Here is a 104,841-nt window from a genome sequence, read left to right as displayed (position 1 = left end):
ATGTTTTCACAACCTTTCTCACAGCGTCCAAGTAAAATCAAACTATCTAACAGTAATATTGCCTCAGTGAGCTGCATGTCAGACGCACATGTAGAGTCAACAGTGCTGTGGAAAGAGAGCAGCAGGCCATCTGATTAGTGAACAGGACAGATGAATGGCTCCCAAAGAAACGCTGAAGTTACCTTAACCTGTAACCTTTGCATCGCTCCGGCCTCCTGCAAGGTGAGTCCTCTCATTATACATGAGAACACACAGACCTAGTACTATCTGACCCATTACACAGACCACACTCCCAGCTGTAGTGCTTTTTCAGAGACAAAAATCAGGAGCCGAAGTGGGTCACATGCTTGTTCCCTGTTTGACAAGAGCAGCTCCTCAGTCCTCTTCGGCATGTCTCTGATGCTGGTCCTGGACTGGAAAGGGTTAAAGGTTTAAGAGTCCTTCCTGTAGACAAGTATCTCTGAAAAGTAAGTGGCTTTCTGTAAGAACTTTTGATTTCCAGACTATATAAATGATGATGTGTTTTAGCCACATCAGCCTAAGTTTGTGTTGCGGTAGCATGTCACTATATTGATTTAAACATGCAGTAAGTTTAGCTCAGAACTGAGGCGGCTTCTGTTATAAAATGTTTGTCCATAGCTACTGTAGAAACATCAATTTTTATGTTTCTCTGGTTTTATTCGCCATCCATCCATCCATTATCCATACCGCTTATCCCGTTCAGGGTCCCAGGGGAGCCAATCCCAGCGGTCATTGGGCGAGAGGCGGGGTACACCCTGGACTGATCGGCAGTCAATCACAGGGCTGACACTCAGAGACAGACAACCTGTCACGCTCACCCCTACGGGCAATTTAGAGTCACCAATGAACCTAACAAGCATGTCTTTGGACTGTGAGAGGAGGCCCAAGTACCCGGAGGAACCACGCATGCAAAGGGAACCAGGAGCCTTGTAGCTGTGAGGCGACAGCACTAACCACTGCACCACCGTACAGCCCTGATTTCATGCTACAGTCAAATTTATTCAGATTCCTTGAACATCTTAGTTCTTTCCAACAATCTTCCCCAAATTGATGGCCTTCGTTTCATGTCTCATATCTATGTTGCATGAAGTAATGAAAGTATCATCTTGCACTAGATGTATGGGTATTCAGTTGATGATGCTTGGACTTGGAGAGGTCAAACTTCTTGTGGCCAGCATCTTCCGAGAGCTTCAGTGGGGATCCACTGTTGCACCCAGGCACAGCGAACACCCTCAGGGCCCTACGCATATATGGAGGACAGAAATACCCCTATCCCACCGAAATTTAACATGTTGACGCGGGTTGTTAAGACCCGGGAGGACCTGCTTATAGATGCCGATTGTCTCTTTTCCCATTGCCAATGGAGTATCCTCCTGTCGGTCTCTTTTCTGCTGCGTCACCATCTGACATCACAAACACGCCCAAAACAGGGTTTGTAAACAGTGAAGATGATACGGTGGTTAGGTCTTTATTGTATCTATTACTCATTCAGTCTGTTTATTAAACTCGGCGCCGACAAATTTGGAACGATATTTGAGCGCTGCTCGGATGGAGACGGGCAGAATTTGTAGCTGAGATGACAACGAGTCACAGAAGTTACAGATGGAGCCGAGGCGATAATTACCCGGGTCTACTGCAGTCATTTGACCCGGGTCTGAACGCCGATTGTAACCTTTCCCACTAAGCAAAAAAGCCGGATGTTAGTGGGTGTTAGTGGGTTTTTTGACCAGTGGGAAAGCGGCTCAAGAAACAGAAAGAGCAGGGGTGGTAGGAAGGGTTGTAGAATGCAACAACACAGGAGGAGAGGGGTAGGTTTGAATTTATGGGAATGCTGGAAGAGGCGTGGTTGAGGTGTGGTCCTGCTCCTGAAACTTTGCTTTCAAGCATCAACAGTGTAGACAGCGAGTCTTATAATACATGCTCTTTAATTATGTATCTCTCCTAAAACAAAACATGCAGCTGTAGTAATTTCTCACAGGCCACAAAGAAAGAAATAAGTATTTTAAACGTAAATGAAGAACAAATTCTACTGTTCTCTTTCTGTGTAAGATACATTGTGAAGTAAGGATGAAAGTAATGTGCGATCAAGCGAGTATCTTGCAAATGTAATGTTTTTAGTATGAAAATTGTGCTGTAAAAGAGTGAATTTGGTACTAAAATCACTCCAACTTTCAAAATATATTCTTGATTAGTTAAACTCCAGTTGCTAAAGTGTCCTATTAACTTACACTGAATTTGGGAATATATTTTTTTATATTCTACACTGTGGATTTTTTGACCACTATTACATTGGACCCACATTACGTAAGGGTCTCTTCATGGCCAAAATGCAGGGCAATAATTACACCAACCCAAATCTCTTTCGATAAACAGTATTTTTATATATATATATATAAAATATTACGGCTCGGGAATCCCCAGTAGGTACTTTATATATATATATATATATATATATATCACAGTTACGGCTCGGGAATCCCCAGTAGGTACTTTTATTTTGAAAAACTCCCCTCATAGCTTACATGGATTTGTAGCAGATATTTGTGGTCTACTGTTCCATATACATAAATAACTATAACAATGGTTAGTAGGAAAAAGACCTCTCTAATCATTTCCATGTATTTGAATATAAACAAAGAAATGTTCCGTGGTCACATGGTCAGAGGAAACAGGAAAAAAAGAGACAGGCGTACTGTGGAGTACTCAAACTATAGCACAGAGTTTATTGGGACTTGAAGGACACAGTGGGTCTGGCTTTCACATGCACTCAGCACTTTTCTGTACATCACATTAAGGAGGTGAATTCCCCTCATCAGCTCCCTCCTCTCCGTCATTTATCCTCCTTCCCTTCATTTCACTTCCAACAAACTGTGTGAGTCAGTGTGTGTTTTGTGTGTTGACGCGTTCCCCAGCGAAACAAACAGAGCATGACAGTCAGAGAAACAAAGTGCTGATGTCTGTGAGGGCATTGTCTCGGAGATCGTACTAACGAGGAGGCACTTCAGTCTGATTCAGATTTTTTTTTTCTTTTTCATATCAGGTAGGCAGAGAAAAGAAAAAAAAAACAGGCTTGCGTGAGATTGTTGAGGACCTTAAAATTACTGCATGGACCAGCTTTCACTACCTTAAAAAGGGAAAATATGACATTCTTAAAAACAAGCGGAGGAGATTAAGCTCTTCCTCCTTTATTGTTGGCTGTGCTGCTGCGAGAAGGCCACTTCTTTGTGTGGTGATCCTCTGCCGTCTTCCTCTCCTCCCCTGCTCACACAATCTGGAGCGATTAAATAAGATCCACCTTTGATACCCTGTGTCTTTGATTATGGTTGAGGAAGACCCTTTAAGTTTGTGAGGCATTTTGAAGAGCATCTTAAGAGTAAAGGGGCAACATAGAAAAACCTGTACATGACACAACAATGGCTATGCAGCAACATCTTCTAAATGGAAAAGGCATATAGGGATCACAAGACCACTTTAGTTTGGGATGTAGAAAACAAGAGGCGTTTGACAATATCATTACAGTAATGTGCCTTAATGATCAGAGGTAAAAACATTTTTCATTTGGTGAAGAAACAGCATGACAGCATTTGAAATTGTGCAACTTGTCGGTCAGGCTGAGTGCATGTGTTCCTCTCCACTCCATTCACAAAATTCACATGGTGGTCTTTCTCTCCTGATATCACTCTCGCTGTTTGAAGCTAAGAGGATGTCTTAATGTTGTACTGCTGTATTCTAGCTAAAATAGCAGTAAACAAATTCCTAGCTAATTCTACTGTTTGCTAGCTAACATTACAGTTAGCTAGGAATTATCGTGTTTACTTTCATACCGTATAACTCTATCAAATGGTTTTGATAGCTCGGAAGTTATCATAAGAATTCTTCTTGATTAATCATCAACTAAAAAGACAATGGACAGAAAATATCCAGGGACATCGAGCCATACTAATAACGCATAAGGTTAGCAACAGCTAAAGGTCAATCAATTCCTAGCTAACTTCACTGCTAGCTAGCTTATATTTGACGTTAGGTAGGAGTTATCGCCTTTACTATCATGTGTAACACTATCAAATAGTTACGTTAGCTAGGAAATGGTTGAATGTTAATATTAGCCATTGTCTAATGGTAACAAAACGGTTATCAAATACGCTGTTTTAACAAGAAATATGGCCCAATGTTATGCTAGCTAGGAAGTTTTTGAATGCTAACTTTAGCTGTTAACCGCTAACGGGCTATCGAATATGCAGTTTTAACTTGAAATGTGACCCTGTGATCCTCTGGATTTTCACTATCCATTATCTCTTTCAGTTGGGAAGCAGTAAAGGGATAGCTTAACCTGTTTAGATAACCCACATTTACTCAAACCTGGCCACAGCAGTACAGTGTTTCAGTTTTAACCCAGAACGTGACATAAGAGGAACAAATGGCCGCCATGTGAAAAAAGTAAATGGGGGCTAAGGGATAAAATTGATGAAGAAATAACAAAAGAAGAGATTTCTGGTTCTGTACAGCATATAAATTTGTTTTTTCAAACTCCACATAATGTCCAATATAAAGTGACACTGTAAACGGAGGGAGACTGGGAGTCTGTGTGTTGTATACAATGGTAATGATGGTGGTATGAGGTATGCAGAAGCGAATAGGGATACAGCTGTCCATACTTACTTACACTTGTCCATGCAATAAACACAACACGTTTCTAACAAGTCTGTCTGCGTATGTCTAACTGAGTGTGTGTATGTACTGTATGTGTGCTTTAAGCAGTATGATATGTCTGCAGGCTCATATTTAGAGAAAGGATCACGCACTCGGATCCTCCTGTGGTTCTAAACGATGGCGGAAAACCTTCAAAAACCAAGAAATTAACACAACAACAGTATCACAAAACTAAACTGTAATCTTTGGCCTGAGTGTTCGCAAGGCAATGTACATCATGTGTTGAGGTTGTCGAGGTGATGTGTTCTGAATGTTTAGGAGTGATCTGAGGTATGGGAGGTGGAAATAAAGAGAAAGAATAAGTCAGAGGAAGAGTTGTACAGATGTGGACACTCAGAAGGGGTGTAGATTTACAGATGAAGAGATTCTGGTACAAGATACAGACCAGAAAGTAAAAAGGACTGGAAATGAGTGGAAAAGGAATTCCTTGTCTGGAAAAACAAAAATTCACCAAGACCCCATCTTCTATTCCCTGTGGTGGTCTTTATTTTACAGTGGATCCCCTGAATATTAGCTTGTTTTATCCTTTTCTTCAACGTCAGTGGCTCTGTTCTGTAGTCCAACGATCCTGAGGGTAAGTAAAGTTTGTCCGAATATTTCCAAACGTCTCTGCAACATTGATCATCCCACTACAAATGCCCAGGGTCTCAGAGCCTGGTCACCCACTCCCCCCCCATGGGCTGACCATTTAGACTCTTAGACAGGCTGTCTCCGGCTGCTGCTCAGGCCCCGGCTATGGACCAATCAGCAGCGGGGAAGCCCCTCGGAGTTCCTTCCCTTTGTGTGTGTGTGGCTCCCACACTGTCACTGTGCCACTAGGGGGCAGAGTTGGACATGGAGTCCACAGAGTTTACACTGGAAGACTGCACGCGGCTGTGGGAAATAGGCACCTCTGGGTGCTGCAGCAGGGAAACAAGAGGGATAGAATTGAGTTAGTCAGTTTGTATGTATTTATCAGCGTGTGTGTAATTGTGTGTGTGTGTGTGTGTGTTCACTTACATGCCTCCTGAAGATCCTGTCCAGCAGGCTGCGTCTGGGCGGCTCTGGCGGCTGATTCCAGTCCAGATCTGGAGGTCTCGTCCCTTGAGGCCCAAACACATTCAAATCTCTGAAGCACTCAGTTTCTATCATCTGGAGGAGAGGAGAGGAGAGGAAATAAGAAGAGACAAGGAAACAAAATGAGAGGAAGAATACGAGCAGAAGAGAAGAGAGAGGGAGATACAATGAGAGATAAGATGAGGAAGGGAGAGGAATAGAGAAAAGGACAGTAAAGGATGTGAAAGAAAACAAGGGAAAGGGAATGATAGGCGAGAAGATGAAAGGAAAGGAGATTCAATTTAAGGAAAGAAAGGGAAGAGGAGAAGGAAAGAAAAAGGAGAGGAAATAACAAAGGAAAAGAGAGAAGGAAGATTAAATTAGAGGAGTGAAAAGAAGGAAAGGAGGAAAGGAAAGAAAAGGAAAAAGAAAAGAGATTAAATAAGAGGAAAGCAAAGGAGAGGAAAGTAAGGAGAGCAGATTTGGTGAACTTTGGTGAGCGAGTTCTTCCAGCAGTTAAACAAACTGCACCGGGCGTTTAAAAATGTCATATTAATTGCACACACTTACCTCATTCTGCCATGGGATGGAAACACTGCCTGTAGCAAATTTGGAGTAGAAGTCATTGTCAGTTTGGTCCAAATTGACTCCCTTGACAGTGGAGAACTGCTCGATGTCCAAAACATCCTTACAGTACACTGCCCGAGGCTGCGAGAGGGCAATGACCACGACAAAAAAAGACAGGAAAAAGGCGGACAACTTTATCTTAACAGCTAATATAAACTCAACTCTTTCTATTCTTCGAAAGAGACGTTTTTCCTAAAGGGACTGTTTGGATGTATTGTAAATAAAAAACAGAAGAGCTTCAGAACATATTTTTGCAGTGGGATAGATTTACTGGAGTATAAATTACTCACATCAGGCACAAAGGGAGGCTCCACTATTCCAGCCTCCAGCCTCTTGAAGTTGATGTTTTTGAAGAACGAGTGGGCCTTGACGCCCGCTGCTCCGTCCGCCAGGCACCCCAGCCTCTGCTTAGGGTCTTTGGTCAGCAGCTGGGTGAGCAGCAGCAGAGATGAATCATCACATTATTCATCATCCATCCCTCTCTCTCTCTCTCTCTCTACACAAACTTTTATTTCCCTTTCAAATGCTCACCATTCTACAGATGGCCTTTGTGTCCTCTGTAAACTTGTCATTGTACTCCTCCTCTTCCTCCTGCACCCTCCTCTCCACCTCCTCCCGCTTCACTCGCTCTTTGCGGGCGCGGAATGGCGATCGTCCGGCGGTCATCTCGTACACGAGACAGCCGAGCCCCCACCAGTCAGGACTCATGGCGTACTTTTCGTTGTTTATCACCTCCGGAGCTAGAGAGGAAGAGAAACAGGTTGTGGTGTTTAAAATTTGGTGATTTTTCAGGTGAATTTACTGCTGGAAATGTTGATTAAAGTGTTCATACCCATATAGCCCACAGTCCCCACCCTGCCCCTGATGAGTTCTCCATCAGGCACTTTGATGGCCAGCCCCAGGTCAGAAATACGGATGTGTCCTGCAGCACAACAGCGAAGAGCGTGAGCATGGTACATTTCTCTTCTTCAAAGCTCAGTGTAGTGTGTCATCAGAAAAATGAAAGTGCTGAGCGAGGCAAGAACCAGAAATCTGAGATGATGCAGTTTCAAGACTCACCGTTGTCATCTAATAGGATATTCTCTGGTTTCAGATCCCTACAAATAACACAGAATTTAAAAAAAAGCAACATTCAACAATGTGTTAAGAACAAAATAATTGATTTTAAGTTTTAAACCTCGGAAAAAAAGCAGTAAAACATAAAATAGTACTCTGTTCTCCAGGTATGTTAATGTTACCTGTAGACGATGGATTCCCTGTTCAAATGCTCGAGCCCACAGCAGATCTGAGCAGCGTAAAACTGGACCCTGTCCTTCTCAAAGCCTGGCGTTCCCATGTTGTAGATGTGAAACTTCAGGTCTCCACCGTTCATGATGGTCAGCACCAGACACAGAGCGTCTTTGGTCTCGTATGCGTACGCTAAGCTCACCTGGGAGAGGAAAACATGATGGATGGTTTTAGAGGAGGAACAGACATGCATGTAAAATAAACCATGTTTCTGTCCATTTTACTCACCACAAATCTACTGTTGACTTTCTCCAAAATCTGCTTCTCATTGAGAGCCATGGACTCTCCTTTCCTCTTCTTTATCCTCTTCTTCTCCAGCTTCTTGCAGGCATACATCTTCCCTGTAGCTCGCACCTGGCAGGCACACACCTGAGAGGAAAAACAAAACAGTATTTTCACGTATTACCATAGTTCTAATTACAATACTTCAAGCATCATCATAAACTGTACAAACTGTGTCTCTTACCTCGCCGAACCCGCCCTTCCCCAGCACTCGGTACTGTCTGAACGTGTCTTTCGTGATGGGTTGCCTGACAAAACACAGACACAGCAGAACCCATTAATAGAAGCTCATATAGTATTGATTAGGACGGAGATATTATCTGCAGAACTCAATACCATCCTGCGTCTGTTTCCTGTACAGAGGGTGGGGCCTCTTGTGCGCAATTTCACTTTCCAGACACGGATACAATCAGTGCTGCTCTGAAAGCGGCTCTGAAAGCCTGCTGTTTACTTCCAGCTGACTCTGATATGCACTCTGCATAAAATATGTTCCTATCTGCAGACATCAGGCTCCTCTCAAGTGTCTCTGAAGTGAAGTATGATCAATCAAAGTCACGATTTCCCACCTGCCAATGGTGTTCTTCAAACTTTTTACTCTACTATATTTATCATTACTTTGTACTTTGCTGATCAAGATTTTACACACAAAACATGCACAACAACAAAATAAATCTTCACCGTTAATGCATTAGTTACTATTATCCAATAAAATTATATGTAATAATGCATCAATCACAGGGTTCATTCATCATACTGTATACTTTAGGCATTGTCTTTATTAATATTGAACCTCTGCATGATTTTGACTGTCACTGTTAAAATTGTATCAGATTTATAAAACAGGTCGCAACCATAGACTATATAAAAAGATGGACGACAAGACAGCTCCCGAAAAGTGAAGCCAAATCATCTCTATCGCCCCCTGCTGACTGGCTGCCGTATGGGTCATAAAGCCCGCCTCCTCCATGTTAACAGATGGGACATGAGTCAAACTATAAAATCAAAATACACGCCAAATAAAATTTTGGTTTCTGTCATTATAGTTAGTTCTTATCATGCTGATTTACGTCCAAGTGTTCATTTTTCTGAGAGTTTACTTTTAATTAGTAATTTGATGCTGTAAAAAGGATGATTGACAGCTCTGTTGACAAATACGGCTCCTGCAGCCGATCAGTTCTGGATTAGCAGAGTAGAGGAGGAACTGCGAGAGGAGATGTAACTAAAACAATCACTGCAGTCATTGAAGTTTACATATCTGTGAACGTCTGCTTCAGACCAACACAAGAAGCTGTTCTGCTGTTAAATATGTCAACGTGCGTTTTTTTCTTTTGGTAAGTTAAACGTGTGTTTTGGTTAGCGGAAGGAGCAGCGCATTGTTACCGCGGCTTCACCAGCCGACTGCACAGACTCGTTCCATGTTTTTATACAGTCTATGGTTGCAACATGCTGTGTAATCTGTGTCTTCAGGGCCATTAAATGCTGAAATAAAGTCAATCAAACTCAGAAAGTTTGAAATTATCAGAATAAGTGTTGGAGACAGGAACACTCAGTGGCCACTTTTTTCTTCATTTTATTTGTAAGGAACCATGAACAATATTAAACATCAATGTTACCATATCATGCATTTTACCAGAGTAAACTTAAAGCTAATTCAATAAGGGGTCTTTTTTAGAACACATGACATGATTTCTATCACACTGGGGAAAAAAACACTTAAAATACAACATATTTTCGTACCTCTCCAGCACCTTCCACTGCAGGAACCGGTCGTAGTACATGCTGTTCTGGTAGTCAGAGAACGGAGCTCCACTCAGGTAGTCATGGACAGCCCTGCACCCACACACACACACACACACACACACACACACAAGCACAACACAAAACACACAGCAGGATTAGTCAGCACACGCATAACACACAGTATGATACAGATTAAATTTCACATATGGAAAAGAAATAAAGATAAGACAGAGAGAGAACAGGTGAGTGTTCAGCACACAGGTGAGAGGGAATAAGAAGATAAAACTCACTTGCGGCAGTTGCTGAAGATCTCCTTACATGGACTGAGCTCCAGGTTTTCTCTGCACTGGTCTGCAAAAACCTCCACTATGTCTACACGCTGAGGTGACTACATCAACACACGTAAACACACACCGTGACATATGTGCACACATACGGAAATACATTACTTATATTATACACACTGTCAGACTAAAGAGAAACGTACATGACTTAAGTACCATAAACTATTTCATCCAGCTGTAACTCAACATTATCGTCTGCTTTTTAACATATATTAAACACCAATCACTGTAAAATGCTACTAAATTAAAATATACAGTAACATGTGAAATAAAATTATATATTATATTAATATAATATTTATATCAGATAATGAGACGTACTTGTTTTGAGAGAAAATTCTTGATGATCTGGTCCCCTCTGCTTTTTCTTTTTTCGTCAGGTGTCACCTCATAGTCTTCCTGAACAACAGAATAAATCACATCATTAACAATATCCTGTGCAATATTATCAATATTAAGAACCGATATGAAAGCACTGAGTTTACTTAATCTCAGGCTCTTCTTAAACCTGCATTCTTTCTAATGGCCAGCAGGGGGCGACTCCAAGAGGTCTGATTTTATGAAACCAGATGGGAAAATGACCCTACTTCTCATTTGTTTTAATACCTCAGTAAACAATTACTAATGAGTTTATCGATTAAATCACAATTTACAAGTCTTTTTTTTAATACAGCATCATGTTAATTCTGTAAATTATGGTCCAATCCAGAGTAAAATTGGCAATAAAGCAGGGTATACAGTCCAAATTCAAGACGCATATTTATAAAAGTAGTAGATAACTGTTTATTCATTGGTGCTACTTTCTAATAAGTCACCTCTTATAAGGTTTAATAAGCTGTAACTAATGACACTTTGCTCCACCATGACCATTTATCTTTCAGGTCATTAAGGACCTTTTGACTGGTGAATTTAGAGAGGAGCTACAGAGCATCCAGACCTAAATTAATGTATTAACAATGTACCAACATTTTAACCCTAGATTTGTTTCTCATTAATAGCACATCAATTAGTAATCATATATTGATAACGTCATTAAAATTTGTTCGTGCTGAACTGACGAATTATTAAAAAGTTCAATTTCAGAGCACTTTTCATCGGAGCCAACGGTTGCTAGGTTACGAGAGTTGTCTGGCGGCACTTCTGCTCTGTAGCTTAATATTTGCTTCTATTCAAGGAAATGTTACAAAGAAAACGTAAAAACGATGTAAAGGAATCGTGTCCTGGCGTTAGCAGCAGCTCTAGACAAGGAAATTGTACCCTAAAAAAAACAAAAGGATTAGCTTCTCCTCCGCCATTGTTGTTGACAAAGTTGATATTGTAAGTCCTGCCCCTTCTTGACTTTGATTGGTCAGTGAGGGCTAAGTGACTAATTGATTGAGTGCGGCGGTGTTACAAAAGTTGAACTATTTTCACCTGAGAGCGCTGTGAGCGCAGCGACAAAAAACAGCTGACACTGAGGGCGTTTTTCCGCTGAAAATGCTGAACTGCATTGGTATTGAATAGAAAGAAGGCGCTGCCAGTGGACACACACAATACATGTATTTTCAAACTTTAATGCCCATAGTTTTATTCTATTAAAAGAGGAAATTTGTACATATTTTGGAATTTGTACGAGCATCAAGCCTAAATGAAAGGTCACCAAATATTCTTTTGCACTGGTATGAAAAAAGGAGGCTCTTTTTCTCATAAAACTTGAAATAGCTGTACTATACTGGGATGTATCTCCACTTCGTTCTACAAATGAAATATGGCATGAAAAGGCTCCTTCCTGGTTCTGTTAAGTCGGATATATTTCATCTGTGGAGCCCAGAATCACAAACCATAAATTTGCCTCAAAGGCTTTAAAATCTGAACAGCTACATCCTCTCCCTCTCTCCCCTTAAAAATGCTCAACACAACTCATGTGTTTAATAATCTTCCAACCAGAAGATGTGAGCTGAGATGTTACTGAAAGCTCATCTTAAATTACACTGATTTACACTGTTTGACCAGAGGGCCTCAAACCTTTCCTTTTCATGTGTGAATTCTCTGCCATCAAGAGGGAAAAATCTTAAATTTGTATCATATTTTTATGATGCAGTAACTGCTGTTCAGTGGTGACACACATACACCTCTCACTCTCTGAATCTGTGTGTTGCTGTCTCACATACACATATGCCGCTCCGTGTGTGAACATTCGTCGACACAAACAGGTTTGGCCGTTACACGCTGGACATATTGGATGCCTAGCAGAGGCAGCAGCATAAAAAACGCTCTGACGCATTTCATATCCAGCACTTTTAACTTCTCAAAAAAAGAGGGAGGGGGGAGCAACATGGCGGCCGGGCTGCACGCTGGCTCGGCTCTTTCTATCAGTGGCCTTTTTCCAGCATGGTCCTGTGCTGCCAGGCAACCGCACAGTAAACACAGCGGGATTCCTTGAGGTCCTGGAGTGTCACAGTGTGTCACACCAGCGTCACCAGCTTTCCACTACAAAACACACACACACATTCACATATATATACAGTACACACACACATAAGCCTGGAGATTATGGAAACATAGGCTCCAAAAAGCAGCAGCAGAACAAAGCCTAGAAAAGTCCAGAAATAAACATACACATACTGTGTGTATGGATGTAAATATGTATATTCATATGACTGAAAGACACAGAGAGAGAGGGGAAGAGTGAATTGTGATTGCTGCCAAGTGTTGATTAACTGAGGCTTTGTTATGAGAGGCTCCAGAGAAATTAAACACACATACACACACACACAAACACACCCACACACACACGAACAGTAAATGAGCTGTCTGAATCCCACCCTTTGCCGGTGGGGGGTCAGCCAAAGGGGAAAAGAAGACGCCCTTTTAGCCTTTTGGAAGCAGTGGGGATCCAACACATACACAAATTGTACGCGCGCACACACACACACACACACACACACACACACACACACACACACACACACACACACACACTTTCTCATGATGTAAGAGGAACCACTTGAACCCCCAAGCACATTCCTTCCTCTGTTGTACACACTAAAAACACACTGAAACACACACACTCTCTCCCTCTTCTTCCAAAATGGTCGTTCATGCTTTCTAAAGGCTTACACACAAATTTTACCTTCTCACTACTTTGAAACTACAACACTTTGTTTTTTAGGAGGTATGCTGACACAATAAGACACAATAATAATAATAATAATAATAATAATAAGACACAATAAGAGAGTTAATATAAACCTACAGAGGACTCGCATGTCATTTAATCACTTAAAACACAAGCACCTGCCCGCCTGTAATCACCCTCAGGCCTGCTTTATTGTCAGTGAAGTGCTGACTATAAAGCTCAACGCCGAGTGTGGCCCCGCCGTCCGTCACATGGATCGCAGAATTAGCGGCAACATGTGTTTGGGATGAACGCCTGTGGGTGATTTTCGGTCACTTTTGGGGCTGGGTGGCTGAAGGCGGGGGGTGAGGAAGGGGAGGAAAAGGGGGTTGTCGGGATTGGAAGGGGTGTTGTGGGAAACAATGCTGTCCTTTCTGCTCCGTCACATGCCCTGCAAAGATATTCTGGGCATAGATAAAGACTTAAATGTGTCATGTGGGAGGTATTCGTCTAGACGCAGAGAGAAAGATTGGAAAGGGGGGGACAACAAGCCGGGTGGAGGGTGGCGGAGGGGGTGGGGGGTCCGGCTGGTTGAATAATCACTACTCAGTTTAATTGTCTCCTCCGGCTGTATGACCCAGCAGCACCCGGGCACTTTTAGGCTTCACCGTAATGAAAGTGAGTGCTGCGAAAAATCGGGTGGGTGTGTGTTTTCTAGGAAAGAGTGGTGCTTATCCAACAGCTCTAAATCAGAGGTGTGAAGTAACAAAGAGCAAACACTTTATTACTTTACTTAAATTAAGTTTTCAGGTATCTCTACCTTACTTGAGTACTTAATTTTCTGATGACTTCTTACTTTTACCTCATACGTTTTCACCTATACTTTATTCTTCTGACATTTTTAACTCAGGCATGTTGCATTAGCTTTAGTGCGTTTAAGGGAATTATCGATCATTACAATAATGTATCAATGTGCACCACTTTCTCAACATTTCACTCCAAACTGAAGTAACAAAAACAAAAAATAAGTTTCCTCATCTGACTGATTTGTACATTGGAGAAAATATATTGTACATTATTTTCTGAGGCATATATTTTATTTATTTATTTGTTTAAGGTTAGAGTGATTCAAGTTTATATTCTCCCAAATATAATCTAAGATTTTCACAGACAGCCAGTAGAAATCACTTTCTTACTCTTATACTGTGATTTCAGAGCCTGTACTTTTTCACTCTTACTTCAGCACAGATGTTATACTTTTTAGTCTGTTTGTAACACAGCTATCTTTACTTCTATTAGTGAATGTATTTAATTTTTGCCAGCTATGCTCTTAAAATAGTCCCACATACTAACACTGGAGGAATGACTGCTAGCTATGAGCGGTTTTGCTGTAAGCTAGCGCACGTGTAGCTACAACTGTCATGTTCTCTGTTGCGGGTGGCTGAAATGCAGTTCACAAATATAGGGACAGTTTTAATAATCCAAATTACTGTGACTATGGATTTTCAGTGTCACCAAGAAGTAAACAAAAGCAGGTTTCTCATTTCCAGCAAATTACTGTTGATTTTGATTGCTGAAATGGCAACTGTTGCCACTGTCACCTCTAGCTAGCAAGCATAAGCTAATGCTAACACTACAACTCTGTGAGTTGGTTAAAAACTCCATCTCAAATTAGCTTTTTAAAGACTCCAAATAATTTATACTGTGAAAGAGGTATTAATATCGACATGTCACTAATGTATGTGTACATTGAAGCCAATTGTTAAAAAAACTGTGACTAAAGCTAGCTACATGTCCCAGGCAGAGTCAACATCACAAGCTGAAGAGCCACAAGCTTTAGATTAAAGCTTCATGTTTCTATATTCAAACAATATCCGTCAGTTTAAGGCAAAATACATTAAAGATGAGGAAAACTGATGAGCTTTGTCAAATGTAACATTATAAAATGCTATTACATTACTATTTAGCCACCCACAGGGTTTATGTTCCTTGGTTAGGGTTGATGTTACTTTACAAATGTAACCTGTAGTTAGCTAATGACAAAGCAATTACCTTTGGTTATAACACTAGATTCTCCTACTATGCAGTAAGAAAGTGGGGAAATCCAAAGCTTTAAACAGGCCTATCATTCCTAAACGTCAGTGAATGGTTCATAAGGGTTAAATGCTTTGTTCATAAAAAATATGTTATGGCAATTATTAAAGCTAAAAAAGTATATTGATCAATTTAATGGGCATATTCCTGGAAACCTCATTGCAAACTTCTGGTAAAAGACGCACTATTGTGTGTGTGTGTGTGTGTGTGTGTGTGTGTGTGTGTGTGTGTGTGTTTGTGTGTGTGTGTGTGTGTGTGTGTACCATTGCGTCCAGTAGCTGGATGCATCGTTGCAGTTTACATCTGGTCTCACAGTAAAGACGGAAGAGAAGCCGTCCGATGGGCTGTTTCTCACAGAAGCTGACATAGTCCCTCTCTGCAGAAAGAAAACTGTTTAAAACACTTTTTCTTTTTTTTTAAACACCAGCAGACAAACAGGTGAGCACACACACACTTACCTATGCTGTTTCCCAGCTCTGTGCACTGGCTTATATGGGGGAAGCGAAGGATCTCCTTCCATTTCTTGCTCCTCCCTTTACGCTTTCCTCCTCCACCTGTGCCATCAGAGAAAAACAAGAGGGTGAAAATGTTGTAATGAAAGAACTTCATAAAGTTGTCAAAGTTTATTTTCATCACAGAGGAGCAAATGGAGGCCTAATGGCTAAAAGGAGTGGGAGAAAGAGGGGGGTTGTGTGTGGGCTCCCCCCTGAATGAAATCATAGTCTCAGTGTGTATATATAATTCATAGATTACGTCTCACTTCCTCTGTAAAAATCTCTCCTCTCTCTTCTCACTTTCCTCCTCACTCAGTAGCTTTTCAGAAAGTGGACCTGTGTATGTGTGTGTGTGTGTGTGTGTGTGTGTGTGTTTGTGTCCACACACACAGAAAGCCTATTCTGACCAGCTTGGTTCCCATCAGAACCCGGGAATTTGCCAGACTAGATTCCTTGGCTCTGAATAATTGTGAATCAGCTTCCTGCAGCAACATGAACAAAAATCGCTTCACATGATCTTTTTTTAGATGTTAAAGAAAAAAATCTTCATATTATCTTTTTAATAACTTTTCTTTACCATTAAACAACTTCCCATCCAAATTCTTTCAAAATCCTCTCCTCAGATAGGATTGAATGCAACTGTGAGAACTTATGTCACTGTTTTCCATCCTTTCCCGTGTTGCTGCGCTCTACGTCATGTTTGCCTCGGTTTTATTTTTTTTTAATGTGCGAGGACTGCTCTAATGAACTGACAGGGATTTCCTTTAACCGCTCTCTGCGGTGGAAATATGCTGCAAGCGGCTCGCCCGGTGTGAGAGGCAACATTGAGAGGCTGAGAGCAGGAGAAGCAGTGACAAGCAGACATCTTTAAGTAATAACCCAGGAATGTGAGAGGAGCTACGTCATGCTGGAGCCTCTGAGTGAAAGCTTTAACAGTTTTCCCATCAATCCTCCTGCATCACTCCCTCCTCCTTCACTCCTCTGCTGTTTAAAATGTATTCTCAAATACACAGTCTTGCCTTTGTTATGTTTTATTACACTTAACCATCTAAAGATCAAATCAATTTGGCATTCGGTGGTGTGATATCATCATACAGACCTCATTTATTACTCATTATGATATCATGACAAACAGTTATGGTGAAGCAGCTGCAGCTCAGTGGTTTTTCATGAATGATGAATGTAATGCTGAATTTTCATGTTCAAAGATCTTTGGTCTGGACATGAGCCAACTCTTTCTTGTGGCTAAACTGTGGACATTAATCTTGCTGAATGTGGAGGCTGTGCCACGGTCTCATGAGGCTTTATAGATGTTTTGTTCTTCTTTCCTTTGAGCACATTATCCACTAAAGTATTCAGTTTAGTAAATGTACTTTCAATGCTTTTTGTTTGGTTAAAACACGTTATAAGGCATTGTCTCATTCTCTACAGCACTTTTTAAAAATCACTTTATTTTATTTTATTTACATGAACATATGCACATAAAGGTGCACAAAATGTGTTTTACAAACCATTAGGCTACGTAATACTTTTTGGTCTTAGACCACGGCATCAAATTCAACGCAGCAATATCTTCATACAGGAGCCACTGGGTGCAACAACCATCTTCAGCAACAACAAAAGGGGCCAAAAAGGCAACAAATTTCAACAAAACACCTGACAACTATAATCGCGCAGACAAGTCAGGCTTCAGACTTCTACTTGACTGCCTTAAATTGGCAGCTGTCGCGGGCAGATTTAATTAGCTAGTAAACTGATGCTAACTCTGTAAGCTATGTAAAAACTTCTTCACCAGCTGCATATTTTTATGTTTCAAGCTGATTTAAAACACATACAGTACAAGGGAATTAAATATGCACTAAATGGCTACATGTTGTACATGACATCGCGGTAAAATACTGAAGCTAAAGCTTCATGTCTCAGAATGTCTTAAAAGTCTGCTTCCTAGCCAATGATCCATAAAGGCCTTTTATGTCCTCTTCAAAGAGTCGTGTTCTTTTACAGCAGGGTTTATTACAGAATTATAATAAAATGTAAATTGACGTCATTCTTTTAAAACCTAACCCTGTTTGACCGTGTACCCAGTAACGAGTGTGACTGAAGTTCTTGGAGTGTAAAGTTCCCAAAAACCAATTAAGAAAGGGCAGAGCTGCTAACGTTAGCATAAACTTGGAGATCGCATCATTCAGGATCCGCTCTGCTCCCACAGAGCGATTGTGCTTGGCCTAAATATAACCAAAGTAAACATACATAACATTGTAGTTAACACAGCTTGTGCTCTGTGGGTTTGGAAGTCAAGCTAGGTTACTTCAGTAGGCAGTAAGCTAGTTAGCCAGGCATGCTAACAACTGCAGCTTACTTAAAAGCAGAACACTGCTCCATTTCTTACATTTTTGATCAACAACCACTGACATAATAGGGGTTCCGGCAAACCATAAAGGTATTTTTCTAAGTTCAAGTTGGGTTTGTTGAAGATAAAGGACTCTGCGTCACTCACACTGACTGGTAGCCACATCACCCTAGACAAACACAAAGCATGAATGTATTAATAACTCAAGTCAAAATATATACCCTAAGAGAATCATTAACTCAAGCACCTGCTCCTCATTAACATTACTGTAGACCAAACAAGCTATAAAGAGGCACACTTCCTTATTTAAGCAAAAGTTGTTCTCTGAAACAAATATGTAAAGATATATGCTCCATAACAAAACGTCAGTGTGCAGCTGTGTGGTCCAATAATTTAATCTCTTTTAATACAAACATGACGTCTGCCAAAAAGCACAGTGAGTGCAGAAGGTCATTCCTCAGGGGGGCCACCATGCTAAAAATGAATGCTACTGTAAGGCGTCAGGGGATGAAAGCGCCACCAAATGGCACAGATTTCCTGTGTGGGGTCAGCATCATGTTAAATAATTGTACCAAACTTTGTGGCTCCACCCGGGCATTCAACTTCTACACAATGCTGAGACAACCACAAATAATGTAGTTCCTCCGTTTTCTCTCTGTGTCCTGTTTTCTTTCCTTCTCACTGCTCTCTCAATGTATTTATTTTCTCGCCGTCCTCATCTCCCCTTCCCGCTTCTCGTAACTCGTCTCTCCTGCCATCACCTTCCCTTCTGACTCTGTTTCCTGTAATCAAGCGTTTTTTCTTTTTACTCTGTTGAGGATTTTCTGTCATCGTCACCTACATCATTGCAACTAAACTGCTGCCAGCCATTGACTGACCTCATTGGCTGCTTCAGGCATGTCAACCCTCTTTGTTTAAGGGTTACATAAGGTTGCAATTTTACAGCCTTAGAGAACATTTCTATAGATCATTAGGTTCCTTCTTTTTTGGCCTTTTGACATCTAAAACAAAGTGATGTGGACTTTTGTTCTCTTGTCACATTTTGTATAAGAGGGGGGAAGATAATTAAATAATTCACTGATAAATATGATCATTTTGTTCTCGTTGTCTTACCAGTTATTCATCTCATGACCCCTCAGATATGACTTGCAACCAGTCATTGAAGATGGTGTTTAATTAAGGGGCTAATTTGGCCAAATATTCCATATTTATCATGGGAGCAATTTCCCCTGGAAAAACCCACTGTCATTCAAAGCTGGTGTTCTCTGTAATTGACAGAAGCAATAATATTTGAAATTGGCGCCATAGCTGTGGAGAAAGTTGTACAATTGTTGTACATTCCTACAACACCCAGCGTGCATTGCGCCCTTCCCTCTGAAAGGCCCAGTGAGAAACGCTGCAGTGAAATACTACCGTTTCGCTGCAGACAATGGCTCAGAGCGGTACAGAATCCGAAAGACGACGAGAATATAACAGTGGATCGTCTAAAAAACCTGACGATTTTGAACGAGACATGACATCGGAGGAAGTGTAGTTTAGCAAGTTCCCTGGCCTCCGCCAGATGACGCGTTAAACGTAGTCTGGTGGAGGTTTTCCAGGCCCCATTGGAGAAGCGGATAGCATCTTCCAAAGGCACAGAGCAAGATTGCATTATTTTTTTCTACCATAATGGCATTAGCCTTCAATAATAGCATGATAGGACTGAGGTTGAAAATCGGCAAACTGGCCCTTTTTCCATCTGCTGTGTGAGTAAAAACAGAGATTGCAGGTGTGGGAAAGTGAGTGGAGATTAAAACATCTAAACTGCTTTAGGATCTCTCACCAGTAGCCCTGTCGGTATGTTTAATTTGTCCAGATGTTACAAACTACTTTAGGCCTGACTCCAGGCAGGAATATGAGTAACAGCAGGGGCCTGTTGGCTGCAAAGATCTGAACATCCATACTCGTACACACCCAGCCGCTCTGACAAACATGCAAATATGCGTAAATTATTCATCGCCATACAAAAGAATCGTCCATCTGGATGTATCGAGACATTTCCTGTCTGGTTCAGTGTCTTTTGACATCTCTGTTGTCTGTGACCTCGAAAAGTAAATTCCGTGTTGCATTGTTGGTGGCCGTCGGCTGTTGTATATCTGCTCGCTGAAGGGGAAATATTCTGGCGGGATGTAACAAGTAGGCTGACGGGAAGTTTATAAAAGGATTGTAAATATCAACATAAAAGGAAGCAGGGGGATTTTTCACTCATGGCATGAAGCTGCAGTTTTGTTTTGTCAGATCACTAACTGAGTTCCTGTTTAACAAAACTGGGCTGCTAAAAGTATTCATATCCTCGTAAATGTATAAACCATAAACCTTCCCGTCCTCCCTCTCCCATTTATTCCTCTGTTAGCGGTTCTCACTCTCTCATGGTCTGTCACTTACACATGAGTAGAAGTATGCACGGCGCTGTGGAGCGCGTTGCACACAGGAACTTGTCAGTCTAATTTGTTCCATGAGGGTGGTGTGATCGCCGCCCTTTATTTATGTTTCTGCTTAGCAGCTCTGACATCATCAAGGCATGTCAAGTGAAGCAAAAATAAGGTCAAGGGGGAACGACATCCGTCTGGCGCGGCACCAGGGAGTTACCGGCATCCCAAACCTCCATGAGAGTGTACGTGTGTGTGTGTGTGTGTGTGTGAGCAAACAGAGTTCTGCTGTGACCTCTCTCTAGTAATGTCCTCATGCTCAATTTAACCGACTTGGGGCCGTTCTGCAGGGCCCGTCCATCCACACATTCAAAAACGTCTCTGCTTAGTTGTGAGGTTATATTCACAAAGTGTTGACACGGAGGAATCCAAGCCTTTAACCAGTTTGTAGCACACACAGACACACACACATGCACAAACATGGTCTCTGCGGTTTGAAACACCTCCACTTACACTGTCACTCCAGACGAGCTCTTAGATGTGCTGTGGACAACCAGCCCGAAACCACATCCTGAATCTCATGCTGTGCATCTGGCGTATATGTAACAACATCTGCGGCAGAATGTGATGTGAGCGCTGGCACAGCAGAGAGCTGTGAATACGTGCTATTGTCTACACCTACACGCTGCAAGAAGTGAGATTTCGGTCGATCTCTGTGACTCTTCGCACTCATCCCCTCCCTGCGCCAACATAAAATTCATTCCTGCTCACAAACGACTGATTATGCCTCCATTATTATCCAACCCTCGCTCGTTCTCACATCACCTCCTTTTGTCTGATGTGTTAAATGTCGGCCATGCGGTTTAGTCACACCGCGGTGGTCAGTGAGGTACCAACATAAACAAGCCAGACAATGATACAAACGCCTTTGTTCTCTAAAAGTCTTCATCCTCTCCCACTAAAGTCCATCTGTTCAATGCTCTGGGTTTATTTGCATCAGAGCTGCAGGTAAAGGCTGGTGTTCCTGTGCATGCAAAACCTGACCTGTATATACACAACAATAAGATGATAATGTAACAGAGGAGAAGTTTGCATTGGCGCTCTCTGTAACATCCTCTTCCTGCTTTTCTGCAGAGTCATTCTTGATTTATCGCAGACGAAACATCTAGACGACACAGAACTAGCGATCGGTCTCTTCCTAAAAACAAAAGATGGAGATGTTTGGAAAGAAATAATTTAAACATTGTGCTTTTTAGAGATCGCCTCGCAAGTCAAGCCAAATTTCTGCATGCTACTTTGAATACTTAGATGCCCAAGGATGTAAGGTAGATCAAGTTGGAAGATAATTAAGTAAACATCAGTATATATTTTAATTTCCAAAAATGCAAAGAAATGAGCACTTTTAAAGGTCCACCTGAACATGCCCTGACAATAAAGGCCTTTTAATTATTATAACCAACCATTTAGTTAGATTTGAGGCTGATTTAAAGGAGGCATTATCCTTCACTGACATGTAAACTTGTTATTGTAAGGAGGATATAAAGCGTTAGCCCTGAGGTTTATCCCGACTGTATTGAGTGTGTGTTTGTGTGTGTGGTCCGTGTGCCACAGGAAGTCACGGGAAACGCTGCCCAGACCTGAAATGAAGGGGAGGACTATAGCAGGAAGACGCTCTTTGTTGCCCTGTTCCACCATGATGTCATGCCGCTCCCTCCGTCCCGCCGCCTTATTACCATCCTGAATGAGCCTCTCCGTCCACGTATTCCTCATTGCGGCAATAATAACGGGCTGATCCGGCTGCAACATCTGCTAACATACTCAAAGCAAACATCTGTGACGTGCGCCTCTTACCTGGCAACACTCGACTATTCTTTTGGCTGCTGGGGGGAGTCACATGTGAAAGCACTTAATGAGGGGTCATAAACTCAAAATCAGTCATAGACAATAAAAGAGAGATGTTATCAGCAGATTTGAAGGTATTGTACAGCTGTGAGAGCGTTTTTTGACAATAACACCTGAAACCTTAACAATAAAGCTTTAGCATTAAAGCTACATGTGTTTAGGATTGATTTAGACATAAAATCAGTGTGTGGCAGCGACACGTGCACAAAGATTTAAAGAAGAATACACAAGTGTGCTTATTTTCCTGTCTTTATGTCCTTGTAAACATTAGTGCTATAAATAGCAACCAGCCCAAGGGCAGGAGCAATGTGTTGATACAAAGTGAGGTGGTCGAACCGGTCCATGACCTCAGAGCTGGGGAGCTGAGACAGTTGTCGCTAGAGTAACTGTGTCTCTTCATAAATGAACAACCATGTGCAGGAAGACTGTCACAAGCGAGGGCTGAAATCTCACACCAGCAGCAGAAGGCAGGGTACGTTTCCTGTCTGGGAAGAGCCATGTGCCACCAGCTTCCTGTTCTATAAATATATAAAATATGGAATGTAAGGGGGGGCGGGAAACATTCAATAGAGTGAAATTATATAACCCGCCAGGCTGATCAAAGCTCCACACACACACACGCACAGAGTACAGGGCATGCTGGGTAATACATGCTGTTTGCTCATCCATAAACATCCAGGAGGACAGAGCATAGTCCACATGAAGCTCGCCTTAATAGGACGCTCTTACGCTCTGACGCTGTGTTAGTGTGTTTGTTCTGCTCCATAAATGTTTTCATAGGGCGAACATTATCACAACGTAATCCTAAATCTAAATGTGAGGGATGATTGTGTTTCGGTGAAACTCTGCAGCTACGTCACAAGAGAGCAAACATGGAGGGAAGTGACTCCAATGAAAATGAGAGACACAACTTATCAGGCTGATTGAACACACGCTGCACTGTACTGAGTATCGAACATAATGGCCTGTGTGCGCATACACACACACACACACACAGCACAAAAACCCATTGTGTAAAAAGGGTTAAAGTGATTACATTGCCCTTCTCGAGCTGTATGCTCTCTGGCTGGGCTCCATTTCCTTTCTGTCCTCAAACACACACAAACACGCACTCTCTTCATGAAGATGTTTGTTCCACGTCTTGCTCCTATGTTGACATTCCTTGTCCTTTTGTCCCTGTTATGGCAACATCCCTCGAAAGAAAAAAAATGTACTGGAGAGTGCTTTAAGAGCTGAAGTGCTGAAAGAAAGCTGCTGTTTCAGCTTTGACCCCATTTGTCTTTTTTTCAGGGACAATTTTGGCCTAACTGTGAGAAACATTTTGTTTTACTTTTATCCTTATCTTTGAAATCTCTCAGCAGACCTCATGGACAGTAGTCACTTTATCAGATTTATTTATTTAGCTATCAAAATATTAAATGTCATAGACAGATTAAAGTACCCTCAGTTCAAGCATTTCCATTAATAACCTACAGTAACCCATGTATAAGTTAATTATACAACAGTTTATTATCAATAATCAACAATCTCAGAACCCATCAGCTATCATCTGACGACGATGTAACCTGTGGTAACGAGGTTAAACTTTTCAGGCCTTCTGGTGTAGCCAGCGGTTAGCGATAAAGGACTTCCAGCCAAGACTTCCTTTTCTATGTGTTGCATTGCTTACAGTCCAACTAGCAACTTGAGAAGCGAGAATAGAGTTTGAGATGAGAAATAACAGATTGTTAGAGGCCCTCGCATGCAGATATCTGTTTATAGTCAAATAACTGCAATGGGAGCTGGGATGGCATTTTGGTGGATTGCATTCCTCTGTTTTTCATGCATACGCTAAAGCCTGCAGACACGTGACTGGCAGGGCTGGGTTTAAAAAATAGATTTTCCCATTTGAATCAATTCTCATTTGAATTACCCAATATCGATTAATAATCAAAACCATGAGCCAGATGTACAGACTAAAAATCTGAAGCTGGAAAAAAAGTTTGTAATCTGTCAAATTCATAAAATTGTTAATATTGTGTAGACTGCTGTGTGTTTGTCACGTTAAATAAAAAGTACATAATGTAACTTTTTTAGCGTCAATTTTTATTGTAAACATTAACATTTTTTGATAATGCACCAGGTTAGAGGTGCATTGATATTTTAACTGACATAGCCCTAAACAAATCATTGTCAATATCGAATTGAATCGAATCGGGACCTTGTAAATCGGAATTGAATTGAATTGAGAAATCCTTATCGATACCCAGCCCTAGTGATTGGTCAATACTACTTGGACTACAAGCGTACTACAAAAGGAAATAGTTCCCGTACTAAAATCTAGTCCTGTGCCAATAGATGTGAATTTATATGCAGAATTTGTAAATAGAGATTAGCTCCGACCAAGTAATCTCATTGGACAAAAGGCTTTCCATGAGGCCTGATATAGAGTATAACAGCACTGGGACTTTTACTGACGTGTATCCGCGTCAACCAGGTGTTTTGCTGTACAGAATATCAGCACGGCTGTGATTCGATAATCACAGCCGTGCTGATATTCAGTACAACAGCCTGACACTGAGTGTAATATCACTTAAGTAAGGTGAAGGTTGCCCGTAAATTATTAAATTGCCATTTTATGATCTTAAATTAGCCCTATAATGTCTGAACATGGTGTGTATGTATATGAGTTTGAATGGACCTATTAAAAAGTGCATAGTCTAGCCGTTACCTCTTAATACAGCTGGAGACATGGAGGAAGCATTATAAAAGGTACAGTATTGATCATTCCCGGATGAATGCACATAAAATATTTAGTTCCATTAAAGAGATATTGCACAGAGGCATAAAGCAGGAAGCCCATCTTTATAGTGCATGGAGTCACAATAAAATGCTGAATAAGTAATCACCTGTATGTCTGACATGGAGGTGAAAGAGAGATCATCAGTTTGCTGCTCGGTGCATTCCTGGAGTACTTTAGTGACAGGCGTTTAAAATTCACATTTTTCTGCTTCCACTTTCCCTCAGCCCACCTTGTCTACTTCTACTTTAGATAATTATCTCCTATATATCCCAGAATTCCACTCGACAACCTCCAGAGAACAGGCGTGAACTTGTTGCATCCAGCTGAGTTATGTATACTGTATGTGTGGGCAGAGGCAGCAATAACAATAGAGATAGTAAGAGCCAGAGAGCTGAATTTTTCCACTCAAGAAAAAATGAGTCACACTCCCACTCAAAACACAGCGAGCCTTGTGGCGCGTTGTCGATGGAGATATTGGTATCTCTGCTTCTTCTTTGGTTTATTTCTCCATGTATAACTGCTGATAGGAGATATGGAATCAACTAAACAGACCCTTAATTATGAAGGACACTTTTAAATAAAAACTTTTCTTGACATTTCATCTTAAACTGTTCTTAAAAAGAAATAGATATGTTGTACTGTTACTTTGCATGATTAAGTACCAAAAAGAATTGGTCCAGAAAACATCTGATAGCCGACTTAAAACATTTTACACTCTTGATGTTTAAAAAGGGGGATTCTGTCCTTTGCCATAGTTTAATTTGGTGGGATATTTGCATATAAAGCATCTGAAAGGTAAACCACAAAAGAAGTAGCAAACAATCTATTACCTCCTAAAAACTTTGCTTGTAATATATTTATAATTATGCAATAAATATCAGTCCCAAATGTGTCTTAAAGCTCCTGTGAGGACTTTTTTCGCTGGTTATCAAACAGACTGAAATTAGCTCTGATTACTCTATATGACCTACAAAGCAAACCAGACCATCAGCAACAAGATTGATTATTTCTTCAGTTATTTTTAATGCCTGAAACTGCTGGTGGTGGGTAGGTGTCAGACGAAGCGATTAACTGCACGCTGCCTTTGTTTACATTTTTCAGGGCAAAAATAGAAAGTGAGTGATACACATGACTGTTAAAGAAAGCAGGATGAGATTTTTTGTTAAAAACCACCACTTTGAAAAAGCCAATAAGAGGTACGGCTTTGTCCACAGGAGGCGCCAAAATCAACACAAGTGGATGTTACTCACAGGAGCTTTAAGAAGAGAGACTACAGCCATTCCTGCAGCTCTGGGAAGCTGTACTTGCTAACATTAGCATGTTGTTATGCTAACATGTCCACAATGCTAACATGCTGGGGTGGTGTTTAAAATCTTAGTATAGCTTTTTAGCATGCCAACATTTTCAAGTTTGTATCAGAACATTTCAATGAACTGAAAAATTATTGAAATAAGCAAAAATTGTTTACAAAAAACTGTGGAAATATGGATTTTGTTCAGAAAGGCGGCCGCCGTTGATTTGAAACATTCTGAATCCATTACAGTGTCAGAATAAACAGGATGGACAGTGGTTGACATTAGGTACACAGGTTAATTGTTTGCTACTTGATCAGGTCATGCTCACAACAACATATACGAAGTAGAAGCCATTTGATTGTAAGTTAGAACGAGTTGAAAACGTTCCTTGGAAATTGAAGTGGAGTAAGAGGCTCCAGACTAATAGGCATTTGTGATTTGCTCTGGTAATGCCAGACTAAATAAACTCCTAAACTAACGAGACTTAGAGTCAACAGCCATGCTAGCAATTGTCTGGGACTGTAATAGGGCATGATTGCTGTATGCATGAATGCTAATGTTAGCATGCCAACATGCTTAGCAGTTGTAAAGCTTATCATTTCAGTTTAGCAAACAAACAGGTTCACAGTAGCACTAAGTACAGTTGAGGATTTTGGTCAAAACCAAAGTACTGGACAAATTCAATGTTACAAAAGTCACAAGGAAATCTCACCAGAGTTATGAGAGATTATCCCATGTAAAAAAAACAACTGTTTGAGCCAAGATACATGGAAATTACTCTAATAGTCGTTAAGACATTTCACTCAGAGACACGACTGTCAACCTGCTGTTGGTGCTACAGACATGCCAAAGACAGCAGGCTTCAACCTACGGGGACCATGAATGCCTGCATGAAATTTCAGGCAATCCATCCAGTATCTGAAATAAGTCAGTGTGCACCACAGAGCTGGACTAGCACGGCTAAAAACTGTATTTGTGGGTCATTGGCTTAATATAAACAGTACTATCAGTAACCCAGACTGACAATAAACACAGTATCTTTGGAATCTAACATTGCAGGCCGAGTGCTCCCGAAGCACACGTACAGGGAAGTGAAAACCTTATAAAACACAACTCCTGCTTTGATAATCAAAGCGAAACTCTGAGAAAAGGGATGAATATGAGATTTGTAGCTAACACACTTTCATCACAGGATTTCTTCTCCGATCACTTGTTTCCTAGTTTCCCAGCCCAGTGAGGAGACGACAGGTTGGTTTCCCTCTGGAGTGTTTTACTTTCCCCTCCATTAAGGCCCTCAATCCAACAAAAGTGGACGGCATTATGTCGTGGCCCGTCCTTTCAGCGGGGTCCGGAGGGAGGAGCACTTCAGGATAGGTTAGTGTTTTTGTTTGAGTGGGAGTGGGAGAGAAAGTTTGTGTGCGACGACAGAGAGAGTCGACTGCATATAACTCATAGTGACATTAGCGTTGGCTTACAGGTGGAGAGCAACAAAGACCTGTGTTGTGTGTTCTGCAGATTCAAACAGCTCATTTTCACTAGATGCCACTAGAAGTCCTTTCAACAGCAGCTCCCCGGCTTGCTGAGACTTGCTGTGGCATCACATGATTAAAGTCCCCCAGTGCTCTGCATCAGGAGACATTGTGCACGGTCGGAGCCGACACGAATCGTTTGTACTGAAGAATACCTTACGCCTGTTATCTCGGGTTATCTCGTATCATGCAGATATGCTTTTGGCGGCGGATCATTTAGCCTGCAGTATTTGAACTTATAAAAACAGGGCACTTTGCAATCTGAATCTGGACCTTTCACAATCCTACTGCACTTTAAAAGATTCTAAATAACTAGAGTCCACCATATTTATGTATTAATCATGTAATGCTTTCCTCTATGGAGTCCTTCCTGCACATAAAGACGTCCCATATTTATGCAAAGCCACATAATTCTACACCCATGTCAGGTAACAGCATAGTACCATATTTTGGATATTGACAACCAATGCGCACATTAAATGACTAATATTTTAGACATGTAAGGGGGGGTATTATGCTGTTTCACATTGTAAGACGTATATATAATGTAACAATGTTGGACGACCAGACTAAACCTGGGTCTTGATGGTCTGAAATCATTCTTTCAACAAGTCTGGATCTCAATATGATGAAATTATGTGACGTTTTTCTCATGAAAAGGAAGGAAAAAAATTCCATACTCATCGTCATCATCATGTCTTAACTCAGTTACCAGGAAAGAAACTAATCCTCTACCACGCAGGTCATTTTACTATGACATCATATCCAGCTATGTATCATTTATACTGCGGTTGCACTTCCTCGTACTATATTTTACACCTCAGCGTTTTACTTTTTTTTTTACTTGTGCAACTACAACCTGCAAAAACACGACAAAAAGCGGGAGCCAGCAGGCATCGCGGTGGAATTCGGGCTAGTAGCCCAAACTAAATACCCCGGCTCTGGTACCGCAATTCAAGAAAGGCATCTGGATGCAGCGATGCAGTTTTTCCCCCTTACTCTCATTCACTTCGACAGCCGATGACGTTCGCTCGCCTGGCCTGGAATCTGCGACTGCTGCCAGAAAGAGTTGTGAATGGGGAGGCAGGGACACACACACACACACACACACACACACACACACACTTAACAAGCTTAGGGTCTACTGCACTGATGTTGCTCTCGTCATAGCGGCTGGGTTCAGGTTACACTTTAACAAAGGAATTCACCCCCACACCCCTCATCTGCTAACACACACATAAATCGACAGTACGCCCTGCTATTAAACCTTCTGACTAAATGTAGGCTAACGTTAAAAAGGAGAGTTTAAACACATCAGACTGAATCAAACAGCCACATCAGGCTCGAATAAGTCAGTGGAGCTTCTTCTTGATCTGCTGTGACCCCCGATTTCCTCAGCTGACAACGATCATTAAGACAGCAGAGCTTTTTAGATCAGCATTTCCTGCTGCTTGGACACGGCTAACAGGACTGATTTGCTGTCAGATGATACTCAGATGACCACGCTGGACATCAGGGTGTTTCATTTCACCGCATACTCATCATCCACAAAGTATCTTCCGCAGAGAGCGGAGAGCAGCTCCACAGGAAGATGGAGCTCGGATGGCCGGAGCCCACTCAGTTTGTTATGTAACGATCAATTTGATTAAATAGCTTATGGGCTGCATCTGACTGATAGTGTATAATACCATTTGGCTTTATGTAAGACAGCGGTCACTCCAGGATATGGTTCAATATGATCAGAGCTGCTGTTTCTTTCTATGAAAATCAAAGTGAGGGATATTTTCCACTCTGTGATTAACATGAAACAGCATATTGACTGTCAATCCTCTCTGATCCACAAGTTTTAAACCGTCTAATCTACTAATCTCACTTCCTTCGGGTCTTGTAATCAGTGACCGATTTTCCAAAGATGAAGGCAGAAGTGAAAATCCAGACCAGTGCCGTAAAATGTGTTATAGCCAGAGGTACTTTGATTCCGTATTTAAGAACAGGTAACTGTACTTTCGTCAGGCATCGAATTTTCAGACTTCTACTGCTTACATTTTGACACAAATATCGTTACTCTCTACTCCTTACATTTTCTGAATTTAGCTTGAAAGTCATAATCTTGAAGATTTTTATTTAAATAAATGTCTGTTAAGTCTCTATCTATCACTGAATGAGGTAAGACAATGGTGATGAGCCTATGGCCCACTGATGAAAGCCTTTGCATTTGCAGTATTATGGACTGGGTGTCTGGTAAGACTCGCGAAAAAGTTAGTGAAGCCATCAGCCAACGGTGGTTGGTCTGCCAGAGAGGGTAGGCGGAGCTAAGCGGCTGCTTTTCCAGTCTCTGCAAGTGTTGCGAGTAAACAGTAATCTACTATGGCTGAACAAACAAAGAAAAGATTGATGACTACAGATACAACTTCAAAAATTTGAGAAAATCCAAAGAAAAAGAAACAAACTTGACGCTCAGATGAAGGCAAACTGTCTGAAAAGGAAAGCGACCGTCAGCGAGGAAAATCAAGAGTTACAGCCGGAGCCAATGTGGACGCCACACATGTAACACTGTCTGGATATCTGGGAAGTGTGCTCCCGCAATTACCATTTATCACCACAGGTGCCGCCAAAGAGAACGAAATTTAAATCTTCGAGATTACAACTTTAAAGGTATTGGAGGAGAATTATTTATTCTGTGTATATTTTGCATCATTGTGCGTCACCGCCCTCACATCAAGAACGATTTAAACCTGAATGGAGAGGACAATGATACTAAGAAAAAACAATTCCTTGGCGTATCCAGCAGGGCATATCACTGAAAGCAGAAGTAACATGAGAAACACACCTTTAGAAATGTATCAAGATGAAACTGACAAGAAGGAAACTCAGGCTGTATCTCATGAATGATCTGTGCCCAACAGGGAGAACTTTAATTGACATGGATGAAAGTGAACCACTGTAAATGGACTGTACTTTTATAGCACTTTTCCAGTCTTCCGACCACTCAAAGCTGTTTTACATTACATGTCACATTCCCGCTTTCACACTCACGTTCACACACTGATGGCAAAGGCCTAACTGCCAATCTCCAATCAGTATCTATGCACATTCATACCCGATGGCTATGCCTTTGGGATTCAGTGTCTTGAAGAAGAACACTTCAACATGAGGCTGTAGCAGTCAGGGATCGAACCCCCAACCTTCCGATTGAGAGACGACCAACTGATTGTAAATGGCATCAGAGCAGAGTCAGATCAATAAAACATCACCCGTCCAACTGATTTGCACATTTAAAGAACAAACTATTGAAGTTGAAGTACTTGAACAATACTTCTACTTTTCCCAGAGTCTGTTTTCACACTATCTGTGCTTCTGCTTGAGTAAAGAAAGTGTGTACTTCTGCATATTTTGGTCATCGCTGATAAGAACGGTAAAGAGCGTTATGAGTTCGGCAACAATGGCACAGGGCCTGTTCTGCCGCTCCTGGTCGGGATATATCTGCTGCTTTTTATATATATATGTTTTAGTTACACTCAAAGTGTTGAGGGGTGTGAGGATGGTGGCGTACGAAATCGCCAAAGATCCTGGTGTAAACTGGGCCTTCCTGTTGTGCGTTCTGGGAACGTTTGGACAGAAGATGCGTGCCTCTCGCTTCAGATCCAGCCTGAGACACACTCGCATAAACAAACAGGAATAAACACTCTTCATTCGCTCCATTCACATTCTCTCACTGTCGCTGCTACGTGACCTGAGACGAGCCTCCGTGTACTATCCTGTACTCTATATGCGAGCGAGAAGCAGCACACGGGAATCTGCACAGTCTTTTGGCACGGGGCCTGTAAGATAAGACCTCATGATACAGTCAGTTGAAAGGACACAACTTGTAACATGTTCCAACGTGTGCAGAGCAACAACTCGACTGTTGATCTGCTCGCTCGTGGCTGTGTTTTGTGGGGCCATTGATCAGGCTGCCTACAAAGTCGTGCTTCAGCTATTAACTCAAAGATCCATTAATGTGAAACTGTAAAAGGCCCTTTTCTCTCCCACACACAGTCGGTGCAGGGTCTGGATGAGCACCAATGGAGCAGCTGGGACAAGCAGGATCTGTCATGGGTCATTAGCTGCTCTTATTAATTCATGAAGCTTAATTCACCCGGCCCGGTCGTGCTCTGCTCGCATAAAACAAGCGTCCAGATTGACCCGCAGGAGAGTGTATCCTTCATACGGGGTTTGATAGCATGTCAGCTTCCTGGTTCACTTGATTATTCCATTAGTTCCCATTAAACTTTCTCTCTCTGCAGACCAGCCTTTGTTTTTTATCATCATTGTGATAAATGAAACAAGCTAACAGAGGAGCGTGTCTTCTCCTGCGTCACTCTGCAACTCCTCAGAGATTATTGCCACAAGAAAGCACACACTCCCTGCAATCAAACTTGTGTATTCTTTTGAGTGAGCGTGTACATGTTTGACTCACCAAATTGAGTTACCCAGAATTACTGCTTGTAAAAACTTACATCATTTATCCTGGGAAACACAATATTGGCTCAAGTACAGAGTTCCAAGGAGGTGAGAGGCAGGTGGAGGTTTTTTTAACCCACTGGTACCCAAAACAGGTTCAGGGGCCCACAGAGGACTTAAAGAGACACAATCATGGCCTCAGACTGCATTATTTTATCCGTCAGGCCTCAAACAGAGCCATTCAGCACACTTTACAATTACATATTTCAGACTATACAGTCCAACAGCTTCTGGCCTTCTCAGACACAGCACCATCTCTCTCTACAGGCCCCTTACATAGATTTCAATACGAGTCACGTCATCAGATCACCGTGTAAATGTCAACCAGCCTACACTCATTTATCCCCTCTGTGAAAAGAGTTATTCCCTGCCTCAGTGTGTGCCTCAGCATGTATAATGTTGCGAAAGAGCGCATTCATTTGCACAGACAGCGAAAGCGGATGTGGGAGGCAGATCCCCCCACCTCTTACATATGTGGGAAAAAAAGGCGAATGATCTGTCAAAATCAGCGACGAGAAAATGATCCATAAGATCGATTTAAGGTTGAATTGTATCACCTGATGAATCACGTTCAATGAGACGTTTTCGTGTTGGTTTTAATATTGCATAAGACACCTCTTCTGTTGCATCTGTAGGATTTACCTGCTGTGCTGAGCCGTGCAGTCCGCAGGCTACCTACTGCCGTCATCATTACCATTATTCCCACCTTTTCTGCATATTGTGACACAGCCAGGCCCATTTACTATTTTCCATTAGCTCCTTTATGTGTCAACTTACCCTCTCTCGCTTTTAGCAGTACAGTGTTGGCTACTATGTTCTCCAGCTCCATCAAAAATCCTAAATGCAGAGGTTTTCGGTACACAAGCGCCTGCAGCAAAAACAACGTCCTTCAGCTTATTCTGGGTATCTTCTCTTCACTCCTCGTTGGTGTCCGAGCGAATTTCACTCATATCAAAGTCGCAGGGGATAAAACAGGATGTCATAGGTTGTCTTGCAATGTAAGCTGGGCATGGTTCTTGTTGTGGGCTGGAAGTGCGGCGCTGCATTTCTACTCCAATCCCCCCAAAACCAGTCCATGCGTAATTTGGCTGCGGAATCCCTCCGAGGCAGGAAATATTCAAGTCACAGGCAGCGATGTCTTCAAACCGGGTGCTTTGAGCTGATTCTTTACAGCGGTTCACCAGGATACTACCAGCTTTACATTACAGCAGCAGGGGTTGGCTGAGCGCAGCAGAGAGGACATCAGTGCGCCCCCCTCCCCGGTTGGTGCGTAATCAAAATGGGCTGGGCCTCTCCGTCACAGCAGCGTCAAGCCACAGACACATACCACTGCACCGGAAGTTAAGTTGAATTGTCAACAAAGTAAAAGCACACGACCTGCACTTTTTCTCTCTGGTGGTGCCCACTGCCCAGTGGTGCATTGGAGCACACACATGCTTACAGAGAAGCATAGATATTAAAATGGACCTGTTCTGTGTACTCTCACAAAAGCTGTTCAAACTATACTGAAGCAGCAATATTCCTCCTACACACCTGTTTCCACATTTTACCTTATTAGATGCATAAGTGAATGACTGAAGGGGCCTACCGGGCACAATCCCAGGGGCCTACCGGGCACAGTCCCAGGGGCCAAAGACTAGAGCCTCTGCTTAGTGTGACTGTTAACATTTCTTGCAAGACAGTCAATGAAACAAGAAAAAACTAACTCAAAGCTGCAAATCAACTACAAAGAGATGCTTAAGGAAACATAAAACGACGACAGAGATACAAAAATATTACTAAAAGTTGAATCATTTATAAAAAGATATGTCAAACGACCACAATAAATGTTGCATACAGTATTACAAACTATAAATATGTCTGTATAAATCGATCTCTTCTTTCTCTTAAAACTCAACTTTATCTACAGCAATGACACAATTATAGGTAAGAAATAACAACTTACTGTAAAGTTGGATGTAGAGTGTGTTAAAGATAGAGTCGCCCTCTGCTGGTAGAAGTTATACCTAGTGAATAATCTAACAGATGTGCCTTTATATGAGTAACAATAGGAATAAATTGCATAAGGCAGAGTGCCTCCTTAGATTAAACGTCTCATTGGCCTCTTCGTGTTGACACGCCACAGTAGGAAAATCACAGGTGAGGTGACGTCGCTTGTTTGCTGCCTCCAAACACTGCTGCTGATAGAGGTCGATGCCATGACTGTATTCTACTGAGGATGTATGACAGCAAGTTTTTATTCATAAATAGCTTGTTTTTTATGTCAGTTACTTCAATTTAAGCAGCAACTGGTAATTTGAATCTAAACCCTGAGATCCCCAACATGACAATTTATGTTTGAGATGGAGGCTGATAATTATTGTTTCCAGGGGACTTCACCTATTTCTGCATGATTTTTTTAATTTTCTATTTTCTATTTCATGGAAAAAATATATTCCACAAAAATGTGTTGCAGCTGTGGCACATTTGAGGGTGGGGGCAGTTTGCTAAGTACTTTGTATTTGTACTTTGAATTGCATTTCCTTTATTACTGACATGTTAGTAAATCCCTTACAAATCCTGCGCAACTTCATTTAGGCGCGATTAACTCCGTTTATTTGTAGCCGGTTTTATTTTGAAATTTTCCCGGAAGTCTTAGCTCTCTTTCTGTACAAAACTCGACATCTTTCTGCAAACGTTTTTTTTTTTTTTTTTTACCGCTTGCAGGTTGCTGTACAGAGTTCAGAGAAAAAAAAACACCCTCATACATACATTGAACCTCTGCTGAAGGCTCGTTCACGTGGTACCGTAACTCGTTTAGAGTCCAGCAGCACCCAGCAGACCTGCTGGTGCTGCTGCCGGTGTAAAGGGCGGAGTGAAGCGGTCACAGGGCGCCCGTTGAGCAGCTGTTTAATATTAACTCACTGTATCCAACCAACGACGACGACGAACAATCAGCTTGTTATTGACTAATGATTCAGATAGGATTGATTTCTCCGGACGCGGTCTTATCTTTATAAACAGGACATGTTCGTCTGATACACTGTCTAAACCGAATCATGAAATCACAGATGGAATAACAAATACACGAGACTGGCGTCTGATGTCACATGTCACCTGTCACATGGACCAGAAGGGCACTGACTGCCATGGACCCCAATTTACTCAAATATTTCTCTTTTAATCCCCCCCGAATGCTTTAAACAGATTTTTTAAACAGAATAATCAGGTTGCGGACACCTTCCATAATGAAAAACTAAACTCTTTAATGGAGCATTACAAGTAGTTTTTTCTCAATAGCAGGCTCACATATCTCCAAATAAGAAGACTCAATGTGAATGACAAAGAAGAAAGTGCTGCTGTAAAATAAATGCTAAATTGAGGGTACATAATTTTTTCATTTTGCTGTCATGATCTGAAAAACTGAGAGCAGCTTTCACATTTTTTTTCTCCTGATAATTCAAATTATATTCATACAGTACATTACAGTATACAGGCCCAGCATGATGCAGCCTTGAACTAATAAAAAAGTAAAACACACTCACGCTCTCTCAAACTCAAATCAACATAAAACATCTCAGTCCGACAAACTGAGAAAGAGGCTTGTTGACTCAAAGCGGCATCGTTAGTACTCGTCTAAGTTATCAGCTTTGGGGATGGAGAGGCCTCGGTCCTTCAGGACCTGCATTTTCACTTTCTCTGTCTCCTGCTTTGTTTGCTGCTGCAACCGTTGCTCCTCCAGGATCTCTTCAATGGAAACCTGCTGCAGGAGGGTGTCGCAGGGCTTATCCACATCCTGCAGAGACAGAAACAACATGGTATCCGTCACTGGCATGAAACAAAATCAGCAAATATTTTGTTAATAGACAGAGTTGAAGCAAACGTGAATGTGCTGCCCAAGAACTTATCTCCATTTACAGATTCTGCATAAAGATGCTGCACAGGACTGGATTTTGGTGCCCAAAGTTTTCTGCTATCCTTTTATAGTGCATATGTAGTCCGTGTAGTATATGACCAATCACATATCAGCAGGCTTTGTTTGCCGCAGAAAAATCAGTCCCTATGGAGAGAAAAAGGAGCGCAAGCCGCCGCAATGCAATCCCGGCTCCCAGTCGATCTTCAGCTTCAGCTTTTTATTGATCTCTATCAACAGATACCTGCATGAAGGTGCAGCTAACAATCTGTTCTTAGACGTCGTGTCTCAACTCCAACTTGAGTCTCGCTTCTCAAGTTGCTAGTTGGACTGTAAACAATGCAGTGCATGGAAAAGGAAGGCTGGAATCCTTTAATCGCTAACCGCTTGCTACACCGGAAGCCCTGAAAAGTTGGCCGTTGCTCCCAGAGGATGTATTGTCAGTTGATAGCTGATTAGTTCTAAATTTGCCCAAGAGCTCGTATGAGCTGTTTTGTACTTTTCCATCACTGCTTTACTGTTGATGTGCTGCATTCTTTTACAGCATTAGAAGAAGCTCAAGCCTCTGGCATGTTTTAAGAGCTAACTGTTCACTCTTTCTTCCCATGTCACTTAAAGCTTTATCACAAAAGCCATTATGATTATATAAAACACAGTACAGAAGTTTTTTCCTGTTGATATTGACTTTCCATTGATCATATCTCACTAGATATGCCTGAGAAGTCATTCATAACTTTGTGTTTCGACAACATCTCTACCAACACCAGCAATCAATTAATGATGAGTAATTAATGAACAATGATGCGATACAGAAATGCTAAGTCAGTGCAATGATCAGGCCGCCCAAAAGTGATAAGCATCTTCTGGAGAACAGAGTTTGATACGATGAACTGATGCTTTGTGCCGTGTTACATAATTAAATTGGTATTACAACATAACATGCTATGGTGTCCATTTATTTTATACATCTCTTCTAGGGATGCACGATATTGGATTTTTTGCAGATATCCGATATGCCGATATTTTACAACTCATTTAGCTGATTACCGATACCGATATTTTTTTCCCGCACACCTAATTGCAGAGATCATCAACTCTCTTCTGTATTGGAATTAGCGTACAGTATAATGGTGATAATCACATTTGTTACAACAGTCGGGGTGACGGGTCTTGAGATGGTTAATCAAGTTTGTAGTGTTGAAAGACTTTGCCTTGGCTCCTCCTCGCATCACCGAAGCTGAGCAGTCATTGCAAATAGCAGTTTTGCTGTCTATTTCGGACACTTTGAAAAACTTCCACACCACGGACATTTTGGCTTCTAACTCTCTCATTCTGCAGGTAGACACACGTGACGTCATCATGCTGCGCTGCACAGGTCTTCTTCGCGCCGGGGACATTGTGCCGAGGTCGGGCATTTAATCAAGTATGCAGCAGCCCATTATTTTATCGGTTAATTATATCGGCGGATATCGGCGTGTTGGCCGATATCCGATAGTTCATTTTTAAGCCAATATCGGCCGATACCGATAACGTGCCGATAATATTGTCTCTTGGTCAACTACTATAAGTATACTAAACATAATCTGCAGGTGTAGAGGCTGCACTGTCGAAATTCTGATTATTGACTGACTGCACGATGTAGAGTCTGGTTTCATGAGTTATGTTTAAACTGTTTGCAGGTCTAGAAAATCCAATGTTTTTACTGTAATGCACCTGTAATGAGTGTAGGGTGCCTCTGCACAAAATCCACACACACTGAAGATAAGATAATATCAGTGTTTTGAATGTTTCAGTTGCAATAACTCTCATGAATAAATAGCCAGTTTAAGCTGGAGTTTCATTGTATGTAGATTTCCTACACCTTGTTTTTATGTAGTATATTTTACAGTACATCAAGATGGTAGAGGGATTTATGCATTTGCAACATTTGTAGCGGATATGAGCTTTACTCTGTGGTTCTTGTAATTAATCGAGTTAGCTTTCACCGACCATGTAAGAGCCTGCATACAACACATCTCACCATCCCATCTTTCCAGCTTTCTTATGCTGCATCCTTGTTCTCAAAACTAGTTATGTCATTATACAGGCCCTTTTTAATGTTCCATCTAAAAATGAGCAGGGTTTATAAGAAAGCAACAGATATGTTGCAAATAACAGAAACCACATTTTGTATTAGTAATAATTTTTCAACAGTTACATAAACCCAAATTGCATATCAACCACTAGTATCATTTAAAAACACATACAAATAAAACAATGAAATTCCCACTTACTATCTCTCCCAGCAGCACCACATTCTCTCCTCTGACAATAAAGATTCCTCTGGGAATGTCACCAAATTTTTTCCCCACGTGGATTCGCTCAACTGTCTGATGGAAAACTAAATTGGCTGGAGGAAAAGAGAAACAGGTTATAGAAATTAAAATAAAAAATAAAATAAAATAAAATAATCCGAATGTTCGAATTGTATAAACATTTGATTTGAGCATTAAATGCATAGGCTGACAATGTTTTGGCTTGTGTTTTGACCCTATATGAGTTAAACAAATGTGGGAGATAATTAAATGAGTTATACCGAACTGATCAATGCTTCTGAGGTACCCGATCAGTGTTCTGCCATCTCGGAGCAGCACCAGGTGCTTCTCTGCAGGATACAACCAACACAAACACGTTTAATCACAATATTAAACATGTATCAGTGATCCAGCTTGTGTCGGACACCATGCCGCATCTTAACACGATTTTTTACAAAGCCGTCCCTCTCTCTATTAGGGCTCGATGCTCCTCTCCAACTTACTGTCGATGTCGTCAATGAGGCTTGCCGTCCCTGGTACGTAGTTCATCTTGGGCTGCTGTTATTTGTTTCGTTTATTTTACTGTAACGTCAAGCCATGAATGTTTCCGAATTTGTTTCTTTTAAGAAGAGCACAGGAAGCGTCTTTATACACGCCCGGGATAAACTTCCTGTAGACGTTTAACCCTATAGGCGCCGCAATCCAACTTAATTTCTGTTTTTTATTTTTTATTTTTAAAAGAATGTTTTTTTAAGAATTTATCTTCAAATAATGTAACATAACAGATTTGATATTTCTGAAGATTAATATATTCGTTAATATAGAAATTATATTATATTTGTATGACGTTTTTCCTGTTCACCGATAGCGTCTATATAGTCGTTGCTACTGACGCACATGCGACACCAAAGATCGTATATGTGCAACCGACAGTGGCAGATTAGCAAAAGAATTAGAATCAGCATCAGCGTTATTGGCCATGTATGCGGGCACATACAAGGAATTTGACTCCGGTTTTTCCTACCTCTCAGTGTACAGACACACAAATTGAAATACTAAACTTAAAGAGAGGCCTACTACTACTGCAGGCCTATGGATACAAATATATATTACAAGGTATATATATTTAAATATATACATTATTTAAAAAGCACAACAATACTTATAGACAATAGTGCGATGAACAGTGCAACAGTGCAGAGATATTGTTAATAATCAGTTTGTTAACGCTTGCAGTTTTGCTTGTCAAGCTATACAATTTCTCAAATATGTTTTTTCTTTTAGCTGAAACACATCAGAACAGTACAAATTCCAGTTGTCACAAATATGTCCTCCCATCTTTATGTGGTAAGAGCAACTCCACAGCAGTTCCTAGCGTGCCTCTCAGCTCTTAATAGCGTTTGTGGAACCAGAAAATGTCGTCGGAGTGAGAGCTCTGTAGCTTAATGTGCTCTCCTCCTTAAAGAGACAGGACACGTTTTGCTGAGCTCGGTGTCATTCAAACATTTCCTGATACCAATCAGGCGATCTCTACTGCAGAAAGACGGCAGCATTGTTGTTAACGCGTTGGACCAACTGACCGTTCAGATAAGCATAGTTAGGTTTGTGAAAGGTTTGTTTTTTTTGCGATGGCAGATTACAGGACCGCCGCCGGGGAAAGCGCTTAGCTGATGTATCTCCGTTAAATGCAGTCAAATCTGAAATCTGGCTGGCCCTCGACCTGTAACTCGGAAAACACTCACGGGGACTGGGGTAACAACATGGTGAGTAAGACAGCTCAGACAAGTCTCCGGGGTTTGTCCGCTGTCTGTGTTTAATGTGGTAGAAACGAGCTGAGTTTTAATAGAAAAACTATAAAATAAACATTGTTAACCAGCTAGCTTGCGTAACATTAGAGCTCTCTCTGTACTAGCTAGATGGCTAACTGAGCTAGCTGCTATTATGTAATAGTTGCCGCTACAATGCGAGTTCAGCTGTTGTCCGATTTTGTCACGTTTATCTTGACGTGACAACATTGCTTAAAATACCCAAATACACTGTAATTATTATTATCAAATATCTTCCCTTAAAATGTCAGCATTGTCCATTTCCCGGTTGACCGTAGAGTTATTGTCTGCTGTGAGCAAACAGGTTCAGTAAGCAATAAATGACTCAGTGCCCCAGTGTACTCAGCTATTGTTTCAGCTGGGTTAGGCGATGATGTTGAAAACATGCGGTTTACAGTTAGCCATGTTAGCTTGTTCCAAGTGCAGCTCAGATTATAAATAGTAGCCTTCCTGGTACTTGGGGCAGAGATTTCCTCTTAAAATAACTCTCCTATTATGTATTGTGTGTTCACAGGACGCTCCTCAGTATCCGGGCTACCCGTCACACTACTGGTATCCCCAGTCTCACTCCACAGGGCACTATGCAAACACCTACCCCTCGGGTTCAGAAGTTCAGCCACAGTACAGTCCACAGGTACAAACCATTATGCAACATAACCTGACCCTCTTAATTCCCACTGTGGACAGTGTGACTAAATCTAACCTTAAGTCTCTTAAGCACTTTCACCTTTACCTCACATTTTCTAACAGTCAGCTATTGTGTTGAAGCAGATACATCACTATGATACATACATTTACACACAGGCATTTTGCATAATTAATCCCCCCTTCCCTCCCCCAACTTGCATATCTGATACTGTCTTCTAAATATTAATGCACCACTTTGAAATATGCTTTCTGAAAATGGTTCATCAAGATCTAATGTATAATCTATGGGCCAAAGAGACATTTCCCCACAAGGACAGCAAAGATGATCGTTTTCTAATTTATACAACATTTAGTTTCAACAAAGTTATCTGATATAGAGTACAACAGCATTGTCGAGATTGATCACGCCTCCTCTTGTGCTCTCCCTTTAGGTAATGCCTGGAGGTTATCCAAACGGCCACGGTGTCTACAGCCCAGCGCAGAGTCAATATTCAACAAGTGGTTTCCACCCCTCGAACCCTTTCTACTGTGCTGATCCTCAGAGGCCAGCTCCGGGTCCTTATCCTAACCAGGGCTGTCCAGCAGAGCAGAGCAGCGGGCCCTCTGGGCAGCCGCACTCTCAACATCCCCATCATCACTATCCTGGCCCACACTGTCAAGGGGTGAGTTTATTTATACAAAAATGGTCATATGTTAAAAAGAGTAGTTGCTTCAGTAATTTTACTATGTATTTTTTATGATTATGATATACTATGCAAATAATTAGCTTGGCCTTGTGTCAGAAAAAAAAGGGGAAAATAAAGCAACTATCTGTCCTCAGGGTCCTGGATATGCTGCTGGACCGTACTCTCACTACAGTGAAGGAGGTCATGCAATGCCTCCAAACCCCCCATATCCCACTGGCCAGCCTCTGCACCCGAGCCCCCAGGGCGATGGATGGACGCACTCTGGTGCGTATGCCCCTCCCTCGCAGCAGCAATGGCAGCCAGGCCAGCAGCCTCCACAAAACCATTATGGGAACCCCGTCCGTCCAGCCCACCCTCCAGCATGGCCAGGGACTGGATCTGGGGCTCCACCACCTTACCAACCCAAGGTATCAATCTTCACCTTTTTCAAAAGATTCTTTAGTAGTGATAATTTAGTGAGCAAAATCAAAAGAGATGCTCATTTAGGACAGAAACAGACACAAAAAGTATTACGATGTTAAGAGAGGATGCACTTAAAATCTAATAAAAAGCACGATAACTTAAGTTGCAATAATGTTTTCATCTTAATAAAGTTGCGGCTGATGGAAGTTAAATTTTGAGCTGGACTTGAGTAAAGATGTTCAATGCTGTAACTGTGGATAATTCGATTTTCTTTTTGAAGGACCAACAGCACCAACGTCCCCCACTAGTGGGACCTAAACCAAGACCAACCGCTCCCCCGAGTCAACCCAACGGCAAGTCTGCTGAAATAAGTTCACCTCCCCAAATCTACAACAGAGCAGGGAGAGTTGACCCTAATCCCTCCCAAGGTGAGCCCCCTCCCTCGGCCCCGGCTCAAGCTCCTGCTCCTGCCCCGGCTCCAGGCCAGGCCGGACCTCAGCCCCTGAGCCAGAACCGCGGCCTAGCGAAGGTCCAGCAGGTCATGGCCAGAGTGCTGCTGCTTCAGGATGATGTGGACGAGTTTGTTGGCAAAAAGATAGACAAGAGTTATCGGTGTCTGGAGGAACTGCTGACCAAAGAGCTGCTCGAGCTGGACTCTGTGGAGACTCAGGGACTGGAAAGCGTCCGGCAAGCCCGAAAGGAGGCCGTACAGAGGATCCAGGCCATCCTGGACCAGCTGGAGAAGAAAGCCTTCTGAACTGGACTTATTTATTGGTTTGTGGGTCACTAAGTTTCTGTTTTCTTCTTCCAGATCTTCCACGGACACAATGAGGGTCTAGTCTTGTTCTTTGGATCTGTGTTCTCTTTTGTGTTTTTTCACCATCATATAATACGCCTGAAGAAAGGACCCAAGAACAAGACAGAACAATAACTGGAACATGGGACCTTTTAGAGCCTAATTATGCTGGCATAAGTGATGTGTTATTGTTAGAGCTGCAGACTGACGGTTGTACATATCATACACGACTGTCAGACTCGGTGAGTAACTGTGCTGGCTCCACAACCTGACACTTCAGCGCAGCTCATCCTTTATGTCACGCCTTTGCCAGCATAATGCAGGGCAGAGTCACTGGAAGACGGCTTTCTATAGTGCCACATTACACCAGGAAGTGGTCTCTACAGATCCAGATTACCTTCATGCTGTCCCTCAGGATTGTAGGTCGGTTTCAGTCTGATCCTACATCGAACAACACGTGCACTTTGTTAGCCGTCTACTAATACATTTCAGTCCAGTTGCATGACCATCATATTGTCCGATAAGTCCCTACTTCCTCTCTGCAGGAGTAGGTGCAATGCTTTTCCTTTTCAAATGTGCTCCAAGCCCCGCATGCACTGTAATGTCAGACTAGCACTTAATTCAGTCGTGACATTTCCGAGCTCATAATTGGGCCTCGAACGTAGCAGATTAGTGAAAACCCCCAAAGATTGCTGTCCCATTTATTCCATCTTCTGGATGAAATTGCCTCCTAAGTGCAGACCTAGAATCAGACCTACATATGAATGCTGTGTGTTTCTGTCTAGGAACTGTTGTTGTTACAGATATATAAGTAAAGGTTTAAAATGTAATGAAAAGCTGTTAAATTAAGTTCTTTCTAACCCTTTTTGAACTCTTAGAATATATCTATGACTAAGCAAGAGAATTGTATTTTTCAGAATTAAGTGTTCGATCAGTCGCTGTAAATGATGAAGGAATGGATGTTTGATTTTCAGTCATGTATGTAGGTCAAAGCACGTGGAACAAGTGTTTAATTTGTTTGTTTTCTCCAGCACTAATATCCTTGTTATATCAACCCCAGATTTACATCATGATCCATTTTCTTGTAAAGAGCAAATCTTTTTTTTTTTTTTTCAATCATTTCGATGTGTTGATTTAAAAAAAAAAAAAAAAAGAGTGCCATATTTCAGGGGGATGGTTTTATATTAGAAGAAAAAAAAAATAAAACAAGATCACAAGCTTTGCATGAAAAAACCAAACATCCGTCATATGTGTTCATTTTCCTGTGCTGTTAAGTTTCTGTTTCGCTGGAGCACAACTGTACAGTTTAACATGTTATGCATGTTTCCAACTCAAGATGGGAATCTTTGCTTGGTAAATCCTGGAATTATCACACGTGAGAAAATTGCAGAAAAATTATTAAATGTCAGTATATTTTTCAACCTGGGATCAAATGAATTTGATTTTTCTCTCACCGTTACACATCATATTCAGACACATATACTGTTAGCTAAGTTCATTGTGTAGGTAGAGGATGCAGATAACTTTTCATATTTAAACTATTTAAACTGTCAGTCTCGAAGATTTTATGTTCGTTCTCTTGAGCGCCACCTAATGGCGATAATCGGTAATTGGAGGAGGACGCGTTCCAATTTAAACATATATCTTAACGGTTGGCTCCCTTTGTCACGGTTGTAACTCTTGATTTTCCTCGCTGACGGTCACTTTCCTTTTTAGACTGTTTGCCTTCATCTGAGCATCGAATTTATTTATTTTTCTTTGGATTTTCACTTATTGTTGAAATTGTATCTGTAGTCATCAATCTTTTCTTTGTTTGTTCGGCAATAGTAGATTACTGTTTACTCGCAACACTTGCAGAGACCGGAAAAGCAGCAGCTTAGCTCCGCCTCCCCTTTCTGGCAGACCAACCACTGCTGGGTGATGGAAAACGCGTCACTAACTGGGCGCTGCCTGTGATTTCTGCGAATGTCGCCACAGACATCCAGTCTATAATAATACTATATACTACAAATGCAAAGGCTTTCATCAGTGGGCAATAGGCTCAGTCACCATTGTGTTGGCCCATTTGACGATAGATAGTGACTTAACAGACATTTATTTACATGAAAATCCTCGAGATTATACATTTAAGATACAGAACTCTATTAAAACCTTCTGTCATAAAATTCAAGACTGATGAATTGCATGTTTTTTCTCTGTCCACTGGAAACTTCTGCACGGGCCAACACTCCTTACATCTGCTAGCCAGCATTCAGATCTTTAAATAGACAGCTATTTTGATGCAAAAGCATAACACAGACACCCGAGGGCTTGAGGCATGCATGCTCGATTTAATTTAGGGGTCATGTGTCCTGACAACACTCAGGACACCCTGTGGGGAGTAAATCTGAGGTGAAGAAGCCTGAGGCTGACTCTCAGTTCAAGTTCAACTCGGCACGTCCAGACAACACCACAGATTCATCTTGGAGACTTATATTTTTGTAGGAAACGAAGGCGTTACAAACTGCAGGTTTTTTTTGTTTTATTTGGGACTCCTTCTACAGTCTACTTTTAATGGACTTGAAGTTGCCTAATAATTAAGGAAAACTGCCATCACCTTAGAGGTCTACCTGAACGCCGTACCGTAAAACAATGTCTTATACATCCAAACTGCCTGCGTCCTGGAATGATAAACCCCCTCCGCGGAAAGTGGAAATTGACCTGAGTTCACCTGGCTTAGCAGTGTTTGAGTTGGAGCGACTTTTGTTTACTGGCAAAGCCATCATCAGCCATGCAGATGAAGTGTGGCCGAGGCTTTACATTGGTGACCAGTAAGTAACTTCTTTCTTTTGGTAAAAACACTGAAGAGGCAGACGGGAATGATACTTGGCCTTATAACTATTGTTGCCGTGTGTGATACCCTCAAAAATATTCTTGTTTTGTGACAGACATACGACTAAGCCCTATCTACGTGTATTCCCGAAGTCTAGACTTTGATTTAGTCCACGTGTGTAAAAGAGGAACAGATCATAAATCAGATTTAAATGCTGAATGTGAAGGGTAACCTGAGATCCCACAAGTTGCATTCCACATCAGGAACTTGCGTAAACTACAGCTCTGCTATTTGAGAGTTTCCACTGAGGGAGGGTGTCAAAGCACGTCTCAGGTCTCTTAAGCAGTTCCAACTCGCATATCTGAGACTGTCTTCTAAATATCAATGCACCACTTTGAAATATGCTTTAAATGGTTCATCGAGGGTCAAAGAGACCTTTCCCCACTGCAACAACAGAGAATATCTTTTTGTATTTTATACAACAGTTAGTTCGAACAAAGTATTCTGATTGGACAGGAGGCATTCCATGAGTGCTTATATAGAGTACAACAGCACTCGGGCTTTTAACCATATATATCAGTTTAGAAATGTCACACTTTATCGTGCTGTTGTACAGAATATCGGCAAAACAACAGGACCTTAAGAATGATACTGCATAAGTATAATTACGTATTGTATTTTAGGATATCCTATTTTATCGTATGGTTTGTATTTATTGTATCGATTATATTTATTGTATTGTATTATAATGTTTTGTATTGTGTCGTATCTTATCGTATTTTATCGTATCGTGTTGCATCTTATCGTATCATATTGCATCGTGTCATATTGTAATATAACGTGTGTTTTCTTTTTTTATTGTAGTATATTAAATTGTAATGTTTTGTATCTGGTTGTATCGTATCTTATCATAGTATTGTGTTTTGTCATGTCCTAGCCTGTCATATCATATCCTAATCGTATTCCATCTTACCCTAACATCGTATCGCATCATAACGTGCCATATCCTTTTATAACGTATGGATTATACTTTTTATCGTATTGTATTGTATCGTAATATTTTGTATCTTTGTGTCATTTTGTGTCGTATTGTATCGTATCGTATTGTATTGTTTGTTATTGTTGTAACTCACCCTATTTTATCGTATTGTATTGTTAGGTCTGTATCGTATTATATTTTATTGTAAGGTTTTGTATTGCACCGAATCATATCGGTCATACTGCATCATTTCGTACCGTGTCATATCGTCAGTGAATTTTGACTGTTGTGTGTTTCAGGCACAGTGCGGAGAACCGGCCTGATCTATCCATGCACCGAGTGACTCACATCCTGAACGCAGCTCACAGTAAACGCGGCGGACAGCCGGACATCTACGAGGGCATGAAGATCACCTACATGGGCATCGAGGCCCACGACTCCTGTAACTTTGACCTGAGCGTGAACTTCCAGGCAGCAGCAGACTTTATCCAAAGTGCCCTCAGCAGAGGAGGTGAGACAAGGAGTAAGACAGGAAGTTCAATTTAATTGAAAGTAATGCGTCAATGAAATGTTTCTCTGATTCTCAGGCAAAGTGCTGGTGCATTGTCATGTAGGAGTGAGCCGCTCCGCCACCCTGGTCCTGGCTTACCTGATGCTGAAGCAGAACCTGACCCTGGTGGAGGCTATTTGTGCTGTGAAAGACAACCGGGGTGTTATCCCTAATCGAGGCTTCCTCCGACAGCTCATCAAACTTGACAGCCAACTCTTTGGCTCGCACTGAACCCCGATAGCATTACTGATCAGCTTTCACTGGTCTGTAACAGAAGAAGAAATATGATACAGATAGCACAAGTATACTCCATAATGTTATAAACTGAGGTCCTGATATGGTTGGTATGTATTTTAATTACCATGATAGTTATAAGTTACAGTTTTTACATGTTAAATGCATTGATGTTTTATTTAAAGATGAGAGTCTGATGCAGCTTTTGGTGAATATCACTTGACATATTATACAAAAACAGTAATTGCGCTGTGAAAAGTTAAATCTAAGTGAGATGAAAGATCTCAGATCAGGGCAATCTGTGCTTATTTTATGTCTCACAGCACAACACAACTTGATGCTTGAAACTAGATTTACCTAAATAATAATGTGATCTAAAGTGGAAAGTAAAAAACTGCTTTGTCAAATTAGAATTTCCAATGTCAAACAGCTTATCCTTTTCATCTCTTCAAATATTAAGAAAAGATCCCGACCAAAGGAATTCACTGTTTGATTGTCGATCTACGGAACAAACACTGTCCACTGGGGAGCATGCTATGAGGCATTTAAAATGTACAACTTTTGTCTAGGTATAATAAAAAGGATTTTCCTAGAAAAATAAAATATAGACTTTCACAAATATAATATAATATAAATCATCACTTATGGGCCTCTATACATGTGTGTTGGTGAGTGTGTGTGCAGACCCTTGTGAGACCCTTCCCTCTGCATCTATTCTGTTGTTTGGCTTTGCACGGGACGTTTTCAGGAGGGGCGCTGTTGTGGTTCCCTGAGCCAATCACAGCATATGGGTGAGTGTGGGAGTGGTTCAAATTAGCAATAGGGCCCCATTCAGACCGGCGAACATGGCGAACATTGCTAACGCAAAGGTAACTGGCGGTTAGCATGCTAGCACAAAGGTAACAGTGATGCTGTCCGTGTTAGCTCGGCGGGGTGGGTGTGTGAGAGAGTGAGAGTGAGAGTGAGAGGGAGCTTGTGGTGACGAAGAGTCCAGGAGGAGGGGCCCAATTTGAATGTGTTGTTGACAAAATGCAGGGAAAAATCCTACATTTAAAGTGAGTGATACATATGACTGTTAAAGAAAGCAGGATGAGATTTTTTGTTAAAAATACACCTCTTAAGCATGTACAGGACAAAATCAGCAAAGAGATAAGAAGTACAGCTTTGTCCACAGGGGGCGCCAAAATCAACTCAAACTGAGAGTTCCTCACAGTAGCTTTAAGTTTGTATTTACCTGACGTTCATTTCTGTCTTCAACACAGTCTCACTAAAGCTAAATAAGCTGTTTTCCTTTGTGAATTCCAGGGTTTATTCTAGATTTAAGCACATTTTCCTTTGAACTGAGAAAATATTGTAACTCTTTGTACTGGTCAAATGTACTTGTTTTAAGTCGAGTAACACCAATTTAAAGATTTCTGGGGGCTCTTTGACACTTAATATTTTTACTTGTTTCAAAAAGTATTGGTAAGTGAGATTTCCCTGATCTATGGGTAGATACTTTTGCTTACTTCAAGTATAATTACAGTATTTGAAAGTTTTTCCCTTTGTTTTTGAGAGCTGACTTTTTGCACTGTTTTTCTACTGTATGCTACAGAGTGATGGAGACACAGTGATCATCACAAGCATATTTTTGTACATACTACTTAAAAACAAGGACAGTCTGTCTTTTGCATTTACTCTGTGCAGTTTTAGTTTGATGCCACAGTTTCACTGTAATCATTACACTGAACAAATGCTGAGGCAGAGCAAATAAGAAGTTGAGCTAAAGGACAAACAAAGTCAAAGTTCAGTTGCACTGATCAAACTTATAAAGGGGACATCTCCCTCTGTCCGGCCTGTGCTTCGCTGGCTGTGGTTGACGAGACAAACTGTGGGCTGTAACCAGGAGAAGGTAAGTGTTCTAAAAAGAAAAAGAGTATAGAAAGCTTTAAATTAAATTACTTTGCTAAGAGTTATAAACTATGTTTGAAATCTTGAGTTTGAGATGTAAATGTACCGTAAAATGACGAGTGACTTGCTCTTCTTATTCTCCTTTTAGAAGAAACATGAATCTATTACTTCAATTTCATAATAAAAAAAGCTTTCTGAATAACATCAAATATTCATGACTAAAATGCAACAAAAAGAATTGTGTTTAAATATTATTGATCAAGAGTCTAACTATAAACCACGGCCAACAGAGGGCAAAAAACTGACAACATGCAGCCAGGTTAGTTTAATGTAACAAGAGTGTCTACCAGAGTGGAAAATTGACAAACTGAATATTGCTTGGTTGGCCTTAGTTTCCTTTCGTCTTACCTTGCTTTCTTGAAGAAATTATTATAAGTTAAATACATTGATAAATCACCAGTAAAATCACAATTTAAGATTAGAACCAGGCCTTGCAAAGCTAAGCTTCTACCACACAGTTTGTCTGGACACATAAGTGAGTGTCAGGATCCAACAGTTTTCTCATTCTTCCTGCTGATGCATCCTGCTTACTGTCTGTATCTACTACATTTAACCCGGTTTGTAGTGCACCCCACCACCACATATTTTGACATAAATGACAAGAAGTTGCTTCATGCAATATGTCCACCACCACCCCCACTGGTTTGGGTGGAACTCAATGTGCTTTGATCAGTTTGTATTGACTCAACCAAACAACAAGCCAACTGTCGTCACAGTCTGATTTCAAATGTTGCAAAACCCTGATTGGTGCACAGATGTTCGTAACATAACCCTTTTTAAACTAGCCCTGCTTATTTTCAACCAGTGAGAAGAACAGGGAGGAAAGATTAAATATTGGAACCTGGATAAGAGCAAAAACTCTTCATCACTGATAGAAAATGGAGAGTTCATCCAAGAGCCCATCACTCATGGTGACAAGTTGATTGAGAAAATCGGATTTCAGGGGCTTTGAAAGCATGTTTCTTGTACCGTTTGACGAATCACTGCATGAGTACTTCTAATAAATAGCCCTGATGATCCTGTACTTTTAAACTCCCGTCTTAGATCACAATGATGCATGCAGCTCTGGGTATCTGGATCCTTTCAGCAGTGATCTGCGTGGGGAGAGGCCATCACCATGAAGGTCATGTTCAAGCCACGGATCAGACAGACCAAGACACTGCTCCTGAAAACAGCGTCTCACTGGTGTCTTCACAAAACAAACTGTTTGCCTTCCGTCTGTACAAGAAGCTAGCAGCTCACGCTGACTCTGAAGGCAAGAATATCTTCTTCTCCCCAGCCAGTGTGTCTCTTGCTTTGGCTGCCTTGTCCGTAGGAGCACGGGGGGAGACCCACCAGCAGCTTTTCAGCGGTCTGGGTTACAACAACTCCCTCCTGACGCAGGCGGATGTAGATCAGGCTTTTCAAATGTACCTTGAAAAGTCAAACAAGACATTGAATGAAGACGTGAGTGAAGGAACCGCCGTGTTTGTGGACAACAGATTCAAGGCGCGTCCGGAGTTCCTGGAGACCTTGAGGCAGTCCTACTCAACAGAAGGGTTCAATGTTGACTTTACCAAAACCACAGACAGCGCCAATACCATCAACAAGTATGTGGAGGACAAGACCAACGGGAAGATCGACAAGCTGGTTGACAGCCTGGATCCAAGCACCGTAATGTATCTCATCAGCTACATCTACTACAAAGGTAACAGATCCATGAAGTGACATCTGGCTTCTTGTTTGTTGCCTCATTTTGACATCACACCTTAAAGTTTGCGTATTAACCATACGTTGTGTTTCATTTCTCATCATCATCGTCAAACAGGAAAGTGGGAAACTCCATTTGATCCTATGCTCACCAAGGAGGACGTGTTCATGGTGGACCAGAACACCAAGGTTCAAAGCTACTTCGTTTATTCAGACGGGATTTGATTTACGATTATTCACTGTGCATCCTCAATACATTAAATCGTTTTTAATTTTCTTTTTAAATGATCATTGTCCAGGTTCCAGTTCAGATGATGAACTTGGAGAAGACTCTTGAGACCTACTACGACCAGGCGATCAACACATCAGTGCTCCACCTCCCCTTTAACAACTCATACTCCATGCTGCTGTTGTTGCCTGATGATATGGCAACTCTGGAGAATGCCCTTTGCCCAGGTCATCTCACCAAGTGGCTGAAATGGATGAAGTCCAAGTGGGTCAAACCTAAAATCATCCTGAAATTCTTGCTTTCTGATAATAAACTGTATAAGCTGTCAGATCAGTCACTGTATGTTTGTCTTTTCCCCAATGCTTTAGGACACATAGCATATTTGTTCCAAGGTTCTCCATCAAGTCCTCCTACACGCTGAACAATGTGTTGACTGAAATGGGAATGGCAGACATGTTTGGAGACCGTGCAGATTTAAGCGGCATTGCAGAGGGTCAAAAACTGGCAGTCTCAGAGGTGAGGACAGAGAGCATACAGTATGTTACTGCACAGATACCTTCTTCCCTATTACATCCTTTATCTCACTTTGCATCGTAGGTTGTGCACCAAGCTACCCTGGACGTCGATGAGGCTGGAGCCACCGCCGCAGCTGCTACAGGCATCGGCATCACACTTCTGTCCTTCCGCCACATCCCCGTCTTGATGTTCAATCGTCCATTTATGGTCGTCATCACTGAACGCAACACAGAAAACATCCTCTTCTTAGGCAAAATTATCAACCCAAACATCTGATGGCCTAAACACTTTGTGTTGACTGAAGCAAAGCTGCTGCATCACAAATAAACTACTCAACCCTTTTCCTCTTGTCTTTTGCCTAATTGTTGAGTGTGGAGAAAAAAATGTTAGTGTCTATGAGCGTTTGTTTTTATATCCTTTTTGTTAGGGATAAAATATTATCAACAGGCATTTTTTCAGTCCCTGCAGATTGGGAAGATGGTAAAAAAATATGAGCCAATAGCTTTGTATACAAAACTATAGTTTTTTGATACCTTGTTTAATAATTAAGAGGCTTTTCCTGTTTTTCTGCTAAAATTATGGGATGCAAAGGTTGGTTATAAAAACACAACAGGTAAGCATTGTGAAAAGATGGTGGATGGTCTTTAGAAATAGCATTAGTATGTAATGAGTTGATAATAAATTGAAGAAGTCCGATAGAATCAAACGTTTTGAATATGCATTATCTCGTTTCTTGATAAACGCCCCATATTTCCTTATGTAGTCCCACAGTACAACGTTTATAACACAAAAACAAGATGAGACTTCACAGCCTCAGAGAAATATACCATCAGAGAAATTTACTCTAGTGTAATTATTTGACTGTGGGTGGCAGCACTGCGCCTCGTGGAGTAGGCTCTGCTGGAATTAATAAATCCCACGAAGAAGAAAATCGTCGCGTTCTGATTGGATGTCTGTAGATTTGCTTCAGACATGGCCGAAACAACAGGAGAGGGAGCGCAAGGGGGACCGTATTTTCACAAAGAAAGAATAAAATACAGCCCCGAAGAGGAGGCCAAGCTGGAAAGACAACATTTCTGGAGGATAATCGATGCTTTTAGATTTTACAGGTATAATGACTACGTTTAAAATAAAGTACGACGGTTGTGTGTCAATGAACGATGCTGTTAGCAAATAACTAACACTGAGTTTGGAGGGGAAATCGCTAAATGATACATTTTATCTTTATTCACGCTTTAGCTTGAATTCACCGCTATGTCAGCTTTTACTTAAGCGGCATCTGGGGACATTTTTATTTGTTAATTTTTCTGTCTTGTACACTCATTTCACGACACGACCGCATCTCCATCTATAGGATACACCCGCTGACAAGCTCACAGTCAAAACAAAGTTAAAAGCAATAATGGTGTGTAGTAATGCCCCTTGAAAACAATAAGCAGTGGAAATAGTAGAGGACTAAGAAAAATACTCCTTGGTTGGTAATTGGTAACTATCCATCTTTGGAAACCTATTGCCAAGTAGGCTTACACATACAAGGAATTTGTTTTGGTGTTAAGGTGCAGAACAATAAACACAGAAGAAGAATAAAAATAAGTAGAAAGCTGTTACAGTAGTACTCCTACTGTCTGTGAACTTAAGTAGAATAAGATGTAAAAAGCAATATGATACAAAATATGTACTCCAGGATTAAACAGCTGTACAGATGTGCAGGTTTCTGCAAGATGATGGTGGTGCAAATGTTTAACAGTATAAAATTAAAAACAGTGCAATATAAACATACAGTATGTAGTCCAGTGTGCGATAATGTAGCGCATAAATCTGAATTAAAGACTTGACATTAATGTAATGTTAAGTGAGGATGAGAGTCCGTGTCACGTGTGGGGGGAGGTGGGGCTTTGTTGATGAATGAGGCTGACAGCAGAGGGTAAGAAACTGTTTTTGTGGCGGGAGGTTTTGGTCCTGATGGACCGCAGCCTCTTGCCAGAGGGGAGGGTCTCAATGAGACTGTGTCTTGGGTGAGAGGGGTCGGCCACAATCTTACCTGCACACCTCAGGGTCCTGAAGGTGTACAGGTTGTGGAGAGATAGCAGATTGCGGCCAGAGCAGATGATACGCTGCAGCCTGCCCTTGTCCCTGGCAGTGGCAGCAGCGTACCAGGCGGTGATGGAGCAGGTGAGGATGGACTCAATGATCGCAGTGTAGAAGTGCACCATCATTGTCTTTGGCAGGTTAAACTTCTTCAGCTGCCGCAGGAAGTACTTCCTCTTCTGTCCCTTTTGGATGAGGGAGCCGATGTTCAGCTCCCACTTGAGGTCCTGGATGATGATGGTCCCCAGGAAGCGGACAGGCTCCACAGTGGAAACAGTGGAGTCACTGAGGGTGATGGGGACAGGTGTGGTTGCGTTCCTCTTAAAATCTACAACCATCTCCACTGTCCTCAGAGCATTAAGCTCTAAGTTATTCTCACCACACCAGGTCACCAGATGGTTAATCTCCCACCTGTAGGCTGACTCATCCCCACCTGAGTCCAATGAGGGTTGTGTCGTCCACAAACTTCAGGAGCTTGACAGACTGATGACTGGAGGTGCATGAAAAAGCTTGAGACCCTTCTTCTAAATGTGTCTTGTCTTGTCAGGGTCCATGTAGAGGAGCAGGTGAAGCGTGCTGAGCGTCAGTTTCTGAGCCTACCAAAGCGCCACCAGAATATGCTGCCAAATGTTATGTCCAACCTCGCCCGGATCAGCCAGTGTGCGGACCACAACCAGGAGGTGCTGCAGGCCATCATTCACAACAGCCTCCACATGTTTGAGAACATTGAGTACGGTGAAAGGGTAAGCTTTGACCTACTGTACATGTACAGCACACACACGAGTTGTACTTCAGTTTTTATATTGTCATTCATTCAAGTAATTCAAGAAGAGAACTTGTTTTATCGTTCAAATTCCAGGAGGATCCACGGAAAGCACGCCCGTCCACTACATTTGACATGGACAAGCTTAAGTCAACCATAAAGCAGTTTGTCAGAGACTGGAGTGAGGTGGGCCGGGCTGAGAGGGACTCCTGCTACCAGCCCATCATCGTAGAGATTCAAAGACTTTTCCCAAGTCACCAATAGTAGGAACATATACTCACTCACACAGTCTACTCAATAACACCTGCATGCATGCAAAAAAAACCCCACTACTAAACATACTAAATGAACACTTTTTCCATGTGCTATGGTATCAGAACAGCTTTTAATTAATTCTGATGATGTGACTTACACCATGTTTTCCATGTGATATGTGCATTTTGTACATTTTATTATGTCAGTGATGTGTCTAAGGTGAGCGTGCTGGTCCCAGGCGCTGGGCTCGGCCGTCTTGCCTGGGAGATTGCCCGGTTGGGTTATACATGCCAAGGCAACGAATGGAGCTTTTTCATGCTCTTCTCTTCTAACTTTGTTCTCAATAGGTACAGTACAAACTTTCATAACAACTGCATTACACAACACCCAAGGACTATTACTTTCCTATACATACATTTCTGTAGGATATCTCTGTTTGTGAAACTTCATATTAATCACAATATATCCAATATATTCTGTTGTTTGGCTGTATAATTCTGACCTCAAACACTGCAGAATACCACTTTTATCCACAGCTGTTCTCACACTTTTGGACTGCTCCATTCAGGTGTGAAAACTTGAACTCTCTGACCCTGTACCCCTGGATCCACCAGTTTAGCAACAACAAGAAATCCTCAGACCAAACACGACCAATCACATTCCCTGATGTCAACCCTCAGAGCTTACCGCTCACGGCCGACTTCTCCATGGTAGCAGGCGACTTTGTGGAAGTCTACAGTGAACCGGGTCAGTAAAACTGTGTGTGTCGTAATGTTCCTGAATAAGTACCAATCAAATGGATGTGCAAGGGAGGACATCAACCTTTAGGGGTAGAAGGAGATTAAAGATAAAACACACTATCACTGTACTTTGTGTGGTGATATTGTATAGAAATACAGATGGCAGTTGTGTGTTTTACCTGTGTTGATTATTTATTACTTTTCACTCCTTTTATGGGTTTATTATTATTTCCGATAATTCGCACTTGGGCGAGGTTTCTCATTATTTGTATCTGTTCAGCTGTGCGGTGGGAAGCAGACAAAGTGGGTTAGTGGGTTTTCTGATGACCGTCATCGTCTTTGTTATCGTTGTTTTCAAGTTCATTCTTTGCCTTTTGTTTCAGTATCTTTTGATAGTCTTTTGTTTAATAAAAGGTTTAAATTTACTTGGACTTTGGATTTGGCTTTTGGAACGATGCGCGTCACAGTTATAACCCACTTATGCTCTAAGCAATGTGAAAGCAATGAATTAAAAGTGATCATGTAATATTTTGTATGTTTCGATCAGAGTCCTGGGATTGTGTGGCTACCTGCTTCTTTATTGACACAGCTCATAATGTCATCGAGTATGTGGAGACCATTTGGAAGATTCTTAAGCCTGGTGGAGTGTGGATCAACCTGGGTGAGTCAGCTTCTGCAAGAAATAAATATAGATTCATAACAGTTGTTCTGGGCAAACTGAAAACTTTCCATGTTTTTGAAACAGTTGAAAAAAACACCACACGCTTTTTCACAACAATAAATAAATAGTACAATTTGTCGACTTTTGTTCCACATTTCTTCAGGTCCACTGCTGTACCACTTTGAGAACATGGCCAACGAACTCTCAGTTGAACTGAGCTATGAAGACATCAGGACAGCGATTGTTAACTTTGGCTTCCACATAGAGGTGAGAAAAGGGCTTTTTTTTGTTTTCATGGCTTAACATCTTCAGAAATCTTGTTCCAGCAGTAAAACAATATTTGTATATTCCTCCTGCAGGTGGAGAGAGAGTCAGTGCAGACCACCTACACAGAGAACGACCACTCTATGCTGAGATATGTTTACGACTGCGTCTTCTTTGTGGCTAGAAAACCTGCAGATTTGTACTTTAATGGTCAAGAAGAAGAAGAAGAAGAAGAAGAAGAAGACGACCAGCAGCCGAGTTCTCCACCGGCTGCTAAGTCACCACGACGAGAAGGTACAGATAGCCTGACGTGACATGAGCTCCTTTGACAAATGTGGTGAACTTGGAGGAACATTAACTAAGCAAAGGTGAGACTGAGAAAATCAACACAGAAGAAGAAAATCAGTGGACATAATTTTTCTTTTCTGTTATTTTTGTTTTTAATGATGCACATCATGAAGAAATGAACCAAACTCCAGAGATTCTGTTTCTCTGTGGGACAGGTTAATGTTACATTACTATTTTATGCATAACATCCTAAAACACCTAAATATCTCCTGATACCTGGTTTGAGAGGAGTTGATATAATGATTTTGTGTTTTGTGTGTCAGCTTCAAGCAATGAAAACTATATTACTTTTAACTGGGATCCTGCCTGCTTGAGCGGCTCAGCTCTTACTACTTCTCACCTCCATTGACTTTAACTGCCTGAGAGTGTGTGTGCGAGTGAGTGTGCGTGTATGACAGAGAGAATGATATGAACATTTGAAATCGTATTTATTTTTCTGATATTTTGCCGATAGCTGCCTACATATTCACACAGATCAGTCATCAGTCTACACTGAAAATGTAATCAGAACATGTTTCAGCCTTTCAGGATTTCATTGTTTTTAAGTTGAAGAGGACTTTCATTCACTTCCTGGTTTCTTATCACACTTTGGAATAAAGCCAAACATTTTAAAAATATAAACCTCCTGTGTTTACTGTTAGAAGTTTAGTTTTATTTTCACCAACTCACTGTGTTTTTATTTTTGTGCATTTTTGTAATGACTTGTTGAGTGTGTACTCATCAGGCTCATCAGTTAGGAGACATGTTACAGGTGTATTAAAGATAAACATCTTAACTGATACTTAACCATGATACATATTTTTTAATGCTGACATTTTGACCAGCTGTAGCAGGAAAAGCAAAGCTGGAATCCATAAATTTAATGAGGAAGAAATTACAATTACAACATTAGAAATACACATTATTAAATATATAAAAACAAGAGATTGAAAGTCTTCTGATACCTGTAAATGTGAGATGAGATGGTTTTATCAACAGAGGTAGAGGACTTTTTTAAGTCTACACACAGTGTCTGATGAAAGTGTTGATAAAATCTGACTTTAATTTAGCCCATAGTATAATAGTTCATACTGATATTGCCTAAAAGCATGCTAAAATCTTGTGTTCTCAACAGATTTTAAAACCTACAAAACAGATTCTTTGACCACTCGGGTCATCAGAAACCAGGCTGTTAAAATTAAACTGAAATATTCACCAAATATAGACTAGTTCATATGGTTTATTGATTGAAACAGGTTTTTTTTATTTTTTTGAAGTGTGATTTCAATTTCTTCTATGTTTAATAGTAATTCATACAGTATTCAGTCATCCCGTTCCCTCAATGGAAGTTAATTTGTTGCAGTGTCAGGATGCTATCAGTTAAAGGCTGTGAATGGGAGTTACATTTACGGAAAAAACAGATATAACAGCTATGCAAAATCTGGATTATGATGTGATCTTCCATTATCTTATTTAGCATAGGAATTACTGGGCCATCCTTTATGAAAGAAACATATTTAAATGTGATGCACCATTTGGCCGTTCATAAAACATTATCAAGATGAAAGTAGTAGATTTGTATGCCAATCTTGAATTGATTTAACAATTTCTTACAATCTGGAAATCAAATTTAGGATTCATGTGGATAAATGTGAGAGACATCCATTTCACTTCACTCTGGGTGACCTGTATTCGTTTCTTATTTCAACATTCAGTCAGTCAGTCAATCAATCAATCGATTGGAGGTCACGTAGAAGTGCTAATAAAAATACTTTTTGACCGTAATGAATCCGTTAAAGGAAGTGTGTAGGCTGTGGGCGGGGCTAGACAGCTGTGCTCTCCTCTGATTGGTTATCGGGGCTGCCTCGCAATAATTTACTACCGGTGCACACGTTTTTATCACATCCACGCAGGACTCACGCAGAGAAATACAGCCAGTGTGAGAGTGAAAGTCCTACGTACTTTGTTGTTCACCGCTGTCTACCATTGCACGGAAAGAGCTGACATCCATGGCAAAGAGACGAGCTAAGGACACTCTGCTGCACGACTCTCCCTCCAAGAGATGTTACCGCTCTCTTTGCGGTGTTGACATGCAGCTTGGAAGCATGGCTCCCTCCGGGGATGTTAGCCCGCCGTCCCTGCTGGCTTTGTTGGACAGCCGCTGCAGAAAGAGGCCGCAGTATTTCGAAGACCCGGAGAAACCGGAAGAAGCGGCTCTTTATGTCAAGCCTACAAACTGCGACATTAAGAAGCACGCGGCTCATGTTTTGAGGGTGCAAACTTCTGGAAATGTCAAAGAGCGTCAGAGCACGAGCTCCAAGAAACGAGCTCGAGAGGACTGTTCTGCTCCAGAGACTGCTTTCCCGAAAAGAAATGATACAGTAAGTGATTTAAAGTAGGAAGAGGTCGATGTCTTCAATCGTCTGCAGGTAGTATGAGCAGTATTACTGACATAGTAATGTCAGTAATGTCCACCAGATGTCACCAACTACCCGTTGAATAGCTCTCTGTATTTCATGCAACCTGTCAATTCCCTCACTGTGGGTGAAATAGGAACCTGGGACTGCCAGTCTAAAATATCACTGTTGTGGGTTATGTAGTATTTAAACAAAAGCTCTAACTGGAAAATGATGTGTTGCATTAACCTAAAGTACATGTAGGCTATGTGTACTTTTAGATTGAACAACGTCAGAATACCTCAGGTCATTGGAAGATATAATGGCTTGAAGAGAAATTGGAGGCCTGCAAATTCTCCCGTCAGGGAGATGAGCTTTTTTATTTATTTAAGAACGTAGGCATGATGATGAGAGATGTTTTTCTATGACAATCAGAGGCCAAGCGTTATTTGTAAGCTAGGTGCCTTTCTGAAGATAGTCCTTCCTTTGTTTAAGTAACATTTGTTGTAATCTAGCCATGCCTTATACTTTGTAAATATTGTGTATTTTGTTTGTGCTCCATACCATGTTATTATAGTCCTGAGTCAGGTAAATAAACTGCAATGAATCCTTTCTCTTTGTCTCATCACTTTCAGACTGATGAAGTAACCAACGCCGAAGACTGCACCTACAACTCCTTCCAGTACTGGAGGGTCCCTTTACCTGAACTTGACCTTTCACTGCTAGAGGATACGAATGATCATTCCCAAACACAGGACAAGCCAAAAGTCAAAGACTCTTCTTCTGATTCCATGGAGACCTGATGATGATAAGTGCATTGAGTCTGTACTACTCTGTCCTGGCATCAGCCGGCAAATTGTGATGCTTTCCAGCAGATAGACACATCACAAGAACATTAAGGTAGCTTGAAATGCTTTTTCGTGAGATGCAACAACCTGATGTTGCCCCGTCAGGCTGATGTAGGCTGTTGAAAGCGAGCGTCATGCTAGTGTAAGATCTCAGTGACATAGGTGAGGCAACACTGAGAGCTGTACTGCAACAACACAGTGGGGACCAAAAACTATGGAGAGATTTCAGTAATCCTCTGTGAGGGGTGGCCTATCCATCCCCAAATTGTTAATAGTTTTCCTTTAAAGTAGGTAACCATATTGCAGTTTTGTATGAGAAGTATTCCAGACAGGCTTACAACAGTTATTCTTTTGCTTTTTAGATGGTTTTGTTGTGTAAAATTTCTACCTTACAAAGTTAGTGTTTTATAAATTGTAATATTGGTCAAAGAATTAAAAAGCTGGGCCTGCACGTAATGCTTCATTTTCTAAACGCCAGTATCAATTAGTGTGTTTGGAGTAATGCATCAAATAGATTTTTATAGGTTGTACATGTCGGGAATATATATTTTTTTATTTTAAGACACCTTATTAAAATATGTTGTATTCGCACCTTTTACATGTTTTAAATGTTACTTGATGCAGCAGTCAGAGCTGTTCATCACAGCCACTTGTTTTCATTAGAAATAGAAGTTTTCTATTTTCCTTTTCGATTTAATTTTTGTTTCAATGTATTTGTCAACAGTAGTGCCATTTGATCAGCAGATGCCAAGGTGTGTGGTGATGCTAAGAAGTCCTTGAATTAAAATTTTGTGTCACTAGATGTTTCACTATCTAAATGTACAGAGATACATTTGTTGGCAATTTACACATGCAAGACAATATTTTAAGTAATTTGAATAGCCATGAGGCGCTCTATTAGCAGTACAAAAGCACCGTGACTAACTATGTGTATCACTCCGCTTCAGGTGTTCTGAATACAGTAAATGAATGTCCCATAATCGATCAAGCTGGTAACTCTGAATCACAAAGGCCAACAAATCTACTGTCAACACTCTCTTATTTCACAGGACAGAAAATGGTAACATACATATAAATGTTCAAAATGTGAAGAAGCTGGTCTGCAGCAACTCATTGACATAGAAAAAGTTACAAGTGTAAAGGAAAATGTTTAGCCAATGTAATTCTTGACAACAGTCCTGTTTAAATCAAGTTGCTGAACAAATTGTGTTGGTGAAGCTAAAATAAATCTAACAAAGTATAATTAAAATGTGTTGTCTTATTGTTTACTATATGTCACATTTAGAACAGTTGTGCAGAGAAATATCACACTTGAGGGTGTGCTGTTGTACTTGTATGCTATCACAGCCATGCTGATATTCCTTTAACAGCACTCCCTCTTGTGTGATACTTAAATCTTGTTTCCTGTTTTATCCAATGACCGTCCCCACATTTTCCTGCCGTGGACTAGGAGCAGGATGGAGGACACAGCATGTGTCAACAGCTCAGGAGGAGAAACAGTCCTGAGTGTATTTGAAGGAGGAGGTCATGAACTCCTCAAGGCTGCTTGGAGAGACTCTCCCTGCCCTTTGGACCTGCGGCTGATAAAAGGGCAGTCAGTACTTGTGAGGGGATTACTGATGAGGTGGTGGGATATGATTCAAGATACTTACTGAAAACTCGGCCATGGTAAGTTATATACAACTAATAACTTTTATTTTCTAAAAAGGCACCGTGTTTTCAGCGGGTGTATGTAAAGAGTTTAGCTATTTAGGCATATCATTTATTTAACACCACTTTTTAGCTGCCGTTAGCATATTAAGCAAAGTTCCGATGTGATTTCAACTTTAGCTAACGCTGCATTCAAGTGCTCCTCGGATGCTCGGAGTTCCCAAGGTGGGAAACGATATGGACGCAATAAAAGGAGAATGTTTTATATTTTTGTGTTTAAAACTAAACTAGGTATCTACGTAGAAGACAATTTACAGTTCCAATCCTATACTGTATAGCACTTGTAAATATACCTAAAAAGTTAATTTGCAATACGTGCATTACGTTTTTAACCATGGAGCAACCTTTCTTTTGTCTGCCATGTTTCTGCGTAATATGACGTTAACTTTGCATGTTGGCTCCAAATTTCCAGTTGATGCGGCTTGATGGAGCATTCACTGGACTTTTTCCAGTAGAAAACAATTTTTTCCGATTTTTTCGACATCACGTGAATGCATGCAATTCAACGTATCCATCCATGAACCGTTAAGTCGGCTGTTTACTCGGTTTTGAATTTAAATATCGTCTCCAACATACACTTAGGTGAATATAACATCATTTAACTGTTAATAAGCAACATCACAGGGGCTCAAATTGGAGGGAAAAGTATGTTCTGGAGAATGTGTCTAGTGTAACTAACGAATGTTGATTACTTCAACATGTCATTTCCTTGAGTGGAAGTTTAGCAAGGATACTGGCAGTCTTTGTAGAAGTACAAAGATGTTTTACTCGAGTAAAAATGTCTATATTACGCATTAAGTAAACGTTCTGCCTTCAAAATGTAGGTCAAAGTAGATTTACTACAATAAGTGATACATTAAAATAGTAGCCTATGTAAGCATCAACAATGCTGCTGTTGTTAAAGGTGGAGCTCATTTCAACTGTTTAATATACAAGTTGCTAGCTAACTCTATCATATTATCTTCTATCAGTCAACTTTATTTTTTTTGATTAATAATCTGTGTCTGTGACGTAGTTGAGTAAAAAAGTAAAATATTGGCTTTTTTGGCAAAATGTTTATGTACTGTGTTACATCCCACCACTGGGTACTTTCTTTGAACCTGTATTTACATTCTGTAAACTCTACAACATGTAAGAGGACAATATTGCATTTTACAGATATTTGTTACAGATATTTATTATTAGATGGCAGTTAGCTTCCAGTTTCTACCAGATGATAACCTCATTAAATATATCTAGGTTATCAAAACCATCAAAGTTAGTCCTGTGAAATTGAGATTATGTGATGTCTTACACAGAGCAATATTTTGTAACTGCCTCACATGTTTGCTCACCTTTTTAATTATGGAATAATATGAACACCTACTTTTTATAGATTGCAATATATCTACATAACTAACTACATGAATATATGTATCAATTCCCATACAGAGCACAGCATGTTATCAGTAGTGCCTTAGTTGATTTATGTTTCATTGTTAGTCCTGTGAAAAATCCAACATAGAGAAGAAGAAGGTTAGTAATGTACATGTAAACCTGTGAGCTTAATAAACTATATAGAAAAGTTATTATTTTAAAAACACTGTGAGCTACATCAGCTACATTTCAGAGTCCTGTTTAGTGTTTACACAGTCCGCCCTAGAGAGAGAGCCCACAGCCCTCAGCCATGTGTATTAAATTCAGGAAGGGGATGTGTGTATGTTTCCTTCCAACAATACTCCCTTCTCAGTGAGGCCATTGTTAAATTAGTCTGGGAAAGGGAGCAGGCCAGACCTTGGAAGACCAGGGGAAGCATGAAGTAAAAGACCGTTTACTGTGAAGTTAAAAGAGAGGTTGACTGTCACATCTCAACATCTCGTCTGCGGTTTTGAGAGTGCAGTTCAGGTTATATGACGGTGGACATATAGGAGCATGTAGGAGGCTGCCGGCACTGCGATGAGCTTCACTGAGAAGGTCGCTGATTACATTTCCTTCATGAACAGAGTCTTTTTCTGGCTGAAGGATTAGTCTGACAATGCAGCTCCTGGCTCTGTTTACTGTAAGTAATGTTTTCTCTTCTTATTCCAGTCACGAAAGTCTTGGATTGAGGAAACCCTCTTCAAGAGAGAGTGTGTAAAGTTTATCCCTTCCTCTCGGGACTTACACAGGTAAACTGAAATCTGATTTCATTGATGAGCTTCCAAAAGCACTGTGAAGTACAGTTTTTATAACTCTCAGAAGAAATTCTGCAGGGTTTATTTAATCAGTGTGTCGTATAAAATTAACAGTAGTGGTTGAAAACATCATTCTCTATGAAAGCAAAACTATTTGGCACTCAGCCCTTCCTTCCAGGAATAGAGACCATGTGGATTCTTTGATAATGTCTTATTTCCTGTTTCTTTCAGATGTATTCCAGTATGTCAAGTATGCCAAAACTTGATCAGGTATAATTCATTTATTCTGTGTGTATGTGTGTCTTTATACCTTTAAAAACAACTACTTTCTCTTACTACACCCCACCCCCTGTTCCAAAGAAGTACTGATCTTAGTGTTTGGAGATTTTTGTCATATTTCCCCACTCCCGTATTTCATCATCTCCTCTTTTTTTCTCTCTTTTTTTTATTCCCTCTAGTCTTGGTAGTTCTAATGCCCATGCACATTAACATTATACAAATGATTTAATGTGTCACAAGATGGCTCAAGAAAAGTAATATTTCCTAAATATTTTATTTAGTCGCAATGGTACTTAAAAACATAAATAAAGGATATACAAGCAAGTGATGGCAACATTTTTAGGAGATGAATGAATGAATGAGGGATGTGTGTGAATGCAATGGGCTGTAAACTGATAAACACAATTCAAGAGGTGTAGACCCAAGGTCAAAGGGAGTTGAAGAGGAAGGGAGGGAGACAGGAAAACGGAAGAAATTGTAGCTCTTAGCTTGGCTTAAGTAAGCCAGGTGGAGTCATGTCAGGTGTCTGTAAATTACACCTGACAACCCTCCTTTGATTTTGGGTGCCTAAAGCTCCTGTGAGGAGTTTTTAGCTGGTTATGAAAGAGACTGAACTTAATGCTGATGCATCTTTATAACCTACAAATGCAAACAAGATCATCGGTGACAGGATCGACTATTTCTAAATATTGATTTTGAATGCCTGAAACTGCTGCCACCAGATTGGTGTCACATTTTCCACAGAAAAAGAAAAGATTTACAGCGAGTGATAGTTTGACTGTTCAAAGAAAGCAGGATGAGGTTTCTTATCAGAGAACACTCCATACACATGTACAGGACAAGATCAAGATGACACACACTGAAAGTTCCTCACAGTAGCTTTAAAGTAATACGATCATGTAAATAAATGTCACATGTTAATTCTCTATCTATCTCCAAATGAGGTAACACAATGGTGACTGAGCCTATGGCCCACTGATGAAAGCCTTTGCATTTGCAATATATAGTATTATTATGGACTGGGTGTAGGTGACGACATTCGCGGAAAAAATCACAAGCAGCGCCCACTTAGTGACGTGTTTTCCACCACCCAGCCGTGGTTGTTCTGCAGAGGGGGTAGGCGGAGCTAAGCAGCTGCTTTTCCGCTTTATGGCTGAACAAACAAAGAAAAGATGGATGACTACAGATACAACTTCAAAAATAAGTGAAAATCCAAAGAAAGAGAAACAAATTCGATGCTCAGATGAAGGCAAACAGTCTGAAAAGGAAAGTCAGCCAGGAAAATCAAGAGTTACAACCGTAACAAAGGGAGCCAACCGTGGACGTCTGGTTAAATTGGGAAGTGTGCTCCTGCAACTACCGTTAATCACCATTAGAGGGCGCCCAAGAGAAAGAAACTGAAATCTTCGAGATTGTCAGTTTAACACCCCTTTTTTTAGCTTTAGTAATAATTCTTAACTTTAGTTGTCTTTCAGCTGTTTTTGGGAATCTCAAAGAAAAACAACAAGGAGATGATCGCACAGTTCTTTAGTCTGTGTGGGCAAAACATTTTCACCTGCTTTGCTCAGTTACTAAATCTTTTCATGGGTGTTCCAGGTGTTGTTGTGGCCGCCTGGTAGGGGAGCACTCTTGGCAAGACTCCCCTCGCCCTATATCCCTCCATCCTGGTCCTGGACAGGACTTGGAAGAGGACTGGTCTATAGAGCTCCACACCAAAGCCAGTCCTACAAACGCCTATGGGACTGTAGACTTTGAGGACACTGCAACACGCGTCTGCCGGGCCAAGGTCTGTGACCCGACTAGCTGCACACCATAATTGTTTCTATACTAAAGAAAAACATTTTTTTTGGAGAATGATCATGCCAAATTTACTTTGAGGCATTGCTCCAACAATGAAGGGAAATGTTTGTCAGAGAGTGAACAAGACCGGGATTGGGCTTCTGTTAGCTGTATAAACAAGCTTTGGTTTGCTCTCTTGTAAGATAGCATCTACTTCAAACTGTAGTAACAGAACAGCCACACTTGCAGAAATCCTCTCATTCCCTAACAGAGCCATATTTTTACTTTCCAGTATGTTCGTGTGGCTGTGGACTCAAAACCAGAGCTGCTGCTCCAGCTGATGCTGAGGGAGTGGCAGATGGAGAGACCAAAACTACTCCTGACCGTCCAGGGAGGCTCAGAAAACTTCACCCTGCCCCCTAAAGTCAAGCAGGCCTTCAGCAAAGGTCTGATGACTGCTGCTGTCAGCACAGGGGCATGGATACTCACAGACGGCATTAACACAGGTTGGAGTTACACATGGTTTTAAGATCAGTGTGTGTGTTATAAATTGTGAACATTGGATCCTGGGTAGTGTCTGAAATGCCAGTGTCTGAAATGTCAGATAACCAGTATGGTTAAAGGCACAATTATACTTAATCCCGTGTTGGTCTGCCTGTATGATCTTCATGACGTTACCTGAAAGGTAAATTTTGAAGAGGATGTACATTTCTAGTCACCATCCTTTTTTAAAAGCACCTTATGTTCATTTTCTCAGGCTGTGTGAACTCAAGCATGTTTATTTGTCAGAATTTCAGTCCATTCATATTCAGTGTTTCTGGTTGTATTCTGTGGGGTTTGGAAAAAGAAGAGTTTGATTGTTACTCAGTGAGATGGTGTTGTATGCCTTTCTTAAAGGAGCAGTTCTCCCCTGGACAAAGCCACTGTCAGTCAGAGCTGGTGTTCTCTGTAATCAATAGAAGTAATAATATTTGAAATTGGTGCCATAGCTGTGGAGAAAGTTGTACAAACAGCTTGTGATTTCGCCCATTCTACATTCCTACAACACCCAGCGTGCATTGCGCCCCTCCCTCTGAAAGGAACGGCCCAGCGAGAGACGCGCTCAAAGCGGTACAGAATCCGAAATATGGCGAGAATGGTGGATCGTCTAAAAAGTCTTCGGGCCTTCAGTCTACATTTCAAACCTGATGATTTTGAACGAGACATGACTCAGTTATAAATGTGGACTGTCTGGGAGGAAAAACAGGAGAGCAGGCAGCATTTCAAGGCACCTCACGGAACTAATAATTACATCTTTTGGTATTCAGATTTTTCAACTAAACACTGCAGACATCGGAGGCGGGCTTCCTAGATTGAGGAAGTGTAGTTTAGTGAGCTCCCTGGTGGAGGTTTTCCAGGGCCCATTGGAGAAGCAGATTGCTTCCCCCAAAGGCACAGAGCAAAATTTAATTTTTTTTCTACCATAATGACATTAGCCCCCCACAATAGCATGATAGAACTGAGGTTGAAAATCGGCGAACTGGCCCTTAAAGTGTATGGATTCCTTATTTGCACTGTTGAAATGTATATTTGCTGTACATTCAGCTGCTCTTTACATGCTCTCTAGGTGTGTCCAAGTATGTGGGCGAGGCAGTGAAAACATTTGGAAGTCACAATCTGAGAAAGAGAAACACCATCGGCATCACACCATGGGGAGTCATTGACAATAACACGGACCTCATAGGCAGAGATGTGAGTACTAAGATCTCATATGTTGTTGAATGAGAGTACATGTGTTTGTGCTTTGTAACATTTCTATCATGTGCTTTGTTTTACTGCGATTGACCCCTGATTGGCTCTTAATGTGACTTTCACACACTGTGGTTCAGGTGTTCAGGCCCTACCAGCCGGTGGGCAACCCTTTGAGTAAGAGGGCCTGTCTTAATGGTTTCCACTCCCACTTTCTGTTCGTGGACGATGGAACGCTGGGAAAACATGGCTGCCAGCAGGGCCTCAGGAGGAAGCTGGAGAAACACATCCAGCAACAGAAGATACACCCTCGTGAGTAGTGTTTGTTTGTACAAAACATACTGTAAGTGTAAAAAACAGGGGGTTTCATTGACTGATCTTTACATCTCTCCCTTCTCTGTAGGGCTGAACCAAGGAGTGCCTGTGGTGTGTGTGGTGGTGGAGGGAGGCCCCGCCGTTGTGTCCACTGTGTTGGACTATGTTAGCAATGTACCGCCTGTGCCGGTGTTTGTGTTTGAGGGATCGGGCAGAGCTGCTGACCTGCTCGCCTTCTTACACAAGCAGACATCCGTTGACAGGTATCCATGCTTACCTTTGGAAATAAAAAGGCCTACCTGTGTGTTTAAACTGAAACTGCATGTCTAGTTTGATATTTTGATTGATTTTAGCAACTGTGTCACACATATAACATGTTGTCTGTATTTTTCAGGCAGTTAGATAACGACCTAAAAGAGGACTTCCTTGTCAGGATTAGGGATGTTTTTGGAGTGGAGGGAGCAGAAGCCTCTCAGCTCTTTGACCTCCTCCAGCAGTGTATGGATCACAGGCAGTCTGTAAGTAGAACACTGTTTGGTAATGAGTGTGTTGTGGTTCAACACATTGACGTCTCACGCTACCTAAATGTCTTTGAACAACAGATTACCATCTTTGACTCAGAGTCAGAAGACCAGATGACGCCTGATGCAGCTGTTTTGACAGCTACTCTCAAGGGTACTTATTTTTTCCCCTTGGGTTGTGACAGTAGAAGTTTTTTTCTCTGCAGACATTTTGACATGTCAAAGGAAGCTAGGTACCAATGTGTGAAATCTACATCAAAGATGTGTGATAGTCAAAGAATGCAATGAGTTTCCGTTCTGTTTAATGCACAGGCACGAAGGTCAGTCCTGCAGAGCAGCTGAGTATGGCCCTAGCCTGGGACAGGGCTGATATTGCACAGAAAGACGTCCTGGTGTACAGACAGCACTGGCAGGTGAGAATGTAGACTGTGCAGAATGTAGACTGTGCAGAATGTGGACTGTGAGTGAATTACTACTACTGAGGTCTCATTATTTAATGTATGTGCCTGATAAGAAGATGTATGAGCTGCATATTCGAAGTTCTGGCCTCCCTGATTTGTCCATTATTTCCCTGTAATGGACACCATTTAGGGAAGAAAAAAAAATCAGATAATTAAATTAGTTTAACATTGTTTCACTGGTATTGCCTGAGGGTTTGACTTCCTTTCCATAAGCTTATAACAGCAAGTCACAACAAAAAGTAAACAAAGGCTTTACAGTGTCCTTGTGCTATAATTATCCTTTTTAGATACAGGCTGATATGAAGCCAGGACAATAACCTGAATGGTGAACAGATAGTTTCATTAGAACAACTTAGGAGGTGTCCATTGTCAGGGAATAATGGACAATCTGCAGCCAATAAGAGCTGAGTACTCACCCAGACCATGGTATAAATTTGATAATAGCATACATAGAATATTGGACTAGGGGTGGACGGTATACCGATTTCACAACGTCACCGGTGTCACATTTTGCCACGATATGGATTTTGCAATACCGTCAATACCGGGATTAACACAAATGTTTCGGTTTTCGTACACGTTTTCCAAAACTTAGCTACAGGAAAATCCCACTTATATCACATAGTGCATCTCTTCTGCAGAGCACACAGAGACGCTCTGCATGCAGAGTGTGTCAATTGCCTGTAAACATGCGCGCGGCGCTGCAGCCGTCATATATAATGTTGTCGTGATGTGTCAGTGAATGTGTCCACGTTATTAGCGTTATTATTGATGTGTTCCCTTACATTGACAGTAGAGCAAAATAGAGCTAGAATCATGTTTTGAGTAGAGTACCTTTTTATTTTGTAATACCGCAGTATAATACAGATACCGCCAAAAGGAAAATAAATATTAATAGGTATAAATTTTAGGTCATATCGCCCACCCCTACTACAAACTTATATAAAAGACCCAAACATGAAAAAAAATACTGTGATATACCGTGAAACCGCCATAATATTAACTGTGATACAGATTTTTAATCATACCACTCAACACTATATTGTACATTGTCAAAATCTTCATAGTAGTTTTCTGATCATACTAATTGTTTGCTGTATGTAGGTGGGTTCCTTGGAGCAGGCCATGTTAGATGCTCTGGTGATGGACCGGGTCAGTTTTGTCAAACTGCTGATTGACAACGGCATGACTATGAAACGCTTCCTGACTGTTGATCGCCTGGAGGAGCTCTATAACACGGTTATTATTACTTATTTAAGTATCTGCTTCTAATGTTTGTGAAACTCTTCTGAAAACATTCTTGTCTTTTTGAGCAATAGAAATACAGTATTGAAATAAATAAACAAAGTCTTCTTTTTTTCAGATAATACTTTCACCCTACACTACTGTAGTTTGTCTTGCTATATTTCCTCTCGTGTTTCTCCTTGGTGGACACTTTGCTACACAAACAGAAGAAATCCAGATCTTTTGTTTGCACCCTTAAAGCACAGATTCAAAAACTGTGGCTTTGATTGAAATCACAATAATGCACTTTAAGTGTTTTGCACCAATAAACTCTGTGTTTCCTGGTCAGGGTATTTTCCCAGTTGTTGTTTCAGGATGCCTCTGTGATCACAAGACTCTTTATCATGAGTAAACTCACACTTGGCTTTCTCCACACTGCCTTTATCTTCTGTGTATTAAAGCCTGTTTACTTATTCATTACTCTGGGATAATAAGTCCCCCTAAGAAACATAAAAGGCATCTCAGAGCTGCTTCGATAAATGCAACTGTGTTAAACAGAAGTGGATTCTTTTCTCTCATTTGGTTGGTATTTTCTGTTTACTTTTCCATTCTCTTGAAATAATAATACTCTCTTCACAGCCACAGGGGCAGACAGACCGTTTCCTCCACCACCTCGTTGAAGATGCAAAACAGGTGAGAAGTAGGCATGAGAACACCTCGAATGATACAAACGACAGACACACTGTTAATTTTTGCACTACAAGTATATCGAGAGGCTGATGTTTATTTCCTGTATCTTTGTTTGTGTGTGTGAGTAGAGTTCCCTTCCCGTAGGTCACCGTCTTTCTGTTATAGACATGGGCTTAGTGATAGAGTACCTGATAGGAGGAGCGTATCGCAGCACCTACACACGGAAACACTTCAGAGCTGCCTACAGCCGCCTGCAGGACAAAGTGAGCATCAATGGTTTCTTTTTTTGTACAAGACTTGATTATTTTGTCTGTTTTTATCATCTGTAGTTATACTTAACTTCTATCACACATAATGCAGTCTCCCCATAATTGTTTTGCTGTGTATAGGATGGTAGACGGGACAGCTCCTCCTCCATGTCGAAACAGAGACGGGGACTGATACTAACCCGTAACATGGGCCGGAGTGTCCAGGATCTGCATTTCTTTAGAACTGCTCAGCCCTACAAGCCAAAGGTTGGTGAAGGATTTTTTTTTATTGAGGGTCATAACAAAAAGTAAGGTAAACCTTTACCCCAGTAAAGCTTTGGTTGAAGAAATATTCAAGTACAAATTACGGAAGCCCTAAGCGGACATCTACCCATCCTTTTTTTACTCTGTTTTCCGAGATAACGAGGAATTTCCGGTTGTCTTCTCCAGATCTTGACTTGTTTGTCTCGTTATCTCGAGATAACAACGCTGCACCACTCTAACACCAGATGATCATAACTCGTAGCCCCAGAGTTGCAAAAGCATAAAAATAAACATAGAAACGTAACTTACCTCATTAGTTTGGGCAATGGCAGCATGGCATGTCCTGCTCTGTAATATCACAGTGACCGGGCTGTTGTTTTGTTTTCTAGATCGCCGGAAGATTATCCCTTTATCCTGCGAAAACCAGACAATAAAGTAAATGAATCCGTTCGAATGGGGAAACCAGCTTTGTTATCCTGAGATAACAGGAAAAATAAGTTGATATCTCGAGAAAACAACCGGAAATGACTCTTTATCATGAGAAATCAGAGTAAATAAATTGTACGGATGCATGTCTGCTTAGGCCTTCCCTAAAAAATGGCGATACTACGCTTAAAAGTTTAAAGTAAAAGCAAGTTTTATCAGCAAAATGTACCTGGAGTATCAAAATAGAAACTGCTTATTATGCAGAAAAATGGTCCCTACTTTATGATTTCTCCTGTAAATCCTATTAACTTTGTATTGTTATCCTGTCTATCTGTTCTCTTTTTTCTCGCCCTTTTCATTTTTTGTTTCTTTGTGGCATCTCTCCTTCTGCGCTTCTTCTTTTCATCCACACCTTAAACATTTTCCATCTAGGAGCAAGATGTGTCACCGGGTAGCAGCAGAGTCGGGATCACGTTGAGCCCTGGCCTCGTTGAATCTCCATTGCTGGTTCCCTTCAACTTCAACGACCTGTTTGTGTGGGCCGTGCTTCATCAGCGTCAGCAGATGGCGCTGTTCCTGTGGCAGCACGGTGAGGAGGCGCTCGCACGTGCCACGGTGGCCTGTAAGCTTTACCGCTCCATGGCCTTCGAGGCACGGCAGAGCAGTATGGACGACAACGTTGCAGAGCGACTCAAGACATATTCACTGTGAGTGTGTACATGTTACTGACCGTGACTTGTCAGTTATCAATTAAAGGGGACAATAGTAGTAGCATGATTAAAGATCAATCAGTCATTTTGACCATTAGAGTAAATTAAATCTTGTCCTGTGTGTTGTGATCTGTTAAAACATTCTATAATCAATATGAATGTGTTTGTTAAAGCAGGCTGGGTTCTGTGCTTTATGATTGCATCTCTGTCCTGTCTCTGTGTCTCAGGGAGTTTGGTCAGCTGGCGGTTGATGTGTTAGACTGTGCGTTTCGTCAGAACGAGCAGATGGCCATGAAGCTGCTGACTTCAGAGATGGAGGCATGGAGCCACTTCACCTGTCTGCAGATGGCTGTCTCCTCGTGTCACAGACCATTTGTCTCACACTCCTGCACACAGACCCTCCTCACAGACCTCTGGACGGGTCCGCTCAACATGAGGAAGAACTCCTGTTTGAAGGTAAGCATTATAAACATTGTGAATGTTTTTGGTTAAACCAGGAACAATTCATATTATGTATAATTTAATTATACTTGTAAAGTCTCTGTTAGTGTCATGACAAAGATGGGTATAGTTCCCTGATGTTTCTGGGTACATGAAAAACTTGCTATCTCTTTCTTTCAGATAATTTTGAGTCTTCTTGTGCCTCCCGCCATCTTGCTATTGGAGTTTAAAAGCAAAGCTGAAATGTGTCATGTACCACAGTCCCATGAAGCTATGCTGTTTGGACTGGACTCTGTGAAACCAGTCCCAGCCCACCATGCGACTGATCACGCTGTAAGAGGCCCTTATCTTTTCAACGTGAATCCTAATAGCCTTTGTTCATACTTCTCTTGTTTAGTCTTACATTGTCCTCTCCTGTCCTCCTCTCTCTCCTCTCACAGGGCAGTCAGGATGCAGAGGGAGGCCTGTCGTTCCATGACAGGTGTCTTGGTCCTGTGTCGGAAACTGTTTCCTCTGTGACTGTGCAGTGTCTGTCCTGGATCACGAGAGTCTATGAGTTCTACAGAGCTCCTGTTGTCAAGTTCTGGTTTCACACAGTAGGTGGTGTGCATGTAGATTCACTTGAGAATAAACCTGCAACATGTGTGGTATTTAGTCTGTATTTTTCTAATTGCTCCATGTGTCCCTCTGATTTTTTTCCATGTCTTGTTTCCACTTTTAGATGTCCTACTTGGTCTTTCTGATGTTGTTTTCCTACGTCATCCTGGTGGAGATGGGGGATCAACCCAGTGTTCAGGAGTGGCTGGTAATAGCTTACATCTTGTCCACAGCAGTGGAGAAAACCAGGGAGGTAATAGAGACATGTTGTCGCCTTATTCCTCTTGATTTAAAGTTCATAATAACATACATTATTATCTTGTTTGATAGAGCACTACAGCTTAGTTCTACATAACTGACTGTATACCTCTTAATTAGGTTCTGATGTCTGAGCCGAGAAAGTTGAGCCAGAAGCTGAAGGTCTGGTTCTTAGAGTACTGGAACATAACAGATTTCATCGCCATCCTCCTCTTCCTTGTCGGACTGGTGATGCGTTTCCACGCCGATCCGTACCACACAGCGGGACGCATCAGTTACTGTCTGGACATCGTCTTCTGGTTCGTCAGGGTGATGGATCTGCTGGCTGTCAATCAGCATGCTGGCCCGTACCTCACCATGATCACTAAGATGGTGGGTAGATCTTTTATGGAGGAAGAAAGTGGGCACTCTTTTTGTTTAGTCACAAATCTCTCTCCTCTCTCTTTGTGTCTGCTCAGACCAGCAACATGTTCTTCATCGTGGTGATGATGGCAATAGTGCTGCTGAGCTTCGGGGTGTCCAGGAAGGCCATCCTGTCGCCTGATGAGGAGCCGTCCTGGAGTCTGGCTCGAGATGTCGTCTTTCAGCCCTACTGGATGATCTATGGAGAGGTCTACGCAGTGGAGATAGACGGTGTGTGGTTCATTACATAATGTTCATCGAAATGAGTAAAGAAAAATAATTTGATTGAAATTTGTTGTATTCCCATTGTTAATGAAGGTTTTTATTTCCAGTGATGTAAGCTCTTTCTGTGTGTTTACAGTTTGCGACGACGGCCATCCGTGTCCTCCTGCCTCCTTTCTTACACCTTTCCTCCAGGCTGTCTACATGTTCTTCCAGTATATCATCATGGTCAACATTCTCATTGCATTTTTTAAGTAAGCACATTATAGAAAACATATTTCTCTACAGTTAAGGAACCCCAAAGAAAGAGTTCCTGTATTGAAATGAATGTTTTACTTACCCAAAACAGCAATATCTACTTTGACATGGAATCAACATCCAGTAAGCTGTGGAAGTACAACCGTTATCGCTACATCATGACGTATCAGGAGAGGCCGTGGCTGCCTCCACCTCTTATCCTCCTCAGTCACATGGCCCTTGGTGTGAGAGCCATCTACAGGAGATGTAGGGGAGACACTGAGCAGGAGGAGAGAGGCTCTGGACTAAGTAAGTGCTGCCTGTTTATACAGTCTAAATACATCGTACAAGCCATTTAAAGGGCCAGTTCACCGATTTTCAACTTCCTATCAAGCTATTACGGGGAGCTTATGCCAGTATGGTAGAAAGAAAGAATGCAATTTCGCTCTGTGCCTTTGGAGGCCCTTGAAAACCTCCGCCAGACTACATAAAACGCGTCATCCGGCGAAGACCAGGAAGCTTGCTAAACTACACTTCCTAAATTTAGGACGCCCGCCTTCCATGTCTGTTTAGTTGAAAGAAAAAAACATATGATTAAATGTAATCATTTGGTCCGTGAGGTGCCTTGAAACGCTGCCTGCGCTCCTGTTTTCCCTTCGAAACATTCCACATTTATTACTGAGTCGGGTCTCGTTCAAAATCATCAGATTTAAAATGTAGACTGCAGACCTGAAGATTTTTTAGACGATCGATTAGACAATATTTTGGATTCTGTGCCGCTCTGAGCCATTCCCGGCAGCAAAACTATAGTATTTCACTCAAGCGTCTCTCGCTGGGCCATTCCTCTCAGAGGGAGGGGCGCAATGCACGCTGGGTGTTGTAGGAATGTAGAATTAGCAAAACCATGAGCTGTTTGTACAACTTTCTCCACAGCTATGGCGCCAATTTCAAATATGATTGCTTCTATCGATTACAGAGAACACCAGCTCTGACTGACAGTGGCTTTTTCTAGGGGAGTGTCCAGTAATTAATTTTCTGCTTTTCTTTGTCTTCACCAGAGCTCCTCCTGGGCCACGAAGATCGTAAAAGACTCCATGAGTTTGAGGAGAAATGTATTCAGACCTACTTCCATGAGAGGAGTAAAGGTCACAACAGCAGTCAGATCAACAGGATCAGAGCCACAGCAGAGAGGTGCGATTGGTATTCTCACTGATTTGTATAAACCAGGAGTTTAGGGTGTGTGTTTTTTTTTAGTGGCTGTGAATTTTTGTTAATGGTAAGAACAGCAAAATATGTAACACTGTAATTTAAAGACTTATTATTTTTGTTCCACTAGAGCAGAGGAGATGTGCATTATGGCGGGGGAGGTCTCGGAGAAGGTAAACTTCATCCAGGACAGTCTGTCCGAGTTGGACTCTCAGCTTGGTCGACTCCAGGACCTCTCTGCTCTGGCTGTGGACACCCTCACCCTGCTCTCTGCGTCCGACAGCCTTCATCAGGAGGAGGCACGCCTGGCTCAGTGTCGACCCATCATGGCGTCCCAGCACATCCTTCCTCGCAGCTGGACCCTGCCGCACAGAGGTGGAGCAGACTGTGATGTACTTCATACGCGGCGATCGAAGGCCAAGTCTTTTAAAAGTACCCCACCTTCTTTACTGAAGGGCTTTACACCGGCGGGGAGCAAACTGGCATCACAGGAGGGTCATGTCGGAGGCGGAGTTCATCCTGTTGGTGTCAGGGATCAGACTCCGTGTGAGTCCGGTGGACCGTCCCGCTGTGGGTCACCTTTTCCTCCCAGAACCTTGGAGTCACCACATCATAAACTGTGGACATGTGACCCATACCTGTATCCCAATCAGGAGGAAACTTCTATGGATGAGGAGGAGGAGGAGTATGAAGAAGAGGAAGAGCAAGAGGAGGAAAGGACACAGGAACAGCTGTCTAATATGGAAGTATCCAGAGCCTCTAGCAGTGCCCTCCTTCTGTCTGACCCTCGAGACATCTCTGGGGGTTTAGTAAATCCTGCTTTCTCACAGGATGATAGCCGACCGAGTTCTCAGTCCAGATCTTTCAGCCAATGGGGAAGACCTGTGAAGTCCCCCACGGGGGCGTGTCTGTCCAGAGACCGTCCTTACGGCTACTGCAGGTCCCTGTCGTCCAGCGTGGAGAATATGACTTTCTCTGGGGCAGGGCCCAGTCAAACGAGGGGCTCCTTTCCTTCTCTTAATGAACCAATGAACAAAGACAGTTTGTCTGGTGGGAGGAGTTTGCTACGATGCAGCAGGAGCAGAGGTATTGTTTTACTTTGAAATGCAGGGATTAGAAAATGTTATTATTTATTACGAGTTGACAGATTTACCATAACGAACACGCCTTAGCTCATAGATCTTCTTGTTAAGCATAGTGTAAATGCCAATCCTGCTCTGTGCTCTGCTTGTGTTTGCAAAAACAGTAGAACTGGCCCATTATGTATCATGTCTGTCTGCATATAACAGAAAAAAACAACTTTATACTATTTAAAAAATCTGGGTTAACTTTATGTCATCAGATCATGTGTGTGTTTGTTTCTTCAGAGTGGTCCAAGTCCTCTGACTTCACTGAAGTCGACAGCAGAGGCAAAAACCAGAACAGGAAGACGGTGAAGATACAAGAGAGCCTTCCAGATACTGTAATACGAAACAAAATGTGTTTTTAGAGCATAATGTTGAGATTTGTTTTACACATAATGACAACTGAAACTTCTCCATGAACATTCTGTAATGCACTGAATATAGCATGGATTCTAAAAATTGAAACCCCCCTCCAATTTTTGTAGTTTTGAGTGTTTCTTTCTTCTTCTTTGTTGGATAACAGATAACCATGCAGTCCCACTTGTCTGATGCCTGCTGGAAAAGGTGCCGGAGATGGAGAGGAGAACCTGCATGTTGGTCGGCTTCAACAAGCCTCAGTCAGCTCAGTAAGGACCTACAGTTCTATTTAAAGTGAATCTCGAAGTTCTCAGTTTCATTCTATTCGGTGGCACCTAATGGCGATAAATGACAATTACCGATGCAAACGTCCCAGATAACCGCATGTCGGTGGTTGGCTCCCTTTGTCACGGTTGTAACTCTTGATTTTCCTCGCTGACAGTCACTTTTTTGTTAGACTGTTTGCCTTCATCTGAGCGTCGAATTTGTTTCTTTGCTTTGGATTTTCACTTATTTTTGAAGTTGTATCATCGATCTTTTCTTTGTTTGTTCAGCCATACTAGATTACTGTTTACTTGCAACACTTGCAGAGACCGGAAAAGCAGCTTTCCGCTTAGCTCCGAATGTCGCACCAGACACCCAGTCCATAATAATACTATATACTGCAAACGCAAAGGCTTTCATCAGTGGGCCATAGGCTCAGTCACCATTGTGTTACCTCATTTGGCGATAGATAGCGACTTAACAGACATTTATTTACATGAAAATCTTCGAGACTTTATCTTTAAATCAAGTACATATATTAGTTATTATTAGTAATACTGTGATAAATGTATTGAACCTGAATTCACAGAGGGACGAGAATAAGTGGACAAAAAAAGCCTGTTTTGCCTCTTTCAATTTATTATACAGTATAATCCACCCAGCATATAGATTAAAAGACAGGGACCAGTGACCTGATAAATTGTGCCATGTATAAATGATGTTCATTTTTTGTTTTAAAGACTTGAATATTGAAATTGCCATTATTATTTCAGACTTTGAACCGATGGATCTGTTGCAGAAGCAAGTGTTTTCCCATCAGGTAAATATGTGCCGGATTGTGGGAATATTGTATAATACTATAATTGTGTAAACATTAGCAGTACTGAGGAAATAAAAGATATAATGAATGTATTATTTGTCAGTCAGATTAGTCTGCTTATCTCTTCCTTCAGGATGTGTGGAGCCCTACTCATTCAGCGTGGAACAGCCGGGCCAGACCTGTGAGCCGTAGGTCCTCGTAAGTCTGCTTTTCTTCTGGCCTGCCATCATTTCCATAAGATTCAAAACACTTGACTGTATTACATTAATTATATTTGTGTTTTCTGTCGCAGTTTACAGAGTGGGCTTGCTCCTGAAGGTATTTCTGAACAAACAGTTTGGATACTTTTCCCTATAATTATTTGTAATTCATTTGTTCCTTTGATTTGTATTTATAATTATGAAAGATTTTAATTTGTCCTTAATTTGTCCTTGTTTTTCTCCCTGCAGTTAGGAGTTCCTCATTCCAGTCCACTGACAATTTGTATCCACACTATTCAGGTAGGAGGATTAAGTTTGATTAATTGTGCCTACAAACATTTGTGTATTGAAAAAATGATTGTACTTGTGTCTCAGCTTCTGTGTAGTTTTGACCCATGTTGTGTTTTTTCTAACAGCTATGGAGAAAAACAATCTGATGAGACTGGCTCACACCATCCCCTTCACTCCTGTTTCCATTATGGGTATTGTTTTTTTATTTTGGTGTCACAGTCAGCTTATTTCTTCTTTGTTGTTGTTTTACTTTATGAAATATTTCCCTTTAATTTCTTTCTATCTCTTCTCATTTACTGATTTCTTCATTCTCTGCAGGAGGTGAAGAGGTGAGCATTTACTCTCTGGAGGAAGTGCCTTCTGATGTTGGCACGGTCTCCTCTTGGTCGTCACGAGGCCTGTCTGCTTTACTGCAGCCCCTCCTCAGTGAAGAGGGCTCTCTGGATGGGGGTCTGCGGCAGGGCTGCAGGGTGCTATGCACCTGGGCGGAACAGGACGTGCTCAGACCTGGTCTGGTTTATGTGGTCAAAGCCTTTAGGCCGGAGGTTGTCCGCTCCTGGCAGAGGTACTTCCATGGTAGCACAGCACTGCAGCTTTGTTTAAGGGTAAGCGTACCTAAAAGGTGACACGTGCACATATGTAGGCAGTTGAAACATTTACGTTACATAATCACATATTAGCTTTAACTTCATGATCAACCGCTGTTTGGCATCCCTGCAGGAGATCCAGCAGCAGAGAGCGGCCCAGAAGATGATGCAAGTGTTCAACCAGGTCAAACCTGATGATATGCACCACTCACCAAGGTGTGTATGCGTATTCACCTGTACATATGTGTATGTATCTGTGTATGCACTAATTCTCTTTTCTCTCACAAGGTTTCTTGATGTATCTCTGGTCCTCTGGCATTCCAATGGCCAGTGGCTGACCATTGAGAGGAACATGACAGGTGACTTCATGAAGTACAACAACAACACCGGAGAAGAGATCGCCCCCTGCTGTTCACTGGAAGAAATGCTGCTAGCTTTCTCCCACTGGACATACGAGTACTCCTGCAGAGAGCTCCTGGTGCTCGACATACAGGGTAGATTCCTTTAAATTGTGTGTGCTTATTTATGCAGGGTGTCTGTGTATGCAAACACATGTGAGTTGTTGAGCTTGTTTCTTGTGTTTGTGTTCATGTGTTCATTTTTCTTGGCAGGAGTAGGAGAGGTGCTGACTGATCCAACAGTCATCATGGCAGACAATCAAAGGTAACAGCCAGGGTATTAATGACATCTGGGTTCAGAAATCTTGTCGTTCTGTTTTTTCAAACACATTTTGGTCAAAGAGATAAAACCTTTTTCTGACCCTGTTGCAGTGGTAGCAGGGGTGAGATGCTTTTTGGCCCTGATAACCTTGGAGATGCTGCCATCAAAGGTTTCCTGCAGAAACACTCTTGTGGTGCCTGCTGCCGCCGACTGGGCCTCGCAGGTCAGAAATGTTTAGTATTGGTGTGTACTGTGTGTGTGTGTGTGTGATAGAGCTCGAGAAGAAGGGGAGACAGAGAATGTGTGCATGTTAACATTGTTAAAGTAAAGTATTGTGGTTTTCATTCCTCAGCGTATACAGAGGATTTTCTTTTGTCATCAGAGTTTTTTTTGTCATGCACGTGTGTGTATGCGTGTATGCGTGTATGCGTATGTCACCTCCGTGTCGTCACTCAGGAGGCCAACGTTGGCTCTGAGATAAATCCCCGACAACTTCAAATGAAGACAACACACACCAACAGCCAGCTAATTAAGCCGCGAGTGTTCGTTTATTTCTATAACAACAGTAGTGTTTGAGGCATGGGGGTGGGCCCTGCTTTGTGCGTTGTGCTCCGCGGCCTTTGATTACGTATTAATCATGTCTTTGTGCTGGCGATGTGCTGCTGAGACATTAGCTTTGATTAGCTATTAATTAACGTCTCTGGGTAGGCACGATACCGGCATCTAGAGGATAACTGCTCGGAAAGAAACTGTGCTCAAAAACAAACAAGCCCGGCAAACAAACACAAACATTCAGACACAGTTGTTTTGATATTTCAAAGGTGCGTTGTGTTTCCTCTTCCTCTTCTTGTGTCCTCTCCAAGATTTCTCCAACAAATCAAACCAAATTATTCATGCCGGATGCGCGGACTTCCTCCCAGGCCTGTCAGTATTCTCTTTCTTGTGGTAATGACTGTGTTATTGGAGCGACACGCAGCTAACTGATGTTTCTGTTGTTCAGATTTAAGGAAGCGTCCGGACAGCTGTGAGAGCAGCAGCGAGGCAGAGCCGATGTCAGGGAAAGAAGACAAAAAAGACAACGAAACCGGGATGTAACCTTTGACCCAGGAAGTAGGGGAAAAAAAAGACTCATGCACTGTTACCTGCACATGTACAGCAACATGTCTACCTTAAAACACATATGCTCCCACAAAAAACTGCCGTGGTGTCCTGCGTCAGGCAAATACAAAAGTGATATTTTGTAATGAGCAGTGAAGGACACTCAAGATTAAGTTACATTAATTTGTACAAAGGACATTAATACATTTTATATTAAGTAAATACTGTCCAGAGGAAGCAGCGTTAAAGATTATTCATATAAAAAGGGTTTATATCTTTAAGCTGTATCTCAGGAATTATAATGAGATATTATATTATGTCTTAATTGCTTTTACAAGAAAGTCCAAATGACTATTTTTCACTCTTTGTCTATAGATATTTTGATACTGACCCAATCATAATAACTGTTCCATACACTCATATGTGATAGCTAATGTAGCACATCTTTATTCATGTTCTCATTATAGTGTTTCTCTGTGTTCTAACAATGTGTACATGTGAGACAGTAAAACGAGGCAGAAGTGCACCCATAAAATTTCTTTTATTTTTTTTCTTCCCACAACAAAATGTCTACAAAAGCGATAAAATATAGAATTTAACAAAAATCACTTCAGACCTTCACATTGTATGTACATCTCAAAGGAGGACTCGGTAAGGGCCCTGCATAGCTCTGAACGTCAACCCAGTCTGATCCATCACGTGTGGGTGTTTCTGGCTCTCTTTAATGCAAATGGTTGCATGCACACACGCACACACACTCTTTCATTCTCATGTGAAAATTAAAAAAAAAGCAGAGCTCATGGATTTGTAGTCGAGTTCAGAGTCCAGCAGAGTCCTCTCTCACCCACAAAAAAGCATAAAATGTAAAAACGATTTGTCCGTGTAATCAAATACACATTTTCCTTGGAGTTCCCCTTTTTTTGATTGGTTTCTCAAGTAAACTCACGCAGTAAAGCATCTACGCCCCACTCTGCCAATCCTTCCTCTCCTCACTAGCTATGGCACTTTGAAAACAAAAAAAAGAAAAGTTGTTTTATTGTGTTTTTTGTTTTGTTTTGTTTTGTTTTGTTAGTCCTGTGTAAAAGAGAATCTGTAACCCGAGCACCTTTAAGGTCTCGGCTACAGATTTGCTACATTTTGTTTTATTTGCTCTTGCTGGGATGCAAAGACATTCTAAACAATAAATTAACAATTTCAAACACTACTCCAATTGCACGCATGTGTAATGCATCAAGAAAGTTTACAAAGCATTGGTAGAGCAAACATCATCTCATTCTCTCTTCCTCTGTCTCTCACACACACTCACACGCTCACACGGGGTTTCTCAGGAAAGGGAGGAGGAGGTTCGGGTTTGAGTGTATTTGACTAAGTGTAGGAAATGTATTTCAAACCAAGTGTATTAAAAATGTTGCGCAATTTAACCAAGCTGTCACAGTGTATGACGGCTGGTATTATTGTGCGCTCTGAGATGTCAGTCTGTGTTGATGGAGCGGTAAAGGCGTGTGATGCGTTCAGCCCCTCACACTGAACAGGTTACTCCATAACATTCAGAATAGATTACCCTCCCCACATCATTACCCTCCCCGCTGCAGGTTAAGGGTCACTGATCCGGTTCAATAAGGCCAGTTCAGAAAGGGCCGCTCGCTGACTCGTTATACCAACTCACACATTCAAAGGTTGAGAGAAAAAAAAAAGTCATTTCAAATCGATCGACAGATTTTAACTTGGTTGTGTATAAATAAGAGCATTTTATTTAAAAATTCTTTCAGCTTGTGAAAAAAAACTTGCTTTGAACTGACTGAATTGAGGTGGAATTTGCCCTAAACCCATCGCCCACCCTGCCAATAACCCCTCCCACGAAACTCACAATATCATGAGAAGAGAAAACACAAATAAGCCCCAAATGTTTCATTGCAATGAAACGTCATGCAAATAGAACAGAACAACAATAGGCTAATAGTAATAGAAGAATAGTAGTCATAATAAGAACAATAATAATAGTAAATAGTAATAAAATAAAAAATAATCTTACAATGCAAACATGACAGTAGTAAATGCCTCCAGTTCTTATTGCTACAGTATCTTACTTACAGTGTTGCGTTGCCACTCGTTCTTGCCAGCACATCCCCTCTCATAACCCCGTCCCACCCCTCTGATTCACAGTCTAACAAGGGAAAATAAAAACATCACACACAAAAACTTCATATACAGAGTTGGAATTCACTGTCCCAGGGGGTCGCGTGATGGCGCTAGATTCACAGCTTACTAGTGGACTTCCCTCACTGTCCCGAAAGCAGCAAAATGAGCAGTAAACATGAGTGTACAGTGGTGACAGGAGCACACCGACATACAGTATATAATCTTTTAGTTTTTTCTTCATATGCTACGTAACAATGCTTGTCATACAGTCTGGGCTCTAAAGAGATTTGGACAGTGAATTCATGCTCTATACACACATACACACAGACACACACTGTTCAAAGCCTTGTCTGGGCAGATTCCATTGCTAGCATACGTTGGCGGCGTATGCCGTTTGTATCCTAAAAAGTTATTCTTTTATAGTTACATTTTTTTTTAGTAAATTTGCAAAAATATTAAACCCTCTTTTAATGCAAAGTCAGAAAAAGAGCTGCTCCCTGAGAGATGCTGTGTAGTGCATCAAGCCTTAATGAGCAAGTGATTGTCTTAAGAGTCACTGGCCTCTGATCTGGGGGCGGGTAAGGGTACAAAGGAGGGGGTCTGTGGATGGATCACTGAGACGCAGCATGTGGAGAATTCATGTGTAAGGATAAGCATGGTAAAGGTTCAAGTGTTTTTAATGTGAATGAATGCACAACTTATCTGGCTGTGTGTGCTTATGTCAGGTGTAGGATTTGGCCACTGTGTAATGATAATTTGCCAACAGGAAACAATCCATCTCAAAGCTCGACTATAAGTGCATAAATTACTCTTGATGGGATTCAATTGTTTTTTACATTTGAGGTAAAGGTCGAGAGCAAAATTTAGTCAAACAAGTATTAAGTAACAGAATGAAATGATCATCAGTTGGGTATTATTTTAAAGTTGGTTACTTATTTTGGTAAAAAGCTCATTTTAAAGGAAGCTTTTTTTGATTTGTCATGACCAATACAAAAGCAATGCACACAGACTATCAAGGACCCGAATGTAGAGCTGATGTAACATGTATCCTCGCTGACTTTTAGATTTTTCCTTCATCACAAAAACCCTAAAGACTCAAAACATTTTAACAAATACCCTGTAAAACTAGAGCAATTTTACACAGTGGCCAAATGCTATTCAACATATAAAAGTCAAAACAAATGACAATCTGTAAGAGCTAATGACGATGGAATGATAAGTCAAGGTGATTGTCTATTACAGCTTTCTGCATGAATTTCCAACATAGCTTCGGAGGCTAATCTGCTTTTCTTATTTCTTGATCAGTGCTTTGTGTTGTGTCCTCCCCCAGATCATATTGTGTAACATTAAAAACACTGAAGAGTCAGTGGTGATTGTTAAACATGATAAATGATTAAGAGTCAAATATAGTGCATTCTTGTTTAAACTGCTACCCTGTACTGAACAGCTGAAAGTAGGAAGAGGAGGAAAAGAGAGGAGTACGATCAGAAAGGCAGTGTGAAAGTTATTGCTCTTTAGAGAAAAGGGTCCTTCATATTCACAGCCTGGAGTGATTGACGTCCATGGACTGGATTGTGCAAATAGTGATAGGAGGGATGAGGGCATACACCACTCATACAGGGGTCTGAAGATTGGCAAGTTGTACGTTATATTCAAGTTTTTTTGGGGGGTGGAAATTGTATACACGTCTTCATTGTGATTTCTTTCCACATCTTTCCTCCCAAATCTAAAGTCAAGGCTCTTTTACATAAGAAAAAAGGGGGCAGGGTAGGGGAATTTGGGAAGAGGAGGGGGTTTTATTACAAGGTCCTTTTTTTTCTGATTGGTTGTTTCTGGTTGATTGTTCGAAAGCAGTCCAGCTTCAGTTGGACATCATTATTGCAGCGAGAAAAACATGATTGATAGGACGGCAAATCTGCCAGATTCTTTTTTTGCAAAATAGAATATTTATGTATATATCTTCACCTTGAAAAGTATTACCCATTATTTTCTTTTTTTTAAATCCTTCATATGCTCTCTTTACATTTCTATAAGTTCTCATTAGAAGGAAGCAGTACCTTCTTTACATATGAACAAAATCCAGACAAGGCTTCTATATATCAACAAAACCCGAATCGACTCCCGGTTTTACCCAATATTCTTTTACAAGTCTCAACTTTACAAATTCTGTACACAAGAAACTATCAAATAAAATAAAACACATAGACAAGGTATAGTCAGCCACAGTGGACTGCTGTATATTTAAATTAGGACTAACTTATTTTAACAGAACAAGAAGTAATACTGGAATCCGCTCTGTACTAGAAGAATATCTACAATAGCTTCTCTAAATCCACAGTTCCCTCCCCCATCCAGCTTCTTCAACCTCACATTTTCTTTACGTGAAAAAAAATTCAAACAAAAGTTTTTTTTTAAAGTTAAAACAAATTAACTTACCCATTTTTTTTTTAAAGATTGACAGCTTAAAATTGTTCCTAGATGTTTTAAAGTCTGTACATTTCTGGTCAGTCAGTTCAGTTCAGGAGACGGGAGGAAGCCCCGCTTAGGTTGTGGCTCGAGGCGCGTTTCATTTATATATACATTCTTCAGACTGTATCGGTGAATGGGATGGGATAAGTGCTGGACATTCCTAGTATTGTTGGCGGTAACTGTAAGTTTCTGGCAGATGACTCCGCAGCTCCCAGTCCGAAATGAGGCTGGGGGAGCTCAGGAATATGTTGTTGCCACATTGATGACATAGTCGACACATCTGCTGGGGTCTCATCAGACGTGGCTGTCGTCTTATTTTCTTGGTCCTCTGCTGACGTTGTTTGTTGCATGGGGACCACAGGCAGTCACTTGGGCATGTTCATGGCAGAGTTGGGGTCCGGGTTGAAGAGTTCTTTGTAGAGCGGAGGGAAGAGGACGTTGACTGTTTCTGGGTGGAGCTGCTGGAAGGCCTGGAGCTCCTCGGTATGGAGCGTGCACAGGGCGGACAATGTTGGGATTCGGCTGATCAGCTGCCAGACAAGAGGAAGAAACGGTCAAGGAAATGCAGATTCATAAATTACAAACAGGGACAATATAAGAAGGTTTTGTTCAAGAATTGTGTGTTGTGCCTTGAGGCCAGAGGAGCTGTTGTCTGTATTTGACTCATCTTTTCCTTTGGCTTAGGCACAGTTCCTACGAGGGCTACCTTTATATGACTCATTTGACCACAAAAGCTAGGCTTACCTTAGCCAATGCATCTTCGTCCATGTGGTTCTTCTGCATGATGTGCTGCAGAGCAAAGTAGATCTTCTCCTGAAGCTTCTGGACTTTCCTCGGCTCCATCAGCCATGGCCGATCTGAGTTAAAAAAAAAAACAGGGAATCAAGTCTTGATTTTTCAATTCTGATATCAATTCTTGACACAGACAAGTAAACAGTATGTATCTTGTTTTGCTAACTGCTAAGTGCCTTCATGCAGTGCGTCTAATTCCTGTACTCCAATGATATAAGGGAATGTGCACTGACCTGTGGAAATTAGTACAGCTGCTGAGAACAGTGCGATCTCCTCCTCTGTCAGCTGCAGGGAACACAAACTCTTGGCAAAGTCAAACACTGCGCTCACTAAGTCATCACAACCTTGAAGGGAAACACAGGGAAGAGGACAGGGAAGGGCAGACAGAAAAGAGAGATTTTTAGTTAGTAACTTATTCCGGTCATGAATGCGCAAAAATACCCCACAGTGTAGAGGAGCTTTTCATTTAGGTTTCATGCAATTTCCCCCTTGTTCATTTCGACTGGCCTTGCCCAACATTTATTTGAAGACAAAATGCGAATGTAGTAGTGTCCTACCTAGAGCTTTGAACATCTGCATGCCTCCGTACTTCCCTTCAAAGAGGACGGTGTTGTTCAAAGGGTTGAATGCCCGGCACATCCGCACCAAGACTACCTCCAAGCAACCTGGAAGAACCATGAAGACAGATTTAATTCATCTTACAGCTGATTTACCAACTCAGAGGATAAAAGAATAAGAAGGCACAGGACGTTTTTTTTTACCAAGCTACATTGTTTGACCTTTACCAAGACAAAGAGATAACCCTGACCCATCATTGTCAGTCCAGTCAACTCACCTGACTTAAGCAGGAGGATCTGGTCATTCTGACACAGCTCCATGAACCCTGAGATGCGCTTGGCAAACTCCACCACATACTGGATTGCATGAGTGATCTGGATGGCACACTGCTGCCACAGCACGTCCCGGGGCTAAAACCGAACACACAAGGTTTATATAAGTATTAATCACACACATGTCGAATCTGTGGCTGTCCTTCTGATCCTTCTGATTCATGACTAACATTGACGCGTAACTAAAGATATGTTTCATTTCCAAGTTAAGAGAAAAAGACAAGAAGTCTCTCAAGTACAACTTCAGAAAGCTTGTCTCTGTCTGTTCCATCATTTGCCTTCCTACAAATTCTCAAGTCCTGATGAACAATCATTCAAAAGTATTGGATTTGGATGACCGGTAATGCATTGAAAATAAAGGCTTATGTAACAATGAAGTGCCAGATACCTCTCCTATGGCAGGAGTGGCTGAAAGAGAAAGGTACTATAATAAAACCTCACCTTGCTCTGGTACATCTTGACCTCTTCATAGGAGTGTGTCTGCCAGGCTAGCTGCTGCAGCTCGTCTGTTGTGTACTGACACGTCTCCAAGTGGGATTTGATGATATTCTGAGCAATACGGTCTGGAAGAGAGGTTGGTTTGTTTATTTCATATACAGTTGATACTGTGGTATATGGTTTGTAGGCTTAGGGCAAACAGGTCTTCAGTGTACTAAACAAATTCGACCTTGTCTGTCTTACAAGCAGAGCAGAATATAATGCAGTCTTTACCCAGCTCTCCCATGCTGACGTTGTTGGGTACCAGCTGACTGTCCTGATATCCTCCGTAGCTGAACAGGTTGGGTACTGGCGTCAGGTCATACACCGGCTCCTGCTTAATGTGCTTCATGCCTGACATGTCCAAACCTGACTGGTCAGGAGACGGCTGGGTGGAATCCATCCCATAGTATCCTCCTGGGACTCCACCTCCGTTACCATGGCCACCCTTTGGCAGCTCAATGACGTGGCCATTGGCATAAGTGCCCCCGATCTCGTGGTTAAGTGTGGACAGTCCGTTGGTGAGGCTGGATGAGTAAACACGCGCCAGAGCTTCTGCTTCACCTGTCTGCTGCTGCCTCTGCTCCTGCAGTCGCGCCTGGTGCTTCTGGACCTCTGCATACAGGCTGTCTCGTTGCTTCTTGGACATGCGGCCAAACTTAACCGCTGAACGGGGAGACAGAACAAGGAAGGGAGACGACACTGTTACCACAAACAAGAGACTGTCTCTGAACATTTCAGCTTAGTCGGGAAGTATATTTCTACATGACAATGAATGTTGAAAGACTGGGCCTCACCATCTCTGGACATTCCTAGGGCGAGACATTTCTGCAGGCGGCAGTGTTGGCAGCGGTTGCGGTTTGTTCTGTCAATGAGACAGTTCCTCTGGCGCGGGCAGGAGTACGATGCATTGTTCTGCTGACTCCGTCTGAAGAAACCCTGGTTACATCATGTCAACAAAGAGCATGAATACAGACCTATAGGTAGCCGTGGAACACAAAAAATGCGTGATGGAGTGAACAAATATTGTGAACAGAGACTCACCTTACACCCCTCACACGTAATGACTCCATAGTGGATTCCTGATGATTTGTCTCCGCAGATTTTGCAAGGTATGACTTCGATTTGGGCTGCAAATAGAACAGAAAAGACGACGGTTACAAGACTTTTATTTCCCACCTGATTCAGTCAGACATCACAGATTGTTAGACCTCAGTTGGGGGTCTAATATGAGGTTAAGAAATAGAACAAGACCTTGTTGGCTGTCGGACAATGTGTGAATGTGTCTGCGTCCTGTATGTGTGTGACTTCAACTTCACAAGGGCAAGGTGACATCTGGATATTCTGTATGTCTTTGTAGGAGTTTTTCTAATGACTGGGTTTGACGAGGACTTCATACAGCACCGCACACACAAGTGACAGGATCGAGCTTACTGGCGTGGGGGTTCTTTGTGATACCGAGACCCCTGCAGGTTAGAAAGGTTGCCGATAATGAGGAAACAGGTCACACCATTGAAGTATCACACTCCTGCTTTTCAACTCGCTTTTTCTGTCCTTCTCACACACACACACACACACACACACTACAACCTTTTTAGAAACCTTAGGAACCTTTTTAGCTTTTCTTTATCTACAACTGCACTAATTTACCTACTTTTCATCACTGTCAAAATGTTACTCACTGTGTATAGGCAGCTCCATGTACAGTCACAACCAAAGGCACAGAATATGAACAACTATTTCAGTGCAGTACCCGAAAGCATCTGTCGCTAGTTCATTTTAACCTATCATCAATTCTATATGCGAGTTCCTGCTAAGAGAAAGGAGATGGGTGCAGAGGTAGTCAGGTGTGTCTGCTGAGATGGCACACCCTCTATAAAGAGATTAGACTGCCTATGTAATCCCAAATTATTTCCCGACGAGCTGGTTCCCATATGATGAGCACTGTCTAAGCCAAAGCTGAAGTAGCCTTTCACTTATCTCCTGTAGGAACTTCTGAAAGTTGGATGAACTTTGTTGGAAAGTTGGACCAAATCAGAAAGCCAAACAGAACATTTGAGTTTCTCAGCTTAATATTCCATGTTTGCTTGGATTTTGCATAATTGAATCAACTTAAGAACAATAGAAAACTTGGTCTTTGTTAGAGTTGCTGCTTTCAATGTATGGAGGTTGGTTTTGTAGGATTTATCTTATTATTGGTTATTTTTGTGCATTCGAGCCAGTGTATATTTTCTGCTTTGCAAGTATAAATTGTTTGCATCTGTGTAAACCGGACAGGTATGTATTTATCATACCAATGCGTCTACTTCCGTGTGTCTGCGGAAGAATGAGTGTGCAGTATATCTAATAGGATAATCTCATATGAGGATCAATGCAGACTGTTCTGTCTGTCTCAGCGACTGAGCAGGAACAGCTGTCCATACACTCTATGTGCACCTTAGGGAGTTTTACCACTTCATAACAAAAAGTATCACTACATCTCTGCCTAAACACAAAGAGAAATTCTCAACCGATATGCCAGTGCCACCTGACTCATGACCTGTATTTGGAGATGAACGTGCACGCCCTTTGCAGAGACACAGTTTGGCTACACAGGTTTAAAAAAGCTGGAGAAAAAGGAGATAATGATTGGAGTTACAGAAACAAAGACTTATAAATCTGCAAAGTACCTTGCTCTTGTAGTAATTTATTTGTTTTCTTCTTTATCCATCTTTCCCCCTAGTGGCCATCAGGAGGCATACGGTCTACAAACTTAAAATGACCCTGGAATATGCACCATCCTTCATGCCTGGTGCATTTTGCGTTACTATCGTTGTCATTCAAGATGTCTACAAGCCCGTAGCCCTTTTGTTTGTCTCATGTGAAATTATATTTTACATTTAATACCTCAAACTCAACAACACCTCATTGTGCAGTAGACTGCCTGTGAATGAGTGACCTGCGGTGCTAGCGACACCCTCTTCAACTTTGTGCCTAAGTTAGCATAGCTCACGCTGTGAGTTCTGGTGCAGCTCAAGACGTGACCCATTTCCACCAATTCTCGGCCAACTGGCTCCAAACTGGGTCAGAGCGGAGCACCGGACTGGGACAACACACAGACTACACATACACAGAGCTGTCAATGAACACGGCCTGTATCACACTATTTATAGTCTGTAAAACAGGTCAGTTGTGCCCCGAGATGGTTGTTATCAACAGACAGCATATGAGCAGTAAACAGAGGACAGGACGGCGATGCTTCTTAGCACCTTCGTTCTTTGCATCTCACAATCCTGCTGCTGTTTATCCCAGACTTCTAGTCAAACTCTTTGCGTACGTTCTTTATCATAAGACAAATAAATCTCTGAGTTTAAGCAAGTTGAATATATTCAGCCCACACCTGCTGCTGCTGTGTTTAAGATAAACGTGTATTATTTCTGTAGATTTTTAGAAAAGGCTCTTTACATTTACCACCTCAGAGGAGTGTGTGTTTACTGTTTCTCTCCAGTGACTACATTATATCTTTACTGTATTTGTTTTTGCCCTATGGGAGATTGTTCTCCTCTTTGTATCCCAGAATTATTCCCAAAGGAGCATGGGCGTGTGGGCATGTGCATTGTTTAAGCGTGTGTTTCCGAGACGGGTTGACTGAGCGCTTCACTTATAAAGACGACACACAGAAAGATAAAGTATGTGTACATGTTGACAAAATGTTTCTGAATGTGTGTGTGTCTGTGTGTGTGAGTGGGTGTGTGCATTGTTGAGTGTGTGTCGTGCTCATAGCCAGCGGGGACTGTCAGGTAGGATATAGGGAGACGGTCATGACAGCATTGCTGTTGCCAGGGTGACCGCCCACTCGCTGCACTCGTCTGGCTGTCACTGCGATGATGTGCTAAGCTGTCACACTCTTAAAGGAAGTGATGTCATCGCTGTGTGGAGCCAACTCTGTGTATCATCACTGTTCGTCCCGTCGCCCTCTCGCAGCGGCGCAGGCTTTGTGAATTGTTTTCCAAAAGACTCCCACTTCCTCATCCAGTCAACAATACATGCCTGCTGCCGTGTTACACTGGAGCTTCAGTGGTGGATTACAGCTGAATTAAGACGTGTTATCTGTTGGGTGCTTAGAGGAGGCTGTATGCTCATTGTTTCAAAGTTAGGATGCATGATAATGCAGTTTGGGTTTTTGATTTCATGCTTTTACGTTACAGAAGCAAACTTACAGCCTCAAAGCTGAAGTGAAAGTGAACTTCTAAAAGGCAGTAGAAGTTCAGAGAAAGGAGTCAAATGAAGATATTCATGTAACATCTCTTGACAGGCATCCATTTCCAAACTTTAAGTGGAAAGAAGCCACTCATTTCTGTTTTTTAGACAGATTCAGCTCTCTCTCAGAGGTGGGAGGGCCTTCTCTCTTCACTCCGATCTGAGTGACTGACAGCGTCCTCGACCAGCGGCAGCGCGAGCGTTATCCCGAGGTTATTATGTAAGAGCGGGACTGCAACGCTGGCGATTCCTCAGCTAAGAGGAGGATCAGGCCCGAGCAATCTCTTGAGAGAGAGGAAGACACAGAGAGAACTAACTGGAGACGAATTTTACAAGGAACATAGTTGTGCACTACGCTACAGCGAGAGTTTCCACACGTGCATGTGTGTGTGTGTAGCTGATTGTGGCCATGAGGGCTGTGTTGCGCTGGCACGTGTGTTATGATAATTGATTTTTAATGAGGTGAGAATCTCCTGTGTATTTCCTGGGCTGGGCCTCTCTCTCTAAATAGAGTCCTAATTATCTACATCACACTGCTGGAGAAAAAAAAAAGCAGCAGCCTAGCACCAATATCTTAACAATACTTAAGTAGATCAGCAGCATGCAGGGTTACACACACATGACCGTTACACATGACAGCTCTCCTGTTTATACTGACAATGCAGCAGCAAATTTAGGCCACTAGATGATGCTATACATGTTTAGATTGTGTGTATGTGTTTGTGTGTAAAGAGGGGCAGACTGGACATGCATGTTTCATTCATTCAGCCTGCAGACAACAGAAGCATACCAAGAGCCACACACACACACACGTACGTCGTTATACACTAGAGGTTGGTGCTGTAGCATCGCAGCTTATAAAACAGTTGAGATCACTTTCTACTCTAACTTTTGCCGATGTGAGGCACTTTAGAAATGCAAACACGACTCATACTGTAGTCCCAGGGGTTGATTTGTTGGGGATGAATGTGGGTGGTTTCTCCTCTTCATTAAAAATATGCATAGCTTCTCGCCGGTTAACTAGATATCTTCTGGGAGAATGGAGGAGATCAGCACTTTACCCCCCACCACTCCTTGTTAAATCTGAACAGCTCCGGCGCTGCTCTTAGATGTCTATATACTGTGAATTATGCTATCACTGTTCAGCATCCACTCCACTTCAGTCTGTTTGACTTTTTCATTCGAGTGTTCCTCCTCGCTGTAAGTGGCTGTGTGACTGGGAAATCATTTCTGCATTTCATGATCTATTTCCATCTCTCAGCGTAGCTCTGTCGTCCTCGTCTCGCAGAGCTTAGAGACGAACAATCTTCTCCTCTCTTTTTTTTCTGCCTCCGCCGATGATGAAAAACGCAGAGAAAACTTTTGGTGGCATGATCGCTGAGTGGATTAACACACACACAGCTGGGAATAGCATATAGCAGTGCTGCTTGGGTTATCTCCCCTGTGTCTCCTGTCATGTTTTCACATCATACTGTCCCATTAAAATCAATGAAACACTGCCACTGCATATGCTTTCAAACAGACTGTCATACTTCTCTCTCTTTCTGTTTTTACTGTCTGAAACATCTGAAAAACATATTGACGAGTGCTGGACTATCTGCTCTGCTACAAAAATACCAATAATACAGTCCATATTAATCACTTTCATCTGTCTTCCATACTGTCCTCTTAAATGCAGACATCAGTACAGTATTAATGCTACTGTTAAGGAAACCTTACAGGGTTTGACTCGCTGACCGTGTAATCACAAACTTCCCAGTTTGAGTCCTGCACGAGATCTTTTGTTAGTCTTCACCCTTATCTCTTTCTCCCCTTGTTTCCTGTCTGTCCCAACCGTCTGTTCTCCCATTAAATCGCCCAAATATATACATATAAATATACCAACACAAAGCATCTTTGCTATTGTCAAAGCATATAAATATTTTTCCCTCAAAACTGCTTCAATTCTGACAACTAAACATAAGCAGCCATAACAGGACTTTCAAAATAAAATACATCCTAAAGAGGCAAAAATATGATTTGACCTGAGCAGGCATTTATTATCTTTTGTTTTTTTAATACACTAACAAACATAGTTGTGAGTAACATTTTGTCTTTATTCTAACAATGCTAAATGTTTACGTTGAGCATGCAGTTGGCCGATTCTTTATCAGGACTGCACAATTAATTGCTTTCATATAAGATACGTAGAAGCAGCTTGTTAGCACATTATTAATTGATTATTATATCTATGGAATATTCATTGACGGATATTTCTGCTTTTCTTTTTCGTCACCGGAGCGATAATTCTGTGGAGGTTTGGATGGTCGGTCAGGCAAAGTGAGACCACTGAAAAAGTCTGACATTTTCCAGAACAGAAGTTGAAGCTAATAATTCCTCGAGTAATCAATAATGATTATAGTGGCAACAGTTAAGAGCAGCAGTGAGCGCCACGCCAGCGCTGATTCCGAAACTTAACGCTGACATCGAACACGAAGCATCGCCGCCAACATGAGCTGACACAGTCCTGCACTCTGTCTGTCTTTGTTTGTACAGTCTGCTCTTCTGTGTGTGTTATAGTAATAATCATAATGCCATGCAGCGGGCCCACCTCCCCTCCCCCATCCCCATCCCTCGCCGCCGTGCGTGTCTTTGTCCACTCTGTGATGTAGACAGTCACACTGTTGCTGCATGAGCATACATGCTACTCCCCCCCAACCTCCTCTTTTCCCATCAGTCCATCCTCATCGACCCCCATCCCGCACTCTGCCAACACACACACACACACAGTCAGAAAAACAGTCTCTCTTTGCCCTCCCCCCATGCTGTATGTCAGAGGGCATGAGCTTGTCCAGCTTGCCATGCGGCCCCAAAGCACTCTGGGTAATTGCTCAGATAGCAGGTCTGGGATCAGCTGCGGTTTGCTCATAGAATATTGTGCCGCGGCGTGATTGGACGCCACGGAGAGGGAACAGAAGGGGGCCACTGGCTGTCATCCAGTGCATCGATTCACATGCACAGGCGCACACACACACACACACACACATACACACACTCGCAGAGACACATTCAGACAGACAGAGGCACATTCAAACATGCCTGAATGCATACATTACCGCAAACTGCCTTTGAAAAAAGCAGACTTTACTGTATGATTTCTGTGTTCGCCCCTTCTCCCCCGACACACACACACACACACACACACACACACACGCCCGCCCAAACACACGCACAGTCTCCCACTCAGTGCAGCATGTGTCCTCAGATGGATAAGAGGAGATGGAGGCGTGGGAAAAAATCCACAGGGTAAACCCAACCCCTGCCTGAGCACACACACACACACACACACACACACACACACACACACACACACACACAGACTGCCCATCTGCCCTCTCAGATCTTCCTCTCATGGTCACTGTACACACACACACACACACACACACACACATAAACACTCCAACCCCCTGGGTGACCTGTAGGACCCTGCCGGCCTTTGACCTTTCCTTAAGGACTGAGCGAGCGCACCGGATTGGAAGTAACAAGTCCAAGTGTGAGAGGTCTGCATCTGGTCATTACCGTCCCGAAATCAGCCATGAGAATGCACACACACTGAGGCGCACTTGCAGAAACACACACACACACACACACTCTAAAACACACGCACAGTGCTTTAAGCTCTCTTTTATATTTAATTTCCCCTCTCTCTACATGCACACGTGCACACTGAGATGTTAAAACACAGACTGGGTCGTGGTGCCCGTGTTGTGTTACGATGTGGTGACGTTTCCACACAAACACGCCGACTGAAATCCTGTTGTTTCATTCTTGTAGTGAGAAAATAACATTTTGTTAGCTTTGGCCGTATCCTCATCTTCCTTTAACCTCACGCTCCTCCTCCTATGGTGTTTCTCTTGAGCCTAATTGTAGATGACAGTGTGTGTGTGTGTGTGTGTGTGTGTGTGAGGGGGAGGGGAGAGGAGAGGTGGCTATCCCAGCGTAGAGAGAGAAAAATAAAAAAGGGACATTCATGTAGTGACATATAGAAAACTGCTTTAAGTTGTTACGTAAGCCGCAGAGAAAGCTGCCCTCAGTTTCGTCAGAGTGTCATCCTTTGCAGTGAAAGTCTGCGGGCTGGCGGATAAACAGGAACATCAACATGAGCGAGGCTGAATGCACTTTAATGAAGGGAGCAGCACTTAGATTGAATAGCTGACAGAATGAAATCACTGAAAGACAGATGGAAACTGTACATGTTTGCTTTCCTTGCAGGTTTAATTAGATGTTATTGAATGTAAACGGACAGGATATGTGTGTACAGACGCGTGTGTACGTGTGAAAGACAAGTGCACTTGTGGTGGAAAGTAATGACATAGTTTAACTCAGGTCCTGAACCGCAAGTTATTTCCTTTTATGCTACTTTATTCTTCTACTCGGCTACATTTTAGAGGGAAATGTTGCGTTTGACTACATTTTTATGAAAGCTAATGCTAACAGTCACTTAGCAAATAAACATTTTACAGACAAAACGTGATAAAACTACTAGATTAGCTTCACCTAGATCAACTAAAACAATTAATTACTGATAGTATCTAGTATATATAATATTAATCTGCATTCTAAGCACTCTTACTTCTTATGCTTTCAGTACATTAGATATTATACTTTTGTAGTTTTAAAGGACCAAAAATTTGATTCAGGAATTAAAGCCTTATTTTATCATCTGCATTTCTTTGTCAGATTCCCTCATTTCAAAATAAACATTAGACTTTTATCCGTAATGGAGTCTTTAAACATTATACGTATGACTAATTAAGACTCTTGCCTCACCGGTCGTGTGTTGTTTGACTGAAACAGGCTGTCTGCCCCGAACGCGAGCATATGAAAGAGTTCCCGTTGGAGTTACTCCGCGTTTCAAAAAGGTTTGAATGTATCTGTGCGTTTCGGCGTGTCAGTTTGAGCGAGTGTGCGAGCGTATGTGTGTGTGTGTGTGTTCTCTCTCAGGGATGGCCGCTAATAGCTCGCCTCGGGCAACAATTTAACTCAGCCTAACAAGGTTCTCCCCAAAGTGGCCCCAGGGGCATCTCTCACAGAGGCAAATTGATCACAAAGACTATCACACGGCTCGGCTCGGCCTGCTCTGCTCTTCACCTGCTCTCTCTCTCTCTCTCTCTCTGTCTCTCTCTCTCACTCCAGTGGCATGATTTAACAGAATGCGTCATGAACATTAAATCTGAGTCGAGAGCAGCGGCAGCCTTAGTTTCATAATTGCTTTGTGAATGACAGGAGGCTGTCGCTCAACAGCCACTGCTCAGGACACACGTGTGAACACGAACGCACACATACAGGTTAAAAAAGGTAACTAAGGATTTGGACAGAGTGTGTGTGTGAGAGAGAGAGAGAGCGAACGATAGACCTAATAAGAGTCTCTTCAATGAGATTACAAGCACTAAAACTGGCTAATCTTTGTCATTAAGAAAAGATGCCGCAGTAGGCTAAGTCATATTAAAGGCTTATTGTTGCTGCTGCGCACGGTGCACCTGCCAGCACTGAACACCTTCACAGACTGTAGGCATGCAGCAAAGACTGAGTAACTAATTAACAGAACACACATCCATAAATGTGTGTTTTTAACATATAAAACTTTATTGACACAAGACAATGAGCATTTTTAAGCTCTGTGACATGCATTTTTTTTGCATGTGCATGTTGTGTGTGTATGTATGGAGTATAGAGGCTGGAATGTTAAATTATATGGACTAATCTGCTTTGAGTGTTAGCTAAAGTCTAATAGTGGGTGTGCAAGTGCGGACTTTGGTCGCTGCCGTTACTGCGTCTGGTGTAATTCACTTCTAAAAGCAGCTCCAGTGTGCCGGTGTAACATGAGGACAGGATAGGTTGTATCCGTGTGTGTGTGTGTGCATGCAAGTAAACTCAATCCACTGTTTCATCCACCCTCCACTCTGTTCGCCCTTACTTATGCACACAGTAGGTGCACACACTCCTGCCCGAGCGCACGCACACACACGCACACATGCACGGCTGCACTATTATATAACTCTTTAGCCTCTCTCTTACTCGCTCTCTTTTCTTATCTCATTCATTCACAGCCTCCCTTCTCGTCTTTCTCTTTATCTGCTGCTTTTGTGTACACCTCTTTAACTTACACTTCCTGTTTATTTACTTCATAGAGTTGCTTATAATGCACAATATTTTGAAAGTAGATGCAGAAAAGTCCAGATGAGGAAATGGTTTCATTGTAAAGTCGCTTTAAAGGAAGAGGAGACAAAAGGAAGCCGTGTCTTATTAGATTTCCCTGCTTCTAACGTGATTTTTATTCTTCGTTCATTCTTTAGTCAATCTTCTGCCTGACAGTGAGTTTGGTCGTGCAGGTTAATATCCTCTCTGACTTTGGACTGTCAAACATTGCTCCCTGTATCTCTTCCCACAAAACGAAACCGATCATGAGACAGAGAAACTCAATTCCTCCTGTAATGTTCGTTATTTTTTATTAAAGCACACCCGCCCGTCCAATAATATCTTTGCTTCTCTGTTCTTCTAACGAGCGCAGTCACCCTCTTCCCCTGGCTTTCACTTCAATGCAAATCGAAGGAAAATGTGAATATTGAATGTCATTGTGAGTCCATTGAGACATGCCGGCTTCATGGATGAGTAAAACTGACAAAACAGAAGGAGCTGTCAGAGGACTGTATGACTTCAAGGCAGATTTAGAGTTTAGGAGTGGTTCAGGCTGAAATCCCTCCTGGCTAAGATAAAGTGGAGACACAAACCGAAGCGTGCCGTAGCCCGCGCTTTGTGTGTATAAAGATTTTTTAAAAAGAAAGAGAGAGGGAGAGAATCGACTGAGGAGGGAAACTGTTAGCTTAGACTCCCCCAGACAGCCGCGCGGGGATAAAACCAACATGGAGTGCACGCTGGGTGCATGCTAAACAAACACGGGCTATGATAGCGGCTCAGTGGGACCACAGAGGTGCCATCCAGGCCACACACACACATAAAGACACAAACTCACAGCAAGTTTTCAGCAGACAGTTTCCTAGCTAGGTGCAGAGTAGACTGTGTGAGGACAGGTGCACAGACAGTGGGAAGTGAGTCCTGAATGTAATCTTGTAAGTGTGTGCGTGTGTGTGTGTGTGTGTGTGTGTATTTGTGTCGCAACAGCTCTGTGTTGGTGCCTCAGTCAGTCAGTAGGCCTGTGTTGAGGGATTAACAGTGTGGCCTGCTTGGGCTTGGGGTAATCTCTCCTCTCTTCTTACATAACACCGGGCCATTAGTCAGCACAAACACACAATAAACAACACAATCAACAACACCGAGTCCGACAGCAGACCACACAGAGACAGAATCCGCCGCCAACCGGAGATGCAGTCGGGCCAGGTGTTACTATTGTGTTCAATAAGTGATTTCATAACGACAATGGGAAGCAGTGGAAATGTGCGCGCTGTCCTGCTGGTTCTCACTGAGGAAGGTGCTGCTGGTTTCAAACAGGCCTCTTATTAACCAGTGGGACGAATCACACTCTGTATTATTGTTACTCTTAACAAAGAGTCGGTCTAGACCTGCTCTTTTTGTAAAGTGTCTCAAGATAACTCTGGTAATGATTTGGCGCTATACAAATTAAATTTGATTGATTGATTGATTACATATTTAAGTGCAGCTCGTCACTGTTGGTGCTCTTAGTCAACCTTTAGTACTATAGGTGTTTTATACAGACTGTCCTTTAATGACTTTTACACATAAGGTTTCTCTGACTAAAAAAATGCTTTACTTTAACCCAGACATTCAGCATTGATAGGAGCTATATTAACATTTAACAGTAGTTTTTACCATACTATAATGTTGCATGTTTACGTGCTATATTGATATTTAATATTTAATTTACAACATTGCATCTTTAGTCCTATAATAGCATCTTATAATGGTTTATACCACGCTATAAAGTAGCATTTTTTAGCTCTATAATAACTCTAAAAGTGGTTTATTCCACATCATAATGTATGTGTAAACAGATAAGGACTATTTTTTTAAGATTAACTATTTGCCAACAACTTTTGCACCAAATATAAGAACATATTTTATATTATCATAACTGTGTTTTACTATATAGTCAACCAGAATTTGCTTATACATCACTGTGGGTGTAAACTTAAGTCATAAAAATACTCGTATCTGCTTAAAAATACTTGTAATTATTTTCATTGATGCAGCTTCCGTTATAGATGCAAAATGAGCGGATTAATCTTAATATTTTACAAACCTAATAAACAATTTTAGAAATTTTTTACAAACATAACAGAAAAAAACATACTGGAAATTATTGGCTCTTATTCTAATATGTACATGCTTTTATTGTGAAAGGTTAAGTGAAGCCATCATAGTTGTGTGCCATGGATTTATCTAAACAGACTGCTTCCGTTGGCTTCGACTGCTCATTGATCCCGGGATGCTTTAGGATCGGACATAAATCAATGCTCGCACAAGCCTCCAAAGCAAAGCAGGATGGGACTAATTCTATTGGCATGAGGCCGTCAAGCGTAGTGTTGCAGCTGTTTGTGAGTGTGTGTGTGTGTGTGTGTGTGTGTGTGTGTGTTTGGGGTGCTTTCTGTGTTTGTATAATAGCGCACGCCGAGGTTATATATGATGTTACATTTGAAACAGTCACCCCTCCTGTCCTCTCCTTTCGCTCATCATCACCTCACTGGTTTTTGTGTGTCTCTCCCGCTCTCCCAGTTCCTGTCACCCTATCCTCTCCCTCTGTGAAGGACGGAGCCTGTGATTGACACACATCGCCAACAGAGGAGATCAAATGGCGCTGTGAACCCTTCGTCCCCCTCCAATCGCTGAACTCTCTGACCTGTCTGACCCGGGTACATCTAAGTGGTGAAAAGCTCTTAACACCAGGCTTACACCTTGGAGCAGAAATCTCAGCTGAGGCGCTCTGCTTATAGTGAGTATAACTAAAGGAGATATTTAGTGGCAGGATTGTAATCAGCGATGATACCTTCACTTGTTTCTGACAAATTATGTTTGTTTTAGAATTATGTAACATTTAACACGACAATTTAAATCCTAATAACTTTTATTTTGTATTTATTTATTATTATTTTTGTCCATTTCTTTAAGATTAAACTTTCACCTCAACTTTTTCCAGCCTAAAATTAAACCCCAGTGTTACTGATCATTTTATTACACAACTTGTTTATGGAGGAAAACTATTCACACAGCACAGCACAATATTAATTATCCTGTTGACAGCCTCCCTCACATCACTGAATCATATGATGAGAAAAAAAACACACAATAATGCTCCTTTTAGTGAGCAGCAGAAAAGACCCTGATGATATTATTGTGTCTGTTATTTCTCCGGCCACGCGATGCGGTGACATCATCTCCAGTCAGGGCTTCAGGAGTTGTGGCTATTGTTAAATGATAATTACCACGGCTCATGAGGGGCCTCGATTTTTTATAACCTTGTGGTTGTGAGCACATTTCTGTGTAAGGGCAGCCGAGACTCCACACACACACACACACACACACACACACACACACACACACACACACACACACACACACACACACAGGTTGAGAGTGGGGGCCGCGCAGCCCACACTGATTTAATTCTATCTGACAAAACCCTTTGGGGCGTGCAGAGGGAGAGAGGAAGATGGAGAGAGAGAGAGAGGGAGAGAGAGACGTGGAGAACGAGGGGTGAGAGAGAGAGAGAGACGCTTCAGGGGCCTCTTCTGCCGACCACGGCTGTAAAGTGAAAGCAGGAGCTTTCAGTAAACCCCCCAAAAACATCCCATGCACGAGAGTGGTCGCGAGGCCCATTAGAATGTGGATAAAATACAAGGTGCACGACAGGAGTTTGCTATGGGATAAGAGGGAGAGAGAGACAGGGGAAGAGAGCGAGAGAGAGAGAGAGAGAGAGAGAGAGGTGGGGGGTGTTTGGCCTTCTCATGATTTTTCTTGCTGCAGGTTTGATGGCCTGAAGCTGAGGCTGCAGAAAGAGTTATGTGACATTCAAAGACAAAAAGCATAACAGGAAACAGATAGATAGATAGATAGATAGATAGACATGAACAGTTTCAGCTACATGTTTGAACATTTATTTCAATAAAATACTGCCATCAAAATAATTTACTTTAATCCATACTGTTGGTTAAATTATTCCTGTTTATCATTATAATTAATAATCCTCTAAACAATCATTTCAATTAAATTACTGCCCACTTATCCTGTGATATTTTACTTTAAAACTAAACATCTTGTTATAATAGTTTAAGTGATACATCATTAACCGTGTTTTATTTATAAGCAGATAAAACACGTATTTTATTTTGAAATCTTCTTATTTTCCCCTCATCATAGTTCCGGGCGTAATTGGACGTTTAAAGTTGCTGCGTGTTCAGTGAAGTTGACCAACATCTATCGGAACCATTACACCTCTCAGTGAATTAGTTTGAACTGTTTCAGATGTCAGCAGAGCAGCACGAGGAGTTTCCGCCACTTACAAATAGATTAACTTATTAATTGGAGTTCAAGATCTTCCAGTTGAACGAGTGTCGCAACTGTGCGTCAGACATAATTGCACAACGTTGAGAACAGTAAATAAATACGAATTCCTATAACAGTGAGCTGATGTAATATGTAGCCTAGGTTAAATATGAAAGATTTCCGGGTTTCATTCTGACGATAAACTTTAAATATTGACGAAGATGAAACGAAAAAAACGTTTTCCTCAATAATTAGGTATTTAAACGAGGAGAAGAGAGACTCAGTGAGAGTGGAAAGAGCTGCGTTAACCTCTGTGTGTGTGCGCGTGAGAACTTGTGTCTGTGTGTGTTTGTGTTAGTGTGTATGATAGATTGAGAGAGATGTGTGTGTCATGTGTGTAAGTGTGTGCGCACAGGACAACATTGACGTTGAATTTCAACATCCCCGGCGTGGCGCAGAGAGTTATGGAAATGGGTTAGTGGAGCGCGTGAAAGTGTCCCTCAAACATTCAGTAAAGTTGATCACAGGATCACACCAACATTAAGTTCTTCTCCTCCATCACCTCAGTTGATCTGATCTGAGGTCAGCCACTCCGCAATTTTCCGCCGGTGTGGAGCTCATATGATTAAAAGCTTTAGTCAAACATCATGCGCCACTTTTAATTTGCAATCACGGACTCCAGTGGCTTTGCGCATGAATTTGCAAAACTGTAGGCCTATTCTAAACACACACTCACACTCAAAACGCACGCACACAAAGAGATCCGGATAAACTTTTACGCATTTGTGGTGTAAGGTGCCGAGAAATCCAAACATCGCCCTTTGCTCGGATGTTGAAAAGCGACTAAAGCTCTGCAGCTAAAAACTCCCAGAATAAACTTCCAAGGCCAAATGTGTGTGTGAGTGCGTGAATGTGTATGTGTGTGTGTGTTTGGATGAATCTTGGGGAAAGTGCGGCGGTGTCTGGAGCAGTGGGATGGTCTTACCTCGCATGTTGTTGGCGGTGCTGGAGCTGGTGCTGAGACTCGCTTCCCAAAGCAGCAGTCATGAAGAAACAAACATAAACACTTATAACGGGGGTGGGGGGGTTGCTGGGGGGGAAAGATCCTCGGTTAAAAATAACAACAACAACGAAAAGAGTGCAGATGATCTGCGTCGACGTCCACTGGCTGCCCTGAGAGGAGGCGTCTCTGCGCTAAAAGCATCCCAGAGCGGGGCGCGTGGAGGCGGGCTGAGGTCGGACGGTGCGTCGGTCTGTGCGCTCTGGTCGTGTGCTCGCTTTTCTCATGACATCTGCGCTCTCACCTCTGTGGGAGGGTTTCACTGTTTTCTGCGGGCGCAGGGAGGGAAGAGCGTCGAGGAGAGGCTTTACCCGGCGGCCCGGATTGGACTGGAGCACTTTCCGCTCCTCCCACTCTCTCCTGCTCAGCCTCCTTCAGCCCGGAGCCTGCACACACACATACATACACACACACATACACACACACTGAGCCCGAGCGCACTCTGCCGCTACAGCACATAGACAGTAACTGCAAAGTTTTAATGTCACCTTCCACATTTAGCCAGCTTCATGCTTTTTAGGCTATGTTCATGTATTTTATCAAAAAATAGTCCGTCTTTAATCCGGTCTCACATCCAGCAGGCTGCTGAAATCTAACACTCTGCCTGCTGGGGAGAGATTATTTCTTCCTCTTGGTCCCCTTCCAGTTTTATTTAGTTGAA

At 41.8% G+C, this 104,841-nt stretch overlaps 9 protein-coding genes across 9 annotated transcripts; 6 read left to right on the top strand and 3 right to left on the bottom strand.

Annotated features, from left to right (window-relative positions):
• Positions 1-2,724: 2,724 nt before the first annotated feature.
• grk5l (G protein-coupled receptor kinase 5 like) lies at positions 2,725-33,696 on the bottom strand. Its single transcript, XM_069682513.1, has 16 exons — positions 33,278-33,696; positions 15,696-15,791; positions 15,501-15,613; positions 10,368-10,445; positions 9,993-10,090; positions 9,700-9,792; positions 8,147-8,210; positions 7,909-8,049; positions 7,632-7,822; positions 7,453-7,490; positions 7,226-7,315; positions 6,925-7,133; positions 6,684-6,821; positions 6,337-6,474; positions 5,731-5,862; positions 2,725-5,630 (listed from the first exon to the last, which is right to left on the bottom strand). Exons 1-16 carry the CDS (start codon positions 33,327-33,329, stop codon positions 5,547-5,549), a joined length of 1,755 nt encoding a protein of 584 aa, XP_069538614.1. The 5' UTR covers positions 33,330-33,696; the 3' UTR covers positions 2,725-5,546.
• A 2,029-nt stretch (positions 33,697-35,725) lies between these two features.
• lsm1 (LSM1, U6 small nuclear RNA associated) lies at positions 35,726-39,340 on the bottom strand. The gene is made up of 4 exons (XM_069683478.1): positions 39,190-39,340; positions 38,968-39,036; positions 38,666-38,781; positions 35,726-36,275 (listed from the first exon to the last, which is right to left on the bottom strand). Exons 1-4 carry the CDS (start codon positions 39,233-39,235, stop codon positions 36,105-36,107), a joined length of 402 nt encoding a protein of 133 aa, XP_069539579.1. The 5' UTR covers positions 39,236-39,340; the 3' UTR covers positions 35,726-36,104.
• An 869-nt stretch (positions 39,341-40,209) lies between these two features.
• Positions 40,210-44,465, top strand: bag4 (BCL2 associated athanogene 4). The gene is made up of 5 exons (XM_069683157.1): positions 40,210-40,449; positions 41,027-41,146; positions 41,592-41,822; positions 41,981-42,253; positions 42,529-44,465. Exons 1-5 carry the CDS (start codon positions 40,372-40,374, stop codon positions 43,003-43,005), a joined length of 1,179 nt encoding a protein of 392 aa, XP_069539258.1. The 5' UTR covers positions 40,210-40,371; the 3' UTR covers positions 43,006-44,465.
• A 995-nt stretch (positions 44,466-45,460) lies between these two features.
• On the top strand, positions 45,461-48,179 carry LOC138610619 (dual specificity protein phosphatase 26-like). The gene is made up of 3 exons (XM_069683411.1): positions 45,461-45,854; positions 47,135-47,346; positions 47,423-48,179. The coding sequence occupies exons 1-3, from the start codon at positions 45,676-45,678 to the stop codon at positions 47,614-47,616; spliced, it is 585 nt and encodes a 194-aa protein (XP_069539512.1). The 5' UTR covers positions 45,461-45,675; the 3' UTR covers positions 47,617-48,179.
• A 2,440-nt stretch (positions 48,180-50,619) lies between these two features.
• LOC138610840 (serpin A3-5-like) lies at positions 50,620-52,279 on the top strand. The gene is made up of 5 exons (XM_069683684.1): positions 50,620-51,256; positions 51,377-51,447; positions 51,558-51,751; positions 51,856-52,003; positions 52,085-52,279. Exons 1-5 carry the CDS (start codon positions 50,620-50,622, stop codon positions 52,277-52,279), a joined length of 1,245 nt encoding a protein of 414 aa, XP_069539785.1.
• A 696-nt stretch (positions 52,280-52,975) lies between these two features.
• Positions 52,976-58,215, top strand: carnmt1 (carnosine N-methyltransferase 1). Its single transcript, XM_069682964.1, has 8 exons — positions 52,976-53,112; positions 54,639-54,834; positions 54,951-55,117; positions 55,316-55,456; positions 55,678-55,856; positions 56,397-56,510; positions 56,674-56,777; positions 56,870-58,215. Exons 1-8 carry the CDS (start codon positions 52,976-52,978, stop codon positions 57,086-57,088), a joined length of 1,257 nt encoding a protein of 418 aa, XP_069539065.1. The 3' UTR covers positions 57,089-58,215.
• Positions 58,216-59,095: 880 nt separating this feature from the next.
• On the top strand, positions 59,096-61,577 carry LOC138610719 (uncharacterized protein C9orf40 homolog). Its single transcript, XM_069683522.1, has 2 exons — positions 59,096-59,482; positions 60,133-61,577. Exons 1-2 carry the CDS (start codon positions 59,111-59,113, stop codon positions 60,298-60,300), a joined length of 540 nt encoding a protein of 179 aa, XP_069539623.1. The 5' UTR covers positions 59,096-59,110; the 3' UTR covers positions 60,301-61,577.
• Positions 61,578-63,872: 2,295 nt separating this feature from the next.
• trpm6 (transient receptor potential cation channel, subfamily M, member 6) lies at positions 63,873-82,986 on the top strand. Its single transcript, XM_069683473.1, has 39 exons — positions 63,873-64,008; positions 64,123-64,202; positions 64,440-64,478; positions 66,084-66,273; positions 66,559-66,772; positions 67,873-67,997; positions 68,135-68,306; positions 68,398-68,572; positions 68,704-68,827; positions 68,912-68,984; positions 69,143-69,243; positions 70,396-70,530; positions 71,155-71,208; positions 71,334-71,468; positions 71,595-71,720; positions 72,576-72,850; positions 73,081-73,309; positions 73,475-73,627; positions 73,735-73,890; positions 74,016-74,144; positions 74,270-74,521; positions 74,608-74,782; positions 74,913-75,027; positions 75,123-75,319; positions 76,069-76,201; positions 76,347-77,302; positions 77,584-77,678; positions 77,864-77,966; positions 78,735-78,781; positions 78,915-78,979; positions 79,074-79,099; positions 79,231-79,281; positions 79,398-79,463; positions 79,591-79,877; positions 79,993-80,075; positions 80,148-80,353; positions 80,471-80,522; positions 80,630-80,742; positions 81,520-82,986. The coding sequence occupies exons 1-39, from the start codon at positions 63,991-63,993 to the stop codon at positions 81,612-81,614; spliced, it is 5,820 nt and encodes a 1,939-aa protein (XP_069539574.1). The 5' UTR covers positions 63,873-63,990; the 3' UTR covers positions 81,615-82,986.
• Positions 82,987-83,449: 463 nt separating this feature from the next.
• Positions 83,450-104,192, bottom strand: rorb (RAR-related orphan receptor B). The gene is made up of 10 exons (XM_069683472.1): positions 104,106-104,192; positions 89,429-89,514; positions 89,182-89,323; positions 88,619-89,050; positions 88,349-88,470; positions 87,853-87,985; positions 87,575-87,682; positions 87,251-87,361; positions 86,970-87,082; positions 83,450-86,755 (listed from the first exon to the last, which is right to left on the bottom strand). Exons 1-10 carry the CDS (start codon positions 104,110-104,112, stop codon positions 86,591-86,593), a joined length of 1,419 nt encoding a protein of 472 aa, XP_069539573.1. The 5' UTR covers positions 104,113-104,192; the 3' UTR covers positions 83,450-86,590.
• Positions 104,193-104,841: the final 649 nt, after the last annotated feature.

Source organism: Semicossyphus pulcher, unplaced genomic scaffold (genome assembly GCF_022749685.1).
Source record: "Semicossyphus pulcher isolate SPU_LCO1_2020_fin unplaced genomic scaffold, fSemPul1.0.p SCAF_6, whole genome shotgun sequence".
In the NCBI taxonomy this organism is placed as follows: domain Eukaryota; kingdom Metazoa; phylum Chordata; class Actinopteri; order Labriformes; family Labridae; genus Semicossyphus; species Semicossyphus pulcher.
The sequence above is the reverse complement of the archived record's forward strand: the minus strand, read 5'-3'. Positions and strand labels throughout refer to the sequence as shown.

Bases quoted from the DNA above. Each gene is read 5' to 3' on its own strand.
- grk5l (XM_069682513.1), bottom strand. From the start codon at position 33,329: ATGGAGCTGGAGAACATAGTAGCCAACACTGTACTGCTAAAAGCGAGA. The intron at 7,316-7,452 runs GTGAGTCTTGAA...GTTGTGCTGCAG, and splicing joins TATCCTATTAGATGACAACG to GACACATCCGTATTTCTGAC. The intron at 7,134-7,225 runs GTATGAACACTT...CTTCCTCTCTAG, and splicing joins GGGGACTGTGGGCTATATGG to CTCCGGAGGTGATAAACAAC.
- lsm1 (XM_069683478.1), bottom strand. From the start codon at position 39,235: ATGAACTACGTACCAGGGACGGCAAGCCTCATTGACGACATCGACA. The intron at 38,782-38,967 runs GTATAACTCATT...CTTTTCCTCCAG, and splicing joins CAGAAGCATTGATCAGTTCG to CCAATTTAGTTTTCCATCAG. The intron at 36,276-38,665 runs GTAAGTGGGAAT...CTGTCTCTGCAG, and splicing joins TGGTGCTGCTGGGAGAGATA to GATGTGGATAAGCCCTGCGA.
- bag4 (XM_069683157.1), top strand. From the start codon at position 40,372: ATGCAGTCAAATCTGAAATCTGGCTGGCCCTCGACCTGTAACTCGGAA. The intron at 40,450-41,026 runs GTGAGTAAGACA...GTGTGTTCACAG, and splicing joins GGGACTGGGGTAACAACATG to GACGCTCCTCAGTATCCGGG. The intron at 42,254-42,528 runs GTATCAATCTTC...TTCTTTTTGAAG, and splicing joins CACCACCTTACCAACCCAAG to GACCAACAGCACCAACGTCC.
- LOC138610619 (XM_069683411.1), top strand. From the start codon at position 45,676: ATGTCTTATACATCCAAACTGCCTGCGTCCTGGAATGATAAACCCCCT. The intron at 45,855-47,134 runs GTAAGTAACTTC...TGTGTGTTTCAG, and splicing joins AGGCTTTACATTGGTGACCA to GCACAGTGCGGAGAACCGGC. The intron at 47,347-47,422 runs GTGAGACAAGGA...TCTGATTCTCAG, and splicing joins AAGTGCCCTCAGCAGAGGAG to GCAAAGTGCTGGTGCATTGT.
- LOC138610840 (XM_069683684.1), top strand. From the start codon at position 50,620: ATGATGCATGCAGCTCTGGGTATCTGGATCCTTTCAGCAGTGATCTGC. The intron at 51,257-51,376 runs GTAACAGATCCA...ATCGTCAAACAG, and splicing joins CAGCTACATCTACTACAAAG to GAAAGTGGGAAACTCCATTT. The intron at 52,004-52,084 runs GTGAGGACAGAG...TTTGCATCGTAG, and splicing joins AAAAACTGGCAGTCTCAGAG to GTTGTGCACCAAGCTACCCT.
- carnmt1 (XM_069682964.1), top strand. From the start codon at position 52,976: ATGGCCGAAACAACAGGAGAGGGAGCGCAAGGGGGACCGTATTTTCAC. The intron at 53,113-54,638 runs GTATAATGACTA...TTGTCTTGTCAG, and splicing joins GATGCTTTTAGATTTTACAG to GGTCCATGTAGAGGAGCAGG. The intron at 54,835-54,950 runs GTAAGCTTTGAC...TTCAAATTCCAG, and splicing joins ACATTGAGTACGGTGAAAGG to GAGGATCCACGGAAAGCACG.
- LOC138610719 (XM_069683522.1), top strand. From the start codon at position 59,111: ATGGCAAAGAGACGAGCTAAGGACACTCTGCTGCACGACTCTCCCTCC. The intron at 59,483-60,132 runs GTAAGTGATTTA...CATCACTTTCAG, and splicing joins TCCCGAAAAGAAATGATACA to ACTGATGAAGTAACCAACGC.
- trpm6 (XM_069683473.1), top strand. The intron at 71,721-72,575 runs GTTGGTGAAGGA...TTTTCCATCTAG, and splicing joins CTCAGCCCTACAAGCCAAAG to GAGCAAGATGTGTCACCGGG. The intron at 79,282-79,397 runs GTAGGAGGATTA...TTTTTCTAACAG, and splicing joins TTTGTATCCACACTATTCAG to CTATGGAGAAAAACAATCTG.
- rorb (XM_069683472.1), bottom strand. The intron at 87,083-87,250 runs GTCAGTGCACAT...TTTTTAACTCAG, and splicing joins AGCTGTACTAATTTCCACAG to ATCGGCCATGGCTGATGGAG. The intron at 86,756-86,969 runs GTAAGCCTAGCT...CTTGTCTGGCAG, and splicing joins ACGAAGATGCATTGGCTAAG to CTGATCAGCCGAATCCCAAC.